Raw genomic sequence first — 121,896 nt, 5'->3', positions numbered from 1 at the left:
TATTTTTAAAATGCTACTAGCTGACTTTTATTGATAGTACTCCTTTGTCACTTGAATTCAAAGGTTTTGTAAGTATATCACTACTGGAAGCACTTTAAAGATAAGCCTGTATTAGCCCCTTTTAAAAAGGCATTTTTTTTTTTTTCAATGCGATAAGCATATGAAGTAGAAAGGTCAAAACAGGGCTCTGTTTTGAAGAGTCTTATTTAGAGGTATCTAAGCCAAATGGCACACCACACTTAATGCTTTCAAATTTTAACCACAACACTTAAAGAAAAAAGGAATACAACTTAGCTTAAGTACTCATTTTTATAAAAATGTGTTTATTTTAAAACAAGTCTATAAAAGTAGAAATCACATACAAAAATACAGATTGCTCTGACATGTTGGCAAAATAGCTTATGGCTGGACTTGAGTTTGGAAGTTCTGTATGTTTGAGGGCATCTGGATGTTAGAGTCCAACTGGATCCTAACCCCAGCTCTTGTCACTAACCTGTAAACAATAATTTCAAGTAGTATTTAGCACTTTTTAACTACTAAGAAATTGAAGCATAATCATTTCCTGTGTAACCCAACTTTAAAATCTTCGTTAGGTCTAAGCAGATAAAGGCACTTCATACTATGTTTCTAACATTACAATTTTTGATTAAAAAAAAAACAGTTAATACAAATGACAGGTTTTGGCTTTTTTTTTGTCGTTACATTTTGAACATATGAAGTCATCAATTTAAACTAGTTTTTGTGATTTTTAAGAAGTAGAATTTGATCTTTTTCACTTCTCTGTACCAGTTTAGAAAATATATGTATCACTGATGGTATCAAAAGGTCCCACATCTGGATTTTAACTCTTATGTAGGTATAAGTAGTGCTTACTACTGAAACTCCATGGAACATATACCTGCTTCTATTGTATTATTTCTGATTGAAGAGAAAATGCAGTTCCTCTTAGGGAACTGTAGGTCTGATGACCTTAAAAATGGATAGTTTCAAACAATTATTGGTGAGAGATCATTAAAAAAAAGACAATTTAAAAACCTGATTCCAGAGTAATAAAAAAGTAACCTTAAGAACCTCAGCGCTAAAGGAAAACAGCAGGCAACTTCAGAATTCTTCCATCCAAATTTTCAAGAATACAGACTGGATTAATACCACCTTTCTAAAACAAAGCAAGTCATTTTAAAAGCTAAAGGACCCATGTTAACATAATTTGATTATCAAGTTAGAAAACCACAATTATATTTCTCATCTAATTTAGATTCTGGAAACAGTAACTTAATGAACATTACAGGATACTTCAAATTAACCTGTCATAGAAAACTGTCTCCTGGGCCTTCGAATCCTACACCAATTCTATACCTCTGGGTTTTGTAATGTTTAGTCTTCTGTAAGTTTTAAGGTGAATTACATGGGATTACTTATTTCTATTAACCTAATTTCAAATCTAAAGGCAAAATTAAAATGCATTTTTCTCTTTCCTATTCCCAGAAAAGATGGCCTTAGATGCTACTATCCTATGATTCTCTTTTTGTTCAGCTCATAATACAAATAGCTTATTGTTCTTCTAAGCTGTCTTATAAAGCAATACTATAAAATTAAATAGATAAAAGTTATATGGGCTATGAAGATTGTTTGCTGGTGGTAATTTTTAAGCTTGATTCTGAATAGACTTAATAAGAAGGGTACTTGGAAGAGGTGGCTCAAATTTTGCTCTTTAAGGTGTCTTGAAATTATAGGCTCACTCTCCCAAAATTTCAAAAGGCCTACAACTTTGGCTCTTAAGAGCAAAGCAGTGATAGAAGCTTTTAGAATCATTTCAAAAAGCAAGATTTCATAGTTTTCCCCCTCAAATGGTTCACTAGTATACTTGCAGAATGAAGGCAAAGGGAAAACCAAGAATAAAACTAGCTAAGTACTCCAGCAACTGGGCTTCCTGCTTATTTTCCCTGTTCTAAAGAAGAGGCACCATCCTGCAATAAATACTTCATAGACAACTGGGCTTTTGCAGTGTCAGTCGGCACTTGATGCCCCATATCTCCTGGTTCTTTTTGTTGCCAATAGTTGGCCTGGCAATGGTGGTGAAATGGGAGCAATTAATTTGCAGGTGAGGAAGGGCTTCTTTTAACAGTTGAAGGGTACCATCTGGCACGATTCCAAAAACTTGTAGTGTTTTCAGTGTGGGAATTTCTCCAAGTTCACTGGAAAGGAAGAAAAAGACTTTCAGAATGGCAGTATCTATGGAAACTGTTTGACTAGAGTTATATGACCCAAATTTTACAATTTGTATCATCTACAAAATGCAGTCTGAAAATACAATTTACAATAAATGATTTGAGAAAATAGCAAATTAAACTGGAAAGCACAGACCATATCGCTTGAGCAACAGGCATTAGGAAACGCACTGCTGCATTTTATTGAATGAGGTTCCTAATAACCTTAGAAACTCAGGTTTCTTTAAGAATCCAACCATATTTGCTTCCTTTCTCCTGTTGTGATTTATATAGTGATCTGAATAGGGTTACTGTATTGTGAGAAGAAACTAGCAAGTGAGGGATGGTAGAAACAAATGTTTGACTGTGGCACCAGCTGGAACCACCACAGGTTACATGCAAATTAAGGATATGAACTTGACCTTTATTTGAACTAGGCTCATCTCTCAAAGGGAGATGCTGTCAGGATTGATGAACTTCTTAATAATGGTTCATAGTCAACAAGTCCATTATGTGTGATGAAAACTACCACTGACTTCCCTAAGATATTTTAGATAGGGTTATGTAGTTGGGTACAGGTGGAGAAAATGGGTTAAAAATCACACCTTTTATAGGAGGCAATAGCCATCTTACCTCCCTACGTATTACCATTTTTTTCTGCATAGATAAGCCAGTCCCTTTAGGTATTTCACATTAGATGAAATTCAACCCTGTTAACAGTGAAATTCTGTTTCACAAATTCAGTTTCTCAAATTCTGTTTCTCCAAAGTAAATACTGTTTGGTGTTGGTAATGATTTTTTTCTTCTTAACTCAGATCTATGTGCCTAGAAATTCAACTCTCTGATCTGTATTTGCTCACGGTTGGGACACACAGTACAAAGTCTCAGGAAAGGGAACATTTATTTTGGAATTTCAACAAAGTCCTACTACAGATCAATGAGCACCTCAATGACCTAAAGTCAGAAACATCCTTTATATCTTCACATTGTCAATAATTACTTTTAAAAAGCCCCAAACCTTCCTTGTAACTGTCACCTGACCTCCAGTCTTTCTTCCTTCTAGCCTGTTCTATATACTAATTTCCAAGGCATCTTCCTAAAGCCTAGCTCACGTTAGTCATTCATCTGCTCCAAAACCTTTGATGCTTCTCTCGTGTTTACAGAACCCAGGCTGTTCAGCTAGTCTGAAGACCTTCCGTGTCTAACCTGCTCTTCCAGTCTTCCCACTACTCCCCGAAATGTATTTATTCTACATTCCACAAGGTGTCTTAAACCCCACAAATGTTTAATATACGTTAGCTGAGTACAGGATGAAGGCTAATTTACAAAATAAAAGCACTATCCAAATGAAATAAATATGCTTGTTCACAAGGGGACAGTAAGATCTAAAGGCATATAACCAAAGAAAATCGGAAAGAACAAATTGCTGTCATTAAGTAAACTGCTTTCTGGAATGTAGAAACAGTATCAAAGTAAGATCACAATACACAGATACTTAATCACTTACGATGACAGCAATCCAGCTCCAACTTTGAATCCCCCATGTGAAATTTGAGAAACATTGTAATTACTATGAGAATTCTGGTTCTGGTATATCCAAATTAGCCAAATTGTGAGCCATTCTGCGCTGGAGAATATTTAAGGGAAGAAACTGTAGGTGGAGTAAGAAAAGGAGGAATGGCAGATGGCAGAGGAGGACATGTTCTTACAACAGCATTGGGAAAGAGATTTGGTGAGGAAAGAAATGAAGACCAGACTCTCAGAACACACTCGGGTGTTATATATAAGGGGGTTATATAAGATAAAATGATGGATGAAGAACTAGTTCCCAAGTCAAAAATCCAGAAAGTCTAAGATTTTAAGGAGAAAAAAAATACACAAAAAACAAAGCCTTCTGGTATGTGCAACTCAGAATAAAAAATTTGCAAGCATCTTTTAAAAACTACAATGGAAGAGACTGAAGAACAAACTAAGGGATAGCAAATAGAAATAAGTAGTTCAAGAGGCTTTATTTCTAATGTAAGAAGTGTAAAATAACACCAATGTCTTATGTATATCGAATTTTAGAAAATAAAAGATATTTATGAACTCACAGGATTGCTCTTTACCTTATCTATACAATAATCCTGTTTTCCTTATAAAATCTTAAATGCCTCAACTACAAATGCTCCTACCACAGAAGTTTTTTAGTCTTATCTCAGATTAGTTTACTATCTCCAGTTTGGGTTTCTTACTTGAATGAGAAATAGGGAAGAATTAGAAGGAAGTTTAGACATAGAGAAGAAGACCAATTAAGAAGTAAGAGAATAAATACAATGGGAATAGGTCCTGGGGAAGAAAAATTTATAGTTTCCCAAGTATTTTAAAACATTACTACAGAAGAAAGACATTCAAATTGTATTTTCCCACTTCAGAGAAATAGATAGCCTTAAGTTCTTTAGCATAGGTGGCTCTCTGGAAATTACTATGGAAACACCCTGGAAATTTTATTATAAACTTCAAATATATCAGTTGCCAAAATGATTGAAATTAAAGTCATTCTAATTCTCATTTTATCTTGAGAGACTTTTAAGCATAAGGTACCAACAAACTCATCTTGAAGGATTCACAATGCAAATCAGTGTACTATTTACACAATACCTAAAGAAATACACTCTTTTACCTTAATGTTCAAGGACGGGATCTTTCTTCTTCTCTATTCTAGTGGTCTGACTTGTAACTAAACTCCTAATGCCCCTGTTCCTCTTATTTCCTAAGATTTGTACAAATAAGAAATAATAATGCAGTGAAGGTTCACAATATGTCTGTGACTTCAGGTCCGTGTTTGTAACCATCAGTTCACACTGCCTCCAGGTATTACCATGTGATTATTATGCAGGTATCGCAATTACTATTACTATCATCCCACTGGATAAAAATACTAAAATGAAGAGCTCACAGCCTTCCCCTCGCCTCTGCTTGAGAAAAAGCATTTGGGTCATTACCTGCTTAGCTTCTTTCTTTCTGCAGAGAAGGAACAAAAGCAAGACACATGGATAGATTCTCTTGAGAAAAGCAACCTGAAAAGAATGATCACCACACTCCCCAGGGGGCTGCACAGGCAAAGAAGCAGGAGGCCAGATGGCAAGGACAGGAAAGAATGGATGACAGAGAAGTCTTTTTGGGTAGACGCTAGAAGCTCCTAGGAGTTCTGGATGCTAGAAAATAGAGAGGGCAGGGATTTTAATAAGAGTTTCATGCACACGAATTTAAACCCCAACATTTGAGAGCCAGGAAAGTAAATCCTGCCATCCTATTTTAGGCAGTCCTTTCCCAAATGAGATACCAGCTGAGACCCTGAACCCCAAGATTAATTAAAATGATTAATTAAAATGCATAACTGCCAGATTTCCTAATTCTACTAGTTAACTCTGTATAGTAGAAGTATCTGATTTATTCATTAATTCTTGAAACTAACTTAAAAGATCCAAACTATGATTCTGAGGACTAAAATTCTTTGTTCAAATTCACCACCATTCCTACGTAGGAGCTGGAAGGAAATTAACCTTCGTTTAGTTCGTGAGCTACATAAATGAGTCCAGCAGCCGCGTTCAAGACATGTTGGGCACCTGATCAACTCTTAAGATACTGACCTCTTGTGGTTTTTAATAAAATTGCTACACATGCACATTTGCCATTAGGGAGACTTTGCCAGTCCTTTGGGATGAAATACAGAAAACCTTTTAAAACAATAAAGATATGATTCCCAGGGATGAGTTGGGTATGGTGTTTCCCAAAGGAAAGATGGACCAGGCTGCTTCTTTCTTGCACTTCTTTGATTCTGTGTAAGTTGCTGAGCAGGTAAAACTAACCCTTGTATGAACCATTGGATTAGATAGCGACCATTTTGCCTCTGTCCAGGAGACCTAGGATTTAGACTCGGGTCAGCCACCAACTCACCATCAGGGTTTGAATAAGTCACTTCACCTTTCAGACCTTAACACACCCCTCTTCAAAAATAGCATCAGACTTACAATACATACCATCTACAGGCTTAGATCCTTCCATTTCCTTCACTATCCAGGACACACATCACTAAGAAGATACAGAACTTTAAGCCCAGATGAAAGCTTTTTGAATCAACAGGAGTTAATCCAAAAAATTTGGAAAGAAAAAAAAAAAGACACTAACCCACATTGGGTCTGCCTTCCCAATTATACTTCAAGTTTCCTGGAGGAAAAGGTAATCTTCTGCTTCTCTGCTAAGTCGTCTCATAGATACTAAGACAGCAAGCTAGTAATTAAAACTGCTTACAGCTAAACAAAATGTTTAGTGAACAATCTGGATCAACTCAATTTCACCAGACAGTTTAAGCAACACTCTGCTGGTCTTTCACAGCCAGTCTGTGGTATACTAATCACTAATGTTTCGGTTTTATATGTCTATTAATAATAATGGATTTTCACACCAAGGGGCATCTCTGCTGTTTCCTGCCTTCTATTAAGCATTAAACACAAAACATACTTACAGTAAAGTTTCAGGTATTATATCATAGCACCGACTGAGTGATAGGTGTTGGAGGTAGTTGAGCTGGAAAAATTCCTGAAAGCAGTCAGTCTTTAGCATGACGCTATCACTGTAAGAAGGCAGTAAAAAAGATATTGAAAATCACACATTGATTCTAGATAAAGAAGACAGAAATAACCTACTGCTTAGTTGCTTCAATTCACCATTATGATCCTTTCCCCATATAATGAGAAACCAAGATTTTTCAACTTTTGATCTAAAATAAACAAAAAAATACCTTAAGTCTAGATGGACAAGATTGGGGCATCTTCTAACTAAAGTAGAGAGATCTAGGAAAAGCAAAAAAAACATGACGGTCACTATTAAATGAGGAACAAGACAAGGATATTTGTTATCACTACTATCATTGAACATCATGCTGGAAGTTCAGGGCAATGCAATTAGAACCACACACTATTCAAAAGAAAAAATGATCATCTTGGAACATAAAATTTTCTACCCAAAAAGCCCAAGAGAATCACCCGAAAAAGAGAACTATGTAAAATGACGATCTTTAGCTTATCTATGTATCAGCAATAGCAGGCCGGAAAAACAATAGGGAAAAAAATCCCATTCACAATAGCAAAAAGTAAAATTAAATGCCAGTATATATAAGCAAACAATATATTACAAAGGTAGCACCTCAGATCAACAAGAGAAATAATGGATCAGTAAAAAGAAATATTGCTACTACAACTGGAAAAAATTATTTCTCCAACTCAAATAACATATTTAAATACATTCCACATAATAAGTTCTAAATATAAAAATATTATTTTGTATTTAGGATAATATTAAATATTAAAAATTATTAACTAATTTAGGGTAATTATTTAATTGAATCTTGGGATAAGGTATTTCTAAACATAAAACAAAACATAGTGAACACATCAATTTACTACATAAAATTTTAAAACTCTACCATATTAAAACAAAACAATTTAGAAAGTATTAGAAAACTGGGAATAAATGTTTTCAACATACATTAAACAGAGAGCTAATCTTATATAAAGAGAAAAAAAGATAAATCAAAAAGGCAATGAACATGAACAAATCTACATTGCAAAATACCAAGATAATAAAAAGGAGCAAGAAATACCAAATAAAATTAGAAATATTTCTTCTTAGCCATCAAGTGAAAAAAAATTCTATTATAAAGTAGGTCTATTATAAAGTAGGTCTTTCATACACCACAGGTAGATATTTAATTTTATTTGCAGGCTTTCAGGAGCCTAAACCCCAGACTGATTTTTTTGCATAGTAAACTGATTTTTTCTCTTTTTTTAAAGAATTCAGAGAATTATACACTTTACTTTTGGTCCAGTGACTCCACTTTTAGAAAAACATAGATGTGTATGAATATATTCAACGTGGCAACAGTTATATTAGCCCCTCCTCCAATTAGTTTAATATGTTAACCTCATCCATTCCATATACACTGCTAATCATTATGAAAACGCTTTCTGATAACATTTCATACTTAAAAAAATACGAGGATAGATTGTAAACAAAATATATACAATGCATTATAATTTCAACTTGGCCAAAACACAAACTCACATTTACACACAAACACATACACAGAATGAAAGAGCGAAAAGAAAAGAAAAAAAAAAAACGCTGGAAGGAAATATATCCAAAATGTTAACTGCAGTATTCAAGGGTGTTGGGATTACAGGCAACTTTTCAGAATCTGGAAGAAAGTCATGTAAGCTACTTGGCAATCAGGAAATGAATCAATGTTACTTATTTAGAACAACAGGCAAACTTCATTAACATTTGAGGGTTTTTTCATCTCACAGGTATATCCCCTCCCCTAAATTCTGGACTTGCATTTTCAACTGCCTCCTCAACATACTGTTTGGATATGCGATAGGCCTCTAAATTCATGTCCAAAATCAATTACTCAGTTTCTCCCCCAAATTTCCTCCTTCCCTAAACTCTCTCCCATCTCAGCAACCAATAATTTCACGAATCCAGTGGCTTCAGCCAAAACCCTTGAAATCATAGTGGACTATTTTTCTCACATCCCTCGTTCATTCTGTCACCAACTCTCATGATGTTGGTTTTTAAAATGTGCCCAAATCTGATCATTTCTTACCACCTTAAGTGTCACCACCCTAGTCTCTTAACTAGTCTCTCTGCTTCATACTTCCCTGCTACAGCCTTTTCTCAACACAGCACTAGCCTGAGTCTTTTAAAATGAAGTCAGTCACATCATTGCTCTGCCTGAAATACTCCAATGGTCTCCAATGTCCCATGTCACTTAGAAAAAATTCAAAGCTTTTGCCTTGGCTTAGACAGCCCTTGGCCATCTCTCTCCTCTCACTGTTCTCCCTGCTCCCTCTGACACACTGGTTCCATATCAAGGTATTTGCACTCACTGGTCCTTTGTTCTTGAATGTTCTTCTCTCACATATGCATATGGATTCCTTTTTCACTCAGTCAGGTCTGTGGGTCCAGTACAGTCTCCTCAGAGAGGCCCTGTCTTTGACCATTCCATCTAAAAGTAGTCTCCTTTCTGCCATATGCTATCTGGTTACTCTGCTTTGCTTTTCGTCCTTACATTTTTACCTCCTTTCATAACATTTATGAAATATGTTCACTTTCTGGCTCCCCCATATAAAGTAAGCTTCGTAAGGGTGACTTTCCCTGTTCAAGGCTACGTCTCCTGAGTCTGGAACAGAGCTTCGATCATTGTAGGTGCTCAATAAGTATTTAACAAATGACCGAAAAATGAAAAAAGTACACAACAAAATTTTGAGGGACCAATCATCTAGCCAGCCAACTAGCCATCAGCAAAATCAGATGCAATCATACTTTGACACCACTGGAGAAAGAAACAACCATTAGGGGATAAAGTGGGTTAATCTCCTTCTCTGGCCCACACTTAAGATCTGTCCTCCCTGGGCAGGAAGTAGTTAGTAACGAGTAGTCACTGCCAAGGTTTCCTTTTCACTGTCCCCTTCATTTCACCACAAACAGTAGACCCAACCTGAGCTAGAAGGGATCTTAGAAACACATAATCCAACCCGTCAATTCAAAGGAGAGGTGAGCAGAAGTCAAGGTCAAATCCAAGACCAAAACGTTTCTGTGCCTCATCCATTGCTCCATGGAAAAGTAGTGATGGGGGTAGTGGGGGAAGGAACAGTAATAACAGCCAACAGTAACTGAACACTTACCATGTGGCAAGAAATGTTCCACATGCTGTACATATCTTATTTCATTTATTCTCCTGTAATTCTAAGAGATGGGGTCTACTTATCTCCATTTTACTGCTGAGAAAACTAAGGAACAGGCAAGTTTAGCAACTTGCTCAAGTCTACCCAGTAAATGGCAGAGTGGATATTTGAACCCAGGCCATCTGGTACCAGTCTATTAGCTAAAACCAAATCCATATTATCTCATATATAATGAAATGGTGTGTGCTATTGTTAATGACATTAAAAACTTTTTTTTATCCCCATTGTATAATTAAAAAACTAACACTTCAATTTATATTCTGCCTCTCTGTCCTGAATGTGTCTAGCAAGCAGAATTTTAATACCTACTATTTCTGCCAAAACTCGGTAAACAGGCTCTCTGTTCTCTTTCTTGGAGGAACAAAGGGAACGGTTTTAAGCCAAACTTGGACAAAACCAACAGCACTTTGCCTACAGCAGTTTCTCAACCTTGTGCCCACAGCCTCAGTTCATGTCAGAAAATCTTTCGGTAAAGTAGTGAAAGATCCAGATGTGGGAAAGAAATATAAACAAGGCACTGCCTTCCCTTCACCTGCAGACAAACAGAGAAGAACCAAGACTGATGGAATTTCACACCAAGAGGATGCTCGTGGGTGGGAGTTTAAACTTCTTGGAGGAAAATTTGGCAGAAATTATCCAAAACTTGAGAATAGTACCTAATGCTGGACCCAGCAATTCCACTTTTAAGAATCCATCCTTAGAAATGCATCCAAAGATTTGTCTCTGTCACTCATAAAATTGTTTATAGTAGAGAAAAACTGGGAAGATTCTGAATGTCCATTAGAAGATCAACTGCATAAATTGTTATTGATTTAATATAAATTATTCCATATCCATTTGATGGACTATCACATAGCCACTGATGATGACATAATGTAGCCACTGAAAATGGGGTTATCTGGGGGGAAAAAAGCATATTACAAAGTATTTAATATACTATGTCCCATTTAAAAAAAACAGTGTTTGTACAGGAAAAAGCCTAGCAAGATGTTAGATTATTGATAATTTGCTTCCCTTTGCGTTTTTCTATATGTTGCATTTTTTAAAATGACTGTATAATGCTATGATCAGTTTTAAAATAGTAATTATAAATACTGGGTGGGGAGAGTGGTAAGAAATGAAGACATGATTGCTGCTTTTACGGCTTGCTAAAGAAAGTATTCACCTTGTCTGAAAATGCAAGTGTTTGGAATGGCAGTAGTCCAAATTTGAGTCCTTGCACAGGTGAAAGACTCAAATCTCTGCCCACTCATGAGAGGCTAGCAATTATTTTCTATAGCTTTATACATCTTACCAGAGGACGTCTGTCCTGGAGAAGTAGTTTTATACTACTTAAATTTTAAGATATATTCTGCAGATGTTTGATTCAAATCTTTTTCAGAATAATAAAAACTATAATAAACAAAATACACTCAAATAAGCTAGTACTAACATCGAGATACGGTTGATGTGTGTTGCTGGTTTAACTAGGTTTTGCATAGCCCACAAACTGAATGTTGGCCTGCGACGGTGAAGCCATTTAAAAAACTTGCCATTTGTAATCACTTATCTTTGCAAATCAAGATTTTCTCATTAACATACAAGTAACATACAAGATTTTCTCATTAACATTCAGTAACAAAGCGTAACTGAATATTAAGGTTTTTAAAGACTGTTCCCTGCTACCCCTGACTCCTAAGGCCTGTTTTCATCTAAAAAACCTCGTTGCCCTCTTGGACTGAATAAAAAGTAAAAGTCATAAATATGAACTTATTAACAGAGTTAATAACAGAGTTTTTCAACCTTGGAACTGATGTTTGGACCAGATTATTGTGCGTAATATGCTCCATCCTATACACCGTCCAGCAGCATCCTGGCTTCTGCCCAAGGAAGACCAGCAGCATTCCTACAGCTGTGACAATAAAAAATGTCTCCAGACATTGACAAATGTCCCCATACAGACAAAATAGCCCCATTAACTAATGAAGAACCACTATTTAATACTAATGAAATGCTACATTTATGTATTTTTATGTTGGAGTTTATCTAATCATTTAGTTGATTAAAAGTTTTTCTGCTTAAAAATAAATTGTTTTCAAGTGTAAAGGTTTCTACTGTTAGATCCTGAATTCAAACCTTGGCTCTAGCTCACTAGCTGTTTACCTTCACCTAACCCTTCTGATTTAGCAGCCACCTCATCTGCAAAAGGGGACTAACACATGCACTGGATTAAATGAGAAAACTTATGTGGAGGAACGATTAGGAGAAGCTCAATGAATCTCATCTATTACGTTGTGAAGGCCTCAGTGGTTCAGGCTTGGAAGCTCTAACCTGATTTCTGGAGGTTCTTTCTGTAGCCGCTAAGATTCAGCTGGGTGATGGTCTCTGACACATGCGCAACTGCCACCTGTACATGCTTTTCAGTGAAATCAAAACACCAGGAGAGGTTCAGCTCATCCAGTCTGCACAAAAGAGGGGTAATAAAGAAAATATGAAACCATGAAACCAATTAAAACTCACAGGAATGAGTTTGCCTCAAACCGCAAACAAAGAAAATGCAAAGCCATTGATTCCTTATCATTTCATGCATAGAACACCTGCTTCTCTAACAGCAGCTACCTCTAGTCTCCTAAGTATACCCTGTTTGCCCCTGAAAGTTGCCAGGGGATCAGAAGGGCCTTGGTGAATGCTGCCTCCTCCTGGAAATGGAGAGAAGCACTCTCTTCCTGATGGCTCAAACCTTATTCCAGTACTGCAGATAGAAATGCTAGTCTTTTATGTTTGCCTTCTCAGACTACCAACCACCCAACACAGACTGAACAATCACTCAGGATGTTTTATACAATTGAAGGATTGCACAAAAGAGATGCTGACATTGCAAAAAGCCACTTCATCTTACTGTGCCTCTGCTAACTGAGCAAAAACGAGGGTTTCAGAGACAAAATACAACCATGAATCCCCACTCCCCACTTCTGGCACTGCTGACTAAATATAGGGCTATACATTTGATCTCACTGATATCATTCATATCCGGAGGCAATCTATTTTAAATGGACCATTAACAAGACACAGATGTACCATGGAGACCAAGGGATATTTTTTAAAAACACACATATGCATAGTACTGTGTATTCCAAAAAGCATGTATTCCCCTCACTTAACAACATCTGTAACTCTGTACCCTTTATGTGCTGACATTATTATGAAAGCTATTGTTAATAGAATTGCCCAAATTTATGGTCTATATTTATAAAACACAAAATTTGATCAAAAATTGTAAGTTAGGTCTACAGATACCATAAGGGAAAAAACCTGAATGTATAGTTAAGTGTGAGTTGATTTCTTACAAATATACTGTTGACAGACACTACTATACTTCCCTTTCTTTAATAGTTCCAAATAAACAAAAGAGAGATAAAAAAGTATCGCTTGCAAACTCAATTGACTCGGCTCCTGAGTTTGGACAGAAAGTTTAGAGGACAAAAGACGCTGCATTCACCAAATCAAGAGCCTGGAAAGTTACAAAAAGCTCAAAAAGTTCATCCAATTTTATACAGATGTGAGGGATAATTTTACATTTGATATAAGAGTCTATAATCAAGTCACATCTTTCATACCTGGAACAGCTGCTTAGCAAAGTCTTCAGGGCAAATTCAGAGAATCCAGAACATCCAGAAAGGTTAAGCCGCACTAAATTTGAGTTTTGTGCGAGATTACTGGAAAAAGAGAAAAACGTCAGAAGAAAAAGACCAATAAGACGCTATTCATCAACAACATGTAGATGAAAGCAGGCAAGTGTAGTTAAGTTCATAGGTCTTTGAGTCAGTGAGTTTAAAATGTATATCACTATCTCTCAGACATCAAACAGGATAATTTGCCTCAGTTTACTCACCTGTGAAATGGCATTATCAAACCTTCTTGGTAGGGTTATCAAGAAGATTAAATGATATAATGTGATAAAAGACTTACTATGAAGCAAATACACAAGAATATCAATCAATGTACTTTTTGAATTAAAAACACAATGGAATAAACATATATCCATTTCACCCATAATTAGAATTAGCTTGCAAACTTCTACTTGTAAAATCACCAGGTTCTTTTGATTATACATCTCTCAAATTTGCCATCTTCTCTACTACATCCCCAAATGCCCTGTGTTAGTAAAACTTAGTGATTAAGAGTAAGAACTCTGGAAATAGTATATCACTAGGTTCACATCTTGGTTCAGCCACCTACTAACAGTGTGACCCTGAAAAGACTTATTCAGTCTCCCCATGTCTCAGTTTCCACAGCTATAAAAAGGAAACAAGTAAGATCACACTTCATGGGGTTGCTGTCAGAAGTAAATGAAAACGCATTTACAAAATTCACTATCTGGCACATAATACATGCCCCAAAACATTAGCTGCTATTATTGCTATCTGTTTTATATCAGACTTCAAAATTTCTCACTTGAATGAACACAGCAGTATCCTTAACTACTCTAGCTTCTTCTATCCTCGATGGACCCTCCATGGTGCCTGGCAAGTTCATTTCCTAAATTTCAACTCTTGACGTGTTCCTTCCACTCTCAGAACAACTCTCTCCACCATGCTTCCTTTTTTTTTTCAGATGGAGTTTTGCTCTTGTCACCGAGGCTGGAGTGCAGTGTCGTGGTCTCAGCTCATGGCAACCTCCGCCTCCCGGGTTCAAGTGATTCTCCTGCTTCAGTCTCCTGAGTAGCTGGGATTATAGGCATGCACCACCATACCCAGCTAAGTTTTGTATTTTTAGTAGAGACAGGGTTTCACCACGCTGGCCAGGCTGGTCTCAAACTCCTGACCTCAGGTGATCCGCCCACCTCAGCCTCCCAAAGTGCTGGGGTTACAGGTGTGAGCCACCGCACCTGGCCCATGCTTCCCTCTTGATGGAAGAGTCCATTCTTCTTACAGCAAGGCACAGGGGCCTATTACAATCTGGTCCCTGACTCTCCTCACCTCCTGTCATTCCCCTCCCTTAGTCCTGTGCTCCAGTAACTTCCAACCACGTAGAGTTTAGAACCACATAGGAAGCTTTACCTAGACTGGTTGCTTTATCTTATTACCTGGAGATCTCTTACCTAGATATCTTCAATACTCAAGAGTCACTTCCTTCCTCTAAGAAGGCGGCTCCTCGCGTGTTGCCACATATTCACCGAAATATTTAATAAACACACTAGCATGGTAATTATCTGTCTTGCTCATAAATAGTTTACCTTCTTGCAAGAGGAAACAGACATGTCTTGCTCGATGTTTCCTCTTGCAAGAAGGTAAACTATAGCTTAACCAGCATTCACTAACAATGTGGGAAAAGTTTTGGAGCATTCATTTTCTTCCAAATAATACACATGCATTGTTCATCCTTGTATCTCTAGAAACTAGCACAGGGCCTGGCATATAGTTAGCATTCAAGCTTCTGTTGCTTCAATGAGTCCTGAAAAGTTTTGCAGAAGCAAGAGCCCTGCACTAGAAATTTTCTGTATCCACCTGGATATGGCTAGAAGGGCACTCCAGTTATATATATATACAGGGAAAAAAATTCATACACATAAAAACAACTGCCTTTGCGACACTCCGGCTGCCACTCACTTGACAATGGGATCCGAAAGCCGCAGGCCTTCCAGGCTTAGATTCTGCAACTTGGAACACTGAGACAGTATGCCTTGGAGGGTGGACACTTCTATAACCGAGTTCGACAGGTCCATGTGCTGTACACGAAAAGGGCTAAACACGGAGAGAAAAAAGGGGCTCCATAGGTGGCTCTCACAGGTACATCCGATCAAATCAGACCCCTTTGTCTCCCCAAATGAGCAGTCAATCACAAACAAGACTCTAAATACATATTTCAAGCATTAACTATAGGGTCATAAAACAAATTGCTACTAGTGTATTCCCATCTTCATTCATTTTAAAATTCAAAAGGATTTTTGCCAAGTACAGATGTTGCTGCTAATATAGTCCCACTTAGAAACTAATGAGTGGGCATCACAACAATGAGCCGGACGTGGGTGACAAGGAGACTATAACAGCTCCTGGTTTCTAGCAGGGGTGAATGGGTGAGCAGCAATGGAACAGGGAAGATAGTGGAAGAGCAAGTTTTAAAGGGAGACCAGGCCAGGCGCAGTGGCTCACGCCTATAGTCCCAACACTTTGAGAGGCTGAGTTGGGCAGATCACGAGGTCAGGAGTTCGAGACCAGCCTGGCCAGCATGGTGAAACCCAATCTCTACTAAAAATATGAAAAATTAGTTGAGCACGGTGATGCGCACCTGCAGTCCAAGCACTGCAGTCAAGTCAGTGCTTGAGAGGCTGAGGCAGGAGAATTGCTTGAACCCAGCAAGCGGAGGTTACAGTGGGCCAAGATCGCACCACTGCACTCTAGCCTCAGTGACAGAGCAAGACTCCATCTCAAAAAAAAAAAAGAGGGGAGACCAAATTTAATAATAGTTATGCTAATATTGAAGTACTCGTAAGAAATTCAGGTACAGAAGTTTTTAAGTAATTAGAAATTTGGGAGTTTGAAAGGGAGGGCCAAGCTATAGATGAGGAACTGAGAGTCCTGGGCATAAATGTGGGTGTATAGGACACAGCTTGTCCAAGGACAGCATTTGGATTTGAAAAAGGTGGCAGCCAGGAACCGACCCTGGATTGAACAAAGGAAATCACATGTGTGAAGGAGACTGAGAAGGAACAGCCGCAGGAGGAACAGGATAAAAAGCAGTGGGAGAGGCGATTCTGACTACAGAAAGAAGGGAAAAAGTACTGGAGTCAAGAGACATGTTTTGTCTTTAGCTCTGCTGTCTTCAGCTTGTTTTTCTGTTGAGTACCTAGTTATTCTAGTCAAGTATGTGATAGCAGTAACCTTAGTATTGCAAAATTACTAGTAACAGAAAATTCTTTTTCAAAATATTCTACAAAACAAATGAAAAGAGGGAATTTTTTTTCAGGTTCCAAATTTCTCCATGACAAAAATCATAAACCCCAAGCTACAAATATGAAAAGACTCCTCACTTTTTTTATTGATAAGAAATGGGCGGTGGGGAAGTAACTGGGCACCCTTGCATCTGCCGGTGAGTGCTTTACTTGTGCTTGCCTTGTGGGACTCACAGTCCTCATCAGCTGAGGACTTGAGAAGATAAATGTGCTTCTTTCACCCTGGGAAGAGACTAATAGTAACCTTGAGTGAAATAGGAACAGTGTCATTGAAATCTATGCTAGCTTTCAGTACAAAGGCCCCATAGCAAAGTACGGAATTAACATCTCACACTGCACAGATAACCTACCATAGGCTATAAGGCTGAAGAGAGAGAAAGAGAAAGGCAAAGAAAGACAAAGAAAGAGAAAGAAAGCTTTGATCTGTTTCTACCTCGAAATTCAGAAATAGTCTTTTCCAGGGATTCTTCATCTTTACCTGAAATGTTCAGCCAATGGTTGGTCCATAAATGATCGTGGGCAGCGGAAGGCAATCACCCCTTGAGACAGCAACCGACCAGTCACATCCGGGTGCAGATTTTTACCTGTGAGGTCTAAGGTCTGCCATAGAGACTCATCAGACCTAGAAAAGAGGAGATGCTTAATTTGGCCAGTCAGGTCACACTAAATGCTGGAAGTCCTCAACAACATTACTAACAAGGAGAACACTGCTGCTAAATCCCCTTGAAGCACATTCTAAATGAACCTTTGTTTTTAAATCGACTATACAATTAGCTATGATTTTTAAGGCATTAGAGAATTTTTCTTGATCTCACCAGGGATAAGCTTCCATCTTTCTCTTTCTATATACTTCCAATTTAGATGGTTCAATGTGAACATTAGCACTGCCATGATCTAGAACCAGAGAATCATATTCCAGCATTCAAGTTGACAATTTAAAAAATGATTGCTCAAATCATTTGATATTACTAGGCAAATAGATTCAAAACTTCTTAGAAGATCCTATTTGCCACTTTTGTTAAGCAATTACCATGATTACTATAGCAACATGGAACTATTACTAAAGGAAGGAAAGTTAGCATTTTATTATGAAATAAGGCTGTCATAGATATCCAATAGGAATAGTCATAGTTCAGCTGTGCCTTATAATATCTTTAAGCTTAAAACATACACATATGTATATGTATGTGTATATATGTGTGTGTATGAACTAATGAGAAATAAGGGAAAAATATAACTTAGATTATAGATGGTGTTTCTAAAACAAAAGGGACGTTCAAAAAAGGTACTGAATACCACAATAAGAGGGTTTTAATACCCATAGTTGAATTCAATTTAAAAAAATAAAATGACAAGCACATGAAGGAACATTTTAAATGCTTAGGTGTACTAGAATTTTCTAATAGTGCTTGAAATAAGTGGACCACTGGCCAGAGTTATGAAATAATTTCATCATAAAAAAATTGTCAGTGTGTGATTTGACCTCTATCAATAAAAAGGTGGACTGTAGATAAGATATCCTTAAGAGAGTGGCACACTTTTGTATCTTCTTGACCAGACAGAAATCCATTTTGGCCTCCAAGGTATTAACACGAGATCAGCACTGCTCTGGTTGTCTTGAATCTCATGCTTGATGTTTCCTCTTGCAAGAAGGCAAACTATAGCTTAACCAGCATTCAATAACAATCTGGGAAAAGTTTTGGAACAATTCGTTTTCTTTCCAAATCATATACATTTTTTAGGAAGATGAACATCTCACAGAAAAAATGAATTCGGGAGCTACCTAAACCCCAAGCCAAGCATAACCAGATATGGTATGATGGTCATGACTGTGGAGTTAGCCAGACTTTAGTTTCCTGCCTTTCCACTTATCTCTCAACCTACTATTCCTGACCCTGCAGTTTCTTCATCTCTGAAGCTGAGATGACACAAACACCATCACTTAAAATCATATAGAGGATTAAACTGCAAACACTGCACTGTCACATAGCAAGTGCTTAATAAATGTCAGTTATTACTTTTATGACAACTGAGATGAAAAGTTTAACAGACTCTAGGGGAGATGTAGATCAAAGAATACTAAGCCACAGATATGCAGGATGAACACAACCCAAGATATAGTGTACAACAGGAAGACTAGAGTTGATAATACTGTATTGTAGTCAGAATTTTTGCTAAAAGAGTAAATTTTAGGTGCTTTTGCCACAAAAAAAAGGGGTAACTATGTGAGATAATGAATATGTTAATGTACTTGATTATAGTAGCCATTTCACATACATATAACAAAATATGCTGTATACCTTAAATATATACAATAAAATTTTTAAATGGGATTAACAGACTCTGCAAGAAGAGGACAAATGCATAGCTGGCAGAAAAAGAAAACCAAAGTGGGGTTCCTTGAGCACGGTGAGGGTACGTGAAACTTGCCTGCCACTTGCACCAGCATTCCAGGTGTGCAAACCTCTCTGCGGCTCTTCTAAGCAAACAACCCACACCTGTAAATACCAGCACACCCTTGATGGCAAGAGCCTCCTGCTATCTCACACAGGGAGTTCTAAGTATGTGGAGGGAGAAGCCAGACGGATGGCCTCTAAACACAAAGCAAAGAATGACCAGGGGGTAGGATAGGGATGAGAAGGCATGACGATAGTAAAAAGTTCCAGTTCATAAACATAGCCTTTTTCTTGCTCCAGGCCTGTATTGCCTTTCCAGCTCACCAAGTCTTTCCACATGCAACTCACCTTCCACACTTCAAAAGTGTTGCCAAAAAAAAAGGCACAACCCCACCAATGGCTACTCTGTGCGGAACATGTCTGTGAGTCAGGCATTACACCGGCATCTTCACATTTCATCCTCATAACCAATGGTTTCCTCCTCATAACCATTATCCCCATTTACATATGGGAAGACTGAAGCTCAGCATTGTCAAGTAACTCGCTCAGGTCATGCAGAGCGTAAGCAGCAGAGGCTGGGTGTGCACTCGGGTCTAACACCAAGTCTGCGTTCCCTCTCCCCATTGTGCTTACTGCTCAGCCCAACAGCGTGAGGAATCGCTGTCTGCATGCACCTCTGTAACTCCCTCTGCACTTAAAGCACACCGCCTGGCCTACAGTCAGCATCCAATAAACACATGCTGCACTGAATACAGGGCAAAGAGGTTTCCAGACATTGGTAAGTTTACCCCTTCCAGGAAATTCCTCTTCCACTGTGAAATGAGGACACTTATTAATAAAAATATGAAGATACCTAGTTTGCTTTGTGCTGCTCTATTTTTCTTGGGTTTTAGTTTCATGAGACCAAAACAAATAAATAACTTTCCTCTCCTCTTCCTCCCCTACGTATGCCAAAGGGGTGAAAAATACTTACGCTAGGCGATACCACCTCTTACAAACACCAGAGACCTTTAGTAGCTCAGGGAGGCACAGACAGGAAAAGATCCCCAAGAGCAGCTCATCCGGAAGGGAGTCCCATGAAACACCTTTGGAGGGAAAACAAGTGTTTGCCATCACCATTCTTTTACCCTACCAAGTCTACTGAGTCTTTCCAATCACATAAAAAATATACAACATTTAGCTTAAATGGGGAATTTAGCACAAATGAAATTACTCATCCTCACAATTATTTTTGTCTGAAAACTTTGTTGAACAGAAAAATAATCGTGGTGATGAGTAATTTCATTCGTGCTAAATTCCCCATTCCATCGTCTATGTACCCTGAAGTGACCACCACACTCTCTCAGCAAATGAAAAAGAGAAAACCAACAACACTTTTCCTATTCTTCTTCTCTTCAGCTCTAGCCAGCCAATCGGAGGCTGGGGCATGAACAGTGGTGCAGAGCAAGTCCCACCCTCTCAAATGTCATTCAATGATGTTGTCAATTCATTGACATCAATAAGATATTGTGGTGCTTCTGGGTGCAAAGGAAGGCCTTGTTTCTCTCTGATGTGGACTCAGTGGTGACCTTATTTAAAAGGCAAATAAATCTTCTTCCCTTTCTGATATGGTTTGGCTGTGTCCCCACCCAAATCTCATCTTGAATTGTAGTTCCCATAATCTCCATGTGTTGCGGGAGGGACCCAGTGGGAGGTAATCAAATTATGGGGACGATTACCCGGTGATAACCGCCCCTGTAATTTGATGCTGTTCTGGTGATAAGTGAGTTCTCACAAGATCTTATGGTTTTATAAGGGGCTTTCCCAACCCCTTCACTCTGCACTTCCTGATGCTGCCATGTGCAGAAGGACATGTTTGCTTCCCCTTCCGCCATGCTTGTAAGTTTCCTGAGGCCTCCTCAACCAGGCTGAACTGTGAGTCAATTAAACTTCTTTCTTTTATGAATTACCCAGTCTTGGGTATGTCTTTATTAGCAGCATGAGAACAGACTATACTTTCTTTCAGGTTTACAAAAAGCACAGTTTACCTAAAAGAGCAATACAAAAGGGTGCTGTCATTTCTTAATTCAACAAATATTTACTGAGCTCCTACTATGGTGCCAGGTATCATTTTAGGTGTTGGGAAGGAGTAGTAAATCAGACCCAAAACACTATCTTCGTGGGACTTCATTCTAGTAATGGGGAACAGACAATCACACATCAAAAAATAATTACATTATATGATATAGTAAAATTGATCTGTGCTGTGCAGAAAAATTAAACAGGGCAAGGAAGAGAACAGAGTTCAGGGCAGATGTTATTAAGTTTGAACACGGTGGTCAGAGAAGGCCGTACTGAGATGATGATCACTAAGCAAAGCCTTCAACAAAGTGAGGGAGTGAGCCCTGTGAGTATCTGGGATGTGTTCTGGATGCAAGGAACAGCATGTGTGTTTTGAGGCATAGCCAGGAGGCCAGTGTAGAGCAGTAGAGTGAGCAAGGTGGGTGGGTAGAAATCAGAGAGCAGCCAGGTCATGCAGGCTTCCTATGTCATGATAAAGGCCTTTGCCTTTGACACTGAATTCGATGAAGTGCCACTAGAAGATTCTGAGCACAGGAGTGACAGGCTCTCAGGTAAGTTCAAAAAGGATCACTCTGGCTGCTGTGTCTAGAACAGGAGAAAGGTAGATGCAGGAAAAGCAGTTTTCTTTCATAGAAGCAATCTCTAAATATTCAACAAGTATGAAACTCTTACATATGAATACACAGAACAATCCCACAAGGTCAGGATAATATAACAATTGCCAAGAAGGAAATAAATGCACGATGAAGAAATCCTAAAAAATGGTCAGATGAGTTCAATGACTGCCTTCCTCGGCTTTCCATCTCTGATGGATCTTCTACAACAATTGTGGTGATATTCTCTCCTCCCACTAGCATTTAAAGGTGCCAGTCTTTACTGAGCATGTCCTTTGTACCAGGCCCTGTGTAAGGGGTTTGAGGATATGAGGGAGAAAAGCACCGAGGAGTGTGACAAACACCTGCTGCCCCGGGCAGTCTTTTTAAACCATCATGTCTTTCTCTCAGTTAGAATTCTTCAGTGGTACACTCCAGGTATTTAGGCTAAAGTCCACAATGCTTAATACAAAGTTAAAGGCTTTCAGCCAGGTCCCAACTAGTTTTTCTAGGTTCGTTATCTAGAAATGTGTTCCAGCCATTTGGAGCTACCTGTAATTCTTACAATGAGTCATTCAGTGTCGTATCTCAATGCCTCTGCACATGCTTGCTTGCCTCCAACTACTATTCATTTAAAATCAAATGGAAGCCCCAGTTCCTACAGAAAGCCTCCCATGACATCAACAAGGACAGGCCACTTATGTACCATAATTTCATTATTTACTTACTCATCTCTCTGGACCCCCAGAAGCTCTTGAGAACCCCCCCTTTTTTTTTTTTAACAATTTTTGTATTTTCAGGAACTAGCATAAAGTTGATACATTCATCCACTCCCATATTTATAAAATCTGTACTATACACTGAGGTCTATTCTAGGTTTTAAGGATACAATGACAAATAAGGCACAATCCTGACCCTTATTCTGCTCAGAGGTTGAGAGATACAGAGAAACAAACAGGAAACTTCAGTAAACTATCCTGATGGGATACAGTAGGATTTGGGCTGCTGTGCAGCTTATGGGAACGGCACAGGGGTTAAGGAAGCCTTTCTGGGGGAAGTGGCCTCTGTTCAACAATGAGTAGGAGATACACAGTTGTTCAATGAATGCCTGTTCCCCTCACCCCTCGTCCTTCAGGGGACAAAATTAAAGGACTGACTGAGGCCCTGAAAGCTAGGGGTAGAAAGCTAAAGGCAGATCACCCCTGCTGATCCGGGGAGGCAGCTGGAGGTTGGGAGGAGGCTCCTCCACATGGCAGCTGTTTCATCACGGCCACAAAGTTCCTCCAAAGTCAACATGGGCAGGGGACAAAGGTTCTCAAACCAGGCTCTTGCCCTGCTCCCCAAATCGAAAACAAAGTTGAATGACAGGTTTTCTCAAGTTTTTCTCCTATTAATCCAACTCCCTCAGACCTCTGCTGCCTCTTACATATCTAGATCAGAATCTAGTAATTGACTGGGCATAACTATATTTGGCTAAGTGTAGTCATAAACTCACATATTAACTATGTACTATATACATATATGTACTATATATACATGGAGGTCTGTTCTAGGTTTTGGGATGCAACGATAAGTAAGGTACAATCCTGACCCTTATTCTACTCTGAGTTCGAGAGATGCAAACAATTCAACAGGAAATTTCAATCAACTATCCTGATGGGCTACAGCAGGATTCAGGGTGCTGTGCAGCACATGGGAATGCCGCAGGGGTTAGGGAAGCCTTCCTGGAGGAAATGGCCTCTATGGAAGAGTGAGCTTAACTATACTTCAATAACATACTTAGCTATTTTGAATCTAATACATTGAGATTTTACTATAATCTGTAAAAATCATACTGACACCATGTGCTTGGCCCCCTCAACACATCTGAGGACTACTGGACTGAGAAAGCAGCAGTTTTGATCGGAATCCTGGCTGTGGTACCCCAAGTCTGTGAACTTGGGCAGGTTACTTAATCTTTCTGGCCTCAGTTTCTTTACCTGCAGGAAAGGAAATTGACAGATTTATCTCGCAAAATTGTTCAGTGAAGAGTAAGTGAGGTACAAGAAAAGATTAAATAATGCAGCAGGGATTAAAATTTTCTTTTCTATATTCCTCTCCTTTCCCAATTAAGTCTGCACGTTTTCTTCATGCAATGACCTTTTCAACGCTGCTCTGAATTTTCACCCATGGGCAGACATTGGACAAGGTCTGCATGGTATGACTTACCAAAACCCCACATCTGCCCTCTATTTAAGTTTGGGTCCCCCAGAAGCAGATTCTGAAGCTCTGACTTCAAGTAGTTTATTTGGGAAGTGATGCCAGGAAGCACTAGAAAGAGTGGAGAAGACAGAGGTGGAAGGGAAGAAAGCCAACCTGGAGTAGGCTAATAAGCAGATTACCCCTATGGGCAACTGGGGTTCAAATCTTCTGGGGACTCCAGTAAACCATCTAGAAACTATCCCAGAGCTGTCTCATCCAAGGGCACGAGTGCTGGGGTATTAATCCATCAATTGCTGTTGGTCACTATTTGGGGACTCCCCAGTATTCCTGCCCAGAGAAAGCCCTCAGGCATGGAAGCTCCTCTACATGTAAGCAAGAGCTTTGGCATCTAAGGGAATGGTGGGCTTCAAGGAGCTATAGATAGGGCACCAACAGAAATTATGGCTGGAGAAAGGAAATTAGAAAATCTTGCTATGAGGTACAGGGCAGGAGAAATAAATTAACTTGGTGCTTTCTATTAGGAAGACATAAGAAATCAGGACCAATTAAAAAAGCAATAGCAGCTAGGTAATTAAAGTGCTAAAGGAAAATCTGGCATAGTGATCAATGCAGAGGTCAGTAGACCTAACCCATGAAGAACTGCATGTGAGACTCCAAAGTTTGGAGGACTTTGTGTTGCAACTTCCATCTTCACCTTCCCAACTCCTCCAGATTTCAGTTTAAATGGCACCTGCTCAAAGAAGCATTCCCATCTAGGATATCACCACAGGCCCCATGCCCAGATTTGCACATCCACTACCTAACACAATCCCTGGCACATAACAGGACGCTACAAGTATTTGCTAAATGTATTTATTAGCCCTCTTCATACAAATGATGAATGTGCTATTCATCTAATTCTCTATCAGTGTGATTGGTTAACCCTTATTAACCAATTAACGACTATGTGCACAGCACTGTTGGCATATGGAGGGGATGAAGCTAAAAACAAAAACCCAGAGCAGAAGGGAATGTCCTCTATCAGTATAGCTGTAGTCTCTGGGAGATGGGGGCTGGGGCTTCAAGAGAACATGCAACTATGACAAAAGACACAAGGTCACACAATTAGTAAGTGGCAGAAGGGGAATTCAAACTCAGGTCTGACTTCAAATCATGCCCTTTCCATCCTAGTGGGTTCTAACATTCTATGCTCTCCTCTGTTGTGAGTACAAATTTTGAAAAGGTGAGAATTAAACCCGACTTGATATGGAAAAAGAAATCAATCAGGGCTAGGGAATGGAAGAGGAGAGAGAAAATAAAACAAAGATGATATCAATGGGTTCACCACCAAATGGAAGGAGCAAGGGCCTAGAAAACGCACATACTCAGCTAGCAGCCAAGTACCCAGTGCTCTGACTCAGCTGACCACAGAATGACACTAATCCTAGGGGCCCTGGGTGGGGGTGCCACAGCCTGATATGGGCTGCTGTCCCAGCAGATGAGGCAGAAGTTTATCTTTAATAGCTGCTCTAGTAACAGGCATCCAGGCTGTGATATGCTTAATCTAATTTTCCTCGCCATATTTAATTCTCAAAACATTAGCCATCTGTTTCCTGAATTCATGATGACACGGCTGCCTGGTCTGTTTGCGGAGAGCGGAAGGAAAAATCCAGAGGTCTTTTCTCCACTTGTCTCTGCTAAATCCAGCAAGGCTGCAGCTGCATACCAGCCCCACATTAAAAGATATAATTACTGAGCCCAAGGTCTCCAGTCTTCAATGACATGGACAGCAGTTAAATGTACTTCAGGGCCAGGAAAGGGCAAAAACTGGGCCGAACCAGCAAACCTGCTACAATCACCCTCACCTACCACTGTTTCCAATTATTTCTCAGGTGCAAACCCAGCCTCCCACTTCTGTAACCTTATCACCTCCCATGCTTCCTGAAATTCTCTGGGAAGAGGGCCTTGTTGGAGAGTTTTCTGTGCAATCCATCTTTGCAGTGTAGGTAACTCATCTTACTTGACATATTTATTTCTCAGAACATCTCTCCACTCCACTCAGATTCAAGCTGAAAATTCAAAGTAATCCTAATCATAATCAAACTTTTGACTTAAAAAATTGATGATATTTAAGCATAATCAAATCATACTTGTAGAAATGTGCACTAAGGATCTGGTACTCATACTTGTTTTTGTGTGTGTGTGCATTTTCTTCAGGGAGTTGGGGGTGCTCACCTCATGATTGCTTTTGCTGGCTTGTTTTAAGTAGCAATACCCCATGCTTTCTTTCTGGGGAACTACAAACAGATTGTGCCATCCCAGATGAGTTCTCCTTCCTATTCCCACAAACCATAAAGAATACATTTGAGACCATGCTAGCTTTGGGTGTTTTTGTTTTTTTGGCTAAGGTGGGCAAAACTAAAAAAACAAAACACAGCCAAACTTAACAAGGATTCCCCCATGTACCCTTTCAGTTCCACAACCTTTTATTTCTATGAAAGACTTGCTCAACCCTGAGGTGTAGGGTGTCTAATGAAGAAATAACAGGAGCTGGGATTTGGAAAAAATATGCAACAGTGTATAAGCACTATGAGGCAGGGTCTCTTGCCTGTTATGTTCAGTGTTGTAGTCCCAATCCCTAGAATGGTGCTCAAGAAATATTTGCTTAATGGATGAATGAAAGGAAGCTATGGAACAAAGAAAGATGACTGGTGAAGATCCCATAAAGGCTCTTCCAGTGCTGACTTTAGTAACTGTAGACTGAGGCTCACATAGGTCATGAAATCAATTTAGTGAGCTTGACTAGCATATATGTACATATATTTTAAAGAATGAACTAGAACAGAATAGAAAATATCTTAGTAAGGGGAAATATGGTTTTGTAAAACTGCTGTTTCAGATACATACCCAGGATTGCAATGTAAAATATGTTTCTTACTGGTTAAAAAAAAGTTGGAGAAAAATGCTTGCCTAAGGGTATTAAGACAGATTCGCAGGCTCAGGCCAGGACTTCCCGGATCAGAATCTCAGGAATTTTGCACTTTGAACAAGTTCCCGTGGGGATTCTGATATACACTAAATTTTAGTATCTCTAGTCTGACAACCACTTTAGGGTCTGGAATTTCAAGCATTTAAGAGTCATGGAAGAGCTGATCAACAAATTAGTTCAACTCCATTTTCATGGCTATCACCTGTTTAAAGGGTGGGGTGGGGGACAAGCATTTCATGACCATAAAAAAAATGCAATTGTCCCCTTTCTGCCTGATACTGACCTCATTGCTGGGCCATTTCCTCCCCAACTCTTTCCATACACTCACTCCAAAGGCCAATCAGACCTGTTCTAGTACAGGTTGGCCACAGAGCTTTCATCTTCCAAGATAAACAGATGAAGAGGATTTAGTTGCCAGATGTAAGGCTGGACTGGGGCCTGCAGGGAGAAACTGCTTAGCAAAGAACAAAAACTCGCAGCCCAGAACCAGTCATCAGATATCTATGTACAGCAGGTGTGGCCTATTCTACCCTAATCCTGGCAAAGCTAGTAGCCACCTGTCCTGACAACTGCAGACAAAACTCCTTGGAATGACAATCCGGCTCCACTGGAGGCCCAGGCTTCCAAAGGCCCATTGGGAATCCTCTATAGCAGCTGTCCCTCATCCTGCAATCACTGAGTTCACCCTTCCCCACTCCATACCAATTAAGCAACCTCTGTTGTAAGTCCACGTACATTGGTTTCCCTCTGGGCCTCTCTTTAGGTAATAAACATAAAAGTCACCATTCTTTCTTTCTCACTTCATCTCACTTCAGATATATACCTTTGAACTCAGCTTTAACAATCAAGACACTGATTACACCATTTTCAGATCCCTCTCTTTCCTCAGAACCTTCTTTTTTGCTGAGTGGAAGGAGGAAGATCTTCCACATCCACCTGAATGGGAATCACCGCAGGAGGCCTCTGCCTCTGGGACACTTTGGGTGATTTGTGCACAGGATCCCCCTGGCCCCCTGCAGCACTCACTGCCTAAGCTACTCATCTGCCGCTAATCTATGAGTCTCCATGTATTGCTGTGTGTGAACTGCTCTTATTTTTTATTGTATTTTCTCCTGAACTTGACTTGCAAATTCCTGGGAGATAGCAAAGACTCTGGAAACTTCTATCTTGTTCCCACAGTGCCTTGCTTAAAAAAAAATCTTTTTCACTTGTGGAAGGGCATTTGGCAATCACACTCTATGTCAAAAGCTATCGGCACTGGACAAGTTAATAAAAATCTGTTCATCTTAGCAGGAAGTATCTTTCACCACATTTGGTTGGTCAAGCACCAAATTGTTAGGGCTACATTCCAGACACAAAAAATAGCAGTGAACACTAAATTTTGAAGAAAAAAAATTTACACTAACAGGGTCAGACTAACAATATTAAAAACAAAAGATAAAAGTCCACTAGCCTCCAAAATTGGCGTCAGGAATTTTGTCTTATTTATTGTTATGTGTCAGTGGCATGCTAAGGGTTTTACGTCACTCTCATTTAATCTTCACGATGACCTATGAAGTGGGTATTATTACAGCACTCCATTTCATAGATAAAGGAACTAAGGCACAGAAAGCTCGAATAACTTTCCAAGGCTGATAAATGCAAGAATGAGGATTCAAACCCAGAACTGACTTCACTACGACCCTCTACTGCTTCTCTAATTAATCCAACTCCTGATATATATTCTCAAACCATAAATTGGGCAAAGTTCTCTTTCCTAAAGAAAAGGCTGTAAACAAATGTGTTTTGTTTTTTTTTTTTAATTAAAAAAGTGGAATGCATCACAAATCTGCATGTCATCCTGCGCAGGGGCCATGCTAATCTTCTCTGTATTCCAGTTTTAGTATATGTGTTGCCAAAGCAAGCAAGCAGCCAACCAACTAAACAACCAATCTATCAACCCTTCTGCAAAGGAAAACAGATGGGGGAATTTATGAATATACTTAATTACCTTGGGTCTGCAAGACTTCATCTTTAAATCTTTAATCTGTTTCTTCGTCACCATCATCCCCCACCTGATTTCAGTTTAGACTCTGATCACCTCTTCTACAGATGATTTCAACAGCCTCCTAAATTCTGTTGACTTTAATGTCGGAATATATCTGGAATCTGACCACCCTCACCCCCAATAAGACTCCAAACTTTGGCCAGGTGTGGTGGTTCATTCCTGTAATCCCAGCACTTTGGGAGGCCAAGGCTGGAGGATCGCCTGAGTCCAGGAGTTTGAGACCCGCCTGGACAAGATGGTAAGATCCCACCCCCCACCCCCACCCCCCCCACCCCCCCCCCCCCCCCCCCCCGCCGCCGCCCAACTCTACAAAAAACAAAACAATTGCTGGGCGTGGTGGTGCATGCCTGTAGTCTCAGTTACTTAGGAGGCTGAGGCAGGAGAATCTCTCAAATCCAGGTGAAGACAGTGAGCCAAGAGAATGCCACTGCACTCTAGCCTGGGCGACAGAGCAAGACTCTGTCTTGAAAATATGAAATTTAAAAAAGACCCTAAGTTTCTACCCTTGACACCCCTGCGGTTGAGTCTCAACACATCAGTGTGTCCTTTTTAGAAGGTTAAATCAGGTCCCATCACAACTGTGCTCAACATTACCTCCAGCCTGATCTCTCCCAACTCTCTCCTTTGCTCATTCTACTCTTAGAATATGGCTTCCCTGTTCCTGGAACAAATGTGTCACATTTATGCACCAGGGTCTTTGCATTGGCTATTCCTTCTGCCTGGAGCTCTTTTCTCCATGATATCTGCATGGCACACTCCCTTGCCTCCTTTATGTCTTTGCTTAAAGGTCACTGTCCAGTTGAGGCTTTCCCTCAATACCTGGTTTAAAAGTGCACTCTATCTTCCCACCCCAGGACCTGCATTCCCTCTTGGCTTGTTCCATTTTTGTTTTTAGCCATAGCACTTATCACCTTCTAACATACTATATAAAAATAGTTATTGTGTTTATTGTTTTCTCTCACTAGAATGGATGCTCCCTGAGAGCAGAAATGTTTATGTTGTGCCCACTGGTGTATCTCCAGCACCTGGAACACTGCCTAGCACATGGTATGTGCTCAGCAAATATTTGCTGCATTACTGTTTTAAATAGCTTACTAGTAAGAAAAACTGATAACCCCAGGTCAATGCCCTATTTACCCTATGGCTTTTGCATACTCCAGGGTTCTGGTTCACTCTGGGAGGCACTCATTCACCTGCTTGAGAAACTAGGGGATGGGGAGCTATTAAGGAGGGAAGAAATAGTTTTTCAGTCAATCCATTCTAGTTCTAGGGGATAGATCTGGGGAGAAGGTTGGAATTATGAATCTGCTCCAATAGTTGAGGCAAGAGAAGATAAGAACTTGAGAAATAGTTACCAGAGAAGAGAGAAAGATGCAATGAATGAGTGGATGTTGGGGGCGGTGGGAATCGGACTGACTCTCAGGTTTTTGGGTTGGGTGATTAAACAGATAGTGTCAGCAGTAATGGAGACAGAACACACCAGAGAAGATAATATGGGAGTGGGAGTGGGCCTGGGGAGATAATTCTCCCCCACTTAGGTGAACGTTCACTTCAGCAGTCCACTGATAAATAACTTAAGTGATTAAGACAAAAAGCTCACTCAGGGGTACAAAGCAAAAGAATCCTACAAGAAGACCACTGCTTTGTTTCTATTAATTGGTGGCACCGAGCTGGCCTTTAGGAAGACAGATTCCCTTCTAAGGAAAAAGGCAGGAATGTCTTCTCATGGGTTAAAATTTTCAGGGTGATTATGCACCAGAACGCACACACACACACATATATATACACACATACACACACACACATATATACCTACCAAGATTCCTGCATACTTGACGACTTGCCCTATTGTGTTGAAAAAACAGCTTCAGAATTAGGCAATCTTAAAAGGAACCCATGGTAAAGATCCCTGAACAAAGGTTTCCCAACAACATAGCTAAATCCACCCTTTGCATAACTTACATTTTTACCCTCATATCCTTACCTGGAAAGTTCTCTCGATTTAGCTTAGGCCTGCGGACAATCACAAAGTCTTTTTCACTCCCTTTGCTCTTCAGCCGTTTCCGTGGGGGGCTCTCCGGGTGGCCCAGGTTTGAGAATAGTTCCTGGGGGATGTTCTCACTGTCGGGCTCCTCTTTCTCCAGGGCGGAGACCCCCATGCCTGACAGCAGTTCAGAAGTCTTGCTGGAATCCCATCCCCACGTGAAGCTGGTGGCAACGTTGCTACTCAGGTCTGGAATCTCCTGAAGGTGCTTCCTGCAGAAGTGCACAATACCCCCGGTTCCTTTCGAAAACACACCCATAAATAATTCCAAGGAAGGCATTAAAGAAGCTGCAGTTTATGTATTGTGGAAAACCTTCACAGCAGCTAACACAATCGCATTTTTTTACGTGCCCGCGGAGAGTTACCAAGAAAATGAAGAAATGAAAAGAACAAATCGAGAAGGCTCTTTGACTTACGATCCTGCAGAAGGCCTCAAGAATTTCTCCCAGCGGAGGGAACAGACAAGGAGAGAGACAGGGCAATCATACACTGATTGAAAACGGTGGCAGAAAAGCCCAATTAAGGAAGCCAGATAAAACCGCACGCTGATCCCCGCACTAAGGCATTCATCCATTCACACTTTCCCCAAGAAGGGGCTAAGCAACCATTCACTTAACAGCATTACTAACAATATTAGCCAGTAGCGATATTCGCGGCCTAAAAGAATTATTAAGAGGGTCCATTCATGCTCTTCCCTTTTTGAATCCGTTTACCTGTGCATAGCGTCCGCAGGCTCGGGAGTTTAAAATACGTGCATTAATTGCAGAGCTGCTCGCCTCCCGGATTCCCGATTTGGCGCGCGGCGGCTCCGAGCGTGCTGCTCGGACCCCCAGGAGCCAGACCCGCTAAGTCTAGCAACGTTCCATCCCCACCGCGCGCGCAAGACTCTACAGCCCGCTTTGCTTCGCGGCCGCACTCTGAGGCCCCACGGCCTGCTGGGAATTGTAGTTTCCGTCCCGTTTCGTAGTCCGACGGGCTCGCCCTAACTTCCTTCCCTTGCAGCTTTACCCGCCTTCCAGATACCCACAACCCCCCGCGGGAGCGGGACTGGTCGGCCCATGGGGTAGGCGGGGAGGCGGAAGCGGGCGGTGCTACGGCTGACTGGGAAATGTCAGCCGCTGGACTGTGGACGGATTTTTCTTTCCTGGGAGCCGGCAGGCCTTCTGGTGATCACCAGCGCTGTCGTCTCTGAGCGTGGATCCCAGAACCTGAACAGCTGTGACGGCCGCCGCTTCCCGGTCCCATCCAGACGCTGTCTGGCGAGATCGGACAGTGAGCCTAAGGCGGAACGCGTGAGGCGCTTTTGAGTGTGGGGTCCGAGGCCGAGCGCAGGCGGAAAGAGAGGGGACCCGGCAGACCCCAAGTGGCCGCCGCCGCGGGGCCCACGTCCCTAGCTGCTGAGTGGGGACAGTAGCCCAGCCCGCTGGCCAGGTGAGAGGCTGCGAAATGCGGGCGTCGCACCTGTTCGTCCTTTTGCCAGGAAGCTTCTTCCTCCGTGGGGGAGAAGGCGGCCCTTAGAATTGGGTCTGTGGACAGGATCCCTCCTTTATCTGTAAAATACGCACAACAGCTAAACATGAGTCGGAACGAAAGACAGTGGTTTAATTTTAGGGGAGCCGGAGACCCCAGCGGGTCCTGTGTGGTGGGAAGGCTGCGCATGCCCTTGCAGCCTTGACAAGTCTCATAAATAGTAACAGAGGAATAAATGAAAGGACGGTATTTTGCAACGGGCTTTACCCGTGCAACGCAGGGGGCCTCCAGCAAAGCCATTTGGTTGCTTGCTGTCGCTCAACTGGCTACGTGTGTTTGCGTCGCCGCCTAAAAGCAAGCTGCTTTAAGCCTATCTCTGCTGAGAAGAGTTTGGGGGCGGTTGGAGTAGAGAGCGTGACATATTCCAGGTACAATGACCATGCGAAATCCATTGGACAAACTATACTACAACTGTGACCCCGGGAAAACAGTGGAAGAGGGAAGGGGGATGAATTCTAAGCTTCATAAAAATGAAGATTTATAAAGTTCATAAGGAAGCATAACAGCTTCATCTCATATTAGAATATTCAGTGATGCTGTATGACACGCCCTCTGGTTTCCTTGAAAAAATGATTTACTCTATAGTGAAATTAAACTTCCCTTGCCCAGGTATGTGCTTGTTCTTTAGCTTGTTCCTTAGCTTGAAAAGTAACTGCCTCTTGAGGAAGGAATTAATGAACTTTTAGCTTGTTCTTGAAAGGTGAGATTGGTGTAAAGAAGGGATCTGTTCACAACTTGGTTTTGATTGGAACTAGGTGCAGAATACTAGGCTGAGCTGTTCATTAAACTAATGTTGTATGGAAAACATTTTAAAATTCAATATCCTGATGTTTTACAAAAAGTGACCTTTATGTTACTTTGGCTAAGGAGAAAGCATTTGCCTTCCTTTGAAGCTACATCCTTGCCCTTAAGATTGCAACTCGTAGGAGAAAATATTTTTGACACAAAAAATTATAATTTCCTTCAGGAAAGGGAACAAAACAGAGAGAGCCTGTAAGCTAATGGAGGAGAAAGAATAAACAAAAATATTTAAGATGCCATAATGAGAATAAACAGTTTTGAGATGTAAAATAATTGGGAGAGCCCACTTCAGACATAGATCTCATAGATAGGAATCGATGAGATGATTCTAAATTTAAAGATGAGAAATAGCTTTGTTCAGTCTTGGTTTTACTAGGAGTTACCTGGGGAACTAGAATACTTGCAACAGCTGAATTAGTGAACACAAGATCCTCTCTAGGACTTCAGGGAGAGCCTGTCAGTTTTGAAAATCAGTTTAATAGTTTGCCCCGGTAACAGAAATACTTCATCTTCCTAATATGGGAATAATTTTTTTTTGCATTCCTTCTAATCATAACTATTGCCTTAACATAATAAATGCAAGTTTAAATTGGTACATTAGATTCTTTTTAACATAAGGAATTGTATCCATTGAAGACGAGTTTAGTAGGTACATAGAGGTTGCTATCTGGTCATAAAGAACTGTATTGTGATTGCTACTGATGTATCTTGTTTTTTCTGATTGATGTTATTTTTATTTTTATTTTTTGAGATGAAGTTTCACTCTTGTTGCCCAGGCTGGAGTGCAATGGCGCAACCTCGGCTCACCGCAACCTCCGCCTCCCGGGTTCAAGTGATTCTCCTGTCTCAGCCTTCCTGAGTAGCTGGGATTACAGACATGCACCACCACGCCCGACTCATTTTGTATTTTTAGTGGAGAGGGGGTTTCTCCATGTTGGTCAGGCTGGTCTTGAACTCCCGACCTCAGATGATCCGCCCACCTCAGCCTCCCAAAGTGCTGGGATTACAGACATGAGCCACTGTGCCCAGCCATTTCTTACATCTCTTTAAAAGGAAGAAGGCCCACCCTTCTTTGTTTCTCCATCCTGCTGTCTAGATGATGATAGGATTCCTGAAGTTCCAGCATCTGTCCTGGAACATAAGGATTAAAGCCACCTGCTGAGGATGTGGACTAGAGAGAAGGGGCCTGGGCCTCTGATAATCTGATAACTTACCATAACCACCTATCTCAAGACTTCTTTTACATGAAAAATAAATTCTGCATTGTGTAAGTCTCAGGTATATTGGACTTTTCTGTTACGTGTAGCCAAACTAATCGTGAATAATTTTTTCCAGAACTGATATTCTCTGTAGTGGTGGCAGCTACCTGTTTACATAGCCCTTATCACCCCCTATTTTTTTTTTTTTTTAATTGCCTGTTTCTTCCCACTAGACCTTTTAAGGTCAGGGACTTTGCTTGGATTTTTGTATCCCCAGCCCCTTGAACAGAGCTCAGCAAATAGTAGGGGTTCAGTAAATATTTGCTAAATGAATGAATGATGCTTGGAACTAAGTAGATCTTTAATTCATTGCAATTTAATGCTCTAAGCTAGGCAGATGGGGCAAGAACAAACGGATTCAAATTTACTCTGTTTTCCACTTTTCCCATGTAGAGTACAGTCATATATTACCCTTAAATCAAGTAATGGTAGTATAATCTGTACGGTAAAAAGTTTGTGTTAAATTCTGTATTAAACATGACTTAGCATTCTGTCTTGATATATCTAAAAGAAACAGGAGAATGTTCTAATTTGTTCCCTGTGAAGACTGAACAAAATAAATCATTAATTAACAATTTAAATTGCATTAAGAAACTGTGTCTAGATTAGAGAAGAGACATGTAATTATGATCCCGGCTCTGTAGTGAAGATGCCTCTCTTTGAGTCCCAGCTTTACCATTCACCAGCTCTGTTAACTTGGACAAGTTACTTAACCTCTCTGTGCTGTTTTTTCTGTTAAGCAAGGAAACGAACAGCCCTTTCTTACTAGGTTGTGAGGTCTAATTTGATAAAGCATGATAAGTACTAATGTTAATACAATGCTTAAAATTTCGTGAACACATGCTAAATGTTAGCTATTCATTATTTTAAATTATTTTATTATTAGGAAGGACTTTACAGATTATTCTCTATCAAAATGTCTTGCAATTTCTATATATGAAATCTTTAAGAATTCAGTAAAATTTTAGTTCTTTTTTCTTATATGCTTACTTTTCTTATATGCTTACATGATTACTACCTCTTCTCTTCATGCCTTGCAAAAGGTAAAGCAGTTGGTATGTATGCCACTGTCCTCAGGGGCTTGTCACATTTTGGAATTCAGGTTACCTGGTTGGTTCGCCAACTCAGCTCTTAGGTACCTTTAAAAAATATTGTGACGGTTTTTTGTTTTTTTTTTTTTTTCGAGTGGGAGTAATAGTCTCTTGCAGTAGTCTGTGTCCAAAACTGAACTCTCTCATACCTGAAATCTTTAAATATGTGAATAACGGTTATGTTTTGAAGATTTGAATTTTGATCATTGGTAGAAATTTGTTGATTTAATCATTCACTTCTAATTCTGGTTCTTTTGATTTTTCATAATTAGGATTTTTGAGTTGTCTCCTAGTTTTTATTATTTTGCACATATCTGAGTAAAAATACAGATATGTGAAGTTAGATAAAATTTCCAGTTGGAACCTAATGATTCATCAGACTCAGATATTTAAGTTAACAGTATTTGAGTCTGATGAATCATTAGGTTCCAGTCAGAAATTTTTCATTCAGTTTCAGAATCTTTGGTTTTGACAAAATTGTTTTCAGTGTTTTGTTTGTGTTCTGATCACTTGGTACCCATTCTCTCTCTCTCTCTCAAAACATTTGGAATTCTTCAAATTACATAATTAGCTTAACCTCTAAAGTTCCATCAAAGGATATTTGGCCTGAAAAACTTTTATCAGCCATAAAGTACCCAGGAAACAGTACTTCAAGTCATTAACATTAACATGCTAATTGTGAAACCATTATAAAGGCATTTGAAAGTAATATTTAATAATATTTTGATGATTGGGAAAAGATTGAATTGGATTTTAAATGTTTAAGACTTTCAGAACTGGTATTTTGAAGGGTACAATATGCCCACACATCAGGCACTAAAATCTGGTAGTTTTAATGAATTGGCATTTTGATTTCAAGTATAATTAAGTTTTGCTACTGTGGTGCTTAATCACGTGGAACTGAATTTTTATTTGCCTCCCCATTTTAGTATCATCATCATCATTATCATCTCCTTTCTTCTCCTTCTTCCCTAAACCTTGCAACTCATCACTTGAATGTTGGTACAAGGTTAAAGATATGGACTTTAAAACTATTATTTTCTCAAGTTAGGAAAACCCCAACTTTTATCTCCAATTTCATGGGATTCCTGGTCCTAACCTGTGTCATAAGAAGGCAATATAGTTCAGCCTGAACAGAAATAGATGGTATGGTAAACAGAATAATAAACCCCTAATAATGTCTATGCTCTAATCTCTGGAACCAGTAAAAATGATGAAATTATTCAGACAGGCCCAGTGTAATAAGATGAGCCCTGAAAAACAGATTTCAAGCATGAGGAGAATTTGACAAGCCATTGCTGCTTCTAAAATATTCAGGACCACAGACACACAGACACACATACACACACACACACACACACACGCAGAGAGAGAGAGAAGTGTGTGAGTAGATAGATACGTTAATTTGACGATGATGATTATTTCACTGTGTATGTAAAATATATCAAAACATCACTGTTGTGCATTTTAAATATATACAATTTTAAAAGATATGCAGAGCCACATGCAAAGACTGGGGAGAGGCCTCTAGAGCTAAGGTTAAATGCCAGCTGTCAGCTTGCAGGGGAACAAGGATCTCAGTCCTTTAACCATGAATAACTGAGTTTTGGCTTGGCTAGGTGGATCATGCCTGTAATCTCAGTGCTTTGGGAGGCCAAAGTGAGAGGATCACTTGAGGCCAGGCATTTGAGTCCAGCCTGGGCAACATAGCAAGACCCTGTCTCTAAAAAAAAAAAAAAATTTTTTTAAATTAGCCAGGTATGGTGGTGTGCACCTGTAGTCCTAGTTATCTGGAAGCTGAGGTGGGAGGATCAATTGAGCCCAGGAGCTCAAGGTTATGTTGAGCCATGATTGTGCCACTGCCCTCCAGCCTGGACGACAGTGTGAGACCCTGCCAGTAGCCTGACTGAGATTGCAAACTTGCTGACACCTTGATTTTAAACTTGTGTGCCCCTAAGCAGAGAACTAAGTTGAACTATGCTGTGTTTGAACTTCTGACCTATAGAAGCTATAAGATATTAATAAATGGATGTTGTTTAAACTCACTAAGTTTGTAGTAATTTGTTACAGCAGTGGTAGGATACTAACCCGAAGGTATATAACCAAATCATTTATTACTAGAATAAAGGACCCATAATTCTATTTATTCCTCTACAACCCTTTAAAGTGCTGACTATGAATCAGACTGAAAAATTGAGTGCCATAGTAAAAACATTAATAGCTAGTATCAGGTTTAAAACTGATTCTGTTGTTTGCTTATTATGCCCATAATCTTACCACCTGAAGACTGTTGATGTTTTAATATATTTCATTGTTACCTTACTCTTTTTTATGTTTACATAAAAATATGTGCCAAATTTTCAATTGCTGTTAGGGTAATTTTCTGATGTTATTAAATAATCTTAACAAACGTAATTTCTTTTTTTTTTTTTTAATTATACTTTAAGTTCTAGGGTACATGTGCACAACGTGCAGGTTTGTTACATATATATACTTGTGCCATGTTGGTGTGCTGCACCCATCAACTCGTCATTTACATCAGGTATAACTCCCAATGCCATCCCTCCCCCCTCCCCCCTCCCCACAATAGACCCCTGTGTGTGATGTTCCCCTTCCCGTGTCCAAGTGATCTCATTGTTCATTTCCCACCTATGAGTGAGAACAAGCGGTGTTTGGTTTTCTGTTCTTGCGATAGTTTGCTGAGAATGATGGTTTCCAGCTGCATCCATGTCCCTACAAAGGACACAAACTTTTTTTATGGCTGCATAGTATTCCATGGTTTATATGTGCCACATTTTCTTAATCCAGTCTGTCACTGATGGACATTTGGGTTGATTCCAAGTCTTAGCTATTGTGAATAGTGCCACAGTAAACATACATGAGCATGTGTCTTTATAGCAGCATGATTTATAATCCTTTGGGTATATACCCAGTAATGGGATGGCTGAATCATATGGTATTTGTAGCTCTAGATCCTTGAGGAATCACCATACTGTTTTCCACAATGGTTGAACTAGTTTACAATCCCACCAACAGTGTAAAACTGTTCCTGTTTCTCCACATCCTCTCCAGCACCTGTTGTTTCCTGACTTTTTAGTGATTGCCATTCTAACTGGTGTGAGATGGTATCTCATTGTTGTTTTGATTTGCATTTCTCTGATGGCCAGTGATGACGAGCATTTTTTCATCTGTCTGTTGGCTGTGTGAATGTCTTCTTTTGAGAAATGTCTGTTTATATCCTTTGCCCACTTTTTGATGGGGTTGTTTGTTTTTTTCTTGTAAATTTGTTTGAGTTCTTTGTAGGTTCTGGATATTAGCCGTTTGTCAGATGAGTAGATTGCAAAAATTTTCTCCCATTCTGTAGGTTGCCTGTTCACTCTGTTGGTAGTTTCTTTTGCTGTGCAGAAGCTCTTTAGTTTAATTAGATCCCATTTGTCAATTTTGGCTTTTGTTGCCGTTGCTTTTGGTGTTTTAGAGATGAAGTCCTTGCCCATGCCTATGTCCTGAATGGTATTACCTAAGTTTTCTTCTAGGGTTTTTATGATAATAGGTCTATCATTTAAGTCTGTAATCCATCTTGAATTAATTTTCGTATAAGGAGTAAGGAAATGATCCAGTTTCAGCTTTCTACTTATGGCTAGCCAATTTTCCCAGCACCATTTATTATGTAGGGAATCATTTCCCCATTTCTTGTTTTTGTCAGGTTTGTCAAAGATCAGATGGCTGTAGATGTGTGGTATTATTTCTGAGGGCTCTGTTCTGTTCCACTGATCTATATCTCTGTTTTGGTACCAGTACCATGCTGTTTTGGTTACTGTAGCCTTGTAGTATAGTTTGAAGTCAGGTAACGTGATGCCTCCAGCTTTGTTCTTTTGACTTAGGATTGTCTTGGCAATGCGGGCTCTTTTTTGGTTCCATATGAACTTTAAAGCAGTTTTTTCCAATTCTGTGAAGAAAGTCATTGGTAGATTGATGGGGATGGCATTGAATCTATAAATTACCTTGGGCACTATGGCCATTTTCACGATATTGATTCTTCCTATCCATGAGCATGGTATGTTCTTCCATTTGTTTGTGTCCTCTTTTATTTCAGTGAGCAGTGGTTTGTAGTTCTCCTTGAAGAGGTCCTTTACATCCCTTGTAAATTGCATTTCTAGGTATTTTATTCTCTTTGAAGCTAATGTGAATGGGAGTTCATTCACGATTTGGCTCTCTGTTTGTCTGTTATTGGTGTATAAGAATGCTTGTGATTTTTGCACATTAATTTTGTATCCTGAGACTTTGCTGAAGTTGCTTATCAGCTTAAGGAGATTTTGGGCTGAGACAGTGGGGTTTTCTAAATATACAATCATGTCATCTGCAAACAGGGACAATTTGACTTCCTCTTTTCCTAACTGAATACCCTTTATTTCTTTCTCTTGCCTGATTGCCCTGGCCAGAACTTCCAACACTATGTGGAATAGGAGTGGTGAGAGAGGGCATCCCTGTCTTGTGCCAGTTTTCAAAGGGAATGCTTCCAGTTTTTGCCCATTCAGTATGATATTGGCTGTGGGTTTGTCATAAATAGCTCTTATTATTTTGAGATACGTTCCATCAATACCAAATTTATTGAGAGATTTTAGCATGAAGGGCTGTTGAATTTTGTCAAAGGCCTTTTCTGCATCTGTTGAGATAATCATGTGGTTTTTGTCTTTGATTCTGTTTATATGCTGGATTACGTTTATTTATTTGCGTATGTTGAACCAGCCTTGTATCCCAGGGATGAAGCCCACTTGATCGTGGATAAGCTTTTTGATGTGCTGCTGGATTCGGTTTGCCAGTATTTTATTGAGGATTTTTGCATAGATGTTCATCAGGGATATTGGTCTAAAATTCTCTTTTTTTGTTGTATCTCTTCCAGGCTTTGGTATCAGGATGATGTTGGCCTCATAAAATGAGTTAGGGAGGATTCCCTCTTTTTCTATTGATTGGGATAGTTTCAGAAGGAATGGTACGAGCTCCTCCGTGTACCTCTGGTAGAATTCAACTCTGAATCCGTCTGGTCTTGGACTTTTTTTGATTGGTAGGCTATTAATTATTGCCTCAATTTCAGAGCCTCCTATTGGTCTTTTCAGGGATTCAACTTCTTCCTGCTTTAGTCTTGGGAGAGTGTAGGTGTCCAGGAAATTATCAATTTCTTCTAGGTTTTCTAGTTTAATTGTGTTGAGGTGTTTATAGTATTCTCTGATGGTAGTTTGTATTTCTGTGGGATCGTGGTGATATCCCCTTTATCATTTTTTGTTACATCTATTTGATTCTTTTCTCTTTTCTTCTTTATTAGTCTTGCTAGCGGTCTATCAATTTTGTTGATCTTTTCAAAAAAACCAACTCCTGGATTCATTGATTTTTTGGAGGGTTTTTTGTGTCTCTGTCTCCTTCAGTTCTGCTCTGATCTTAGTTATTTCTTGCCTTCTGCTAACTTTTGAATGTGTTTGCTCTTGCTTCTCTAGTTCTTTTACTTGTGATGTTAGGGTGTCAATTTTAGATCTTTCCAGCTTTCTCTTGTGGGCATTTAGTGCTATAAATTTCCCTCTACACACTGCTTTAAATGTGTCCCAGAGATTCTGGTATGTTGTATCTTAGTTCTCATTAGTTTCAAAGAACATCTTTATTTCTGCCTTCATTTCGTTATGTACCCAGTAGTCATTCAGGAGCAGATTATTCAGTTTCCATGTAGTTGAGCGGTTTTGATTGAGTTTCTTAATCCTGAGTTCTAGTTTTTGCACTGTGGTCTGAGAGACAGGTTATTATAATTTCTGTTCTTTTACATTTGCTGAGCAGTGCTTTACTTCTAATTATGTGGTCAATTTTGGAATAAGTATGATTTGGTGCTGAGAGGAATTTATATTCTGTTGATTGGGGGTGGAGAGTTCTGTAGATGTCTATTAAGTCCGCTTGGTGCAGAGTTGAGTTCAGTTCCTGGATATCCTTGTTAACTTTCTATCTTGTTGATCTGTCTAATGTTGACAGTGGGGTGTTGAAGTCTCCCATTATTATTGTATGGGAGTCTAATTCTCTTTGTGGGTCTCTAAGGACTTGCTTTATGAATCTGGGTGCTCCTGTATTGGGTGCATATATATTTAGGATAGTTAGCTTTTCCTGTTGAATTGATCCTTTTACCATTATGTAATGGCCTTCTTTGTCTCTTTTGATCTTTGATGGTTTAAAGTCTGTTTTATCAGAGACTAGGATTGCCACCGCTGATTTTTTTGTTCTCCATTTGCTTAGATCTTCCTCCATCCCTTTATTTTGAGCCTATGTGCGTCTCTGCATGTGAGATGGGTCTCCTGAATACAGCAAACTGATGGGTCTTGACTCTTTATCCAATTTGCCAGTCTGTGTCTTTTAATTGGACCATTTAGTCCATTTACATTTAAGATTAATATTGTTATGTTTAAACTTGATCCTGTCATTGTGATATTAGTTGGTTATTTTGCTCATTAGTTGATGTAGTTTCTTCCTAGCCTCGATGGTCTTTACATTTTGGCATGTTTTTGCAATGGGTGGTACCGGTTGTTCCTTTCCATGTTTAGTGTTTCCTTCAGGAGTTCTTGTAAGTCAGGCCTGCTGGTGACAAAATCTCTAAGCATTTGCTTGTGTGTAAAGGATTTTATTTCTCCTTCACTTATGAAACTTAGTTTGGCTGGATATGAAATTCTGGGTTGAAAATTCTTTTCTTTAAGAATGTTGAATATTGGCCCCCACTCTCTTCTGGCTTGTAGAGTTTCTGCTGAGATATCTGCTGTTAGTCTGATGGGCTTCCCTTTGTGGGTAACCCGACCTTTCTCTCTGGCTGCCCTTAACATTTTTTCCTTCATTTCAACTTTGGTGAATCTGACAATTATGTATCTTGGAGTTGCTCTTCTCGAGGAGTATCTTTGTGGCGTTCTCTGTATTTCCTGAATTTGAATGTTGGCCATCCCTACTAGGTTGGGGAAGTTCTCCTGGATGATATCCTGAAGAGTGTTTTCCAACTTGGTTCCATTTTCCCCTCACTTTCAGGCACCCCAATCAGACGTAGATTTGGTCTTTTCACATAATCCCATATTTCTTGGAGGCTTTGTTCATTTCTTTTTCCTCTTTTTTCTCTAGACTTCTCTTCTCGCTTCTTTTCATTCATTTGATCTTCAATCATTGATACTCTTTCTTCCAGTTGATCGAGTCGGTTACTGAAGCTTGTGCATTTGTCACGTAATTCTCATGTTATGGTTTTCATCTCTATCAGTTCGTGTATGGCCTTCTCTGCATTGATTATTCTAGTTATCCATTCTTCCATTCTTTTTTCAAGATTTTTAGTTTCTTTGCGTTGGGTACATAGTTCCTCCTTTAGCTCTGAGAAGTTTGATCGACCGAAGCCGCCTTCTCTCAACTCGTCAAAGTCATTCTCCGTCCAGCTTTGATCCCATTGCTGGCGATGAGCTGCGTTCCTTTGGAGGGGGAGATGCCCTCTGATTTTTTGAATTTCCAGCTTTTCTGCCCTGCTTTTTCCCCATCTTTGTGGTTTTATCTATCTTTGGTCTTTGATGCTGGTGACGTACTGATGGGGTTTTGGTGTGAGTGTCCTTTCTGTTTGTTAGTTTTCCTTCTAACAGTCAGGACCCTCAGCTTCAGGTCTGTTGGAGTTTGCTTGAGGTCCACTCCAGACCCTGTTTGCCTGGGTATCAGCAGTGAAGGCTGCAGAAGATAGAATATTGCTGAACAGCGAGTGTTGCTGTCTGATTCTTGCTCTGGAAATTCGTCTCAGAGGTGCGCCCAGCCCTGTGAGGTGTGAGGTGTCAGTCTGCACCTAGTGGGGGATGTCTCCCAGTTAGGTTACTCAAGGGTCTGGGACCCACTTGAGCATGCAGTCTGTCCATTCTCAGAAGTCAACCTCCATGCTGGGAGACCCACTGCTCTCTTCAAAACTGTCAGACAAGGTCATTTACATCTGCAGAGGTTTCTGCTGCTTTTTGTTTAGCTATGCCCTGTCCCCAGAGGTGGAGTCTACAGAGGCAGGCAGGCCTCCTTGAGCTGCAGTGGGCTCCACCCAGTCCGAGCTTCCCTGTGGCTTTGTTTACCTACTTAAGCCTCAGCAATGGCGGGCGCCCCTCACCCAGCCTCGCTGCCACCTTGCAGTTAGATCTCAGACTGCTGTGCTAGCAATGAGGGAGGCTCCGTGGGCGTGCGACCCTCCAGGCCAGGTGTGGGATATAATCTCCTGGTTTGCCGTTTGCTAAGACCCTTGGTAAAGCGCTGTATTAGGGTGGGAGTTACCTGATTTTCTGGTGTTGTTTGTCTCAGTTTCCCTTGGCTAGGAAAAGGGATTCCCTTCCCCCTTGTGCTTCTCTGGTGGGACGATGCCTCGCCCTGCTTCAGCTCTTGCTGGTTGGGCTGCATCAGCTGACCAGCACCAATTGTCCAGCACTCCCCAGTGAGATGAACTTGGTACCTCAGTTGAAAATGCAGAAATCACCCGTCTTCTGTGTCGGTCGTGCTGGGAGCTGGAGGCTGGAGCTATTCCTATTCGGCCGTCTTGCTCTGGGACCTGACAAACATCATTTCTTATACTACAATGAGATGTCCTCATTTGGCTCTGCCATACTTTATTTAGCCTTTCTTTGGTAATCTCTAATATTTAGTCTTTTTTTCCTATCATTGCCATGTTCCTTGCACTGGACAATTTCAGGTGTAGTTCAAGTCATAAAAGGATTTTCAGTTAATTATGTTATATTTAAACTCACATCGAATGGGTTTTTTTAAAGAAAAAAAAACTCTAGATCTCAAAGATGGTTTTGTCATCAGCACATTCTGTGTTGAGCTTTCAGCCAACTACTTAATCTATGCTTAGCTTAAAAATAAGATTTGGCTGGGTGCTGTAGCGTATGCCTGTAATTGCAGCACTTTGGGAGCTGAGACAGGCAGATCACTTGAGCTCAGGAGTTCAAGACCAACCTGGGCAACAAGGCAAAACCTTTTCTATTTTTTAAAAAATAATATTTGACATTGTTGTGGTGTAAGTTTTTCACAGAATATGAAATTTGAAAATTTGAGTAGTATTTGGTAATGTTCAGTGTTTTAAGCCTTTTGAGTTGTAATAAGTATTTGTTAAATCAGTGTACCATTACAAGAGTTTTACATTGCCTTTGAAGTAGGCAGTAATAGAAAAATAATGTATGTACTAAACTACACAGTATTTTTTATTCTTTCAACAAATATTTCTTGATATTACTATATGCCAGATACTACATCAGGTAACTGGAATATAGTATGGAATAAAGTAGTCAAGTCTCTGCTCTCATAGAGTATCTGGGGTAAGGGGAAAGGTTTGGAGAGACAATAAATATAAAGAATGTGCATTATATCAGATGGATAAATGCACTGAAGGAAAATATAGCAAGATAAGAGAGTAGAGTGATGAAAGAAGTTCAATTTTAGATATTTAAGAAAAATGAGACCATGGCAGTTGGAGGAATGGCAGTGATCACACGTCGGCTGCTGGGAAGATCTGAATTCTTGTGTCAGGTCATCATCAGAAAAGCTAAGTTTGCTGTATAGTGAGGATCAAGAGATCTGATCCTGATTGCAGAACCTTCCCTGATTACAGAATCTTGGGTTGTATCTCCCACTTCACCCTTCTAGACCATCCCAGAAGATCTATAAGATTTCATCTGGGAAATCACTAGGAGTTCTTGGAAGGGAAAGAAGGAAGATTGTTGGTTGGAATAAAAACAATGTTGAATGAATTCCAGAAAGCAGGATTCTTAACCTCGTGGACAGCAATCTGCAGAAGAAGAGAACTTCAGAAAACAAACTCGAAGCAACATGCAGAGAAGTAAGATGAGAGGGGTCTCCTCGGGAAAGAAGACCGCTGGTCCACAGCAGAAAAATCTTGAACCAGCTCTCCCAGGAAGATGAGGGGGTCGCTCTGTAGAGAACCCCCTTCAGGATCCATGAGGAAGACCAGAAAGAACAAACAGAAGACTCCTGGAAACAGAGATGGTGGTAGTACCAGCGAAGCACCTCAGCCCCCTCGGAAGAAAAGGGCCTGGGCAGACTGTTGAAAGTGAGGAGGCATTTAAGAATAGAATGGAGGTTAAAGTGAAGATTCCTGAAGAATTAAAACTGTGGCTTATTGAGGACTGGGACTTAGTAACCAGACAGAAGCAGCTGTTCCAACTCCCTGCTAAGAAAAATGTAGATGGAATTCTGGAGGAGTATGCAAGTTGCAAGAAGTCACAGGCAAATGTTGATAATAAGGAATATGCAGTTAATGAAGTTGTGGCAGGAATAAAAGAATATTTCTTTTTTTTTTTTGTTTTTTTTTGTTTTGAGACGGTGTCTTGCTCTGTTGCCCAGGCCAGAGTGCAGTGGTGCGATCTCGGCTCACTGCAAGCTCCGCCTACTGGGTTCATGCCATTCTTCTGCCTCAGCCTCCTGAGTAGCTGGGACTACAGGCGCCCACCACCACGCCCAGCTAATTTTTTTGTGTTTTTAGTAGTGACGGGGTTTCACGTGTTAGCCAGGATGGTCTCAATCTCCTGACCTCATGATCCACCCTCCTCGGCCTCCCAAAGTGCTGAGATTACAGGTGTGAGCCACCGTTCCCAACCCAGGAATAAAAGAATATTTCAATGTGATGTTGGGCACTCAGCTGCTCTACAAATTTGAGAGGCCCCAGTATCCTGAAATCCTCTTGGCTCACCCTGATGCTCCAATGTCTCAGGTTTATGGAGCCCCACACCTACTGAGATTATTTGTAAGAATTGGAGCAATGTTGGCCTATACGCCCCTTGATGAGAAAAGCCTTGCATTATTGTTGGGCTATTTGCATGATTTCCTAAAATATCTGGCAAAGAATTCTGCATCTCTCTTTACTGCCAGTGATTACAAAGTGGCTTCTGCTGAGTACCACTGCAAAGCCCTGTGAGCGTCTACAGACAGCTCATCATTTTTGTCCTGTATCTGTAAACACTTTTTGTTCTTAGTCTTTTTCTTGTAAAATTGATGTTCTTTAAAATCATTAATGTATAACAGCGCTTATGTTTCAGTTTTTTTCTGTTCTGTTTTAAACAGAAAATAAAAGGAGCATAAGCTCCTTTTCTCATTTCAAAGTTGCTACCAGTGTATGCAGTAATTAGAACAAAGAAGAAACAGTAGAACATTTTATTGTCTAGTTGACAACATTGCTTGAATGCTGGTGGTTCCTATCCCTTTGACACTACACAATTTTCTAATATGTGTTAATGCTATGTGACAAAACGCCCTGATTCCTAGTGCCAAAGGTTCAACTTAATGTATATACCTGAAAACCCATGCATTTGTGCTCTTTTTTTTTTATGGTGCTTGAAGTAAAACAGCCCATCCTCTGCAAGTCCATCTATGTTGTTCTTAAGCATTCTATCTTTGCTCAAATTGTTGAAGGATGGTGATTTGTTTCATGGATTTTGTGTTTGAGACTAATGCATGTTCTAACATGATAGAGGCAATGCATTATTGTGTAGCCACGGTTTTCTGGAAAAGTTGATATTTTAGAAATTGTATTTCAGATCTTAAATAAAATTTGTTTCTAAATTTCAAAAAAAAAAGAAAGATGAAAATATTGATAGTTGAAATGGAATCTGTTTACCAATATAAAGAAATGGTGAAGAAAATTGTTAAATGTGATTTTTGTGATATTTCATGTAGGAGTATTTTGTATATAAATTTAAATTTAACGCTTTAAAGTACTGAAACTTTCTTTTCTATTCTAAATAGTTAAAGATGTTTGTTGATTTGAAGTATTTTATTGGTTCTCCCTTGTTTTGTTATTTATTTATTTATTTATTTTTGAGACAGAGTTTTGCTCTTGTTGCGCAGGCTTGAGTGCAATGGCAGGATATCAGCTCACTGCAACCTCCGCCTTCCAGGTTCAAGCGATTCTCCTGCCTCAGCCTCCCGAGTAGCTGGGATTACAGGCACCCGTTACCATGCCTGGCTAATTTTTGTATTTTTAGTAAAGACGAGGTTTCACCATATTGGCCCAGGCTGGTCTCGAACTCCTGACCTCAGGTGATCCACCTGCCTTGGCCTCCCAAAGTGCTGGGATTACAGGTATGAGCCACTGCCCCTTATTGTATTTTGTTGGGTTGCATCACAATCTTGATTCTCTATGTTAGGATATTAATCAATTCCTTGGAATATTGTAGTATGTAGGTAAACAAAAGTCTAACATTGATTTTACAAAGGTGAAAAGTTCATATTGCCTTTGATTAGTAAATTTTTTTAAGTATAGAGAGATCAAATTTTTAAATTTTAAAATAGAGACTTTAAATCTCTATACTCTTTTTTGAGTAGAGAGATATCAGATAAACTATTCGCTGATGACTGTATCATAAAATTAAGAATGTTTTCACATGTATGACTTTATTCAATAGTCTGATAAATTTTCTGCATATAAAATAGTAGAAAAATTAAAAATGAGAATTTATTAAAGTAAGTTTAAAGATTTATATAGATAAATGGGAAGTGATAAATACATTTTGTGAAGCAGTAAGAATTTCATGAAAGTTGAGTTGTTAGGCAAAATTAACACAAAAGAAAAATACTGTTTCAAAAAACAAAAGGTTACTTTTAAATGATCTCTTTCCATTTTTCTCTTTCCTCTCTTTTAGAAAGTCTTAAATTGTAGAGGATAAATAATCTTAGAAAAATGTATTTTACCAAGTATCTAATATCTTAGGATTTAGTCAACAGCTTATTTGCATAAACTATTCTGTTAGGACTTATTAAGAAACTCTAAATGACACTATATTAAAACTGTTGACGTCTAAAATAAGAACTTCTTAACTTGTAATATTGTAAGAACTAGTATAATTTTCGTTAAGTTTTTGAAAATACAAGGTATGTGAAATTTTTTAAGTGTGCTTTAAAAAATAAAATATAAGTACTTGAGGATAGGAATTACCCTTTTAATCTTATTCATAGTCCAATGTGAAGCATGACATTTCTCCAAAGAGTTTATTAATGTATTAATGTACTAATAAATATTCATATGAAATTTCCAAATGTCATTTCCCATGTTAATGATGCATTTTAACCTTCTTTTCACTTTATAGATATGGTCCAGACCTGTACATGAATAACTTTGGTTAGTGAGAGTGAAATATCCAATAATGAGTGGTGCAGCTTTGGGACTTGAGATTGTTTTTGTCTTTTTTCTGGCATTATTTCTACTTCATCGATATGGAGACTTTAAGAAACAGCATAGACTTGTAATTATTGGAACACTGCTTGCTTGGTATCTCTGCTTTCTTATTGTCTTCATACTGCCTCTGGATGTTAGTACGGTAAGGAGTGAACTTTATTTTCACAATTTAAAAGACAAATTTTAATCATACAGCATGTTGGAAATAATGTTTATTCTTAAGACAGCTAAATTATGACAGTTTGTACTTATACTTTGAATTAAAAGATTATATGGTCATTTGATCATTAAAAAGCATAGCCAAGGGCTGGGAACCATGGCTCACGCCTGTAATCCCAGCACTTTGAGAGGCTGAGGCGGACGGATCACGAGGTTGGGAGATCGAGACCATCCTGGCTAACATGGTGAAACCCTGTCTCTACTAAAAATACAAAAAAATTAGCCGGACGTAGTGGCAGATGCCTGTAGTCCCAGCTACTCAGGAGGCTGAGGCAGGAGAATGGCGTGAACCCGGGAGGCAGAGCTTGCAGTGAGCTGAGATCGCACCACTGCACTCCAGCCTGGGTGACAGAGCAAGACTCTGTCTCAAAAGAAAAGAAAAAGAAAAGCATAGCCAGGAAGGTAAGTTTAGATAGATAGATTTATAAACTCTGATGTCCTTTAAATACTTGGTGTAACGTTTTGATTCTCATTTTTAAACCATACGTTCATTGCTTTAGACAATATATAACCGGTGCAAACATGCTGCTGCAAATTCAAGCCCTCCTGAGAATAGCAACATTACAGGATTGTACGCAACTGCTAACCCTGTTCCAAGGTATTTCCTTTTTTAAAAAATATATAAATATTGTAGGAGACACATTGTTTAAAAATGAAAGTTTTTACCATCCAGATTTTATATTGATGTAAGTTATCCTCATTCTCTATTAATTCCCTCCACCTCTATTCTTTCCTAGTAGACTTTTCATTACATCATATTCTAATTAAATCTAATTTTTTAAATATTTATTGGTCCACAAAGCCCTTCAGTAGATGGTAGTAAGAAACTTGAAGAAGTCCTGACTTTTCAGTCCTGGTTCTTCTTTACCAAGTATGTAATTTCTAAAACCTGTTTTTCCTCTCAGCCTATATCAGATTTAAAAACGTGGGATGTATTTTCACTTTTGCCTAATTTACAAGGTTATAATAAAGTACAAGTATTTCTGTACTTGTGGTATTCCTTTCATATTGCACATCCTTCAAAAGCATTATAGATTTACATAAAAAAATGAATAAAGTTCAAATTGTCCAAAGATTATATTGAATTCAAATATCGAATTTTTAAGTAAAAAGCTTATATATGTTGACTATAGACTTTATGAATGCTTTCAGTAGTATTTGCATGCTTCTTTATGCATATTTTTAAAAAATCTAACTTGAGAAAAGGTAAATTTAAAATGCAGGTGTTACTTCCATTTGAAGCACTATTAAAAAAAAACTGGATAAAGATCAGCAGCAGCTACAGATTGTTGCAAGTTCTTGGGATATCCTTCTAGCTTAGGAATATGGCTACATGGCAGAATTTATGATCAGAGACTCATGTCTTCAGAAATTTAAACAGAATTATGTATAGATGCTAGCATGCATCTCCATAGAAGCAATGTTATAGTGAGTGATTTAATTAGCATTCCAATTTTCAGGAATTAATCACCTAATGTTTTCCCCTCCCAATCCCTATAACCTGGAAAAAAAAAAAAAAAAAAACCCAACCTATGAATGGGTTGTGTATTTTAAAGGTAATCATTAGAAATTTTATTTCATAATACATTTGCTTTTAATGATTGTTGCACTTTTAGTCTATTAGTTGAACATTAAGTTTTCTTTTTACCCAATGACTAAAAATACACTGAAAGTTGAAAACTTAAATGACATTTTCAGAAAAAACTATTTTGTTGCTTTTGTGTGTTTTTTTCTTTTGGCAGTCAACATTGAATTTTAAAATTTCTGTGAAATTTTATGAGTTATTGATTATTAGAGTCAATAATTTAAAATCTGAATGTAAATAAACTTGACCACATGCAAATTAACTGTATAATTCATTTAAATAATTGTTTATGATTAATTGGCTTTAACTTTTATTCAACAGCCAGCATCCTTGTTTCAAGCCATGGAGTTACATTCCTGATGGAATCATGCCAATTTTCTGGAGGGTAGTGTATTGGACGTCACAATTTTTAACATGGTAAGTTACAGTAAAGGATAACATTTTTCAATCAATATAGTTTGGAATTTATTTATGTGTCATTTTTTTCCTTAAATCTCTATCGTCTCCCTTTCTGCTCTCTCAAGTGTGTCCTATCTTACAGAAAAAAGAAAAAGAAAAAAAAACACACAAATAGAAAATAGAAAACAGAAACACAGTTTTTGTTGTTATTGTTTCCTTTCAGTTATTGCCTTCTCTTTTGCCCTTCAGTCCAATTGTTCTTCCAGCCACATTATTACATGAAACTGCCCTTGCTAAAGTCATATACTCTGGTTTTCTTTCTGTCTGCTTTCCCCAACCTTCTGATTTCCTTTATGAGTGCCATTTCTGTTGTCCATTTTCTAAATGTTGATCTTGCCTACAGTCCTATCTTGGTCATCTTATCAGACTTCCCTGCATAGCTGTAATTATAGCCATGGTTTCATTGACCAATAATGCATTCTGAATCTTTCTACCCATTATTTTTATCTTTCTGCTGTGCTCCAAACTCATACTTATCCACTTGCCTGCTAAGCATCTCTTAGATCTGCAAACAACTGCACTCTAAAACTGGAGGCACTGAACATTGCAAGAGAAAAATTACATAGCAGAGTAGTGCTCTTATAAAATCATGTCTATTAAATTCAACTGGGCTCTCAACATTACTAGACTTTCCTTCTTTGTATTTTTAGTTTGCTTTCTTTCCATTTTCTACAAGAAATATTTCCACTCACTTCAAATTTCTGTCCTCTTTATGGCTTTCTCTCTTGTACTCCCTAACAACAATAATAAAATCATCTTTACTCTTAGCCTCTTGGCAGATGACTACTTTCCATCCAACAGTTAAAACAGGAGTCATCAGATGGCAGCTCTTTCAGCTTCTCACCAACAAATCTACATACCTATCATCTTTTTTTTAATTTCCCCTCCAAAGATAGAAGAGTCATGCTTGTTAAAGCCAATCCTGTCACAGGATCCTTAGGGGTGTTGTTTTGCCAGCTGGAAACCTCTGGCCAGTAGCACCTTTGCCCGAATTTTACTCAGGCCCACTGAGCTTATTCTATTCACTCAGCTTGGCAGGTTGCACTCAGCTCATGCTACTGGCTCTGATCTCATGCCTCCCAAGGGCGAGCCAGGCGTGGAGTGGTGAGGGGTGTGTGAGTGAGTGAGCGTGGGATCCAGCCACTGAGCACAGCCAGACATGCTGACTGCTGTGGCAGGGTGGGCAGCTCCAGACTGCATCTGGATGAGGGGAATGTAGTGGTACTCAGAAGCTTGGAGATGCCAGAAACCTCAGAGCTCCAAAGAGGGTATCACAGACCTGGCTTGGGGAGTCCCCAGATCTGGGCTTCTGGAAGGGCCACAGTTCTTCTCTTCTCGTCACTTGCAACATGGCAAGTGGCAGGGGCATGTTTCAGCCCTGTTTATGTGTCAGCTCCTTCAGTTCTGCCATTCAGCAGGTCCTGAGTTCATGTCCTACGTCCAGGAAGAATGAGGTATGTGGAAAACTGGAGGGTGAGCAAGGCGAAGAGGTGCTTTATTGAGTGATAGTACAACTCTCAGGAGACCCAAAGTAGATAGCTCCTTTCTGCAGGCAGGTCATCCTGACAAGTACAGCTCTCAGTGGAAAGGAGCCCCGGAGTGGGTAGCTCCTACCTGCAGGCAGGTTATCTCAATCGTCTGTGCAGCCCCCAGCAGAGAGGAGACCTGGAGTAGATAGCTCCTATCTGTAGTCAGGTTGTCCTGTCATCTGCCTGAGTCTGGCTGAGTCTGGGGTTTTTATGGGCTTCAGAGAGGAGGAAGTGTGCACTGATTGGGCCATGGGTGGGCCTGGAAAAAGCATCCTAAGTTCTCACTGTGGTCCACAGGACTGGTGGCCTGGCCCCCAGGCTTCAGGCTGTCCCTGGCTTGAAGGTGGTGCTTCACCAGTGACCTGCCCACTTCTGCCCAGGAGCCTGTCTGCCTCCTGCTACCATCAATCATGTCATTTATGGCACCCAGGCTGTTCATGCCAAATGGTGCCTGCAGGCCCATGCTGAGCTGCCCTCAGCCCCACTCTCCACCTCCCTCCTGTGCTTATTGATGTCCAAAGTCCAGAGTGGGCTGAGGCAGCAGGGGTCTGGTGTGTCAGCACTGCCCTGAGCATGTGTGCACACCCAGCTAGGTTGCAACAGTGCCTGGATTCAGTCACAACTTTTCTCCAAAATCAGAGCAGTTGTCAGGAGCAGGGAGAGGCCAGGCAGCAGGAGCAGGGACTTCCAAACCTGTAGTGGTATGGGGGCTTTCTGGGTCCCCGAGAGTGCAGGGATGCCTGGGTCCACAGCCACAGCTGGGCAGCTGCACCTGTGCCCAAGAGGGCAGGGCTCTTGCCCTACCAACTCAGAAGAGGGTGGGGCTCCCACCTCCTGCTAGCTCCATGGAGTGCACAGCCCCCGCCAGTCCTGCCCCACTGCGGCCACCATCTTTGCAGGGGGCCACTGCAGACAGGCCGCTGCTGCCATCACTTCTTCCTAAAATATGGATCCATCCCCTTCAGCTCTTGTTACTTACTTGTAGCTTTAAATTTCAACAAAGCATGCACATTTCTCTCATCTTTAGAAAAGAAAACAGAAACAAAAATGAAAGTCTGTCAGTTCAGATTCCTTTCCAGCTTTTGCCTTGTTGATCTGATCACAACTAAATTTTTTTAGAAACTTTTTAAAACTGAAGCATAAATTCATACCGGAAAATGCATAGATTGTGTTTAGTTTGACTTTTTTCAAAGTGAATACACCCATACACCAGCACTCAGATGATGTTATAGAACATTAACAATGCCCTCAGAAGCCTCGCTCATGCTTCCCTGTGTAGTCGTCCCGCACTCCCCAGAGGTAACCATGATTCTGACTTCCATCACCATAGATTAGTTTTTGCCTGTTTATGAACTTTATAAGCATAGAATTATACACTGTCAACTTTTTCGCATCTCTCTTTGCTCACATATTTGGGAAATTCATCTATGCTGTGCTGTATGTATCAGTATTCTCTTATTTTCCATTTCTGTAAAATACCCCATTGTATGTATATGCCATAGTTTATCCTACCCAGCCAAACTTCTTAAATGAATTCTCTATATTTGATATCTCCACTTGCTCATTGTTTACTTATTTCTCAACCATAGTACTCTGCTTTCTATTCTCACTCCTCCACTCATACATACAGGTTTTTAATTTACTTCACCTCTTGGTGGCATTTGATTCTTTCTCTCCACTTTAACTTTCCTCTCCTAGTTCCTAACCCATATGCTCCTTGGTTTTCTTCCTTGCCCCACTATTGTTCTGTCTCAGTCTCTTTTGCTGGTCCATCCTCCTTCTGTTTTCTACGTCTCTCTTAAAAGTTGATATGAGATCTGTCTCAGTTCTTTCCTTCACATTCTCCATACTCATGCTTCCAGTTGAGTTTCTACTGATGTTATTTCAGTGCCGTTGATACAGTGATGACTCCGGAAGCTATCCATATTTTTAGTCCTCTCTCTTGAACCCTGAAGCTGGGTTTGTGTGCAGCTCCTCTTGGATGTCTCCTAAGTACTACTTCAAAGTCAGTATGCTGTCAACTGACCTTCTCCCTTTTTGCTTCTTACCACCATCACCACCCTTCCCCCTCCCAACTAGTTCCAATTTTGTTTCCCTTTTATCCTTTCTCCATGCTGAAGCCTTAGAAAACTAAAATTTGATCAAAAATGTTTTCTTTGAATGCAGTCCAGACTCTTTATAAAAGCTTTAAAGACCCATTTGCTTTCCCTAAAATTTTATGTTACAAAAATACTCAGTCATCTATTATAGTATATTAAGTATTCATGATTACTTATAAACATATTTATCAGTGAGAAGAACTATTCATTAAAATTGAGATTCCCATATTTCTGGCATTTTGAGATTATATAGACATATCAGTTGTTTGGGTTTTTAATCATATTTTTTCTATCCATCTAGGATTCTCTTACCTTTTATGCAGTCATATGCAAGATCAGGAGGGTTTTCCATCACTGGAAAGATCAAAACTGCACTAATTGAGAATGCAATCTACTATGGTACCTATTTGCTGATTTTTGGAGCATTTTTAATTTATGTAGCTGTAAACCCACATTTACATTTAGAATGGTAAGAAAAGTAGTCTTCTTAACATTGCTTTAATGTATGTTTGCATTTTTAAAAATTCATTTTTAACTTCATATGTGCCGGTAAAAAGACATTTCATTGAGAAATGTATTGTTACATATTTTATGGATTTCCCTAAAAGAATATGTGAATAATCCATATTACTAAGAAAGAAAATATGGAATGACATCTTTAAATATAGATTTTAGGCAAAAGATTAATGATTAGTCTAATGGCTACATATTAAAATTAATAACCCTTATGATTTTTGGATAGAATTTCAAAATTTTTATATGATAAAATAACTGGTTTTATTTTTCATTGTTTTTTGTTTTGATTATAATTTGAGGGCATATTTGTTCTTAATGTTATCTTGGATTTAGATATTTCAATAAAATTGAAATCTGTTTTATACTTATGATTTCTAACATATGTGAAGGTCTACATCTGAAAATTTAGAAATAGATCAGCAGTGCTAGGTCTCACTATTGTATTCCTGAGATTTGCTAGGTCAGCAACACAAGTTAATTTGAAACATTTTCAGGCTTCTTTTGTTCAATATAGAAAAGGAAATCACCTAATGAAAAATGTTTCCTCTAGGAAAATATATACATATTATTGCCATGAATTAATTCTAGATGCTAATTTTAACACAATAGAAACAGTGTCTCCTGTGTTAAAGTCTATTTATGCAGTCACATTTTATCTTTCCATTAAAATGTACATATTATCTGTTATTTCCCTTTCTTAGGAACCAGCTTCAGACAATTGGGATAGCTGCTGCAAATACATGGGGTCTGTTTCTTCTTGTGTTGTTGTTGGGTTATGGCTTGGTGGAAATTCCTCGATCCTACTGGAATGGAGCAAAAAGGGGTTATCTACTTATGAAAACGTATTTTAAGGCAGCCAAACTGATGACAGAGAAAGCAGATGCAGAAGAGAATTTAGAAGATGCCATGGAGGTAAGCAAGTTTGAACCTTATAAGCAATAGTCACTAAGGCATGTGTATCCCCTTTTAGTCACTTTTGGTTTGTTGTTGTTAGTGCATTGATGGGCTTCAGATTGCAAAACTGGTGTTGTGCAGTCCTTCAGGATGTCTCATCCAGGATGACTTTTTAGCAGTTCAGCCTCATGATGTGTCTTGTCCATCTTCTGTCTGACAGGGATTCATGGAAAATATATTCAGTAGTGCAGGGCTATGCCTATTATTTTGAGGTAACTTTTAGTAGTACCCTCTTTTATTTTCAAAAGTCTCCCAGATTAAATGATAAATTGTATGGTTACCCTAACATAATAGAAGTGAGAATAATGACCAGAGGACACTTATTTCTGAAAGGTTAACCTAAGGTAATACCACCAATTCTGGAAACCTCTTTAAAGAACAATTTGCATGGGAGTTTGTATTGATAAGTTTTGTTTCCTATCTGTAATCTTAATAAGACACTTCATTTTACTCGATGACTTAACCCAGTTTCACAAAGTTATTGAAAGTATACCTTTCAATACTGTACATAAAAATATATAACAAATTATAAAATTTTTCTGTGTTAAATAAAAATTTTGTTATGGATTTAAAAAGATTATTGTAGTCACCTCACAGTTTTGCTCACCAGGGAAAATATGCTACTCCGCTGATGATACTCTCCAAATTAAAACTCCTTTTGAAGGCTTTTCAGTCATGTTAAAATAAACTCCAAAATGTTATAATGCAGCCTACAGAAAAATAATTTGGCCTATGTTTAGCTCTCCAGCTGTATCCCAAACCTCTGTCTTCTCACACTGGTCATCTTTGGTTTCTCAAACTTGCTAATGGTGATGAAATAATAAACAATTCTATAGACTTAATATTTACCTAACACTCAACTTTGGTTCCTCAAACTTAGCAATGGTGATAATTATAGTAAACAATTATATAGACTTACTGTTTGCCTAAGAGGGACTTTCTAAGCACTATACATATATTTAATTCCCATGACTTTATGATAGAGGTTTTTGTAAATCCCCATTCTATAAATGAAGAATATGAGGCACAGAGAGATTAAGTAACTTTCTCATGTCTACATGGCTGGGAAGTGATAAGAACCAGGCAGTCTTGCTTCTAACAGGGACTGACAAACTTTTTCTGTAAAGGGCCAGATAGTAAATATTTTAGGCTTTGTGTGCAATATCGTTTCTATCACAACTACTCTGTCCTTGTAGGATGAAAGCAGCCATAGCCAGTAAATAAATGAATGAGTGTGGGTGTGTTCCAGTATGAGAACAAGTAGTGGACTGAATTGATCTTGCTTGATGACCCTGTGCTTAATCATTACACACATTGTCTTTCTTTTCTATCTTTGAGCATGCTATTCCCAAACTATTATAATGCTCTTTTCAGCACTCTCTTCAGCTAATTCCTATTTCATTTTCAGGTCTTAACATAAATGAGAATTCTTCAGGGAAGCTTTATTAGCTTCCTAGAACTCCTGTAACAAAACTACCACAAACTGGGTGGCTTAAACAATAGAAAATATTGGCTCACAGTTCTGGAGACTAACGTTCAAGATTGAGGCATCTGCAGGGTTGGTTCCTTCTGAGGGCTCTAGGGAATATCTGTTCCATGTTTGTCTTCTAGCTTCTGGTGGTTTGCGATCTTTGGCATACCTTGACTTGTAGACCCCTGCCTTCATCTTCACATGGTGTTCTCCCTGTGTGCCTGTGTCCAAACTTCATTGTTTTGTAAGGACACCAGTTATATTGGATTAGAGTTCATCCCACTCCAGTATAACCTCATCTTAACTTAGCTAATTAAATCTGCAACAACCCTATTTCAAATAAGATCGCATGTTAAGATACTGGAGGTTAGGTCTCAGGGGACACAGTTCAACCCATAACATCTTCCCTGGTTGTCCAGACTCTTAAACACTCAGCAACCATTTTTTAAGTGAATGAATAAATGAACAAATGAATGTATACTGTGATTAGAAAATTTTATGTTGGCTTTGCAGCATTTATTCTCTACAGAACGTAAGAACTACAGCAGAAAATATTGATTTAAATGTAGGAGTGAGTCTATAAATAGTATTATTTAAATTGAAATGATTAAATTTCCTGTTATATTCAACATTCCTATGATGAATGTTATTACATCTTTTGAAAGAAGATAATTTATATTTGATAAATTTTACATTTATATTTGAAATTTTGAATTTTTTTAAAAAATTGAAATAGTTGAAAACTGATATTTCGATAAGATACTTACATTTGATAAAAGAAATTAATTTAAATTTAAATTTGATAGTATTCCATCCAAAAGTTGGTATTAAATTCAGTTGTTTCAGATTTGAGGAATTTGGATTTCACTAATTTATTCAACGTTCCTGCAAAAAAATAAACACAGGTATTATGTGAGTTATGGATTTTTCCCTAGATGAAACTTTGCTGTCTGAATAAAATAGATTTTGTTGTTGTTATTTTTAAATAGGAGCCCTCTGCTTAGACATAAGATGTGGAAAATTAAGGACCGGCATTGGTGACTTCTGTGCTATTTTAGTATAGTATTCTTAGGTTTTAAGCTGTGTAAGAAATTTTAGATAAGAAACCACTCTTTAAAAATGAATGTTTTGAAAATAGCAGTAGGTACACATAGACAGCAAGATAACTCTGAACCTCTTTCCATCAAAAACAATGCATGATTTCTCAGGTATGAATTTCTTTTTTGTTTGTTTTTCTGGGGTTTTAAAACATTTTTGTACATACTCATCACCTCAAGCATTTACTTTTCTTTATGTTACAAACAATCTGATTATTTTCATTTAGTTATTAAAATGTACAATTACATTATTGACTGTAGTCACCCTGTTCTATCAAACACTGGATATTATTCACTCTAGCTATATTTTTGTATCCATTACCATTCCCACTTCCCACCCTCCCTTCTACGCATAACCCCTCCCAGCCCCATAAATAAATGGGAACATGTGAAGTTTGTCTTTCTGTGCCTGACTTATTTCACTTAACATAGTGACCTCTAGCTCCACCCATATTATTGCAAATGACTGGATCTCATTCCGATTTAATGGCTGAATAGTCCTCTGTTGTGTATATGTACCACATTTTCTTTATCCATTCATATGTTGATGGACACTTAGGTTGCTTCTAAATCTTGGCTATTGTGAGTACCGCTGCAATAAACATAGGAGTACAGACATTTCTTTGATATAATGATTTTCTTGTTTTGGTTATATACCTAGCAGTGTAATTGCTGGAACACATAGTAGCTTTTTTTTTTTTTTTAATTTTTTTGAGGAGCCTGCAAACTGTTCTGCATAGTAGTTGTACTAATTTACATTACATTATTGCCTGTATTTTGGATAAAACCCATTTTAACCGGGGTGAGATGATATCTCATTGTAGCTTTGATTTACATCTTTTTGATGATTAGTGATTCAAAAATCAGTAGCATTTCTATATGTCAACAGCAAACAACCTGAAAAAGAAACCCCATTTACAATTGCTATAACACAAATAAAATATCAAGGAATTAGCCAAATAAGTGAAACATCTCTACAATGAAAACTCTAAAATGCCTGTTTTTGCCTGTTTGCCATTTATGTCTTTTTTTTTTTTTTGAGAAATTAAAATCTTTTGCCCATTTTTAATCAGATTATTACATTTTTTTTTTCTCGTGGAGTTGTTTGAATTCCTTATATATTGTGGTTATTAACCTCTTGTCAGAAAGATAGTTTACAAATACTTTCTCCTATTCTGTGGGTTATCGCTTCATTTTGTTGATAGTTTCCTTTGTGCAGAAGCTTTTTAACTTGAGTGATCCCATTTGTTCACTTTTGCTTTGATTGTCTGTGCTTATAGGTTATTACTGAAGAAATCTTTGCCCAGTCCAATATCCTGGAGAGTTTCTCCAATGTTTTCTTGTATTAGTTTCATAGTTTGAGTTCTTAGATTTAAGTCTTTAAATCATTTTGGTTTGAGTTTTATATATGGGGAGATATCTGGTCTAGTTTCATTCTTCTGCATATATCCAGTTTTCCAGTTTTCCTGGCACCATTTATTGAAGAGACTATCCTTTCCTCATCGTATGTTCTTGGAGCCCTTGTCAAAAATGAGTTCACTGTAGATGTATGGATTTATTTTGGGGTTCTCTATTCTGTACCATTGGTCTGTTTTTATCCTAACACCATGCTGTTTTGCTTATAGCTTTATTATGTAGTTTAAAGTCAGATAATGTGATTCCTCCAGTTTTGCACTTTTTACTTAAAATAGCTTTGGCAGTTGAGGATCTTTTGTGGTTCCATATAAATTTTAGGATTGTTTTTTCTATTTCTGTTAAGAATGTCATTGATATTTTGATAGAGATTGCATTGAAATTGTAGATTGCTTTCAGTAGTATGGACATTTTAACAATATTGATTATTCCAATCCATGAAAATGGAATACCTTTTTATTTTTTTGTGTTCTCTTCAATTCTTTGCATCAGTGTTTTATAGTTTTCATTGTAGAGATCTTTCACTTATTTGGCTAATTCCTTGGTATTTTGTTTGTGTTATAGAGATTGTAAATGCGATTTCTTTTTCAGATTGTTTGTGGTTGACATATAGAAATGCTACTGATTTTTGAATGTTGATTTTGTGTACTGCAGCTTTACAGAATTTGTTTATCCCTTCTAATAGTTTTTTGGTGGAGTTTTTAGGTTTTTCCAAATGTAAGATTTATCACCTGAAAACAAGGATAATTTGACTTCTTTCTTTCCAAGTTTGATGCCTTTTATATCTTTCTCTTGTCTGATTGCTTTACTTAGGACTTCCAGTACTATACTGAATAACAGTAGTGAAAGTGGGCATCCTTGTCTTGTTCTAGATCTTAAAGGAAAGGCTTTCAGTTTTTCCCCATTCAGTATGATACTAGCTGTGGGTCTGTCATATATGACTTTTATAGTGTTGAGGTATGTTCCCTGTATATTCAGGGATTTTTTGCGGTTTTTATCATAAAGGGATGTTGAATTTTGTCAGTGCTTTCTCAGCATCAATAGAAATGCTTATATGGTTTTTTTTCTTCACTCTATTAATATGATATATCACATTGATTGATTTCCATATGTCAAACCATTCTTGCATTCCTGGTATAAATCTGAATTGATCAGATGGATGACCTTTTCAACGTGTTCTTGAATTTGTTTTGCTAGTGTTTTGTTGAGGATTTTTTCATGAGTGTCCATTGGGGATATTGGCCTGCAGTTTTCTTTTTTTGATGTGTCTGTTTCTGATTTTGGAATCAGGGCAATACTGGCCTCATAGATTGAGTTTCGAAGTATCCCTCCTCCTCTGTTTGCCAGAATAGTTTGAGTAGGATTTGTGTTCTTTAAATGCTTGGTAAAATTCAGCAGTGAAACCATTGGGTCTTGGGCTTTTCTTTGCTGGAAGACTTTTTATTACAACTGTGATTTTATTACTTGTTGATCTGTTCAGGTTTTGGATTTCTTTCATGGTTTGATCTTGGTAAGTTGCATGTGTCTAGGAATTTGTCCATTTCTTCTAGGTTTTCCAATTTATTGGCATATAGTTGCTCATTAGAAGTCTCTAATTATCCTTTGAATTTCTGCAGTATCAGTTGTAATGTCTTTTTATCAATACAGCCACTCTGTGTCTTTAGATTGAAGAGTTTAGTTCATTTACATTCAGTGTTATTACTGATAAGTGAGGACTTACTCCTGCCATTCTGTTATTTGTTTTCTGGTTGTTTCGTGATATTCTCTTCTTTCCTTCCTTCCTGTCTTCCTTTTTGTGAAGGTGATTTTCTCTGGTGGTATGTTTTAACTTCTTGCTTCTTATTTTGTGTGTATCTGTTGTATGCTTTTTGGTTTGAGGTTACTTGAGGCTTGTGAGTAATATCTTATAGCCTGTTATTTTAAACTGATGACAGCTTGACATTGATTGCAAAAATAAACACAGAAAACTAATAAAAACTAGATTTCACTTCCTCCCTCTACTTTTAACTTTTTTTATATTTATGTATTATTATACTATCTGTGTCTTAAAAAGTTGTCATAGTTATTTTTCATTGGTTTGTCTCAAGATATGAGTAGTTTTCACACCACAGTTATAGTGTTAATAATATTCTTTGTTTTTCTGTGTACTTGCTATTACCAATGAGTTTTGTACCGTCAGATGATTTTTATTGCTCATCGATGTCCTTTTCTTTCAGACTGAAGAACTCCCTTTAACATTTATTATAGAACAGGACTGGTATGGATGAATTCGCTTAGCTTTTGTTTGTTTGAAAACGTTTATTTCTCTTTCATGTTTGAAGAATATTTTCACTGGATATGTTATTCTAGGATAAGTTGTTTTTTGTTTTTTGTTTTCTGTCAACATTTAAAATATATCCTGTCACTCTCCTGACCTGTAAGGTTTCCACTGAGAAGCCTATTGCCAGATGTATTGGAGCTTCATTATGTGTTATTTGTTTCTCTTCTCCTGCTGCTTTTAGGATCCTTTCTTTATCCTTGACCTTAGAGAATTTGATTATTAAATATCTTGAGATAGTCTTATTTGGGATAAATCTGCTTGGTGTTCTATAATCTTCTTGTGCTTGAATATTGATATCTTTAGGTTTGGGATGTTCTCTATTATTATCACTTTGAATAAACTTTCTACCCTTATCTCTCACTCTACCTCCTCTTTAAGGCCAGTATCTTTTAAATTTGGCCTTTTGAGGCTATTTTCTAGATTTTATAGACATTTGTCATTTCTTTTTTGTTATTTTTGTCTCCTCTAACCGTATTTTCAAATAGCCAAATTTTCAAGTGTCTTCTAGCTCACTGATTCTTTCTTCTGCATGATCAATTCTGCTGTTAAGATACTCTCATGCATTCTTCAATATGTCAATGCATTTTTCAACTCCAGAATTTCTGCTTGATTATTTTTAATTCTTTCAACAGCTTTGTTAAATTTACCTGATAGGATTCTGAATTCCTTCTCTGGGTTACCTTGAATTTTGTTGAGTTTCCTTGAAACAGCTATCTTGAATTCTGTGTCTGAAAGGGCACATATCTCTGTGTCTTCAGGATTGGCTCCTGGTGCCTTGTTATCTATTTTATTTAATTTCTTTGAGGCAGGGTCTCACTGTGTTCTTCAGGCTGGCATGATTGTGGCTCACTGTAGTCTCCACCTCCTGGGCTCAAGTCATCCTCTCACATCAGCCGTCCAAGTAGCTGGTGGCTGGTACTACAGGCACAAACCACCACACACAGCTAATTTTTGTATTTTTGTAGAGACAGCATTTCACTGTTGCCCAGGCTGTTCTCAAACTCCTGAGCTCAAGTGACATCCAGCCTCAGCCTCCCAAAGTGCTAGGATTATAGGAGTGAGCCACTGTGCTCGGCCCTGGTGCCTTATTTAGTTTGTTTGGTGAGGTCATGTTTTTCTGGATGGTCTTGATTCTTGTGAATGTTCATCGGTGTCCAGACATTGAAAAATTAGGTATTCTTTATAGTGTTTGCAGTGTGGGCTTATTTGTAGCCATCCTTCTTGGAAAAGCTTTCCAGGTATTTGAAGGGACTTGGGTATTGTAATCTAAGTTTTTGGTCACTGCAGCTGTATCTATATTAGGGGACACCAGAAACCCCATAATGCTGTGGTTCTTGCAGACTTGTAGATGTGTGCCACCTTGGTGGTCTTGGATAAGATCTGGAAGAATTCTCTGGAGCATCAGGCAGAGACTCTTGTTCCCTTCCCTTACTTTCTCCCGAACAACTGGAGTCTCTCTCTTTGTCCTGAGCTTCCTGGAGGTGGGAGAGGGGTGTCACAAGCACCCCTGTGGCCACCATCACTGGGACTGCACTAGGTTAGACCTGAAGTTATGGTACTGCATCTTGCCCAAGGCCCACGGTAACCACTGCCTAGCTACCGTCTATGTTTGCTCAAGGCCCTGGTCCTCTACAGTCAGCAGGTGGCAAAGCCCACCCAGCTTTTGTTCTTCCCTTCAGAGTGGCAAATTCTCCCTGAGTTGGGGTGTGTCCAGAGATGCCATCTGGGAGCCAGAGCCTGGAGCCAGAAACTATAGGAATCTACCTGTGGCTAAACTGGCACCCAAGCCACAAGACAAAGTCCTTCAAGGCCCAAGATCTCTTCAGTCAGCTTGTGGTGAATGCTGCCATGCCTGGGACTTTCCCTTCAGGGCACTGGACTCCTGTCTGGCCCAGCGAAGGTTCAACAATGCTGTCTAAGAGCCAAGTCCTGCAATCTGGGGCCCCAAGAGCCCACTTAGTACTATACCCAACAGTGGCTGAGGTTGTACCTTGTTTTTTGGTTTTTATGAAGGCACTTTTTTGTGTGGATAGTTGCTTAATTTGGTGTTCCTGTGAGGAGGACAATCAGTGGAGAATTCTGTTCAGCCATCTTGCTCCACCTCCTGTGTATGAATTTCTGTGGCCATATACTTCAAGGTATTTTGGGATTCTTTCTGCTTTTCTGAATATCTGGAAACTTATAAACTGAGGAGAAACGTATTTATCATTTAAAAAATACTATCTTCCTGCCATGTTAAGTGCTATGCAGAACTGGCCGGAATAGAAATTCCTATTCTACTGACTTTCTAGAGTAGAAAATTGGACAGAGTCCCTTACAGTATGTGGTAAATGTGGCATGAATGATAAAAAGAAAATGCTCTAGTATGGCGAGGTTATCACTACTGAATAACAGTCAAGAGGACGTGAAGGATAGCCTGGGCCTTGCAGAATGGGTAGAATTTTGATAGCTGATAACATTCCAGGCAGATATCAGGAAGTTTTAAAACCAAATTAATTTGAGCATGAAGTTTACATTGGAAAGATAAAGCTATATCTTGGCTTTGAATGCCATACTGAGAAGTCTAGTCATTTGACAGATAACAAAATTCAAACACTTTATTGGTAAATATTTTTTCAGCTATCCATTTAATCTCCCAAATGTAGTTAGTTTTATAAAAACTGTTTGGTATTTTTATGATATGTTTCTCTCTGAAACTGATATATGCATTTGTGTGTCTATTACCTTTCTTTGAAGCATTAATAAAACTTACAAACTATGTCAAATCATTCAAAAGGTATTTGCTAGATGGCCTAAAAGGTCACCTCTACCTTTTGTCATTTTTCTAGGTAGAGAATTTTAGGGAGGGAGAAACAGCTACTTATTTCCACTGAAAACTGCCTGTTAGCCTTCCTTCATGAATGTTGTCTAACCTGCTTAAAAAAGAATTTGATGAGACACAGTAATGAAAGAGCTCAAAGTTACATTGTTTTGTATAAAGAAAGCAAACAGTATATTTCACATACTTTCCATGCTTTATTAAAATTATGAACTTTTGAAGGAAGCCTAAATTTATAACAGATATAGCAAATGTTAATTGTTTCAGTACTTGTTTTTTAATATGGCTAAGTAAAGAAAAAAACATGATATTTCACATGTAATATATAAACAAATTATATAGTTCATATTCAAAGTATGATAAATTTGTGCTAACAAGTCAAGAAACTTTAAGGCAGCTTAGTAATGGAAAATAGATGTAATGATGCTTCCAGGTGACCTCTTAAAAACCCGAGTCTTATCTTGTCACTGTCATGTGTAGGCCTCACACATTAACCTCAAAATAAACCATGATTAAGGGCTTCTAGGATCACTTTGATCTTGCTCTTTCAGCCTGATCCAGTGCTATGCAGACCCTTAATCTCCCTTTCCCTATAATCACACTGGACTTTTTTCAGTCCCTTCAAGTAATGTGCTCACTTAGGCCTGGAGGCCTTTGTGTGTCCCATCCCTTTCTCTCAGCCAGGAATATTCTAGTCTCTCCCTTTGGTTGACTGACTTCTATATATTTGTTTCATCTCATTTTAAATAATCAGCTAATCAGAAAGTCTCCCACTCTACATTCTCCCCTCTCAGAGCACCTCGTAATTTTCTCTGACTGTAGTTTCCACATCATTTTTATTTATGTTTGTTTTTCTCATTAAGCTAAATTCCTTAACAGGAATAGTGTCTACTGGTACAGATTATTTATAAAGTATACATATTCTAAACTTCAATAGTTGTGAAATTACCTTTAAATAGATTGTATCACTTTTTACTGTGTATAGGAGGGCCTGTTTTCCCACAGTCTTACCTCTTTACATAATGTCAATTTTGAAAAAAAATTTATTTTTAAAATCTGTAACTGTTTTTAGTGAGCTCAAATATCTTTTTAGACATTTATTGGCCAATGGCATTTTTTCTGTGTTCCCATTTTTCTGTTGATTTGTAAGAGCTCATCACATATTAAGGATGAGTCTTTGTCATATAAATTATAAATATTTTTTCACAATTTTGTCTATGTGCTAGATGGCTTCTCTGCCTTGAGTTTTATATCCCTAAAAACCCTTCTCTACTCTGTGCCCCAGAATGTTCTTCTAAATATCCTGCTCAGTTCTCTTATGCTTTCCAGGCTGTGAACATGCTATTTCACCTGACTAAAACAGTGGTTTCAGCTTCTTAAAAATTTCATGAATATTATAGAATATTGTGATTCCTTAGGAACTACTGGTTCTAAAGAGTCTTCTCTTTAACCCTTTTATGCCTTTTATAATCAGAATTGCTTATTTATCGCATTACTGGACTGAAATTTTAAGACTGACAATTCCTTGTCTTCTCTCCCTGCCCTCTATAGGGATTATGGGGTCCTTACACCTAGTACAGTACTGGCAAATAGTGTGCTGTTTTGTTTGTTTTTAAATTATTCTATTTTTACATTTTTATTTATTTATTTAGAGACCAGGTTATGAGACTGGCTAATGTTTGTATTTTTGGTAGAGACGGGGTTTCACCATATTGCCAAAACTGGTCTTAAACTCTGGGACTCAAGTGATCTACCTGCCTTAGCCTCCCAAAGTGCTGGCATTGCAGGCCTGAGCCACTGTGCCCCGCCAGCAGATAGTGTGCTCCTCACAAGCAAGTATGGAGTTAATTAACCATGACTGCTCTAGAGTACTCTTATAGGAAGGACCTGGCACTTTGTGACATTTGTAGCCTTTTTTGCTTCCTCTGATTTTTCACTATATTTTAGATAATGAGATAATTGATCTTGATGAGTAAGCCAGAGGAATATAGCCCTGTTCTTTTAGGACCACAAAGTTTGTCTGATCTTTTGTGGACTTTTAAATAATGCTTATTCTTTTTTGTGCACCAAGTAATGAAGTGATGAGAGAGTGAATCTAAAAAGTAAGGAAAAGTTCAGGGTATGGAAATAGCTATTCAGTGACTTTGTATTTTTACTTGTGTTCTTAAGAACCTTTATTCATGTAATGCAAAGTAATTTGTGTTGAAGTTGAACTTGTGAGAAAATATATAGTACTTAATGCATTCTCATTTGGAATATGTGATCTGTAGAAATCAAAATATGTTTATTTATTTTACTGTTTTTATAGGAGGTTCGTAAAGTGAATGAAAGCATCAAATATAATCACCCATTGAGAAAATGTGTTGATACAATACTTAAAAAGGTAATGAAATCATTTTATCTGTTTCCTTTTGAAATACACACTTATATATTATACCAAAAGTACCAGAAAAGTATGAAAACAGCCTATAGCTGAGGTCTTAAACTCATTTTCATGGAAATATTAACCAAATACCATTTGTACTTGGAATTTTATTTTAATTACTGCAAGTTTAACACTAATTATTGGCAGTACTTTCTGTTGAAATATGGAGATAGAGGTTGACTAATATATAAGGATTGTCATGACAATGATGGAAATAAACCTTTAAACTGTCATTGTATATGTTCACTAAAGGCATATCTCCTGTAAAAATAAACTAAAGCCTCAGTAATATCTTACAATCAGCTACCTACACGTTATTTTACAAATATTTTCATTAATATATTCATGACATATATCATAAAATGAGTGATGTTAGCATAGGTATTTAGTAAACCATATAGTTAAGGTTTTGATGCATTGGTATTGAATTAGGGGTATTTATATACTTCCAAAAATGGTTATTTGCAGTTCCCCAACTGTCTTCTAAACCCACAGAATGATAGAAATATTTATTTTCCTATATTTTAAATCTGTTATACTGATTCTTGCCTAGTGTTCTGTTTGGCTAAGATAATATTCATTGGAATCACTTTTCTAACTATTTATCTCACATTTGCTACTTTTTGAGAACTACTAAGAGAGGTTAACTAAGTTGCCCAAGTTCATATAGGTAATAAATGAATAGTAGTATAGAAGATGACTTTAAATTCATGTATTTATTTCTCTGTGCTATGCCTTTCAAAAATTCAGCATCTTGGATTTGTCATGATTTTGCTTCATTCTTTAGCTAGAAAAATAATTTATCCTACTTAGAATAATCCTCTCAAATACTAGTTGCTTCCTGTAGGTAAGTTCCCCTGCCTATAGCCATCTATATCTATCTAGTATATATGAACACAAAGATTAATATTATAGAGGTGAGAAGAAACTCAGTACACCTTTTAAGACATTTTCAAGAAAATATCAGCAGATGAAGTCTAACTAGAGATGACAATAAAGTAGGAAGATGTTTTTGAAAAAATTAGAACTGCTCAAGAATGAAAGATTTTTAATAAAAATAAATTTTTATCTTTTTACAATTAAGATTTTTAAAAGTCTACTTTTTTTTTTTTTTTTTTTTTAGTGCCCTACAGAGTATCAGGAAAAAATGGGGAGAAACATGGATGATTATGAAGATTTTGATGAAAAGCATAATATTTACCCAAGTGAAAAAAGTCTGGTAAAACTGCATAAACAGGTAACTTTGTTAATTGTAAGTATTTTACTTAATGATGATTTTAATTAGACTTATAATCATTGCTCATATAAAAGGAATGTTTAGTGAATGTGTATTGAAACTTCCTTTCATCCTGTCCTTATTATTCTTTGAAATATTTTATCTCTGTGTATACCAGCAGGGGTACTATTGGCATTTGAGGAGGGAGAATTCTTCACTGAGCATAACTGTTACATTATATAAAACTGTTACATCATTTTAGAACCTTAATATTCTCAGCCTGACCCAGTAAATGCGCTAGCACTTTCCCGTTGTTGTGACAATCAAAACATGCTCCCTAGTGGAGAACTGAACCACTGTTGGATCAGAACACTGCCAGGTCTACCCCCATTCTCTTTTTTAGGTGATTTATTCAGTTCAGAGACACCGTCGAACTCAAGTACAATGGCAGATTCTTTTGGAACAAGCATTTTATCTAGAAGATGTAGCAAAAAATGAAACTAGTGCTACTCGTCAGTTTGTTCACACCTTTCAATCGCCAGAGCCAGAAAATCGATTTATCCAATATTTTTATAATCCTACATTTGGTATGTAATTTAATATAAATTTCAAACTGTAATGATGAAAAGTTGTCTGTAGAAAAAAATTATGTGTTTTCACCAATGCAAAATTTTGTACCATGTGATATTAAGTATCTGGTAACATTTCCCCAAAATAACTGTTTTACTTATCATATAACATATAATCATTAGTTTCCACTGTTACTTCACAAATAATAAAAATTCTATAAAAAATGTATACATCAAGCATATTTTGTATAATGCATAATGTATACAATTATGTATTGCTTAATGACTGGGATTACTCTGAGAAATGTGTTGTTAGGCAATTTCATCATTGCATGTGCATCATAGGGTACATACGAAACCTAGACGGTATAGCCCACTACACATTTAGGCAATATGGTATGGCTTATTACTTCTAGGCTACAAACCTATACAGTATGTCACTGTACTGAATAATGTAGGCAGTTGTAGCACAGTGGTAAGTATTTGTGTATATAAACATAGAAAAGATAATAGTAAAAATGCAGTATTGTAATTTTATGGGATCACCATTGTATATGCAGTCCATCATTGACTGGAATGTTCTTATGTGACACATGACTGTACTTAAAATAGTTAGAATTGTAAGTAATTTTACATCACAAGCTTGAGTCTCTTCTTCAGTCTTGACATACTACTGAAATATTCCCCTAAATAGTCCTCTTTGATTATTTACATTTATTAGTCTTATTATAAAACCTATACTCTGTAGTTATCATTTTTCTCCTTTTTGATAATTTATGGCAGTCCCTTCAAGTGTTGTCAAATTTAGTGTGAAGAAACTTAATGCAAGTACAAAAGTGTCACAGTATTAAAACTTCTATTTACCTTATTTATTCAAATAAATGGTTATATTCACTTGATTCTCCTTTGCATGTTTGGTTTTCAGTATGAAGACTTAATGGCTATAACAAACATCTCAGAAAACTTTAACAAAAATGCTTCGTAATTAAATGAAGGAATGATGTGGTATCTGTTTTCATTCATTCAACAAATATTTGGGTACATTAGTGCTATGTATTGTTGGGTGCTTGGTAGCTTGGTACATATCAATTTAAAAAGACAGAAATTCCTACCCTTGTGGAGTGAGGAAAACAGACAATAAACATATAAAGGTGTAAAGATGCTGAATAGGCAGTTGATTATAGAAATTGAAATTCAAGGGAGAAGTCTGAACTACAGATATGAATTAGAGTACCATCAATGTATAGTGAACCATGGGGTCAGGGTAAAATCAATAAAGAAGTATTGAGATAGAGAAAAGAGAAAAGTCTGAGGACCAAGTCTGAGGCACTCCAGAATTTAGAGATTAGGTGGATGAGAAGTAACCGGCAGAAAAGATTAGAAAAGGAGGGGCCAGTGAGACAGGAAAATTAGGACAATGAAGTGTTTTGAGGAAGAGAGTATATAAAGTACCTTTTCAAATGTTGCACATAGATTAAGGATCATAAATATTAAGACTTCACCATTGGATTTTAGAGAAGTGAGGGGAGAGGATAAAGAAACCTGACTGAAATTTAAAAGAAATAGGAAGAGGAGCAATTGGAGACAGACTAGAAAACTCTTAACAATGTTTTCCTTATAAAAGGAAACAGAGGAAAGGGGTAGTAGCTGACAGAGGATTGGGGGCATAGTCAAGAGAAATTATCACATGTAATTAGTAAATGATATAATAGAATTTGAGGCCAGGCACGGTGGTTCACACCTGTAATCCCAGCACTCTGGGAGGCCGAGGTGGGCAGATCACAAGGTCAAGAGATTGAGACCATCCTGGCCAACATGGTGAAAACCCTTCTCTATTAAAAATACGAAAATTAGCTGGGCGTGGTGGCACATGCCTGTAGTCCCAGCTACTTGGGAGGCTGAGGCAGGAGAATCGCTTGAACCCGGGAGGCGGAGGTTGCAGTGAGCCGAGATTGTGCCACTGCACTCCAGTCTGGCAACAGAGTGAGACTTGGTCTCAAATAAAAGAAAAAAAAAAAAAGAGATGAGGTAAGAAATAGTGAACAATGAAGAGAATGGTGGAGGTAAGGCACAGATGTAACTAGCTGAGAAGTTGTAGTGGTAGAAACTTGGGAAAATTCTCCTCTGATCGCTTTGTTTTCTCAATGAAATGTGGAGAGTAAGTATAGAAGAGGAGATTTTAGAGATTTGAGGAGGGAAGAGAAGGTGCAAAATAGTTACCTAGCAGAGTGGGCATCGGAGAAGATTGGCAAATTATAGTAGGCTAGCGAGACAGTACTGAGGACCCACTTGAAGCTAGTGATTAAGAATTTAAAGTGAGGCCAGTCAACGAGGTTGGGTGTCTTTCTCCTGCAGTGTGCAGCTGTGTGGATGCAGGCTCAGAGTAGCCAGGGAGTTGGATTTAACTAGGTGTGGTTTAGCTTAACAGGTACAGTGGAGCAAAATGGGGCAAAGTAAGTGTGATACTGTCCTCAAAGACTGGAATCTGAGCTGCATGAGGAAGGAAGGGCATCAAAGTGTTAAATAACAGTAGAAATGTGATAGAATAAATTGATTTTTCGTCCAGCTATGGCCAGTCAGTGGAGTTGAAATACTGTACTAGATGAAGGTATTGTTTGGAGACAAGGATGCTGGAATGCGATTATATGGAAGGGCTGGAGATGCTGATAATAAAAGGTTTAAGCATCACTGTAGCAACAAGTAATTGAGGTAGGATGGAGGGAAAGTTTATTAGAGAGGAGGTCAAGGAAATGAGAGACAAGGGTATTGAAAGGGGAATCATTTATGTGGGTATTGAAATCACTAGGAATTATGATAAGAGGAAAGTTGTAAAGAATTACAGTGAACCAGAAGCTCAACTATTCAATAAATGAAGTAAAAATACAGCTTTTTAATTTATTGAGCTTTCTTTTTTAAATTTTTCTTTATACCTAAATTCAGACTTAAAACCAAAATGGTGCTGAGTGTGGTGGCTTACACCTGTAATCCTAACACTTTGGGAGGCTAAGGTGGGTGGATCACGAGGTCAGGAGATCGAGACCATCCTGCCTAACACAGTGAAACACCATCTCTACTAAAAATACAAAAAATTAGCTGGACGTGATAGCACGCATCTAATAAAAATACAAAAAATTAGCTGGGCGTGGTGGCACTCGCCTGTAGTTCCAGCTATTTGGGAGGCTGAAGCAGGAGAATTGCTTGAACCCTGGAGTCAGAGGTTGCAGTGAGCCGAGATCACACCACTGCACTCCAGCCTGGGCAACAGAGCAAGACTCTGTCTCAAAACAAAATAAGATAAAACAAAACAGTACAAAATATTCCCATATACCCTTCAACTAGGCTCTCCAATGTTAACATTTTGCCATATTGATTTGCTTTATCTGTATGTATTTTTTCTTACTATTTTAGAGTTGTATCCAGACATGGTGCCTCCTTGTTCCTAAATGTTTCTGTGTATACTTTCTAAAAATAAAGATATTTTCTTACATAGGCAAATACAGCCATCAAAATAAAAAATTAATATTTATACTGTACTATTATTTACAGACCTTATTCAGATTTTGCTATAATTATCCCAATAATATTTTTTGTAAAAAATCCCAGATCATGCATCGCATTCAGTTGTTAATGTCTCCTTAGTTTCCTCTCATCTGACACAGTTTCTCAGTCTTTGTGTTTTATGATATATCAGAAAATGTTTTTGGGGGTATAGGCCAGTTTTTTGTTGAATGTCCCTGAATTTGATGTTTCTTTAAAATTAGATGCAGGTTCTGCATTTTTCGTAAGAATACCACAGCAGCAATGTCATGTTCCTATCAGTACATCACAACAGGAGGCACACGATGTCAGTTTGTCCCATCATGGGTGATCATCTGGTTAGGGTGGTATCTGCCTGGTTTCTCTGCCATTAAATTGTTGTTTTTCTCTTTGAAATTAAGTATCTTATTGGGAGATATTTTGAAACAATGTAAATACCCCATTACTCTTTTATAGTTTTCCTAATCATTTTTTTCTTTTATCTTCTAGAATGGTACTGGGAATGTCTTTTGCGACCATGGTTTTACAAGATACTTGCTGTGGTTCTGTCCATCTTCTCCGTGATTGTTGTGTGGTCAGAGTGCACATTCTTTAGCACTACTCCTGTCTTATCCCTCTTTGCGGTCTTCATACAGCTGGCAGAAAAAACATATAATTATATTTATATCGAGGTCAGTTTATTTTGTGTCTGTCATAAATAGATGTCACTTCGTAGTATAATCCTTAACTATTTCCTCCATGTATTTCTTCTAGTAAAAATGAAAGCCTTGAAGTTTTCTGCAGTGTTGTTATTCATACTTCCAGAAATGTGCTTCATTATTTTACCCACGCTATAGAAACTAATAACTCTTTGAGGAGAGATGAAAAGTTGCAAGGTAGTGCAAAAATCTGAGAATCTTTTTTTTTTTTTTTTTTTTTTTTTGGAGGCAGAATGTTGCTCTGTCACCCAAGTTGGAGTGTGGTGGCGTGAACATGGCTCACTGCAGCCTCGATTTTCCAGGCTCAAGAGATCCTCTCACTTTAGCCTCCCAAGTAGCTGGGCCTACAGCCATGCACCACCATCCCCTGCTAATTTTTGTATTTTTTTGTAGAGTCAGGGTTTGCCATGTTGCCCAGGCTGGTCTGGAACTCTTGCACTCAAGTGATCCTCCTGCTTCAGCCTCCCAAATTGCTGGGATTATAGACGTGAACCATCACACTTGGCCCTGGGAATACTTTGATTATATTTATGCCAGTAAAGCTACATAACTTGTAGTCCTCATGTGAGGAGTTGCCAAGGGAATAGGAAAACGTGCTCACATTAGAAGGTAGATTCGAAACTTTTGGATCTAGGATGTTAAACAGTTTGAAATGTAGGTTTTTTCATAATCTTAATGGGTGATTTAAAAATTCTCTATTACTGTATTTCAATTATAGAGCATCAATAAATGTTAGAAATGGAGGCTAGACTGGGCATGGTGGCTGTAATCCCAGCTCTTTGGGAGGCAGAGGCGGGTGGATGTTTGAGACCAGCATGGCAAACATGGTGAAACTCTGTCTCTACTAAAAATACAAAAATTAGCCGGGCATGGTGGCACATGCCTGTAATCCCAGCTACTCAGGAGGCTGAGGCAGGAAAATCACTTGAACCCAGAAGGTAGAGGTTTCAGTGAGCCGAGTTTGCACCACTGCACTCCAGCCTGGGCTACAGGGCCGAGACTCCGTCTCAAAAAAAAAGAAAAAAAAAAATGAAGGATAATGCTTGTAATTGTTAAGTGCTAAAGTCTGTTTGTTTTAAACAAACTGCTTTGTTTTTGTTTTTTTCCAGATTGCTTGCTTCCTTTCCATCTTCTTCCTGAGTATCTGTGTTTATTCTACTGTGTTCAGGATTCGTGTATTTAACTATTATTACTTGGCTTCACATCACCAGACTGATGCTTATAGCCTTCTTTTCAGTGGCATGTAAGTCGGATTATGTTTAGAAACAAGAGAAATGTCATCAATGAGTGTATTCTTACAGATCTTTTATTTTTGCTTACAGGTGTTCCGCTAACATCTATATTTCTATCAGCTAATTGATTAGGTTTAAATATTAAATAGATGTTTGTTGATTGCCAGCTAACTCCTGCTTGAGTTTTAAGGTTAAAGTAGGTGTGCTGGGTTAGGCTAGAAGGCAGAAGAAACATACTTAGTGAGCCTGGATTTACCAACCAGAGATTAGCAAGTAGTAGAAACAATGGAGAGTTTAGAGACTAAGTCAGACCTAGCTGGTGTCCTAAGATTCAGTGGTCTGTCACTGAGTTGAGGAGGACTGAGAAAACCAACAAGAACAATTTTCCTGAGGAATTTAGAGAAGATTTAGAGAGATATCTTCAAGTTGGGTGAGATTGTACAATCTATTAGTTGTTCTTATTGTTAAATGAGGTATTTATAAAGGATGAACTTAGATAATTTTGTAGAGGAGTTGACATCTAAAGTATTTTTAAGCATCTTTTTTGTTGTTTTTCAAATAATTATGGACTCACAGGAAGTTGCAAATATAGTACAAAAAGTCCTATGTAACCTTCACTCTACCCCCAGTGATATCAAAACCGGGAAATGAGAGTAAAACATTACTGTTAACTATATACTACAGACTTTAGTTCTCACCATCTTTTTAATCCTTCATTCATTTGTGTGTGTGTGTGTGTATGGATTCCTGTAGGCACCAACACAATCAAGATTCAGAACAGTTCTGTCACCACAAAAGAATTCTCTCATATTATGTTTTTTTTTTTATTCATACCCACACTTTATTCTCCCCAGCCCCAATTATCCAAGTGGGTTTGTAAGGCATTCTTTTTATTTGGACAGAATTGAACAACTTTATGTCTGTGCGTGTCAGAATGACATATGTTGATACAACTTCAGTTCTTTTATGTACTGAATACAATTCACCTTGAGGATGTTACTGTCCTTGTCATGCTGTGAGATGGATTTTACGGATGACTTAGTTGTAGGAGATGCATGGAAAGGCACTCCACAATTTGTGGGGATAAAGCAATGGCAGAAACCATAAAAGCAAGGAGTTTGAGGCTGTAGTCATGTAGGCATTGATGTGGCAATCTTCAGAATACCTCCCAAGTAAGTGAGGGCAGGTCACATTAAGAATTCAATGTATATATAAAGCAAATAGATGAAAATTTTAGCTATAATTATCTGAAATGTTTTTAATACATCTCAGTATAATATAAAATGTATTTTGCTGCTTTACTTTTTATATACATATTTTTAAATGTTTGTTGCAGGCTATTTTGCCGTTTGACACCTCCTTTATGTCTTAATTTCTTGGGTTTGACCCATATGGATTCATCTATCTCTCACAAGAATACTCAGCCAACTGCTTACACATCTGTAAGTATGGTCAGAAAATGGAATTCCTTAGTTTCACTATCTATATGAGTTGCTGTTATTGTGAAATTTCTTTTAATGCCAGCAGAAAAGTTCTATAGTGTTACTGGTAAAATTTTCTCTTAAAGATTGTATATGTATTACTATTGACTAGATAAAAGTGATTTTGCTTCTTTTATGATAAAAATGTTTTTTGGTTCATATAGGTATCAAAAGAACTGACCTATACTAATATTAACTTTATATTTATAGTCAATGTATGTGATAATTTTGAGTAATAATTACATTAATTTTCCTTAAGAGAAAACCTCAATAAAAAGCAGATTTTAAAAAATAAGTCCATTTACTGCTTTTCTTCTACTTTTTAAAAAGTTCAAATGGATTGGCATGACTGGTTATAGGCAAATTTTCTAATGAAGGAAAGGAATGGAAATTATAGAGCTATTCCAATTTAACTTACTTTTTTCTTGCTCTTCAGATTATGGGTTCCATGAAAGTTTTATCCTTTATTGCAGATGGATTCTATATATATTATCCTATGTTGGTGGTAATTCTCTGCTTTGCTACTTATTTTAGGTAAGAAACTTAACGTTATTTTTTCTTTTGCTCTTAAATCTGGATATCCTTTCTCTTTAAAACTCTTTTCAATATTTACTGATTGAGTTTCAATTTGTTTTATTGTGGCTTTGGAGAAGCTGGGGATAGTTCAAAGGAACTACTGGAGTGATCAGGTGCTATTCTTCCTCTAAAAAATTTAAAGAAGAAAGAGGTAGAGTTATTATTCTATTATAATAAATAATATTATTTTAACATTATTCTATTTAGGCTAAAAAATGATAGGATTAATTACAGAGTGTTAACTCTTAAGCCCTGGCCTTTGACACTGACAGCTAGCATAGCCTGCAAAACACCCTTCTGTCCAGCTTTTTTCTAATGACATAAATTAGCCTTGGAGCTTTCCAATCATTATTGCTGGGTGTCTAGATGCTTCAGACCATGGCCAGAACAAAGGGTCAGTTGAGGACCAATTGTAATCAAGCTGTACATTAAGACTAGAGGAGAAATTTTCTCCTGTGTCAGAAAGCACGTGGAATGCTCTTTTCATGGAATTAGAATGAATGGTAGAATCTAGGCAGGAGTGAGATTCAAAAGGGTTTAAAGGATAGGTGTACTTGGCTTCTAGCATCTGTCTTTCCTTCTTTTTATATGTCAGGCCTCCTCATCCTGTACTCTGCCCTCTTTCATTGCTTAAGTGCTCCATGACATACCCAAAATACCACTTTTTCAAAAACACTTAAAAATGTTCATTGCTTACTCTTCTGAGAAAAATAAATTTTATCTACTTACTTTATTTAAATCTTCCAATACCATTTTATAGTTGTTACAGATAATATCTACTAACATTACAGTAATGAGTAAACAGATATTGTTTAAAATACATTCTCTATTGAATTTTTAAAAATATATTTTACTTTCTCATAAGTAAAATAACTAAAAGATTATAACTTCAAATTGTAGCAGGACGAGCCGCAGACAAGAACCCCTCAGACACCGAGTTGTAGAAGGAAAGGGCTTTATTCTGCTGGGAGCATCGGTGGACTCACGTCTCCAAAAACCGAGCTCCCCGAGTGAGCAATTCTTGTCCCTTTTAAGGGCTTACAACTAAGGGGATCTGCGTGAGGGTTGTGATGACTGAACAAGCAGGGAGTACGTGACTGGGGGCTGTACGCACTGAACGGAACAGAACAGGACAGGGATTTTCACGATGCTTTTCCATACAATGTCTGAAATCTATAGATAACACAAGCAGTTAGGCCAGGGGCTGATGTTTAACTACCAGTCCCAGGGCGTGGTGCTGGGCTATCTGCCAGTGGATTCCATTTCTGCCCTTTAGTTTTTACTTCTTCTTTCTTTATAGGCAGAAATAGGGCATAAGACAATATGAGGGGTGTTCTCCTCCCTTAAAATAATACTTTTAATATGAACTGATAGCGAATCTAATATTTTGAGTGTTTTCTTTAGGTGGAGAAGACAGTAACAGATCTACAGTGTGAAAATGATGTATTAAAAGAAGAGTCTAGTCACACTTTGTGTGCCTAAAACTATGTTTTTATTATGTGCTTAATCATTTGAAAAGTTAATAAAGTGGAACATTAAGAACTTGTAATATATAAATTTTTTTAATGTTAGCAGTTATGTTGGCAAGATTAGCATTTCTTCTTACCTTGTTAGATGGTTATATGGATCAAGTGATATGGGGCAGAATAATGCTCTGTCAACTAAAAATCTTAGCTATAAGGAATCACTATGTCTAGAGAAAGGAAAATTGTTAAACTTAAATATAATCATTAAAAGTGTCTTTCTAATCAGGATAAACTTTGAGTGCCATTTTGTCTTTAAGGGGAAAAAAAGTTAATTTTCAGATTAACTCACAGAATAGATGTTCTGTTATAGAACACCCAAAGCAATGCCTTACTGACATTTCAATGATAGGTTGACTTGATAAGTTCATTTTCATTTGAAATGCTGCCAGAATTAGTCTAATTCCCATGCTATTAGCAATGCAGCCACACCCAGAGTGAATATTCAGACTTACCTGCCTAGAGAGCGTAATGTTGTTTCCTGACACTTTCGACAAAGATAAAACCTTCCCAGAGACAGTGATCTAATTCTGAGCTTCTCATCCTGAAGTATAGTACTCTCACAAGGATAGGAAGATGGTAAGGAAATGTTTGAAGTCAGAGAATTAACATAATCATCTGCAAAACCCCAATTTTACCCAATGGTAATACATAATAAACATTTTTTATATGAATGAAACAAGTAGATATGTTATGGATTAGCTAGATATTTTCACATTTTTCCTGCAAAATGGAATGGAGAGCTTCACTTTTTCTAAATTGCTTTCCTGTTTTCCCTTCGTCTCTCTCTCTCTCTCTCTCCTTCACCACTTTCTCTTCCCTTTTCCTCCCTCTCTGTGTAGAAGTACGTCATTGAAAAAGTTTGAGAACTAATATAATAAAAGAACTGCTTGGTTTTTGTTTTGTCTGGGATTTAAATTCTAAGTCTGTCATTTATTAAGGGATCTTTAGCAAAGTATTTAACCCCTTAGGCCTGTTTTCTTACCTGTAAAGTGATATTTATCTCTTAGAATGGTAGTAAAAATTAAATAAGAAGGCATCTGTAAATTATCTGATGTATGGTTGGATCTTAAACAAATATTAATCCTGCCTATTCACCTATCGTTTCCTTCCTTGTGTTCCATATTTTCAGTATTCTCATCTTGTACAACAATCAAATTTAAAGTAAATAGCAAATAAGATATAAGGTAGTAGGCTTCAGATAAGATATAGTAATCAATTTGTAGTATATAAAAGCTATTTAAATAGTTAACTAGATCAGAGGGAAAAAGTTGCTCTTACATTATTATAGTTATCATTTTACCATCTTGGTGTAATTGTTTTCTGAAGGTATGCTGATAACTTGACTTAATTGACATCTATAAGAAACCTGAATATAGTGTATACCCTAATCAGTGAAGTACAGGACATACACTTCTTAGAAAGGGAGATAAGTGGTACTTCTTGAGGCATGTCAGATGTGACTATAGATAACTATATGATAACAGATAATGAAGCATAGTCTTCTTTTGGAGTGACAATGCTAAAGAACAATTCATCTAAATATTTACAATGTGAAATAATGCTTGTCTTTTTTAAAAACCTGCTTTTATTAGTTTGGGAACCCGTTGTTTGAATCTGCTTGGTTTCCAGCAGTTTATGGGAGATGATGATATGACATCAGACTTAGTTAATGAAGGAAAAGAATTAATCAGAAAAGGTAAGATTTGTCTTTTAAAATAAATGAAGGGAAAATACTAAATGCTAAGACTCAGCATACAAAATTAATATTTGTATAGTTTGTGAATAATTTTTAATCTATCCTAAGAAATTATCAATTAATGCAAATTTATAGCTAAAAATGTACATGTAGCCTTCCTAGCAAAAATAATTTGAAAACATAAATAATTGTTTTATCTGTCTTTAAGAAATTCTGAAGCTTAAATTATTAGTATGTCTGCAGCTAGAAAACACCCTTGTTTGGTCTTGGAATCATTTTCATGTTTACCTTGAAACATAATTGCCAAACTCTGTACAGTTATAAAGCTCATTAATTTAAAGAATCATCAGTTTGATACTGCATGGGAAATCATTCAAGCAAAGGCTACTTTTTTAGAATGTGATGATCATTAACAGCCTGTTACAATACATGGCACTCTGGTAGAATCAAATCACAAAACTGAGTGTATTAAATTTACTGATGTTCAAAGTGATGGTAGCATGGAGGGAAAAAAAGTTGACTTTTGGGACATTGGTTCTTAGACATTCTCCCTACTTGAATCTGGGGCTTTTGTGTGATTATGGGTTGAATGTAAGCCAAAATATATTGCAGCTCCAAAGTAAGTTAGTGTAGCCTTCACATGCTCTCCTATTAGACCTCATATGGCATAGCACATCCAGTCCTGAGTAAGATTTTTAAGAATAAGACTGATAAATTAGAAGGTATTTAGAGAAGGACAGCTAGAATTATGAGTCTGTAGAGCATATCCTGTGGGAAAAAAGTGAAAACATCATGTCTGTAACCTAAAGAGAATAACAAAGAAAACCACTCGTACAGAAAGAAGAGAAATATGAACTTAACTTAGAAGATAGGAATGAAAGAGAATAGAATTTACAGAGAAACAAATTTCAGGTCATTGTGAGAAAGAACTCTTTGTTCACTAAAGTTATTTAAACAGAGACTACAGGGCCATCTGCAACAAAAATACGGAAGGCATTCACTATTGAGTGAGGTAACCTCTCAAATTCTTTCCAGCAATAACCTATAACATTTGATTTTGTGATAATTTAAAAGAAATATCAGTCGTAGCCCAATATCTTTACTTCAGTTACACTATGTCTAATTAAACCATGTTATGCCATATTTGAAATCATTTTTCTGTCTTTAGAGAAGAGAAAAAGGCAAAGGCAAGAAGAAGGCGAAAATCGAAGAAGAGTAAGTACAGTATTAATTTCTGTAATCTGAAGATTAATTTGAAATATTTCTTAAGAATCTTACTAATTTGGAATAATTAGCTAAAGACAAAAAAAAGGGGGGGAAATGTTATAAGATATTTTTAAAGAAAGGGAATTTTAATACTTTCAGGTATATACACTAAGTATCCTGACAGACCTGTTCTAAAAGTCATTAGTAATACATTACTTCGTGTTTGGCATTGAGCAGCTTCTTGCCTAAAGTAGGTGCTCCATGAATATTTGTTGAATGAATGAATAAATAAATTTGTGTATTCTTGCTATTAAAGTGGTTTTAATTGCTTTAAAATTGTTTCTCTTTTTTTTGGTGCTGTGATACTAATTTTATTCCTCCTTAATTTTTCTTTAAGCCTCCATTTTCTAAGGCAAACTAACCTCCTAGAAAATGAAAAGGCAAAAAATGAGTAAAATCTAATTATAATTACCACATATTTTTAACAAATAGGTGTATATACTGGCAAAGCAAAGACTAACTAATAGTTGTCTTTGTGTATCTTCATATATGTGTATCTTCTTTATTTTAGAAGGCAGAACTAGAACCAAAGAGTAGAAGTTACTAGACATAGATTTTTCTTCTCTATGAGAATTTCTAAATTACACGATTTACCAGAATTGCAATAGGCTTCTCAGACATAGAAAATTACATGCTATCTAGTCACAGAGCCAAAAAGCATCTGGCAAGGATGTTTTAGAATGAGACCCTGCACTGCATGGAAAGTTGCATTAGGTGACTTCTAATGTCCCTTTCAATTCTAAGAATTTAATGAGTAGAATCCAGTTAATATGGTTTTACTACATTTAAGATGACTCACAGTGCCGCGTGAGTCATAGATTAATTATGTTTGTATACAGCTTTAGCTGTTGACTTTTTAGCTCTCTAATATTTGTAGTTTATTTGGGTGAAAAAAAATTTTGTTAACATCTATTAGTCATTATGGATTCTTATAACTTTTGCATGGTCTAAGTAAGCTTGTAGTAATATTGTTTTACATTTTAGATAGATGAATAGCAATCAAAGTTAGTAAAAATGTCTCTGTCATTTGTAGAAGTTAAAATTTATAGAGACTGTGACTTCAATAAATCATATAAAAATAAAAACATTGACCTATGATTATAATTATATTGATTACTAATGAATTTCTGATGAAAATAAATTATATTACATTGCATATGTAATCTCTTGACATTAATGGATTATTTTCTGTTCTCTTATTATGTTCTCTTATTGTATATTTATTTTTGCTTCTTTTCTAGGAATGGAAAGAACGTTATGGACACAATAGAGAAGATTCCACTAGGAACAGAAATATTCATACTGACCCCAAAGAGTCAAACTTCTCAGATGTTAATACCAACCATTGTAAGTAGTTTATCTTCTAGTTGACTTGGAAATTGTTTATTTATGCTTGCTTGCATAAAGATTGAGTGTTAGAATACTCATCCAGAAATGCCTTTGTAGAATTACGAATGTGTATTTGCAGTGACTTTTTTTTTTTTCCCTCGCATTCCTCAGTATATAGAAGGAAGGGGAAGCTCAAATATGTACTCTGGTAGGGAAACGAGAAACTGGGGCATCAAATAAATAGTTTTAAGTATACTAACCCTAAATAATGTAAGCACTTATCCCAGGTATGTTCTAGGCAGGTGTTTATTTCTACTATTTACCTTGATGATTTTCTTTCCTATTAATTGATGTAGGTTATTTGATCATTTTTATAATAATTTATTGACTGACCCATATAAGTTAGGCATATTCCCAGGTATACAGCAATACAAAGAAGGTATGCTTCTTGTCCTCAGGATGCTCATAATTGAGTGAGGGACTGATACCAGACAGAAGCCATCTGCCACCAGGTTGGGTTTGGAAACCTTCCTGTGTCACTGACCCACACTGACATGAGGCAGAAGCTATTTAGGAGGTGCTAGAAAACCAATTTTTCCTAGAACCTTGAGCTGAATAGAAGAAAGAGGTTGTTTCTAGAGAGATGTAAGATTGCTGAGGCTTCAGTGCACAGAGGATGGAGGAGAAAAACTGAGCACTCTCACCCACTCAGCTGCAAGTTTCACACTGAGTACCAAGCAATAGTAGTCAATTGTTGGAGGAGGAATAGAAACATGGAGAAGACTCCCTCTGTTTCATATCCATATCCATGCAGGAACTACTGAAATCTGAGAGTGGAAAAAGAATACTGAGAGAAACCATCTGACACTTGAGGCCCTACTAAGTACAAGGTCATAGGATTTCATTACTAGAGAAATGTGAAGTCTGTAGGGACTTAAGGAAACTAAAGCAACAACCAAATCCAAACTCAGATCAACTATAGGTTGAGTGCAGACCTCAACAGTGATGATCTAATGGAAGAGGTGTGCCCATTCCGGGCATAAAACTATGATTTCTTTCCATCTTTTCCTTCTTTTACACATAATGTCTGGCTTTTAACCCAAAATTATGAGATATACAAGAAAGTAAGATAATATAAGCCATTTTCAAAACATAAAATAGTGAATATACCAGACCCAGAGGTGGCTCAAATGTTGAAATTATCAGACAGTGCAGTGACTTTAAAATAACCTATTGGTATGTTAAATGATCTGATGGAAAGCTTGGACAATGTGCATGAACAGATAGGATAGAATTTCACCGGAGAGATGGAAACTACACAAAAGAGCTAAATAGAAATGTTAAAAATATTTTAATTAGGCTGTGTATGATATTGTAGATTTCTCATGACAGCTCTGATGGAAGGATGCACACCTGATGCAGAAGGAATTCAGCTTGGGGAATGGAAAAAGAGGGCCTATCTTAGGAAAGAGTTTTTATAATGAAGAAATATTTCTATAATAAGGACATGTTTAGCTGAGTATTTAAGAATGAATAGTACTTAGCCAGGTGAAGGGTATTTTAGTTAGAAGGGAGACTAAGTGCAGGACATTGTGGCATGAGAGAACCTTTGGGAAAATGTATGTTTTTCTCTGTAACTAAAGCCTAAGCATGGTGAGGCTAATAAGAGAGGGGGCCACAGAGATAGTTGAGGAACAGATATTGTCATTCTCCAGTGTTTGGATTTGGGGCCGGGCACTGTGGCTCGTGCCTGTGAGGCCGAGGTGGGTGGATCACCTGAGGTTAGGAGTTCGAGGCCAACATGGCCAACATGGTGAAATGCCGTCTCTACTAAAAATACAAAAAGTAGCTGGGCATGGTGGTACGCACCTGTAATCCCAGCTGCTCAGGAGGCTGAAATGGGAGAATTGCTTGAACCCAGGAGGCGGAAGTTGTAGTGAGCCAAGATCATGTCACTGAACTCCAACCTGGGCTACAGAGCAAGACTCCATCTCAAAAACAAAAGAAAAAAAAGTTTGGATTTTGACCTAAAGGTAAGATTTCAATCTGGGAAGAACTATGATAAGATTTTTGGTTTAGAAAGATGAATTTAATGGCAGTATAAAGCATAATTCTTAGGGAAGTGAGATATAGAAACCATTTCAGAGACTGTTGGGTAATGCAGTCAAGAAATAATTAGGGCCTAAAATAAGGCAGTTGTCCTGGAGATGAAAAGAAAAGGATTTATTTGAAGGACTTTACGGTAGAATAAATAGGAAAGGGCTGAAGCTTTAGTTAAAACTGGGAAATAGGATTCTGTAAAGGAATTTGGACGCTTGCTTACCACAGAGTAGAAGGAAGTTTACAGAATGGAAAAATCTGGCAAGACAGGAGAATGCTTAAGAGAGGAGGAATCACAAAGCCATAGGATGATGAATTAGAGAGAATCTAGCATGTATTGGGCAATTGCAATTTGCTGAATGAGTGACAGAAAAGATGAAGAGACTTGCATTTAGGACAAAGTCCAAGCTTACAAAAATGTAAATATGATATAATTGGCTTGCATTAAGTTTTCAGAAAGAACTATATCATAAAGCTGTTGTAAATTTACTTGGACTCCTCTGAACAACATTGTGAAAATTTGGTTTGTTTATAAAGAAATCCCTCTCCACATAGAGAAAGGAAAGTTAGTTTTCTTTATCTACTGTCTGGTATGATAATCATTAGCCACATGCAGCTATTGAGCACTTGGAACATGTTGAAATGATAATATTTTGGATATATTGTGTTTAAATATATTAAAATTAATTTCACTTGTTTCTTTTTACTTTTTAATATAGCTACTAGAAAATTTCTAATTAAATATCGGCTTGCATTCTCTTTCTATTGGCTAGTGCTACCCATACTCTTGCCTTACGGTAAAAAGACTCACACCTTTTTTAAGAGTTTGAGCTGATTACACCTTAAAGTCCTAGCCAAGAAATGAGGTTTACTGTAAAACTAACTCAAACTACTTTTGTTAATGAACAGTTTCACCATTGTGATACCGTAGTTAAATGTTAATTCTGAATTACACTAATGAAATGTTTGCACTGTATCTGCTTCTGAGCTTAGAGAGCTTCTTAGCTAACTACAAGGCTAGAGAACTTTTCCTTGCTATATTCTATTATACTGCTTATAATTTTAATCTGATTTTAAGGAACCATGTAGTTATCTTTTCTTATGTTCTTTATCTTCACAATGAAAATTCAGATTCCTTGGAATTTTGATTTTTCTTTCTGTACCTCCATAGACTGTGACCTATGGGTTAATAGACAATAGGGAAGTAGACATTTTTTCCCACTTCCTTTGCAGCTGCATTCAAATATACCAGGGCTAATAACAGGACTGAAAGGGACCGGATAGAACTTCTCCAAGATGCAGAACCTTTGGATTTTAATGCAGAAACATTCACTGATGATCCTCTTGAATCTGAATCAGGAAGGTAAGTTCTGGATGTGACATTTTAGCTCTAGCATTCCTCTACAATTTTAATAATACATTGACTTGACAAGGTTGAAAATAAGTAAGTAAAGGTAAAAGTAAACAAGTGATAAGGAAAATGTTCATTTTCACTAATAGTAAAAAATGAAGTGACTTTTGATACCTTTTTAGACTTTCTAATGCTTTTATATTTTAAAAATTATATCATCCAGTAATGGTAACTAAAATTGTTATCTTCATACAATACTAGTGGAATTATAAATAAGAAAGAATAATTGAAATATATAGCAAAGGATCACAACAATATTTATATGCCTGTTTCTGATTGTCCCATTTGTGAAATTTATCATATTTAGTAACTGCTGCATAGGAGTGTCTAGATGCCAGACACTATTCTAAGCCCTTTAACAAAAATATTGTAATTGTATGGTTGCAAATTCAGTTGGATTTAAATCCAGAGAGGCTCAGTAAGCTGCCTAGAGTCACACAACTTGTAAATGGCAAGTCAGGCATTCAAATTCCAGTATTCTGGCTAAAGTCTGTACTTTTAGCCATTATCCTATGAGGACATAATTAAATAAAAGCAAAATATCATGTGCACAAAAATGTTTACTACAGTATTGCCTCTATGCAGTAAAAACCTAGGTTATATTTATATGCAACAATTGAGAGTGGTTATTGAATTGATTAATCTCCCAGATGTGTCTTACATCCCCCACCCCTTCTTTTTACATCTCTCACTCTGTCATGCATATATACTAGGGTCTAAAACAGTTGCTGGTTGATTTATAATTAAGTCCTTTTGGATAATATACTTGGAGGGTGAGTTTCTGCTTTCAGCTACTGACTAGATTTTACAATACTTACAAATTATGTGGCCACCCCCTTTTAATGTATTCTTGTTTTCTTCTCTTCCTTTATTATTTTTGATGCCTCAGATCATTTCTTTATGTTCCCTTTTTAGGTATCAGCCTGGTGGACGATATCTCTCGATGTCCCGCAGTGATATATTTAATGATGTTTAAAGTCTGAAAAAGTTTGTGGGACCACTAACCAAGGTCGACACATCAGTTCAGTCTTGATGAACGTCTGTGTACCCTAGAATTTCCTCTATACTCAGTGAAAAGTGTCAAGATAACAAAAAAGACACTGAGAATTAATTATATCTTAGGAATAATAGTTTAATGTGCATTGAATAGAGTATCACCTTTTCCAACAAGATTTATTACATATCATTTCCTAAGCATCTGCCTTAGAAGTACAGTTACAGTGGAAGGATTTTAAAAAAGATCAACATATGTTAAGAACATGCAGTTCAGTTTGTTTCAGATTAATTTTTTTTTCAGGAGAGTTATTTTAAAGATTCAAGGAAGCCATAAGTCATACTAAATAACATTATATACAGTTTGATTATTGTGACTTACGTTTTTGTTACTTCTAAAAAATATATTCAACCTGTATTTCCCAAAGAAATGTAAGTGAATGGAGACCTCAAATAATAACTGTATTCATAAAACTCATGTCTTAAAACAAGGCTTACTTCTAGACATAACTGAATGTAAAAAGTGCTTTTTCAAATCTGTTTGCAAACTAGTGGGGATTTTTGCATGTATAAGATTAAGATTATACTTCAACTGATGCGTGTCTGTGTATTTAGCATGTGTACTGTAATCAGGTGATAATAGTATTCCTTCAGTCTTTGTAGTAACTGGATTTTTTTATGCTTCTGGTATTGCTTTATAAAAGATTTTCATTTCAGAAAACTATGTTCACATTTATCATTTAACCTATTGATTTAAATGTTGATCATGCCATTCAAGGATAAATCCTAGGCGTTAATGGAAAATAGTGTTTTTTCTTTTTAGTAGTCAAAGAATCCAACAAAATCCTTTAATATTTAAAGGTACCTGTTCATACTTTTTGAGAAAAAAATTGGTTATTCAAAGGTAAAAAGTGAGTCAATTTACTGTTATTACTGATACATTGTGATTTATAGAAAACCAAACTATATTAGAATGGAAATGTGTAATAACTTGTTGGTTAAACATTCTTACTAAATAGATTGTTTTAACCTTTGTGTTTAAGCTAAATTTATGTATTATATTTTAAAGCACTAGTGTTTTATTGAAAAGTGAACATATTTGATCGCAGCATGCTTGCAGAGAGTTTTCTTATGTCCCTAGAATATTTGCAACTCTTACTGAATCCATGCTACATTGGGTGACCATACTTCAGCTTGCCTAATACAGTCTCAGTGTAACACCTCGTATCCTGTTTATTACTAGTGATTACTTTCACCCTCAAGTATCCCAGTTTGAAAATGAATTATATGGTTCCCCTAACTTGAAGTTAATCTTTCCCCAAGACATAAATTTAAATTTTTTTTTCTTTTTAATGAATATTATCATGTAAGTTTTTTAAAAACACAGCTCTATGCAGATATTGAAAGGAATAGAGCATCATCCTCATTATCTGAAAATTTTGATCTTTGGGTTTTTATGATCTTTGAGATTAGATTCTTTTTAAAATAATTATCAGTGGATAGACTTGCTCTGAATTGAAGGTCATATAGACTACACTGAAGAACACATACGTACAGTCTTTTCATGTGAAGTGTGACCAGAGAGCAATAAGCCAGGAGCAGAGATACTTTGATGCTCTTTGTAATTTCATGATTGACTAATTGAATACCTTGGGCAAATCACGTAGCTCTTCAGTGCCTCAAGTGCTTCATTTTGCACCTTCATTTGCAGAATGCAGATGATACTTGCTATTTACCAGCTGATCTACCTTACAAAGCTATTGTGAGGAAGTTGAGTTGGTGTTTACGTACTGGAGTTTATAACTGTGCTATTTTTCCTAATGATACTTGAAGGTATTGGATGGGGAAAATGGTCATCCAAGAAAGGGATCCAGTTTCTTCTTATTACAGAAAAGCTTACAAGTCCCTAAAGCAAAAATGTTTTTTGGACTAATTCATCAAAAGTCCTGTGAAACTAGTGTTGTTTTATTTAGTCTTTGGGTTTACTTTGAAATAATTTCTTAAATATAATGTTTCTCTTCAGGTTTTGTAATGAAATTAAAATGCTGTTGTTGAAACAGAAGCAGAAAAGAAAAGAAATTCGCCAATTACTTTTATAGCTAACGTTTATAATGCCCTAAGATAAATTGGTAGGAATGTATAAGGTAATGTTACCACTTTTCTTTAGTATTAAATTTTTTATGGTTATAATAATTGAAGTATATACATGCATACACTTCACAAACAGTATAGATTCCTTTATGACTTTCAAGTTATATTTAAAATAATATTTGGTTGTTTCAGTGATTCAGAGTATTCAACTTTTTAAGCAGAATTTGTCTTACAGAATGTTATTTACAATCATATAAAAATGTTATTTTGTTGGATAAATTTGAGTTCAGAAGGCAATGACTTGACCCTGGAAGACTGAGTTTATTGCTGGGGAACCAAGTTAATATTTGTCAAACCACCTTGTGTAAAAAACTGTAGTGGTACAAGTTTTCTCTTTCGAGAAGCTTACTGAAATATAATGACATCTACTGCAAAATAGGACTACTAAATGCACGTACTTTACATGCAAAGTACATTTCTTAAAGAATTATTTCTGGTAATTTTTGATGACTGTATTACTTGATAGTAAGTATTTGTTTAAAAATTTCCAAATTATTATTTAAATTGTTGTTAGGTAAGAATATTCAGTAAGCCAGTAATTCAGAATAACTATTTCAGAAAATAATAACAATCTATTAATGTAATGAATCACCTCTAAATTACTAATTAACTTCTTTTACAACATAAATAACTTGTTATCAATAGAACATTTTTGTAAAAAACAAAAGAAAGTATAAGTTTAATTATTAAAATTTGCTCTCTTACCAAATGAATACAAGGGCTTTTGAATAATCTCATTGCATAAGAGGCCCTCATTTCACAAAAATGGTAAGAACTAAATCAAAAGATTCAAGGATTTTCCCTTTATAAAGAATCAGAAAATTTGACAATCCAGACATTCAAAAAAACATTCTGCCAGTTGACTTTTTTGGACTACTATTTGATTAGATGATTGGTTCTGAAATTAAACTGGATGTATGCCCAAATTAAATTAGCATAGGAATGTGTGTGGTTTTTTTTAAAAGTATATTTTAGCATATTAATAGAGAAATTTAATTTACGTTCAGTTACAAACCTCATTCTTTATAGCATTAATAGGTTTAGGGAATGTTCTTGATGGTGTGCTGATTACCATATTAGAGAAAAAATAAACTCCCCATATTATAATTCACTTGTTTAGTAAGGTGAGTTTCTTACTTGTGATTTGAGTGGACCATGCCTAAAAATTACAAGTATATTTGCGCTAAGCGACAAAATATGTCCCTGAAAAATCTTAGCATACTTGAATCATAAAATGTAATGGATTGTATTAAATTCTAAATGTTAAGAAGTAAGTGGATTTAGGATTTTGTCTTTCTTTTCTTGTGTCCTCTCTCATTCCTTTATACCTTTCTTCCTTTCTGAGGCCTATGTTTATATAGTATGACTTTTAATCTGCTGAAAGATTTTCCTTCTGTTTTGTGTACAGAGTTGTTTTTGATGAGTAGTACACTTAGAAGGAACCAGTCTGACTACAAATCCCACTACTTGAAATAGCAATATTGTACCTAAAGTAGTCAAATAGATTTTGCTAGACAACTAAGCAACATCTGAATACAAATGTAAAGTATGCTGGCTCAGTGTATCTTTTAGGTCACTAACTTGGACACATCAGTAAATAAATTATTTTCAGTGTAATATTTTTACATAAAAATAGATTTCCCCCCAAAATTTAGGGTTTATTTAGATTATTGAGACATCTTTTTATGAAAAGGAATTAATAAATAACATGCATCATCAAAACTTTTCTTAGGAGAGTTGAAACAACAGAAGAAGGTTACAGAAGGCCTTCTAAAATATGAATTCCCATCTGTATGAGGTACTTCTTTCCAACTCAGTAACTTTTTGCCCAGAGACTTGGAAGACCAGACAATGTTTTCTTTCCCCTTTCCCGACTCCTGGAGACAAGGTGCTAGGAGCCATTTCCGCCAGTAGGGCAGGCCGTAGTTCTGCTCTGTCTTACTTCCCACTGCAGCAGGAACATGTCCACTCCTCTGATTCCTTCCGTACCCAACCTGGTTTAACTAAAATTTTATTTCTATTTTCAAAAGATTGGTCCATTGAGGTCAATTGAGGACTTACTGTAATTTTTAAATCTGTTAATAAAGCAAGAATATTGGCATGTTCCTCTTCTCATCAATATCCTAAAAGACGTTTGTTTTTTACACACTCCTTGGGAAAAATTAACTTTTTTTTCACTGAAAATATTTCCTTTTGTGATTATCTTGATCTCAAATTTTGTGAAAGAATTTTACTGCACTTAGTTCAAAAGAGTAGAAAGAATGATTTACTATTGCAGACATATGTAGGGTAAAATAATTTATTTAAACTGACTGTGCAACAGCATTTAGAGTTGATACTGACATAAATGTTATTAGCCAACTAATTTGGAACTGTATGTCTCAACAATGCTGGCAAGTATCTTCCCTGCTTAGAATACCAAGTTGTAGGGGAGAAACCGTATTTATTTTTTAAAAGCAATCCAATGGATTTGTTTTTGTTCATATTTTGAAAACAAGTTGTAGGATTTTTCTTATTTTAGAAGGTAGAAAATATGTGGACCTGTGTTTTAAATCACTATAATATGTATTTATAAATTGTAACATTGAATGATACAACAGAGCTCTAATATTGATGTTCTCACTTTCTGATATTTAATTTTTATAAATGCTTTTGTAAGTAACTAATTGTAGTATTGCTTTTAAATAGTTTTAAAATCTGTCTCAAATAAGTTCTGCCCAGACCTATTTCCTTAGGACAGTATTCTAAAGTTCAGTAGTCCAGTGTGAGCTTGAAATACTCCTACATCCCTTCAGTGATTTTTTTACATATACCAATACGCAGGCAAATAATTAATATACCAAAAACCTAATTTCTGCATTGCATTAATAAAATACTTGTTATTTTGCCTTTATCTAATTCAGTTGATTAGGTGAAATAGAAAATCTTTTCAAATGTGCATATGATCATAATTTTTCAAAATGTTACTGTGGTCATTTTTGGTGCATGATGCCAAATTTATCTTTAGTCAGCCATTGCTACCTGATATGTAATGACAAATGTTTTATTGTCTGATCATTGGGTTGTAAATTAAACTACCTTTTTCTCTGTAGATTCTCACTACATTTTCAAATGTGTATTTGGAAAAAGCTGCAAAGTGCTACCTATAAGCAAATTAGTAACTTTGGCCTTATCTATGCATAGTGTTCTCTCAGTTTGGTTTTGATAAATTCATTGACTTGAAGTTCCTTTGTAGTATTTTAATTTATTGTGATGTAATGAATTTTTTGAAATGTTCATTTGATTAGCTGTTAAAATATAGGAAAGAATGTAGCTTTGCATGAAATAAACTACATTTCTACAAGTTAATAAGAATTTTGCTGATTATTTATATATTTTACTTAATTTGAGATTAAGATTCTTTTAAGTAGATTCAGGCATTCTTTGTTCCCTATCAATGTATTAGCAAATATGACAAAATAAATGTTTTAAAATAAATATGTGTACTTTAGTTTCCACATTACTTTTTCTTATGTTTAAAAGTAATTATAGGCCGGGCGTGGTGGCTCACGCCTGTAATCCCAGCACTTTGGGAGGTCGAGGCAGGCGGATCACGAGGTCAGGAGATTGAGACTACCCTGGCGAACACAGTGAAACCCTGTCTCGACTAAAAATACAAAAAAGTTAGCCGGGCGTGGTGGTGGGCACCTGTACTCCTAGCTACTCAGGAGGCTGAGGCAGGAGAATGGCTTGAACCCAGGAGTTGGAGCTTGCAGTGAGCAAAGATCACGCCATTGTACTCCAGCCTGGGTAACTGAGCGAGACTCTGTCTCAAAAAAAAAAAAAGTGTATATGTATTGAAACATATTGTACCCCATAAATATGGACACTTATGTATCAATTTAAAACAAAAACTTATTTTAAAAATTTTTAAAAAGAGAAGTAACCCCCTCACTACAAAATGCTTAAAGAAAATTAGATCAGAAACCAATGAAACTGAAAATGGGAGAACAGCAGAGAAAATCAACAACACCAAAAGCTGGAACTTTAAAAAAAAACAGATCAATAAATTTGATGAAAAAAAAATTTTTTTTTTTTTTGAGACAGAGTCTTGTTCTGTCACCTAGGCTGGAGTGCAGTGGCGCAATCTCAGCTCACTGCAAGCTCCGCCTCCGGGGTTCACACCATTCTCCTGCCTCAGCCTCCTGAGTAGCTGGAACTACAGGCACCCACCACTACGCCCAGCAACCTTTTTTTTTTTTTTTTTTTTTTTTTTTGTATTTTTAGTAGAGACGAGGTTTCACTGTGGTCTCGATCTCCTGACCTCGTGATCCTCCAGCCTCGGCCTCCCAAAGTGCTGGAATTACAGGTGTGAGCCACCACACCTGGCCAAATTTGATGAAATTTTAACCAGGCTAACCAAGAAGACAGAGTAGGCTGCTTTCCTGTATACCAAGAATGAACAATTGGAATTTGAAATTAAAAACACAACACTATTTACATTGGTCTTAGCTAATAGAGTAAGAGAAGAAAGGGAATAAAAAGTGTACAGATTCTTTTTTGTTCACAGATGACATAATTGTCTATGTAGAAAGTCCAAAAAAAATGACAGAATAACTCCTAGACTAATAAGCAATTATAGGCCAGGTGTGGTGGCTCATGCCTGTAATCCCAGCACTTTGGGAGGCCAAGGAGGGCAGATCACGAGGTCAAGAGATCGAGACCATCCTGGCTAACAATGAAACCCCATCTCTACTGAAAATACAAAAAATTAGCCAGCTGTAGTGGCAGGCGCCTGTAGTCCCAGCAACTCGGGAGGCTGAGGCTGGAGAATGGCGTGAACCCAGGAGGCGGAGCTTGCAGAGCTGAGATTGCGCCACTGCACTCCAGCCTGGGTGACAGAGTGAGACTCTGTCTCAAAAAATAAAAAAATAAGCAAGTATAGCAAGGCTACAAGAAACAAGGTTAATATACAAAAGTCAATCACTTTCCTATATAGCAGCAATGGACAAGTGGAATTTGAAATTTAAAACACAATAACATCTATATTGGCATCTGCAAAAATGAAATACTTAGGTATAAATCTAATGAAATTTATATGAGATCTGTATGATGGAAACTACAACTGATGAAAGAAATCAAAAAACTAAATGGAGAAATAGCCCATGTTCATGGATAGGAAAACTCAACATGTCACTTCTTCCCAAATTGATCTATAGGTTCAATGTAATTCCATTCAAAATCTCAGCAAGTTATTTTGTGGATATTGACAAGCTGATTCCAAAATTTATATAGACAGGCAAAAGACCAGAAGAGCCAACACAACATTGAAGAACAAAGTCAGGACTAACACTACTCAATTTTAAGTCTTACTATAAAGCTCCACTCCGGTAGTTAAGGCATTGTGGTGTCGGTGAAAGAATAAACAGATCAATGGACCAGAATAGAGAGCCCAGAAACAGACCCATATAAATGTAGTCCATTGATCTTCGACAAGGGAACAAAAACAATTCAATGGAGATAGACTTTTTAACAAATGGTCCTGGGACATTCACATTCAAAGAGATAAGTGTAACCTTTCGCAAAAATTAATTCAAAGCTGATCATAGACATAAAAGTAAAACACAAAACTATAAAACTTCTAGAAAATAGCATAAGAGAAAATCTAAGTGATCTTGGGTTTGGCAATGAGTTTTTAGATAGAGCACCAAAATCACAATTCGTGGAAGAAAAACTGGAAGCTGGACGTCATTAAAATTAAAACTTCTGCTCCACAAAAGATACTGTTAAGAGAATAAAAAGCTAAAAAGCCAAGCCACAGACTGAGAAAAATATTTGCAAAATGTAGGTATCTTATATAAGATTTATATCCAAAATACACAAAAGAACCCTTTAAACTCAAAGATAAACCCAATTAAAAAGTGGGCAAAGGATCTAAACAGACACCTTACAAGATATACAGATGGCAAATAAGCATATGTAAAGATGCTTAGTGGACTGCGTCATAAGGGCATTGTAAATTAAAACAACAATAAAATACCACTTACTACAATGGCTAAAATCCAAAACACTAAATAACACCAAATGCTGGCAAGGGTGTGGAGCAACAGATACTGTCATTCATTGCCAGCCACTTTGGAAGACAGTTTAACAGTTTCTTACAAAGCCAACATGCTCTTTCCACATGATTCAGCAATCAAGTTCATAGGTATTTACCCAAATGAATGGAAAACTTACGTCCACACAGAAACCTGCACACAAATGTTTATAACAGTTATATTCATAATTGCCCCAAACTGGAAACAACCAAGATGTCCTTCAGCAGGGGAATAAATAAGCAAACTGTTGTACATCCATAAAATGGAATATTATTCAACTTCATAAAACTATCAAACCGTAAGAAGACAAGGAGGAATATTGAATGCTTATTAATAAGTGAAAAAAGCCAGTCTATACACTGTTTGATTCCAACTATATGACATTCTGAAAAAGGCAAAGCAATGGAAGCAATAAAAAGATCAGAGTTCCAGTGGTGGTGGGGTAGGAGAGAAGGGATACATCGATGGAGCTTGAGATATTTAGGGCAGTGAAATTATTCTCTACTGATACTGTAATGGTAGATGTGTGATGTCACACATTTGTTAAAACCCACAAAATTTTACAAAGCATGAACCCTAATGTAAATTGTGTGCTTTAGTTAGTGTATCAATATCAGCTTATTATCAGCTTATCAATAGTAACAAATATACTAGTGCAAGATGTTAATAGGGAAACAGGTGGGGGTTCTCTGAACTTTCTGTTCAATTTTTTTGTAAACCTAAAACTGGTCTAAAAAATAGCCTGGGCCAGGTGTAGCGTCTCATGCTTGTAATCTCAGCACTTTAGGAAGATGGAGTGGGTGGATTGCTTGAGTTCAGGAGTTCGAGACCAGCCTGGGCCACATAGTGAGACCCTATCTCTACAAAAAAAAAAAAAAAAAAATACGAAGTTACCCGGGCGTGGTGGTGCCTGCCTGTAGTCCCAGCTACTTGGGAGGCTGAGGTGGGAGGATGGCTTGAGTCCGGAAGGCAGAGGTTACAGTGAGCAAAGATTGCACTCTGCACTTCAGCTTGGGTGACAGAGTGGGACCCTGTCTCGAAATTAAAAAGAATAATAATTTAAAAATCTCTTAACTTTTTAAAAAAGTAATTTTAGTGCTACCAAAATCCAATATAGGCAAACCAGATACTAACTTCCATATACATCCTTTTACATCTCTTTGAGAATAATATAAGAAATATATAAAGTTAGTCAAAATTGTTAGATTTTGAAGCCACAAAATTCTTAGGAATTTTTTTTTTGAAACAGAGTTTTGCTCTTGTTGCCCAGAGGCTGGAGTGCAATGGCGTCGTCTAGGCTCACTGCAACCTCTGCCTCCCAGGTTCAAGAGATTATCCTGCCTCAGCCTACCAAGTAGCTGGGGTTACAGGTGCCTGCCACCATGCCTGGCTAATTTTTCTATTTTTAGTAGAGACAAGGTTTCACCATGTTGGCCAGGTTGGTCTCAAACTCCTGATCTCATGTGATCCACCAGCCGCAGCCTCCCAAAGTTCTGGGATCACAGTTGTGAGCCACTGCACCCAGCCTAGAAAACAATTTTTAAGGGGAGGTTAGTGTAATTGTTCAGAAAGTCCTGTGGCTGAAGTGGCAAAAGTCAGGAGAAAATATGACTACTATTTGACCTTTACCCAACTTTCAAAAGAACATTGCTTTTCTGTCTAAAAGAAGTAAGAATAAAGTTATTTTCACAATGAAGATAGCCAACAAAAATTCCTGAAAATGGATGCATCTTTAACACACACTTAAATAGCTGAAGATACTATGTGACCTAATTAAACAAAAATAATTCTAAGAAATTTGAAAAACTATATTCTTCATTCACACTTGTGGTTTTCTGACCAGAACAAAAGAAATGTTTGGTCTCCATCAACCTGTTTCACACATCTTCTTTTGCTAAAGAAAAACACAACTCTGGCTGGTGATAGCTCAGCCAATGCCCAATAGATGTTTGTCAACATCTAATAAATTAAAATAACTTAGTACTTTGAATTCTAAGGATTATGAGACAATAAATGTGAATAGGCTAGGTTTGCTAAAGCACAAGCAAGGGCTCAGTCATCTATACATCCCTAGAAACTAACAGTGCCTTTCATGAAGTATATGCTGACCAAAGGATGGTTAAAAGGTTAAAAGTGAACACAAAAGTTACAATAGTGAATATTATGGGAAAAGTCATGTTTAGTCGTATACGTATATCTTGCCCCATCCTTTTATAAAAGCCATACATTTTATGTCTTGAAAGGACACAATGTTTTATCTTATGTTGAATTTACAGGGGAACATGATATTTAACATTAATTTTGATCCAGGTGTTTATTGAAACATTCAATATTCAGAATGAATTTGAAGACTGTAGACAAATGTCACAAGTGTGTAACCTAAAGTAGCATGAACCATAGACACAGTTTTAACCTGTTTGAAATGGTTCATAATTGATTATGGAAGTGTTTTTGTTTATTTTAATTCAGTGTATTTTCAGCTACCAAATAATTTTAGTGTTTCATTATGGGTGAGGGTTTTATAAGAATTGTGGTTTATGTCAGTGAAATATGAAATCTATCAAAACAGGCATTTTCAGAGATCTTAACTCTGGCCAATTTCACTCTGATACCTTGTTAATAAAAATAACTGAATAAATCACAAGTCTATAGATACATCTTAAAGCTCCACTGTTCTACCTCATCTACACCCAGGTGGAGAGAACTATGGTAAGTCTTAAATCAACTTGGTAGAAGTCCAAGGAGTTCTTGGACTTTAACAGGGCCTCTCCTAAACTACATCTGAACAATCAATCAATTTTGTAGAATAATAAGCTACAAAGAAGTATAGATATTACCCATGCTTTGTGTGTGTATGTGTGTACATATATGTATACATAATACATATACATGCACGTACATAGTCCTTTACATGTGAACTGTTAACATTGAGATAGAACTATACTTCCACATCTTCTGGCTGGCTAGTTTACTGACTGAGCCTAGACAGAGTTTTACTTCTGAGAAACAAAGCAAGAGTTGTCTCTAACGCTGGGATGAGACAAAACTGTTCTTTCTCCCTCAATTTTGTTATTTTAGGGATAATGAACCTAAGGACATTTGCCTTTGTACACTTTCTCACCAGATTTAGGAGGTGTAACTCAAGTGATAACACCTTGCTCACTGGAAGCAGGAGGGAGAAAGGATTAATGTCCTAATAATCAGCCTAATTAGGGAATTGTCTCCCTACCACAGCTGAAAGGTCCTGCAGGTAACTGACTCTGGCTTCTGGCCAGGCTGTTTCATTCTTACAGCATAAAGACTTGTGGACACCAAGCACCTAGCCTAAAATACTTTCACAAAGTCCTTGGTTGGTTGGTTATTTCTTGACGATATGGAAATTGTCACAACTGATGCTTGGCTTTCCCTTGATGATGTCTTAGCTGATTTTCTTTTCTCTCCATGAGGTATTGAAACTGACTTGGTACTTTCTTGGCTTTTTCTATTTTCTTCCTCTGCCCACCCATCTCTCCATCCCTGAGATGGGGAAATTCATGTTTCAATTAATTACTTATTTATCTTTTGAACTTCAAAAATGGTTCGCAGCCACCAAAAGATTAAACAGTTATGGCTTGCTTCTGTGGTCTCTGGACACCTGGGTTATAGAATACATAAAGTGAAGAGGGAGCAGCCTTTATTATTTACTTCTAATTTGGACATTCAATTCTCTCTCTAAATAAAACATCTCCCCATGGCCCTGGAATACAGAGATATTTCAATCAAATTTTTTACTTATATATTGAGGATTTGTTCACATCAATACCTTAAGCTTAGAATTTTTCAAGGGTAATGTATCTGGATATGATCAAGAAAACAGGTATGATGCCAGGTTTAACAGAAGTGATTGGTTACATACATGTTAGAATGCTGTAAGAGCAACAATGGAGCTGTGTAGAAACCTAGAAAGAAAATCTGCAGAAAGCAGTCACCCCTATGGTTGGGAAGATAAAAGTGAAGAGGTTAGAGTTACCACATTGTAGAGCTTGAGGAAGAAACATTATGGTGCTCCAACCTCTGAGGAATGAGCATTGCCAGGCTGCTGCTGGCACCTAAGCAATGCTGTACAACCACACAAGCATCTATTTGTTCTGCTTTCTGTTGTTCAGGGCCCAGGAAATACCTACTTTTTATTCTGCAGAGGAAAGTGAACATTCAGTGTGGACTGGGAATTGTATTAGGCCTTTCTTGGATTGCTATAAAGAAATACCTGAGACTGGGTAATTTATGCAGAAAAGAGGTTTAATTGGCTCACAGTTCTGCAGGCTTTATAGGAAGCATAATGCTGGCATCTGCTTGGCTTCTGGGAAGACCTCAGGAAGCTTACAGTCATGACAGAAATCACATCACACAGTGAGAACTGGAGCAAGAAGGGAGAGGACTGCCACACACTTTTAACCCTTTGCCTGTTTGCACTGAGAATACTCAACCTGCAGCACTTGTAGCTGCAGCATGTATGCCAAGATAACTTTGCCACGAAATGTCTCACTTTTATTATTATTTTCTTATCACTCTAGTATATCGACTTTGGAAATAAAAGACATAATTATATTTAAGGAATTATGTCTGGTTTTAGTAGTGGTATTTCCACTTATATAGTAATTCTTCATCTCTGAAATGTCTAATTTGAGAAAATGTAATGTTTCTATGCATGATGTTAACATCATTCTCAGACAATTGTTGGGCGAAGATTAATTTGATGAATCCAATTTTTCTGAAGTAGACAATTCTGATGATTCTGACAATTCTGATGTTAGTTCTGTTTAGAAATAACTCCAAGAACAGTTTTTATATTTTGTTTTTACACTGAAAGTCAATCATATTTGCTTTAGCCTCAAAGAACATGTTTATGTAAAAGTAAATGAGTGCTGGCAGCAAGCTGCACTTTTTTTTTCCTAAACGGTTAAAGGCTTCAACAACCACATCTCTCAAGATCTCACTCACTACTGAGAGGGCAGCACCAAGAGGATAGTGCTAAACCATTCATGATAAAGCCACCCCCAGGATACAATCATCTCCCACCTCCAGCATTGGGGATTATATTTCAATATAAGATTTGAGGGGGGACAAGTATCTAACCTACGTCAAGGATGATCCTATGCAGGTCAGGAGGCCAAAGCCAAGTCAGCTGTGTAAGCAGTGATTATCATGGTAGCAAGGCTTCATTACATATGACCAGAAAGAGAATTATATGACAATCTCAGTAAATAAAATCATTGAAATATTTTAATGAAATTCTTTGTGAAACAAAAACTTGCAAACTTGGAATATAGGGAAATATTTTTTATTTGTTAGATTATATTATTGTAGTGACTAATAAGTGCTCAAAAATCTCATTTTTTCTTCTTCCTGTGCACCACAGCTAGCTTACATTCCCAGGATCCTTTGTATCTGGTGAAATCATGTGACTAGTTGTTACCAATGTTATGTAAAGAAAAAGTTATATGTGTCTCACATCCTACAATATATGAAGAACTTTTAAAAGTCAATATGATAAAAACAAACCAATAGAAAAACAGGCAAGACATTTGAATAGGCCCTACATGAAAGGGGATTCCTAAATATATATGTGCTTTCTTTTCTTAGAATTTTTTTTATTTCTATTTTTTAGAGACAGGGTCCCACTATGTTGCCCGAGCTGGAGTGCAGTGATGCAATCATAGCTGACTGTAACCTCAAACTCTTGGGCGCAAGGGATCCTCCCACCTCAGCCTCCCAAGTAGCTAGGACTACAGGTACACACCACCACACCCAGCTAATTTTTATTTTATTTTTTTATAGAAACACTCTCACTATGTTGCCCAGGACTGGTCTTGAACTCCCGGTCTCAAGTGAAATCATCTTGTCCCCCCAGCGCTCTGGGATTGCAGATGTGAGCCACCACACCTTGGTTAGAATTATTGAAAAGCAAATTAAAGAACAAAATACCTCAGCCACACCTATCAGAATAACTAATTTAAAAATAATAATAATAATAATGAGTTGACCTAAAAGGAAGAGGCTAAAACATAATTTAAAGAGTTTACTTGAGCCAAAATGAGGACAGCTGAAAGACTGAGACCCAAGTAAGCTTGAAAATGAGCTCCTTTGGGGCTTTGTTACAACAAAGCAAAAAAAAGGGGACAGAGATCAGAGAGTGAACTGATACAAAGTTGTTCAACAGGAATTCTCAGTGACTTACAGAAATAATATTGATTAGTGATTGGCTATATATTGTAAAACTATAGGTGAGGTGGGAGACTGGCAGAGCTTGTTTTCTGGTCACAACACTGCTGCTGACCAAAACAGGATCTGGTTCAGACAGGATCAAGTGGAGAAACCAGAAAGAACCAGCAGAGGGCGATGAAAGTGATCCCCAGCTGTCCTTTTTGCTCATTAGCAGAAGACACTCCCATCAACACCATGACAGTTTACAAATGCCATGACAATGACCCAGAAGTTACCACCCCTTTCCATGGCAATGACCTGGAAGTTACCACCTCATTCCAAGAAAGTTCTAAATATACCTGTCCCTTAATTTGCATTGGCCCACCCCTTAATTTGCATGTAATTGAAAGTGGGTATAAGCAAATACGAACACAGTTGCGAAGATTGCTGACTGTGGGTGCACTGCTTATGAGTTTGTCCTTCTCTTGAAGGAGCAGTGCCATTCAATAAAAGATTGCTGTCTAACCACACTGGCTTGCCCTCGAAATCATTCCTAGGTAAAGCCAAGAACTCTCCTGGGCTAAGCAATAAGTTTGGGGCCTACCTGTCCTGCATCATAGGATTTGGTTTATAGTGTCTGGTGGGGCATTATTAGGTTAACTTGTGGCTATTTGTGGCAATAGCAAGCAGTTTCTATGAGATGAGTACATAGCTCAAGGGGAGGATACTGTCCCATTTTAATGTTTCTCTGGGCCTAATAATTTAGAAAGACTCATATTCCTCAGATAAGCACTCTTTTATTTTCTCATAAGTATTGGCAAGAATGTGAAGTAACTGAACACTGGGAGTATAAATTGGTACAACCACATTAAAACTATTTTGGTAATATCTACTAAAGTTGAAGTACTCATAATCAGGAATTTTATTGTGTGTGTGTGTGTGTGTGTATATATACATATATATATCTCCACATGTGTATATGTGCACCAAGAGACATGTAAAATAATCTTCCTAGTAGCATTATTTATAATAGCCCAATCACAAACAACTCATTCAACAGAATGAATTTACCTAAAAGGATGCATTGAATAAATGGAAATGTATTTGTTACAGCCACACAACAACATGGATAAAACTCACCAACATAATGTGGATCAAAAGAGGCAAAACAGGAAAAAACAATAGAATATAATTTACATACAATTCAAAAACAGGCAAAATAAAATTGTAGAGTTAAAACAGGAAGGTCTAGTGGTAAAAACATTTTAAAAATCAAGGAAGAGATTGCCATACATGTCAGGCTATTGCTTACCTTTGAGAGGGACCAAGGAATTAGTGATTGCAATGATGCACAAGAGAAGCTTCTGGATTGCTGGCTAGGTTCTATTTGTTGACTTGAGTGGTGGTTTTACAGGTGTCCACTTTGTAGTAAATTATTAAGTAGTACGTTCGTTTGTATGTGCTTTGCTGTATGTACATTTTATTTCATCATAAAAGGCAAAACCTATATATAGAGATAATTAAATTATACAACTCACCATATAGATTGAGAGTGGAGGAAATGGTGTTATAGTGTTTTTAGGTTGTAGTAATATCCAGAAAGAGGGTAAAGATATTGCTTAACTTAGACTTTGAGAAGTTAAGTACACTTGTTAGAACCTCTGCAATCATTAAAATAATAGAAATGGGATATAGCTTTAAATTGAAGAAATAACGCTTTAAAAAAATATATCCAATATATACAAAACAGAAAAATGCCAAAACCTAAACTTTATTGTTTAGAAATACATACATAGTTGGGCAAGTTATAAAGAAAGTCAAGTGAAGGGACTGACTATAAAAGCCATGGTAGTGCTTTTGATTCAAGGATATCACTCAAGGGGCAATGTTTTGTTTCTTCACTTGAATATTTTTTACAAGTATGTTTCCATTCATGCTTATTCACTATACTGTACATTTATATTTTATGCATTTTTTTGAATATGTGTTGTATTTCAAAATTTGAAAGGTGTTTTTTGTTTGTTTGTTTGTTTGTTTGTTTTGAGACAGAGCCTTGCTCTGTCACCCAGGCTGGAGTGCAGTGGTGTAAACTCGGCTCACTGCAATCTCCACCTCCTTGGTTCAAGCAATTCTCCCACCTCAGCCTCCTGACTAGCTGGGACTACATGCATGCACCACCACGTTGGCTAATTTTTGTAATTTTAGTAGAGATGAGTTTCGCCACATTCCCCAGGCTGGTCTCGAACTCCTGAGCTCAAGTGATCCACCCACCTTGGCTTCCCAAAGTACTGGGATTACAGGCATGAGCCACCGTGACTGGCTGCAAAATTTAAAAGGTTTTTAAAAAGGAAAATAAATTATTATAAATCACATTAATGGTTGAAAAGAGTAAAGTCACATGACCATTACAAATGGATGCAGGAAACATTTAAATAAAATTCAATATTTATTTATGTGTTTTAAAAGTCCTAGGAAACAAGGAATAAAAGCAAACATTCATTTTTGAATAAATGTTTATCTATTTATCTATCTACCTATGAGCAAATTTGTATTTGTAAACAAGAACACAAAACTACTGCAAATATCCTTAATGCTACACTCTTTCCCTCTGAGATCCAGAGCAAGCCAAGGATGCCTGCCTTCACTATTTCTTCTTCTTTTTTTTTTTTTTTAATTATACTTTAAGTTCTAACGTATATGTGCACAACGTGCAGGTTTGTTACATATGTATACATGTGCCATGTTGGTGTGTTGTGCTTGTTAACTTGTCATTTACATTAGGTATATCTCCTAATGCTACCCCTCTTCCATCCCCCTACCCAACGACATGCCCCGGTGTGTGATGTCCCCACCCTATGTCCAAGTGTTCTCATTGTTCAATTCCCACCTATGAGTGAGAACATGCAGTGTTTCGTTTTCTATCCTTGCGATAGTTTGCTCAGAATGATGGTTTCCAGCTACATCCATGTCCCTACAAAGGACATGAACTCATCCTTTTTGATGGCTGCATAGTATTCCATGGCATATATGTGCCACATTTTCTCAATCCAGTCTATCATTGATGGACATTTGGGTTGGTTCCAAGTCTTTGCTACTGTGAATAGTGCCACAATAAACATACATGTGCATGTGTCTTTATAGCAGCATGATTTATAATTCTTTGGGTATATACCCAGTAATGGAATGGCTGGGTCAAATGGTATTTCTAGTTCTAGATCCTTGAGGAATCGCTATGCTATCTTCCACAATGGTTGAACTAGTTTACATTCCCACCAACCGTGTAAAAGTGTTCCTATTTCTCCACATCTTCTCCAGCACCTGTTGTTTCCTGACATTTTAATGATTGACATTCTAACTGGTGTGAGATGGTATTTCATTGCTGTTTTGATTTGCATTTCTCTGATGGCCAGTGATGATGAGCATTTTTTCATGTGTCTATTGGCTGCATAAATGTCTTCTTTTCAGAAGTGCCTGTTCATATTCTTTGCACGCTTTTTGATGGGGTTGTTTGATTGTTTCTTGTAAATTTGTTTAAGTTCTTTGTAAATTCTGGATATTAGCCCTTTGTCAGATGGGTAGATTGCAAAATTTTTCTCCCATTCTGTAAGTTGCCTGTTTACTCTGATGCTAGTTTCTTTTGCTATGCAGAAGCTCTTTAGTTGAATTAGACCCCCTTTGTCAATTTTGGCTTTTCTTGTCATTGCTTTTGGTGTTTTAGTCATGAAGTCCTTGCCCATGCCTATGGCCTGAATGGTATTGCCTAGGTTTTCTTCTAGGGTTATTATGGTTTTAGGTCTAACATGTAAGTCTTTAATCCATCTTGAATTAGTTTTTGTATAAGATGTAAGGAAGGGATCCAGTTTCAGATTTCTACATATAGCTAGCAAGTTTTCCCAGCACCATTTATTAAACAGGGAATCCTTTCCCCATTTCTTGTTTCTGTCAAGTTTGTCAAAGATCAGATGGCTGTAGATGTGTGGTATTATTTCCAGGGGCTCTATTCTGTTTCATTGGTCTATATCTCTGTTTTGGTACCAGTACCATGCTGTTTTGGTTACTGTAACCTTGTAGTATAGTTTGAAGTCAGGTAGCGTGATGCCTCCAGCTTTGTTCTTTTGGCTTAGGATTGTTGTGGCAATGTGGGCTCTTTTTTGGTTCCATATGAACTTTAAAGTAGTTTTTTCCAATTCTGTGAAAAAGGTCATTGGTAACTTGAAGGGGATGGCATTGAATGTATAAATTATCTTGGGCAGTATGGCCATTTTCATGATATTGATTCTTCCTATCCATGAGCATGGAATGTTCTTCCATTTGTTTATGTCCTCTTTTATTTTGTTGAGCAGTGGTTTGTAGTTCTCCTTGAAGAGGTCCTTCGCATTCCTTGTAAGTTGGTTCCTAGATGTTTTATTCTCTTTGAAGCAATTGTGAATGGGAGTTCATTTATGATTTGGCTCTCTGTTTGCCTGTTATTGATGTATAGGAATGCTTGTGATTTTTGCACATTGATTTTTTATCCTGAGACTTTGCTGAAGTTGCTTATCAGCTTAAGGAGATTTTGGGCTGAGACGATGGGGTTTTCTAAAAATACAATCATGTCATCTGCAAACAGGGATAATTTGACTTCCTCTTTTCCTAATTGAATACCTTTATTTCTTTCTCTTGCCTGATTTCCCTGGCCAGAACTTCCAACACTATGTTGAATAGGAGTGGTGAGAGAGGGCATCCCTGTCTTGTGCCAGTTTTCAAAGGGAATGCTTCCAGTTTTTGCCCATTCAGTATGATATTGGCTGTGGGTTTGTCATAAATAGCTCTTGTTATTTTGAGAACTTCCCATCAATACCTAGTTTATTGAGAGTTTTTAGCATGAAGCTCTGTTGAATTTTGTTGAAGGACTTTTCTGCATCTATGAAGATAATCATGTAGTTTTTGTCTTTGGTTCTGTTTATATAATGGATTCTGTTTATTCATTTGTGTATGTTGAACCAGCCTTACATCTCAGGGATGAAGCCAACTTAATCGTGGTGGATAAGCTTTTTGATGTGCTGCTGGATTCTGTTTGCCAGTATTTTATTGAGGATTTTTGCATTAATGTTCATCAGGGTATTGGTCTAACATTCTCTTTTTTTGTTGTGTCTCTTCCAGGCTTTAGTATCAGGATGATGTTGGCCTCATAAAATGAATTAGGGAGGATTCTCTCTTTTTCTTTTGATTGTAATAGTTACAGAAGGAATGGTACCAGCTCCTCTTTGTACCTCTGGTAGAATTCGGCTGTGAATCCATCTGGTCCTGGACTTTTTTTGGTTGATAGGCTATTAGTTATTGCCTCAATTTCAGAACCTGTTATTGGTCTATTCAGGGATTCAGCTTCTTCCTGGTTTAGTCTTGGAAGGGTGTATGTGTCCAGGAATTTATCCATTTCTTCTAGGTTTTCTAGTTTATTTGCATAGAGGTGTTTATAGTATGCTCTGATGGTAATTTGTATTTCTGTGGGATCGGTGGTAATATCCCCTTTATCATTTTTTATTGCGTCTATTTGATTCTTCTCTCTTTTCTTCTTTATTAGTCTTGCTAGCGGTCTATCAATTTTGTTGATCTTTTCAAAAAACCGGCTCCTGGATTCATTGATTTTTTGAAGGGCTTTTTGTGTCTCTCCTTCAGTTCTGCTCTGATCTTAGTTATTTCTTGCCTTCTGCTAGCTTTTGAATATGTTTGCTCTCACTTCTCTAGTTCTTTTAATTGTGATATTAGGGTGTCAATTTTAGATTTTTCCTGCTTTTTCTTGTGGGCATTTAGTGCTATAAATTTCTCTCTACACACTGTTTTAAATGTTCCCCAGAGATTCTGGTATGTTGTGTCTTTGTTCTCATTGGTTTCAAAGAACATCTTTATTTCTCTTCTTTTCGTTATGTACCCAGTAATCACTCAGGAGCAGAATGTTCAGTTTCCACGTAGTTGAATGGTTTTGAGTGAGTTTCTTAATCCTGAGTTCTAGTTTGATTGCACTGTGGTCTGAGAGAGAGTTTGTTATAATTTTTGTTCTTTTACATTTGCTGTGGAGTGCTTTACTTCCAACTATGTGGTCAATTTTGGAATAAGTGTGATGTGGTGCTGAGAAGAATGTATATTCTGTTGATTTGGGGTGCAGAGTTCTGTATATGTCTATTAGGTCCACTTGGTGCAGAGCTTAGTTCAATTCCTGGATATGCTTGTTAACTTTCTGTCTCATTGATCTGTCTAATGTTCATGGTGGGGTGTTAAAGTCTCCCATTATTATTGTGTGGGAGTCTAAGTCTCTTTGTGGGTCTCTAGGGACTTGCTTTATGAGTCTGGGTGCTCCTGTATTGGGTGCATATATATTTAGGATAGTTAGCTCTTCTTGTTGAATTGATCCCTTTCCCATTATGTAATGGCCTTCTTTGTCTCTTTTGATCTTTGTTGGTTTAAAGTCTGTTTTATCAGAGACTAGGATTGCAACCTCTGCTTTTTTGGTTTCCCATTTGCTTGGTAGATCTTCCTCCATCCCTTTATTTTGAGCCTATGTGTGTCTCTGCACATGAGATGGGTCTCCTGAATACAGCACACTGATGTCTTGATTCTTTATCCAATTTGTCAGTCTGCGTCTTTTAATTGGAGCATTTAGCCCATTTACATTTAAGGTTAATATTGTTATGTGTGAATTTGATCCTGTCATTATGATGTCAGCTGGTTATTTTGCTCATTAGTTGATGCAGTTTCTTCCTAGCATTGATGGTCTTTACTATTTGGCATGTTTTTCAGTGGTTGGTACCAGTTTTTCCTTTCCATATTTAGTTCTTCCTTCAGGAGCTCTTGTAAGGTAGGCCTCGTGGTGACAAAAATCTCTCAGTATTTGTTTGTCTGTAAAGGATTTTATTTATCCTTCACTTATGAAGCTGAGTTTGGCTGGCTTTGAAATTCTGGGCTGAAAATTCTTTTCTTTAACAATGTTGAATATTGGCCCCCACTCTCTTCTGACTTGTAGAGTTTCTGCCGAGAGATCCACTGTTAGTCTGATGGGCTTCTCTTTGTGGGTGACCCGACCTTTCTCTGGCTGCCCTTAACATTTTTTCCTTTGTTTCAACTTTGGTGAATCTGACAATTATGTGTCTTAGAGTTGCTCTTCTCGAGGAGTATCTTTGTGGCGTTCTCTGTACTTCCTGAATTTGAATTCATGCTTGCCTTGCTAGGTTGGGGAAGTTCTCCTGGATAATATCCTGAAGAGTGTTTTCCAACTTGGTTCTGTTCCATATTAAGAGACACCACTTTCTTATCAAGTTGATCTTCAATCAACTTGATACCCTTCCTTCTACTTGATCAAATTGGCTACTGAAGCTTGTGCATGCATCATGTAGTTCTTATGCTATGGTTTTCAGCTCCATCAGGTCATTTAAAGACTTCTCTACACTGTTTATTCTAGTTAGCAATTCATCTAATCTTTATTCAAGGTTTTTAGCTTCTTTGTGATGGGTTCGAACATCCTCCTTTAGCTTGGAGAAGTTTGTTATTACTGATCATCTGAAGTCTTCTTCTCTCAACTCGTCAAAGTCATTCTCCGTCCAGCTTTGTTCCATTGCTGGTAAGGAGCTGCATTCCTTTGGAGGAGAAGAGGTACTCTGATTTTTAGAATTTTCAGCTTTTCTGCTCTGGTTTCTCCCCATCTTTGTGGTTTTATCTACCTTTGGTCTTGGTGATGGTGATGTACTGACGGGGTTTTGGTATGGATGTCCTTTCTGTTTGTTACTTTTCCTTCTAACAGTCAGGACCCTCAGCTGCAGGTTTGTTGGAGTTCGCTCGAGGTCCACTCCAGTCCCTGTTTGCCTGGGTATCACCAGTGGAAGCTGCAGAACAGCAAATGTTGCTGTCTGATCCTTCTTCTGGAAACTTCGTCTCAGAGGGGCATCCACTTGTATGAGGTGTCAGTCGGCCCCTACTGGGACGTGTCTCCCAGTTAGGCTACTCGGGGGTCAGGGACCCACTTGAGGAGGCAGGCTGTCTGTTCTCAGATCTCAAACTCCTTGCTGAGAGAAGCACTAGTCTCTTCAAAGTTGTCAGACAGGGACATTTAAGTCTGCAGAAGTTTCTGCTGCCTTTTGTTCAGCTAGCCCTGCCCCCAGAGGTGGAGTCTAGAGAGGCAGGCAGGCCTCCTTGAGCTGTGGTGGGCTCCACCCAGTTCGAGCTTCCCAGCCGCTTTGTTTACCTACTCAAGTCTCAGCAATGGTGGACGCCCCTACCCTAGCTTCACTGCCACCTTGCAGTTCAATCTCAGACTCCTGTGCTAGCAGTGAGTGAGGCTCCATGGGTGTGGGACCCTCTGAGCCAAATGCGGGATATAATCTCTTGGTGTGCTGTTTGCTAAGGCCATTGGAAAAGCACAGTATTAGCATGGGAGTGTCCTGATTTTCCAGGTACCATCTGTCATGGCTTCCCTTTGCTAGGAAAGGGAATTCCCCGACCCCTTGCACTTCCCAGGTGAGGCGATACCCCGCCCTGCTCCATGGGCTGCACCCACTGTCTGACAAGACCCAGTGAGATGAACCCAGTACCTCAGTTGGAAATACAGAAATCACCTATCTTCTGTGTTGCTCATGCTGGGAGCTGCAGACTGGAGCTGTTCCTATTTGGCCATCTTGGAACTTCTCTCTTTTCCTTTCTTTCCTTTCTTTTCTTTCTTTCCTTTCCTTCCTTCCTCCCTCTCTCCTTCCCTCCCTCCCTCCCTCCCTTCCTTCTTTCTTCCTTCCTTTCTTTCCTTTCTTTCATTTTGTTCTTTCTTTTCTCTTTTTTCTTTTTTTTCCTTTCCCTTCCTCCCTTCCCTTCCCTTCCTTCTGTCCTTCCTCTGCCTTCACTACTTCTGTTCAACATTGTATGCCCCAAAATAATAATACAAGAAAAGAGAACTAAAAGACCTAAGGATGAGGAAAAAAGAGAAACGAGCATTTATTTCTTGTGACATGGTTATGTGTGTGAAAAATTTAAAAACTACTAATTATTAAAATTGATAAGAAAGTGTTTTCTCTTAATATGGTTTCTGGGAACTTTGGTTAAGTCAGTAAACCTGAACCTCAAACTCATTATTTGTTTAAAAAAAGAGAAAGGGGTAGCTTATAATATAATACTTCTCAGGGTTGCTGTGAAGATTATAATCATATAATGCCCTTGCAAATGCAAAGCATAATGCTGCCCCATAGCAGGGACTCATTTGTTAAGAAACACCAAACATTTGCATGGTTAGCTCACCCTCTTTCTTCATGTCTTTACTGGCTAGTCATTTCTCTGAGGGGCCTTTCCTGCTTTTTTTCTCCCTAACACTGCCTAATATACTATACACTAATGCCCACCTCTCTACTCAAATACAAGCTCCACAACGGATGATTTTTGTTTGTCTTATGTGCGGAATCACCTCTGCCTGGCTCATAGTAGATGCTCAACAAATTTGTGTTGACTCAACAGATAAATGGGTGCATTTTTTTTTTTTTAACTGGCAGGATCGACCAGGTATAAATGAGGTAATTTAGTCAGTCACCACCCTGCCCTGATCTGGGCTACTGCATTATAATAGGTACAGGTGTATTCATTAGTATACTAGACAGGGAGAACCTCGTGCTGCTTTTCCTCACCACCTCTCTGTCTCTTCCCTGTGAGTTGGGGTAAGGTTGGGAGTATAGAATTAGTTAGAATTAGTAAGAAGTGTTATGGGGCACCCAAAAATCGAGAGAAGGTCCAGAAAGGGAGACATGTGAACATTGAAGGTGGACTCCGTGTACCTCGCATTGGTGTACTGTGTCAGTGCTGGTCAGGGCATCACTTGCCCACTTCAACAAAAGGCCTGTCACCTATTTGATTTCCATAGAGACCTGCCAATCCAGGGCTTCTAGGCAGGGTCAAGATGAGAGGTCAGCAGAGCAGAGCAGGAATCAAAAGGTAGAGAAAGGGCATAGAATGATTTATATTCCTCTGCATATAGACCCAGTAATGGGATTGCTGGGTTGAATGGTAGTTCTGTTTTTAGCTCTTTAAGGGACCATCATACTGCTTTCCACAATGGTTGAACTAATTCATACTCCCACCAACAGTGTATAAGTGTTCCCTTTTCTCTGCAACCTCACCAGCATCAGTTATTTTTTTTTTCTTTTTAGTGGTAGCCATTCTGACTGGTGTGAGATGGTATCTCATTGTTGCTTTGATTTTCACCTCTCTAACTATCAGTGATATTTAGCTTTTATTGCATATGCTTGTTGGCCACATGTATGTCTTCTTTTGAAAAATCTGTTCATGTCATTTGCCCACTTTTTAATGGGGTTGTTTTTCTCTTGTAAATTTGTTTACATTCCTTATAGATGCTTGATATTAGACCTTTGTCAGATGCATAGTTTGCAAATATTTTCTCCCATTATGCAGTTTGTCTGTTTACTCTGTTGATAGTTTCTTTTGCTGTACAGTAGCTCTTTAGTTTAATTATATCCCACTTGCCAATTTTTGCTTTTTTCATGATTGCTTTTGGTGTCTTTGTCATGAAATCTTTGCCCATTCCTATGTCCAGGAGGGTATTGCCTAGGTTGTCTTACAGGGTTTTTATAGTTTGCGGTTTTACATTTAAACCTTTAATCCATGAGTTGATATGATTTTGGTTCTTTTGCATTTGCTGAGAATTATTTTATATCCAATTATGTGATTAATTTTAGAGTATGTGCCAGTAGCAATGAGAAGAATGTATATTCTGTTGCTTTTGGGTAGATAGTTCTGTAGAGGTCTATTAGATCCATTTGGTGCAATGTTGGGTTTAGTTCCTGAATATCTTTGTTAATTTTCTGCTTCAATGATCTGCCTAATACTGTCAGTGGAATGTTAAACTCTCCCACTATTATTGTGTGTGAGTCTGTCTCTTTGTAGGTCTCTAAGAACTTGCTCTAAGAATCTGGGTGCTCCTGTGTTGTGTGCATATATCGTTAGGATAGTTAGGTTTTCTTGTTGAATTGAACTCTTGACCATTATTATAAAATGCTCTTTGTCTTTTTTGATCTTTGTTGACTTGAAGCCTGTTTTGTCTGAAATTAGGGTTGCAGCCCATTTTTTGTTTTCCATTTGTTTGTTGGATTTTCCTCCATCCCTTTATTTTGAGCGTATGACTGTCATTTCATGTAAGATGGGTCTCTTGAAGACAGCATACCATAGGATCGTGCTTTTTTTAAAATCCAGCTTGCCACTCTGTGCCTTTTAAGTGGGGGCACTTAACCTGTTTACATTCAATTTTAGTATTGATATGTGTGTATTTGATCTTGTCATTGTGGTGTTAGCTGGCTATTATGTTGGCTTGGATGTGTGGTTGTTTTATAGTGTCACTGGTCTGTGTACTTCATGTGTGTTTTTTGTGGTTGGTAACAGTATTTTCTTCTCATATTTAGTGCTTTCTTCAAGATCTCTTGTAAGGCTTCCTCAACATTTGCTTATCTGAAAAGGATCTAATTTCTCCTTCGTTTAGGAAGCTTAGTTTGGCTGGCTATGAAATTCTTGGTCAAAGATTTTCTTTGTTTAAGAAGGTTAACTATAGGCCCCCAATCTCTTATGGCTTGTAGGTTTCAGTTGAGGGATCTGCTGTTAGTTTGATGGCATTCCCATTGTAGGTGAACTGCCCTTTCTTTGTAGCTGCCTTTAACATTCTTTCATTTTGACCTTGGAAAATCTGACAATTATGACTTGGGAATGATCTACTTGTAGAATCTTGTAGGAGTTCTCTGTATTTCCTGAATTTGGCTGTTGACTTCTCTAGCAAGGGTGGGGAAGTTTTCATGGATGATATCCTGAAATGTGTTTTCCAAGTTGTTTGCTTCCTGTGCCCCCCACCCCGCCCATTCAGGGATGCCAATGATTCATAGATTTGGCCTCTTTACATAATCCCACACTTCTTGGAAGTTTTGTTCATTCCTTTTTATTCTTTTTTCTTTATTTTTGTCTGACTGTCTTATTTCAAAGAACCAGTCTTTAAGTTCTGAGATTCTTTCCTCAGCTTGGTTTATTCTGCTAATACTTGTGATTGCATTGTGAAATTCTTGTACTGTGTTCTTCAGCTCTGTCAGACTCATTAAGTTCTTTTTTATACTGGCTATTTTGTCCTTCAGTTCCTGTATCACTTTATTGTGATTTTTATTTTTTATTTTTTGGATTGGGTTTTTCCATCCTCTTGAATCTCGATTATCTTAATTCCTATCCATAATCTGAATTCTATTTCTGTAATTCCAGCCAGTTCATCCCGGTTAAGAACTGTTGGTGGTGAACTGGTGCAGTTGTTTGGAGGACAAGGTTGACTCCTCAATCTTGTTTCAATCACAAACAATGTCTAGAATTACTAAACTCATACAACGCTCTGGCCATTTGAGTAACTGGAGTTCTTGCGTTGGTTCTTTCTCATCTCTGAATGTGGGTGTTCCTTTAACTGCAGTGTACATTGAGTACAGCCAATAGACTTCTTTTCTGGATGTTTTCATTGGGCCATGGCTTTGTGCATGGTCTTTATTTGTAGTGTCTCTGGTTTCAGGGGGGTATATTAGTGAGGTGTTTTTGGTGTTGAAGCTTTAGGGTGTGATCCAATAGGTGGCACTTAGGCTTATTGGTCAGTTGGTACACTCTTACTTGGTTATGTGTCTCCGCTGTGTTTCCTCACAGTTGCAACTGTGTTCCTTCTCAATGCTCTGAGGGTTTCTCTCCCCCTTGAGTGATTCTGGCTGTAGATCATGGCTTGGCATTTTTGGGCTTTCCACTACAGCTCTGGGGTGATCTCAGTTTTTATGTTCCTTCCCCAACTTGAAAGGAGCAGAAGAAGGGATCTTAGTAGTGGTTGTGGCCAAGGGTCTTCTGCTTGTCTCCTAGGGGTTCCACCCCAGAGAGATGCAGGTGAGCAGTTGCTGAGTGCAATCAGCTCAGGATGAAGGTTCTGTACTGTGGACTCAAGCCAGGAGTTCCCTCTCTTAAGATGAGCAGTGAGGGGTGTGTGGGACTCATGGGAGATGGACTGGCCTCCTCTCCTTAGGTCAACTGCAGCTTATTGGAGGTGTGACTAAAGCACTTAGGGTCTTTGCTTGTTTGTTAGTCCAAGGGTAGCAAAGGCAGTTCTACTGCAGAGGCAGTGGCAGAGAGGCTTTCAATTGCCCCTGGAGACTCTGTCCAGAGAGTTGCCAAGTTGCTACTGGCTTGATAGCTCTGGGGTTGGGTGTGGTTGCTGGAGGCTGAGGGCTGGAGGACATGCCTGATGAGGAGATATGGGAATGGGCACCCATGTTACAGTCTGGCCACTTTCCCATAGGGCTGTTGAAGTATGCTGGGGGCACACTCCAGTCTGTAGTCACCTCAGATTTTCTAGTACCTGGAGGTATCACCACTGAAGGCTACAAAACAGCAAAGATGGCAGCCTGCCCATCCCTCTGGGAGCTCTGTCCCAGAGAAGTATGGACCTGTTGCTGGCCCACACACACTTGTAGGAGGTGGCTGGAGATCCTGGTTGGGAGGCCCTGTCTAGTGAGGAGGAACAGGATCAGGGTCCTTGTTAAAAAACAGTCTGGCCACATTTTCGTAGGGCAGCTGTGCTGTGCTCGGGGTCCACTTCAGCCCCTGATTGCCTTGGACTCTCCAAAATCTGAAGGCCAGAACAGCTAAGTCACCCAAACAACAAAGATGGCAGCCACACTGTCCTTCTGGGAGCTCCATCCTAGAGAGGTTTCAAATCTCTGTTGGCCAGAAAGCACTGGCAGGGTGGCTGGAGACCCTGGTTGGGAGGTCCTGCCCATTGAGGAGGAATGGGATTGGGGACTCATTTTGAAAAGCAGTCTGTACAGGTTTTCACAGGTCAGCTGTCAAATTCTTTTATTTTCACTTGATAGAGTCAGCTGTTGAGGATTTCCACTGAATTTTTCAGCCAGGTATTGTATAGAATTTCTTTTGGCTTATGTTTATGGTTTCTGTCCCTTTGTTGAACTTTCCATTTTGTTCGTGTAGTGTTTTTCTGATATCACTTTGTTGTCTATCTGTTCCCTTGTAACTCACTAAGCTTCTTTAAAATGATTATTTTCTGTTTTTTTTTCTTTTTGTCAGGCAGTGTGTAGATTTCTCTTTCTTTTGGGTCAGCCACCAGAGCTTTCTATTGTTCCTTTTGTAATACCATAATTCATTGATTCTTTGTGTTCTTTGAAGGGTTTTGTTTCTTTGTTTGCATTTGCAAAAGTAGTCACCTATGACAGTCTACTTTCTAGCATTGCAAGAGACAGACCTTCCTCAGTAAGTCCCACTAGAGATTCTGGGGTCTCTCAGACCTTTTCTATGGATGCATCTGCTACACTCCTCTTGTTCCCTCTAAGGGAGGAAGTTTTAGGATTATGTTCTGTCTCTCAATCCTGTAAAACCAGACCTGGTACTGAGAGCTTATCTATTTTACCCAACAATGTCCCAAAGTTTTCAAGGTTGTGTGCTTCTTCTCACATTCCAATGGAGTTGAACCTGCTGCTAAAATCTGCAACTGCTATTCAGATACATGTGCCATTTGCAGGAGTACATAGGCCTTGTGCACAGGGATGCACAGGGCAACATCCATGGATGGACACACAGGATGTTTAAGACATGCACTAGCTTGTTAAAGGGGGAGTCTGCCAGCAAGTTGTCCTTGTGTGGAGTTTATGGGTGGGCCTTTTGCCAGAATCCTCAAGCCACTTAGCAGAATCCATGTCCAGCTATTAAGAATCACACACCAGTTGCTGTGTACTTCCTCCTCTTCTCACTGCTTCTAGCTGTCCTAGACATTTCAGTTTTCCTAATCCCCTTAATGTTCTGGGTGGGCAGTGTACCACAGGCTGAGAAAACTTGTAATTCACTTTTCATTTTCTCCTTTGAGAGAAACTGTGGGATAAGAAGGACTCCCTCGGCACTGAGCTGTGCCACCTGCTACTTAATTTCTATTCTTGTTCCTTCTTTGGGTGAATTGGAGGTATATTGTTATTACACCACTTTATTTCCTCTATTGACTTTTTAGTTTGTGTTGGGGGGGGGGCCGGGGAGGGTGTACGTGTATGTGTATCTAGTGGTTCCCTTAGGGATTATAACATGCATTTTTAATTTATTGATCTGTAATAAAAAATTGTCTATTTTATAATATAACTAGATATAAAGAAATCGTCCTCATCTAATAAAAAGTATTTACAAATCCTAAACTGATGTAGCATTCAATGGTGAAAAGATAACTTTTCTTTTCCCTAAAGTCAGGAACATGACAGGCAAGCCCACTCTCACCATTTCCTTTCAACATTATATGGAAGTCCATGGAGTGCAATTAGGCCAAAAAATAAAATAAAAAATAAAGAATAAAACTATTTGCAGATTATGCATTTAGGTACATCGAAAAACCAAAGGTATCACAAATGGTTCAGTAAGCTCTCAGTACCAGCTCTGGTTTTACAGCCCTTACTAAATGAACTCAACCTTGTCATAGGATAAAAGGACAGTTTACAAATATCAATTGTATTTCTATATACCAGAAATACACAATTGAAAATTGACATAAAATGTCATAGTACATTTTATAATAATCATAAAACAAAATCTTTGGAATAAATTAAATGATCTGTACACTGAAAGCTATAAAGCATTGGAAAAAATTGAAGAGGATGTAATTAATTAGAGATGGACTGGAAGAATTAATATAGTGAAGAAATCAATTCACCCAAATTGATTTGCAGATTCAATTAAATATTAAGGAAACTATAACATTACTATATAATTTTACTATAAACATCTTTGTTAAAATTAACAAGTTGTTTGCAACGTGAAATAGGAGACCTTCAGAAAATTTAAAATTCCAGATTTTAAGATTTACTTTAAAGCTACTGTGATTAAGACAGTATGATATTAGAATAAGGCTATCAGGTCGATCAATGAAACAGAATAGAAGTATTCAGAAATAATCCCACAAAAAAAGGATCTTTCATTTTATGACCAAAACCCCAATAAAATGTGGAAATAAAATGTGGAAATAAAAGTTAAAAAATTTTTCCCAATAAATGTTGCTGAAGCAATTACATATCCATGTGGAAAAAATACCCGGCACTATACATAGAGAATTTGAAATGAATCATAGACCAAAGTATAATAGATAAATCAATAAAGAGTCTTGAAAAGAATAAGTGATATACTTTTGAACTCAGAATACACAAGGTATTTTTTAATGGAGAGTATAAAAAGAACTAATCTAAAAATCAAAAATAACTACCTTAGAATTATGATTAGGAAATTCTATTAATCAAAAGATACCATTAAGCAAATAAAAGGCCAGCCATATATTGGGAGAAGACAGTGCCCAATGTATATTTGACAAAGGACTCTGATCCAGAATATATATAAATTCCTACCAAAAAAGTAGACAAAACAAAAAAATTCCACATAATTTTAAAAATGGCGAAATATTTGATTAGGCATTTCATAAGCAAGGCTACCCAAATTGCCAATAATATATTTCAAAAGTATGCAAAATCATTAGTAATCAGGAAAATGCAAATTAAAACAAAGATATTAATAACTAACACTAAAAAGATTGACAATTCCAGAGTTGGGAAGGTTGTGGGGCAATCTGAACTCTCATACATTGCTGGTGGTAGTGGAAACTGGTATAATCCTTAGAAGAACTCTTCAGTAATATCTAAGAAAGATTAACCTACCCTATCTTGTGATTAAGGAATTCCACTCCTAGATTTATACCAAGATAAATGAATGCACATTTCCAACAAAGCACATGCATAAGAATGTTCATTGTAGCTTTGTTTATGATGGTAAGAGCTGGTAACAACCAGATTCTCATTAACAATACAATGGGATGAAGGGTGGGGTCCAACTTCCCCTCCCTACATAGAGCAGCGGTGCCCTGGCAACTGAGGACAGACCATGAAGTTTCCTGCCCTGGACTGGGGGAAGAAGTTCTTCCCTGACTCCCCTACTAGTGGTAGCCATCAGAGAGGTCAATCTGTGGTGTATAGCCACACTGTGGCCTGAAACCAAAGAACAAAGCCTTTGTAAACAGGTCATGAGCCCTGTGACAGGGGAATGATATGGAAGCAGATCACATTCCTGCCAGCTCAGGACAAGGATCTGGTGCACTTCCTGCTCCACCTTCCCCTGAGACTTCAGCATACTCCAACAGGAACTCTTTCTGCCACCCCCATCAGGGAGGGCATGTACACTGGGCATCAGCCTACCTGGTAGCTCTTACTCTTTATCACCATCTACAGGGCTGCATCTGAACTCCACCACTAAACAATACCTGCTACAACAAAAGCATGTGTAAGCAAAGCCCATAGACTCTATATAAAGCAACTACATAATTGAAACTACAAAGCAACTAACAAACAACTAGCAACTGGCTAACAATACCACAATAGAAACAAAACCTCACATATCAATATTAACTTTGAATGTAAACGGCCTAAATGCGCCCCTTAAAAGACACAGAATGGCAAAATGGATAAAAAACAGATTTAACCCTCTGCTGCTTTCAACACATGCATCTCACGTGTTCAAAGTAAAAGGATAGGGAGAGATCTATCACTGAAATGGAAAACAAAAGGAGCAGGGGTAGCAATTCTTGTATCAGATAAAATGGACTCAAACCAACAATATTAAAAGAGAACAAAGAAGGGTATTATGTAATGATAAATGGTTCCATTCAACAAGATGATTTAACTATCCTAAATATATAGGCATTCAATATTGGAGCACCCAGATTTGTAAGACAATTACTTCCAGAAATAAGAAAGGAGATAAACAGCCATATAATAACATAATAACAGCATTAGGCAGATCACAGAGACAGAAAATTAACAAAGAAATTCTGGACTTAAATTTGATACTTGACCAAACAGACCTAATAGACATCTAGTGAATATTCCACCTAACAACCACAGAACATTTATTATTCTCATCTGTGCACAGAACTTTCTCAAAGATTGACCACATGCTCAGTCATAAAGCAAATCCCAATACATTTTTAAAAAACTGAAATTTTACCAAGCATCATCATGGACCACAGTGGAATAAAATTAGAAATTAATACCAAGAGGAACTCTGAAGACCATACAATTACATGGAAACTAAACAACTTGTTCCGAAAGACTTTAGGGTACATAATACAATTAAGGGAGAAATAAAAAATTATTTGAAATGAATGAAAATAGAGGTATAATATACCAAAATATCTGGAATACAGCAAAAGCAGTGTTAAGTTTGTAGTGCTAAATGCCTACATCAAAAAGATAGAAAAATCTTAAAATAACAATTTAATGTTACACCTGAAAAACAAGAACAAAAGAACAAGAACAAATATACAAAAACAAATTAAACTCAAGCTAGCAGAAGAAAAGAAAGAACTAAAATCAGTGCAGAAATAAATGAAATTGAGACCCCCAAAGCCATGCAAAGGATCAATGAAATAAAAAGTTAGTTGTTTGAAACGATAAACAAGATTGATAGACCACTAGCTAGATATAGGGAAAAAAGAGAGTAGATCCAAATAACTACAATCAGAAATGGCAAAGGTGACATTACAACTGATTCCACAGAAATACAGAAGATCCTGAGAGACTGCTATGAACATCTCTTTGTGGACAAACTAGAAAATTTAGAGGAAATGTATAAATTCCTGGAAATACCCAACCTCCCAAAGTTGAACCATGAAGAAATTGAAACCATGAATAGACCAATAATGAGTTTTGGAGTTGTATAAGTAATAAACATTTACCCACTATAAAAAATTGGGCCAGGTGCAGTGGCTCATGTCTGTAATCCCAACACTTTGGGAGGCTGAACTGGGTGGAATACTTGAACCCTGGAGTTTGAGACCAGCCTGGGCACCACGGTGAAACCTCATCTCTACAAACACAACAAAAATTAGCCAGGCATGGTGGTGTTTGCCAGTAGTCCCAGCTACTTGGAAGGCTGAGGTGGGAAGATTTCTTGAGCCCAGGGAGCCAAGGCTGCAATGAGCTGTGACCACTCCACTTCACTGCAGCCTGGGTGACAGAGTGAGACTGTTTTTTTTTTTTTTTAAAATTTTGTTTTGTTTTTTAACAAAAACAAAAAGAACAAAAAAACTCCTGGACCAGATGGATTCATAGCTGAATTCTAGCAGACATACAAAGAAGAGCTTGTGCCAATCTCACTGAAATTATTCCAGAAAGTGGAGGAGGAGGGATTCCTCCATAACTCATTCTAAGAAACCAGTGTCATCCTGAAACAAAATCTTGCAAGGACACAACAAAAAAAGGAAACTATAGGCCAATATTGCTGGTAAACATAGATGCAAAAATCCTAAACAAAATACCAGCAAACCAAATCCAGCAGCACATCAAAAAGATAACTCACCATGATCAAGTGGCATTTATTCCTGAGAAGCAATGATGCTTCAAGATGTGCAAATTAATCAATGAAATTCATCACATAAACAGAATGAAAAACAAATACCATTTGGTTATTTCAATATATATAAGAACGCTTTTGATAAATCCAACATCCCTTCATGATAAAAACACTCAACAAACTAGGCATTAAAGAAGCATACATAAGAAGCATCTATGATAAACCCACACCCAACATCATACTGAATGAACAAAAGTTGGAAGCATTCCTCCTAAGAACTGGAAAAAGGAAAGGATATCCATTCTTACCATTTCTATTCAACATAGCCCTGGAAGTCCTAGGCTGAGCCATCAGGGAAGGGAAAAAAAATAAAAGACATCCAAATTTAGAAAAAGCAAGTAAAATTGTCTCTCTTCAATGATGATATGATTCTATAC

The 121,896-nt window shown here is 37.6% G+C and overlaps 2 protein-coding genes and 2 pseudogenes across 11 annotated transcripts; 2 read left to right on the top strand and 2 right to left on the bottom strand.

Annotated features, from left to right (window-relative positions):
- Positions 1 to 303: 303 nt before the first annotated feature.
- On the bottom strand, positions 304 to 32,155 carry SKP2 (S-phase kinase associated protein 2). 5 transcript variants are annotated; one of them, XM_073993303.1, is made up of 11 exons: positions 31,950 to 32,155; positions 31,177 to 31,448; positions 31,009 to 31,037; positions 20,295 to 20,406; positions 17,404 to 17,547; positions 15,583 to 15,717; positions 13,591 to 13,689; positions 12,305 to 12,435; positions 6,991 to 7,042; positions 6,715 to 6,822; positions 304 to 2,195 (listed from the first exon to the last, which is right to left on the bottom strand). In XM_073993303.1, the coding sequence occupies exons 5-11, from the start codon at positions 17,430 to 17,432 to the stop codon at positions 1,982 to 1,984; spliced, it is 768 nt and encodes a 255-aa protein (XP_073849404.1). In that variant the 5' UTR covers positions 17,433 to 17,547; positions 20,295 to 20,406; positions 31,009 to 31,037; positions 31,177 to 31,448; positions 31,950 to 32,155; the 3' UTR covers positions 304 to 1,981. The 5 variants fall into 5 exon arrangements, 4 of the variants coding, with proteins under 4 accessions (XP_073849404.1, XP_005596042.2, XP_015306766.1 ...); XM_005595985.4 differs by lacking the exon at positions 31,009 to 31,037; XM_065546158.2 differs by lacking the exons at positions 304 to 2,195; positions 31,009 to 31,037 and adding an exon at positions 4,198 to 5,404.
- LOC123574204 (U6 spliceosomal RNA) lies at positions 28,950 to 29,050 on the bottom strand (annotated as a pseudogene).
- A 180-nt stretch (positions 32,156 to 32,335) lies between the features above and the next one.
- On the top strand, positions 32,336 to 93,152 carry LMBRD2 (LMBR1 domain containing 2). 6 transcript variants are annotated; one of them, XM_073993293.1, is made up of 19 exons: positions 32,336 to 32,667; positions 47,792 to 48,025; positions 49,030 to 49,260; positions 49,838 to 49,935; positions 51,244 to 51,339; positions 55,311 to 55,478; positions 56,227 to 56,437; positions 67,907 to 67,981; positions 69,147 to 69,260; positions 69,643 to 69,826; positions 73,835 to 74,016; positions 75,153 to 75,286; positions 76,612 to 76,717; positions 77,193 to 77,290; positions 80,451 to 80,554; positions 81,723 to 81,769; positions 83,062 to 83,167; positions 86,483 to 86,612; positions 87,576 to 93,152. In XM_073993293.1, the coding sequence occupies exons 3-19, from the start codon at positions 49,087 to 49,089 to the stop codon at positions 87,634 to 87,636; spliced, it is 2,088 nt and encodes a 695-aa protein (XP_073849394.1). In that variant the 5' UTR covers positions 32,336 to 32,667; positions 47,792 to 48,025; positions 49,030 to 49,086; the 3' UTR covers positions 87,637 to 93,152. The 6 variants fall into 6 exon arrangements, with proteins under 6 accessions (XP_073849394.1, XP_065402228.1, XP_005556781.1 ...); XM_065546156.1 differs by having other exon boundaries at positions 69,147 to 69,275; positions 87,576 to 90,475; XM_005556724.5 differs by lacking the exon at positions 47,792 to 48,025.
- Positions 45,549 to 47,002, top strand: LOC135971263 (mortality factor 4-like protein 2; annotated as a pseudogene).
- Positions 93,153 to 121,896: the final 28,744 nt, after the last annotated feature.

This window comes from Macaca fascicularis, chromosome 6 (genome assembly GCF_037993035.2).
Source record: "Macaca fascicularis isolate 582-1 chromosome 6, T2T-MFA8v1.1".
Classification (NCBI taxonomy): Eukaryota; Metazoa; Chordata; class Mammalia; order Primates; family Cercopithecidae; genus Macaca; species Macaca fascicularis.
The sequence above is the reverse complement of the archived record's forward strand: the minus strand, read 5'-3'. Positions and strand labels throughout refer to the sequence as shown.

What these genes read in the sequence shown, in the direction of transcription:
- SKP2 (XM_005595985.4), bottom strand. An exon ending in AAATCGAGAGAACTTTCCAG is followed by an intron (nt 20,407 to 31,176) that starts GTAAGGATATGA and finishes TTCCCTCCAAAG; the next exon opens with GTGTTTCATGGGACTCCCTT. An exon ending in CCATTGGCTGAACATTTCAG is followed by an intron (nt 15,718 to 17,403) that starts GTAAAGATGAAG and finishes CTCCGTGTTTAG; the next exon opens with CCCTTTTCGTGTACAGCACA.
- LMBRD2 (XM_045393617.2), top strand. Translation starts at nt 49,087, where the DNA reads ATGAGTGGTGCAGCTTTGGGACTTGAGATTGTTTTTGTCTTTTTTCTG. An exon ending in AGCCAACTGCTTACACATCT is followed by an intron (nt 76,718 to 77,192) that starts GTAAGTATGGTC and finishes CTTGCTCTTCAG; the next exon opens with ATTATGGGTTCCATGAAAGT. An exon ending in AAGGCGAAAATCGAAGAAGA is followed by an intron (nt 81,770 to 83,061) that starts GTAAGTACAGTA and finishes CTTCTTTTCTAG; the next exon opens with GAATGGAAAGAACGTTATGG.